At 37.0% G+C, this 129,675-nt stretch overlaps 4 protein-coding genes and 2 long non-coding RNA genes across 9 annotated transcripts in view; 3 read left to right on the top strand and 3 right to left on the bottom strand.

Moving 5' to 3' along the window:
- Positions 1 to 39,334: 39,334 nt before the first annotated feature.
- LOC140157521 (uncharacterized) lies at positions 39,335 to 44,466 on the bottom strand. 3 transcript variants are annotated; one of them, XR_011859692.1, is made up of 4 exons: positions 44,437 to 44,466; positions 44,044 to 44,088; positions 43,236 to 43,322; positions 40,092 to 40,370 (listed from the first exon to the last, which is right to left on the bottom strand). XR_011859692.1 is itself a non-coding variant. In XM_072180745.1 (3 exons), exons 1-3 carry the CDS (start codon positions 43,881 to 43,883, stop codon positions 39,568 to 39,570), a joined length of 795 nt encoding a protein of 264 aa, XP_072036846.1. In that variant the 5' UTR covers positions 43,884 to 43,902; the 3' UTR covers positions 39,335 to 39,567. The 3 variants fall into 3 exon arrangements, 1 of the variants encoding a protein (XP_072036846.1); XM_072180745.1 differs by lacking the exons at positions 44,044 to 44,088; positions 44,437 to 44,466 and adding an exon at positions 39,335 to 39,587 and having other exon boundaries at positions 40,244 to 40,370; positions 43,236 to 43,902; XR_011859693.1 differs by lacking the exon at positions 43,236 to 43,322.
- Positions 44,467 to 46,023: 1,557 nt separating this feature from the next.
- On the bottom strand, positions 46,024 to 92,696 carry LOC140157519 (phospholipid scramblase 1-like). Its single transcript, XM_072180744.1, has 10 exons — positions 92,676 to 92,696; positions 90,090 to 90,128; positions 88,497 to 88,674; positions 60,049 to 60,126; positions 59,419 to 59,495; positions 57,366 to 57,496; positions 51,854 to 51,974; positions 48,819 to 48,921; positions 46,956 to 47,014; positions 46,024 to 46,473 (listed from the first exon to the last, which is right to left on the bottom strand). Exons 2-10 carry the CDS (start codon positions 90,111 to 90,113, stop codon positions 46,432 to 46,434), a joined length of 813 nt encoding a protein of 270 aa, XP_072036845.1. The 5' UTR covers positions 90,114 to 90,128; positions 92,676 to 92,696; the 3' UTR covers positions 46,024 to 46,431.
- LOC140157525 (uncharacterized) lies at positions 61,696 to 80,458 on the top strand. Of its 2 annotated transcripts, none has more exons than XR_011859695.1 (4): positions 61,696 to 61,764; positions 76,856 to 76,894; positions 78,523 to 78,586; positions 79,950 to 80,458. It is a non-coding gene; the product is annotated as an uncharacterized lncRNA (long non-coding RNA). The 2 variants fall into 2 exon arrangements; XR_011859696.1 differs by lacking the exon at positions 61,696 to 61,764 and adding an exon at positions 74,661 to 74,748.
- Positions 66,134 to 70,185, bottom strand: LOC140157524 (uncharacterized). Its single transcript, XR_011859694.1, has 4 exons — positions 69,889 to 70,185; positions 68,257 to 68,379; positions 67,309 to 67,436; positions 66,134 to 66,250 (listed from the first exon to the last, which is right to left on the bottom strand). It is a non-coding gene; the product is annotated as an uncharacterized lncRNA (long non-coding RNA).
- An 879-nt stretch (positions 92,697 to 93,575) lies between the features above and the next one.
- Positions 93,576 to 100,931, top strand: LOC140157518 (protein Mis18-alpha-like). Its single transcript, XM_072180743.1, has 5 exons — positions 93,576 to 93,800; positions 95,943 to 96,009; positions 97,077 to 97,199; positions 98,014 to 98,107; positions 99,389 to 100,931. Exons 1-5 carry the CDS (start codon positions 93,629 to 93,631, stop codon positions 99,824 to 99,826), a joined length of 894 nt encoding a protein of 297 aa, XP_072036844.1. The 5' UTR covers positions 93,576 to 93,628; the 3' UTR covers positions 99,827 to 100,931.
- A 26,180-nt stretch (positions 100,932 to 127,111) lies between these two features.
- LOC140158031 (sodium/calcium exchanger Calx-like) overlaps positions 127,112 to 129,675 on the top strand; it is a 13,291-nt gene continuing 10,727 nt past the window's right edge. Inside the window, exon 1 of the mRNA XM_072181278.1 lies at positions 127,112 to 127,330. Coding sequence (XP_072037379.1) covers positions 127,207 to 127,330 — 124 coding nt within the window. The 5' untranslated portion in view covers positions 127,112 to 127,206. The remainder of the gene's footprint in view (positions 127,331 to 129,675) is intronic.

Raw genomic sequence — 129,675 nt, 5'->3', positions numbered from 1 at the left:
TGGAGCACGGAAGACTTGAAAGCAGAAAAGATGGATCAAACGCTCTCAACCTCTCCGTGCCACAACCACAAACGCACCTGATGTCCATGGGCTCCAGGCACTCGGTTAAAATACAATAAAGCTGTGGAAAAGCATCTATTAAAAAATGCAAAAATATGATTACAATTTAAAAGTATCTGGTTCCTGCCATGTGGGCTCGAATTTAAAATAGAATATGCTAAAAGAAGTACAAAGAGCAATTTTGCTAAGTTGGTCACGCATGTTTTTGAAGGAGACATTTATACGAGACATTTTAGTCAGCTGCTTCAACGCCTTCAAATTGACATTTAGATATTTTCCAAATGTCAACCTCAACGATATTATTTCATACATTAAAAATGAATTTACTTTATTACAATTAAAATCTAACATTTTAAAATCTATTTTGATTTGATTTTAAGCATTTGACATGTTTGGTAAATATGTATAACAAAAATTAAGTGACATTATACCTTACGATTTTTGTTCTTCAAATTCTACTTACATTTCATATTTTTCTGTGGAAGTCATTCGAGTCACAGATATCACTAAGTTGAAGGTTATGCAACAAGTCCAGGTTAAAACTGCCCACGCTGAAATAAAAAAAAATTGACTAAATAATCTAAACATCTCAAAAAAGTAATTAACCCTTCTTAAATAATGGCCATTATTCAAAAACGGGAGATTGTATTACAAATCTGTAAAATGCGTTGGAAACAGAAATTATTTCTGCGCATTTGGACAACTCATTTGTAGCAATTGTCTAAATATTGACGTCACAGCGTACATTTAAAGCAATATAACCACAGATTTGAAAATTGCAGTAAATTCTATTGGTTTTTTTTTTTATTCAGTTGAAATATGTGTAATGATATCTGAGTGTTTTTGTATTGTTGTAAGCATGGTAAGTGCAACTTTCAAATCTGGACCTCACTACCTTAAATTGACCGGTGTTTTATTGTTTTCTGTGCTATCGTACCAAATGAGGGTCAAAATGCGCAGATATTAATTCTGCTTACAACGCATTTTACAGATTTATAATACAATAGGCCATTTTTGAATAATGACCATTATTTAAGTGGGGTTAGATACTTTTTTGAGATGTTTATTATGATGAGGATAATGGTTTCGCGAACCATTGGTTTCGGAAGGCATGGCTTCGTGTAACTGGTCATGTAAATCGTAATTTAGTGCTTTTTTAGGGTTAAATTTGCACCTTTTTCAGTAAGGGGCTGTGCAAAATAGCAAAAAAAATAGATTGTCACCAATACTAGTGCTAAAAGAATATAATATTTTACACATGATCAGCTTTAATTTGATGCCATTCCATTAAGAAAACACCATCCAAAAGTGGGTCTTTTCATCTTTATTTTAATGGGCGCGTTAAATGGTGGTGGGCCCTCTTTATTTTCACAGACGATTTGATCTTTTGAGGTCATTTAGTAGACTTTTTCACCAATTTTTTTTTTTTTTTTCCTAAACACAGTGGGCCTTTTGAAAAGTGAACTTCGACACGTACGTAGCGCGAAATTCTTGCTATCAGCCGCCGTTGGTGTTTACGGCGTTTCCTGATTTCTTCTGATCGTGTAGTTCGGCGGTGTGTAGGGCGTACTCTGAAAGCCTGAGGGATAATGCCTTGGGATGGACCTCTGCATCGCGCAACACAGACTATCAAAAGGCATAAAGTCCTTGATCGTAAGTTTTAAAAATGTCACATTATGCTGCGCACCTGTATGATTAGTGTCTTTGAAAAGAGCGGTGTTATAATCTATGATCATGATAATTGTTTTGAGCCATCTCTATGCTAATTATTAATACATCGCTACTTCTACGGCGAATTCATACGTAGTCATAGCCAAAATGCTTCAAAATTGCACAGTGGTCCACCAGGACGTTCACGTTCCTAAATAATAATAATAATAATAATAATAATAATAATAATAATAATAATAATAATAATGAAAATAATATTAATAACAACAACAACAACAACAATAATAATAATGATAATGATAATGATAATAATAATAATCATAATAATAATAATAATAATAATAATGTATTACAATATAATGTCCAAATGGTGACTTTATAAAGAAGTGCAATCAATTTTTGCTTTATACGTGCCAAATTAGATAAATAAAAACGTTCTTTTTTAACAACATGAAATAAAAATCAACTCACAATAAGGAAGGCAATACTTGTAAAGAAAGCAGCAATTGTCACACAAAGAATGAGACGCTGGGCGAACAATGTATACTTCCGAAACAACCAGATAATGACCATCATGAATAAGCTGAAAATAAACGAATAAGTTAGCATCGGGTTTTGAGCTCGCAAATCAATCAATCAACATGATCAATCAATCAATCAATCAATCGATCAATCATTTAATGACATTTGAATCAGGCGGGACGTTTGATGAGAAATGTGTCCCTAAGAAGTCGGGGCACATTTCTGATGGACACATTTCTCAGCTCAATTAAACTTTCTAGAAAAACCCCGTACATGTCAATGAATCATTGTTTTACACTGCAAGATGATTGCATGGGTGACTGGGTTATCGAACATACATAAAAAAAATTTTAAAACCGGGACAAAAAATAACATTAAATCAATCAAAATATTGATATCGAGAATGTTTTTGTACATTACAGAATGTTGAAAAGTGCACTTTTTTCGAAACGGTGATTATTTTTGGCCAAAACAAAAAGATTTTGGTATGAAAGAACTTTGGCAGTGTCGGAAAATGATTCCTGTATAGAGGTTGTCCGTGTTCTATAAGCTGCATATCCTATCAGTGAGGGGTGCGTTAGCGAACAAGTTGAGCCACTGAGCAACACAGAGTTGCTCATTCCACGTACCTCAGATAAACGATGTCGCCAAGTCCGAACGCTGTACCTGGCCGGCGTAAGATGGATTTAAGTACGCTTAGAGGGCACAGGCATGGCATGGAACATTCCAATGTATGTGATTATCTATCTATATATTATGTTAGTATTCGGCGATTCGCTAACTTTTCGACTTACCAACCCACAACTGACAGGCCAGCCATGGATCTGCGTACTGCTAGTATCACATTCTGAAATACCATAACAAATATATAACTAGATATATTGCATCCTTAGTAAGGCTGCGAAGTCTAGCCGTGACCTTGAAATGACATCTGATGACCTTGAAATGACCTTCACCACATTTTGCATCATATCCACATAACATATACTAATTTTCATTCAAATTGAATAAACTTTGTAATTTGACCCCTTTGACCTTTAGTTGACCTCTGGTGACCTTGAAATGACCTCCAATATATTTTGAATCATATCAAGATCACATATACTAATTTTCATCTAAATTGGACAAATATTAGAATTTGACCCTTTTGACCTTTTGTTGACCTCTGGTGACCTTGAAATGACCTCCAATATATTTTGAATCATATCAAGATCACATATACTAATTTTCATTTAAATTGGACAAACTTTAGAATTTTACCCTTTTGACCCCAAAACAGACCCTCCTCCATGTTAAAGCCAAATCTGATTACAATCGTATATGAACACAATGTTAGAGCCCTAATGGCATTATTCTGATGATCACAGCACGTAATATGCAGAAAATATTGAATTTTAAAGTGATTTTCAGTAATCAACCATTTTGTCCCCTGTTTGACCTTGAACTCAAAATCTGTGAGGACCCCATAGACACCAACTAATGTCAATGCATATGTGTCAGTCGCATCTCTGTACCATAGAATCTGTAGGAAAAGAAGCATTTTGAAGGTATTTGGTTATGTGCCGGAAATACCCCTTAATGACCTTTGACCCCAAATCTGTGAGGACCCCATAGGCCCCGGCTATAGCCAAGGTCAATGTATAAATCTCATAACTGTACCATGTAATCTGTAGGAGAAGAAGCATTTTTGGTAAAAATCACATTTTTAGCCAAAATTACTCATGCATGACGTTTGACCCCAAATGGGTCATGTCAAATGTAAAGGCTGGGGTAGTGGAGCTTGTGCCCAAGTTTGGTCATAATCGGTCAAATAATAAAGGAGCTAGAGCAAATTATGTTAAATGTTGACAGAAGAAGAAGAAGAAGAAGAAGAAGAAAGAAATCGCCCAGAAACAGGAGTCTAGCCGCCGCTCGGCTAGACTAACAAATGTGAACCGTCAATGAAGATATAAAAGATGGTGATATAAAAAGTATCCTTACATTTGGAAGAAAAATCATAATTTTAAAACTAAACCATATTTGGGTAAATTTATTTGTTTAATAGATGCAATACGTTTTTGTATGGACGCACGCAAAATGGATGCAATAATTCGGCACATCATGACACCCTCATTGAATCCAATGTGACTTTAAGAAGCAAAGTTACAAGCATTTGATTAGACGAAGGTCCTGTTTTAAAAGTGACAAACTGGCCTATTCAAAACTCCACGGACTACACGTCTGGTTTGAGAGTGGTGAATGGTTTAAGCGTGCCTTTAATTTAAAACAAAAGAAAACTGAAACGAAAAGTACGGAGAAGTAAAAACTGAAATAGAAACTGCTTTAATAAAGCTTCATAGAAGAAACTGTATTGTCTCTTTGTTGCGCTAGCATGTTGGAATCTTTTTGGGCCATTTCATTTTTTCATTGTGGTGTCATAATATGAAGGATTAGATGTGCATCTGTTAAAAAAACTAGAGCGATAACCGCACCATAGCTGAACCATGTGGCTTCGGCAGTATATTGTGGTAGGCCTATACCACTGTCATCATTGCATTTAAATTTCAGCTCAATTGAAGCATTTTGAAAACTTGACATTTGACCCCTTTATTGCCCCTTAATGACCTTATATGAATTTTAAAATATATTCAACATGTTTAGAATGTCATAAGGATCATTGCGTTTAAATTTGAGCTCAATCGGAGCATTTTGGAACACTTGACCTTTGACCCCTTTATGACCCCTTAATGACCTTAAATGAATTTTAAAATATTTTTTAAATGTTTAGAATGTCATAAGGATCATTGCATTTAAATTTCAATTTCAATTGGAGCATTTTCGGTTAAAATAACCTTTTTTGACCCCTGTGACCCCTGGATGACCTGTGACGTTTGGAAATATTTTGGTTATTCTTTATGTTTTCCTCTTTTATATGACACCACTCATGGGGTCATACCTTCGTGGCATTTAGAGATATGTCCATTTCGGACCAAATGGTTAGTCAGTTAGTAAGCTAGTAAGCAAGCTAGTAACTTAGTAACATTCACTCATATAGGCTGATACCATTTCATGGTTCAGCAAAAAGTTAACCCCAATATGGTTCAGTTTTGAAATTGTGTAAGGATGACATAATAATAATAATAATAATAATAATAATAATAATAATAATAGTAATAATAATAATAATAATAGTAATAATAATAATAATAATAATAATAAAAACAACAACAACAACAACAACCACAACAACAATAACAACAACAACAATAACAATAATAATAATAATAATAACTAATTTTCAGACAAAATCGGTATACCGAATTCACGCGAATTGGACTTGCATTGACTTGACCTTGCCAATACTAAATAAATAGCTTAACGGTACAGTAATCACAAAAATACTCAATGTACGTACGAAAACAAAATGGTTCCATAGTTTATTGTTCTACATTACAGACCTATCACCTATACTATAAAGCTACTATAGTAATACCAAAATACTATAAGGAACTACACCAGGCACAAAAATAAATTCGTCACTTATATTCATCCTTGCTGTTCAATAACTTGATAATTTTGGATTATTCTGAAATATACATTTTATTAATTGGACATTGCTTTCTCATTTAACACCCTGTTCGTGAAAAACGAACAAGAATTGACCAAGGTATGTGCCTCCAAAGCCTCAAACCCCAAAATCAAAAGTTGCATTTTCAACGATTTTCAATGGGAACGCATCGTTGTATCGCACACAAGCAACACGGGCCAATTAATAAAGCACACAGTTAACAGGCACAATTGAATCGTTAAAATTGCAACTTTTCGTTTTGGGGTTTGAGAGATTGGTACCGCATATGTTGGTCAATTCTTGCTCAATGTTCACGAACAGGGTGTCAAATGAGAAAGAAATATCCAATTAACAAAATGTATATTTCAGTATAATCCAAAATTATCAAGTTATTGAACAACAAGGATGAATATAACTGACGAGTTTCTTTTTGTGCCTGGTGTATAGTAATTCCAAAATACTATAAGGAACATTATGTATAGGCCTACTTCTACCATGGTACTGAATTACTGATGTGACATTTTCATGATTTAATAATGGATAATAATATAATAAATTATGTGTTTCATTCTATAGAATTCAAGTGTTTGGTACACATCAACGATTGATAAGCTGTGAATTAATTTTAGTTAAAGCATCCAAGTAATGCAATATATATTACGTACTTATTAACGCTTATTTGTTCAGTTTACTTACACATTTATATTCATTTCCATCAAAAAGTGCACACCTTACATAGGTTTCATTGGTCGCAGAAGCTACCATAGTAACATTGTTTAATTCCATATTGATGTAAGCTTCATACCCTATGTAGCTTACAGATGCAGTATGCAGCACCAGGAAATTACTGAACTTGCGACTGAAATGACCCAGTTATCGGCGTAACAAAAAAAAAACAAGAAATGTCTTTAAAAAAGACAATGCCTCCAAGATACCAGTGGGCACCTTTTGTTATTAGTTAAGGAGACACTTATAATGCTAGCTTTAAGGTAACGCTATTGGATATAGATTTTTGTCTGATTGAAATATGTGAGTCCATTCTCTCCTGATTACAAGACTGAAAATTTTATTTTAATCGGATATTCGGTTACCAAAATATATGGCCTGTCAAAATGGCGCGAAACCAAGAAGTTGGCAACAAATTTCTTTTATTTTTGTTATGCAATGTTGTCAGGTAGGCCTTATTTTCTAATTATATATGCAAGAATTGTACAAAGTAAAATGTTCAGATCGGCTACAAAATAAGATAGAAAACCCATGGATGCGTTTTCCATGCAAATTTTCATTTGCATAATTAATTAGTGCCCTAATCAACTTTTCTAATAAGTGGCCCTAATTAATTATGCAAATTGAAATTTGCCAAAACGCAACCGTAATTTTGTAGTAGGCCCTACAGCGTGTGTTCTACTCATGTACCATGCCTCAGTACTATAGCTCTTTTAATTGTATCTGAAATCTTTACTTTGCAAATTCATGCATGTAATTAGAAAATCATCTGGCAACTGGACTTGTCAAAAATATAGAAAATAAAAATAAAGTTGTTGCCAATTTTTTATTTTGGTTTCGCGCCATTTTGACAGGCCATATCTCAAGAACCGAATGTAATCAACAGGACATAAAGCTTTAACATATTATTTAAATAGAAAGAAAATCTAAATTTGTGCATTAGCCAATAGGGCCACGGTCACCTAAAGACATCTTGCAATCTTGCAGATAATTCTGATGTATGAAATAAGACCTTCAAACTTTTAGATATGAAGAGTTCCAGATGCAGGCAGCCGTTTCTGTTTTTTTAAATATATGCCCAAGTTGTATCAAGAGTCATTTCTCGTGGATTTTTTTGACTGAAAATTACGATTGTAACGTTTCAGAGTAACAAATTTGCGTATCAGATTTGTTTATGCTTGTTTATTATATTTTGTATTCAGGACTAAAATAATATTAATATTATTATATTTAGGGGGGTCTTTTTATAGGCCATTACTCTTTTGTATGTGTAATTGAATAAACAGTCAAAAACATTATTGTTTTGTTTTGTTTCCTTCATTTGTGCTTTGTCTTGCATCGAAAGGGCCAATATCAACACCTTGTTTGTAAGAAGTATTGTGTGGGGAAAGATGATTCTTGCATTTTATTTTTATTTTTATCTTAACAAACAAAAAGCAAACTTCTCAGTCAAAGTCTTGAAACGGTCATGGGTATGCATGCAAAAATATTGCAACAGTACTCAGTAGAACATAAAAAACTGATACATGACCAACCACGCATGGGAATTGGGGAAGCAAATACTTTAAAACGAATTATTCCGAATTATATCAACGCAATAAAATTGCAATACTTTAGTACATGTATTTGAATAGCAATGAAGCCGGCCATAGGCCCGGCTAGGCGTATCATACCATGTATTGCAGTTCAAATGCATCATGATCATGATTGTGGCCTAGTCGAGCCTAGCATGCATACCAGTCGGTCTGCTGACTCGCCGCGGCACAAAAATACCTCCAATTTTGCACAAAACAATCCATGATGTCAAATTATCACATCCAAAGTGTCGCCGTGAACGTCAGCTTCAACTTCTCCAGCCAAAGTTTTTGCATTGATAATCAGGTTTCATGTAATCATGAAATTAAACCTTGTTTGATGTGTATTCCCATTGCCACAGCATAACGGTTTTCCAACTACGATAAAGCTGCTGATGAGCGCTGAGGTTAAAACCTATAATTAAAGACCGAATTAAAAAAGACTAGTTTGCGTCTGACGTCATGACAAAGGCGCGCCGTGATTGGTTGCTGACCTGCGCAGTATGGCATTTTTGGTCTGGTTTACAGGACGGCATACGCAAGCTAGTCTTTTTTAAATCGGTCTTCAATTATAGTTTGAAAATATTCTAATGCATAATTCATTAACTTGATTGGCGCCACGTGCTAGGTGTTTCTAGAATCCCTATAGAATAAGATTAATTTTAATGCTAATTTATTGCACATGCTGAGGAAGCGTGATTACCTTTTTGAACATTCGGAAATGGCGATAGGCGAATTTGTCTATGGCGCAGAGAGGTGGGGGATATATATTGGGCTATCAATATTGGGCGGAAATTAGAGTACTTGTCAGGATATAAATTTGTACAATCGGCCTACATGCCGCGCAATGTGCGGCATTTTAGGTGTCAATTTCAAAGCAAACTACCTCCTGCGGAGGCAGAATAAACATTGGTATATTATTTTATGGCACACCGACATCGCCTGGCTAATAATTACTTTGTCAGCAGAGATACTAAAATCAATAACCGGGATCGATACACGTGAATGTACTATGCACGAGTTTGATATGAGACGAAAATCTTTGGATACCGGGGTAGAAAATGATGAATATCTACCGTAAATGATTTCGTATAAAGAAACCAGATATGGTTCCTTGCACTTGAATATATATATTGAACAGATATGATAGTCGTTAGCTTGCGTCTTGAGAAAGAAGCTTGCATCTTGAGTCAAAAACTGACAGTAATTCTGATTTATATGTGCCGAATTATATAGCGCAGCTCAGCGTATAGGCCAATCGTGGAGGTAGTCTAAAAGCATATGCCCTATGGCGTACCATGCTCGACTCACACACAGCGAGGTCAGTCACCGGCCTAATCGGGGCTATTGTCAGTAGCCTTAGTCAGATGTCCTTCGGCCCATTATGCGACTCAAAACTATTAAACAGGTCGATACAAAATGGCCATGCGTGGCGGTGGATTCAACCTACCATGGCGATTTCTGACATGAAGATATCGCGTATCGGGGCGATGACACTGTGTATGGGTCATTATAATGCCAAGTCAACCAATATGCTGACAATCTTAGCTGGTCACCCCCTCAGATTTTGCTGAATATCATTTCTAGCATATATCTCTATGGGCATGATGGTAATAATGAACATATGGAAAAAAATTAGCGTTCAACTCAAAGCTTTTGGAGATACAGCTTGTCTAAATTTCACCCAGCCATCCCCCCCCCCTCATCACCTGTGTATGTCTGCAATCAACGCACTGCAGGGTGTATTGTTCTGTTGTGTCTGATTAGAATGCTGACATATTGGAAAATGTTGCCAATCAATATGAGAGTGTACAAAACATTCAGCGTCCAGTTTTCAAAATTGGGTGCCATTAGTTCTTTGAACAGTTCATTTGGAATGTTAGATTCAACTGGTAACATGATTCTGTTTACCAATTCCAATAACAAATGTTGTTGATTACTCACAATTTTCAGTGACGTTTCACCACTACATTTAATAGAATCAATTGGGAGGACTCAAAAGTTTTCGACAGAGATAAGACAAGACAAGGCAAAAGGTACCTCTCGATGAATAACTTGTCGGCTAATCAAATCGGCACAAGGGTACAATGCGTTACGTAATCTACTGTTTTCCATGATATAATAGCTGCATGTCTGCAATCATAGATTGCATACAATACCGCTCTTCTCTTTTGAAAGATAATCTTACAGGTGCGAGGGATCAGCATGATATCGATAATCTATAGAATTACGATTCAGGTCTTTATCCCTGTTCTTTGACATCCTGAGCGTGTTTATAGTGAAGCAGATTATCCGGTATTTAGCATATAGACGAATCCAAATACACGCATTCCTACACCTGACTAGCAGTCTTTAGCTGGGTCCCCGTCGGCTACAATGCATCCAAAATGCGAAATGATTCGGCATTGGCGGAAATGTTAAACTGCGTTCCATCACACGTTTTACACCTTCCGCGAAAACACAGGTAGACAAAAGAATTAAGTTTACAACACAATACAGTTCCAAGTAGAATAATACAATAGAGATAATTCCGCAGGTAATCCCGTCGCATCTATTCATAGATGTACAAATGGAGCTAAATGGATGAACAAAAGGATTATGTATGAATAGATGCGACAGGATTACCTCTATTGTATATATTATTCTCAACCATTATTCTATATATTAACCCTCTTCGTCTTTGCATCTTCTTCAGGTGTTAGGCGGCTTTTATTTGCACAATCGGGCGCTCAAAACCCCAGGTTGGTGCTAGCGGGAAACCAAAGATGGCCGACCAAATCCTGACCATGACTTGGCTCGTTGGATTCGTGTATACTTTCCGTATACAGCCACTATACAATAGGGCGATATAATCAAAAATTGTTTTTAACCTATATTGCTATGGTAGTTACTCCTGTTACATCATCACTTCTGCTGCGAATAGTGCGGGCGATATATTCGCAATAGTGTGCACCCATTGCTATGGTAATTAATCTGGTAACTAATGCTACGGCGAATTGTGGAATAGTAGGTCGATGATCTTAACCATTTTACTGGTTATCAATCTTGGTCATTTTAGAGTATTTTGTAACAAATTTGGCATCAAATTGGAGCTAAGAAGATTCTGCACACCACCCTATCAATCCAATTGTCATAACAAGATCAGGTTTTGGTGTAGGACGGGTTACATGACTGCGGACTCTCTTTATTGAGGAGTTTACCTATTTGGTAAGCAAAACAGCAGTGCCTATATCGGCGAGGATGACAATTTTGACATCCTTGTCTGTTTACCAACAGAGAGGTGCACAAAGGCCCTTCATATTGATGACCTTTTAATGTGTCATGGCTAACAGGACCCAGCCATCATTTTTGCAATTACAATTTGATTTCTTCCTGCAATTCAATTTGTCTTTGCATATTAATAAATTCATGTTTCAGCCAAGTTCAACATAATACATATAGTTTTACTTTTTACTTTCTGCCATTTTGCACATAAAAAATGAAAGGTCAGCCTTGATAATAGGTATAATATACATATATAACCCAAAATTGGGTTATGATTTGTATATTTATATTAATGCTATTTTTCCGCACAATTTGCAATTTGTTCTACAGGCATTGTTCGGCCCTGTCTATGACAGGTTAATTGATCCTATCAATGACTGAAATATGAACCATTATTTGTAATCGCCCCCTCACAACCTGTAACCAATTATACTTTAATGGACAACGATGTTGATAGATATATGAACTGTTATTATTATTAGCAGGGTCGATTACAATCTCATTTTTTAAATTTGGTAACATAATATGTGATGCGATCAAGCAAAATCAGTCGGAACTCCGAAATATTAAATTTTCAGTTTCTTATAGGATAGTAAGAGTCATACAAAGCTGCATTTTCAGAAAACCCCATTGAAATTGAACAACCCGTTCCTAAGATATGAGCAATTAAAGAGTTTCCAAAACAACAGGAAACACAAAAGAAATATATCCTTTGTTTGGCTGTATCTTAAAATCAATATTTCCGAGTTCCGACTGATTTTTCTGGATCACGTCACATATGTTACTTCGACTTCGACTCCATCATTTAACGGTAACCCTCAAAATGGCATAGCTTACCCGGGTTAGCTTATTTTTCGTTTTTTGTCCCATTCTACAATCCTGGAGGAAAAGGTTGGCACACCAAAGCATTAATTGACCAACGTCCTTCGGGGGCTCCACTATTGCAATGTTGACTTGGACAACATCATCATCATTTTTACATTACAGTCGCCCAACATTGGAAAATGGGGGTAGGGTGAGGAAGGAGCGAGTGTAAGCTGAATGTGCATTTGCAACTATTACACCATGATAATGCGGAACTTTTACATATTTAGCTCTGTCGATTGCGTCACAGTATTTTTTTACACCTGCACGTGCTGGTGTGGCAACGAATTTCCGCCAGGATTGTAGGTAATATTATTGTGAAACGACTAGTAATGATAAACATGAAATGTCTTTAAAAAGACAACGCTATGGATGCAGATGAACTTCATAACTTTGAATTGCAAGTACTTGGAATGCTAGTAAATTTGAATGTTTGACACAAGTAACCGGGTGTGAAATATTGGCATTTATTGGTAAATATACCACCAATGACATACTAGGAAATACTCAAAATTTTCATGTTGAAAGCTGAATTGAAAAATGAATCGTGGTAAACCGAAAAAAGACATAGGTCCGGGAGCAAGATAATTAGCCATTATTGTTTATTATAATTAAATTAAAAGATATGCAATTGATCGATGCTCAGAATCACATAAAACTAATAAAAATATTAATTTATGTTAAATTTATGTATTTTCACATCTGTTCTTTTCAGTCACCGTACTCCCTGAATTGCAAATAAAATGCTTAACACGGGTGTTTATGAAAAGCCGACCGATTTTCTGGCGCTGGACTTTAATTAACCATGATGTAATGTAAAAATGAATCTGGCTTGTGATTGGACGCTCAGATCTCGTGATGATTTAAATCCTCCGGGTACGTGCCATTATATTCTCGGTCCCAGCCGATTTGTGCTACTTCGTCACTAAACAAACCTCATAGTACCTCTTTTCTGATTTGCTGAACATCAACTCAGTAAAAAACTGAGTTAAAAATTGGCTGCCTATCAAGCGCTGGGCTTCAGCGATTGCTGCGGTGATATAAATCCACACAAATGCACATGAGTACACCATCGCCTCAGTGGCTGAAAGCTAGCGTACATTTTGCGTTTGCGCTATCTACAAATATGACGTTAAGTCAGTGTTATACAAGTCACGTCCTAATTCAACAGCATTATGGTTACATAGCCAATTGAAAAAAAAAAATATTTGGAAATTTATTAACCAATCAGCAATCGTCATTTCACGGGTTGGAAAAAAATACTTGTTGTAAGTATATATGTGACCGTTCACGGCGAATGAGCCGTAAATTCCTCCCCCGGTCAATTTTGTTTGATTTCGAGTTTAGAAAATATACATGATAAGCTTTAAAATGGTATATCATTTGACTTCAAACGATATCCAGAAGCGGGGTTATGGTTTGTTAAACTCCTTCAACAAAATTATAGCTTTATTCGTTTCTACATGTGTCTCTTTTGCACATTGCTGGCAATAAATATCAAACAGTCATAATTGGCGGTCATTTCAAACCATCCCCAAGTCAGCAAGGTTTAAGAAAGTTCTCTCATTGTTAATTGTTGGTTATACATATCAATACAAAATACAATGCCTGATAACCCACCACTTGAACAGGATTTAGCCAAAGCAAACAAAGACCAGAGCTATTACAATTGCTGTAGCCAAGCTTATTATCCACTTCAACAATAGGATTATTCAGTGACAAAATGAGATAGATGTCGCGCCAGCTTAAGTTACCGATAAATACGACCTTCGTTCACATTTTACACTGTAACTAAGAATACAATTTACGGCTAATTCGTGCTGTACGGTCACATATAGCCGTCCACTGATCGCACGAATCGGTATCATGATTACGAACAGATAAGAAGAGTACGACTTGATATTTTTTTCAAAATTAAGGCACATCGGGGGAAGTCATGCAGGGGTACACATCATATATTTTGATGTATGGGTATGTTCCCAGTGGACCTGGAAATGGTGAATCTCGGGGCTGACGGCGTATTAAAAGCAGATGGTCTTTTGGAAGCTTTTGGAGCTGCGAACTGGCAAAAATCAAGGGTCTTTCCTTGCTTTCTGGTAGAAAATCGCCTTGGAACAAATTCAGCAATGAGCGTAATGAACAATTCCTAATTTTTGACAGAGACCTGAACTGTCGAAATTCCAGAATTGTGACGATTCCAGGATTGTGACGCAGCACGCTTTTGTCAGTTTACTTATACTTAATCGACAGGCGGCAGCGTAACGCTCTCAACGTTATACAATGACCTACGTGATCACTGACGACTGACTTTTCACAAAATCTATCCACCAACATCGTAATGTGTCAAGAATTGTCACAGATTATTTTTGTGAGACATTGTGAAAATGGCTTTAAGGAGATCTCGACTATTTAAAACTCTACTGGTGTTGTTTTTATTTATCAGTCCATTAAATGTTTGCGGATTTGGTACATCTCATGCTCCGCTCGACCCACCTGTCACCAGTGGCGATACAACGGAAAACTATGATGGAAATCGGCCGGAATCAAGTCCAAGTAAGCAACATTTTTATGTAATTATTGAGACTAATAATCTTTTGTTTGGACTGCTGGTTTGAAATTAATTTCAAATATGTATCTGGAATTCACAAAAATTGAAATGAAAAATATTGAATAACTACTAGCAAATGATATATTAGAAAATGAATTTTAAGATACTTAGAAAATAATACTAGTAAGGAACTACTTAAAAGTTTGGTCTATGAGAAATGTAAGTTTGGTCTTTGAGCAATAAAGGTAAAATTTTAGTTAAAACCTGAGACGAATATTAATGACGGATATTACTCCAGTAATATTTGTCTCAGGTTAAAACACATGACAAACCAAGTATCAACTAAACTGATGCAATGGGCATTGGCTCTTATTAAAGGGGTTCCTTGTTAAGGGCTGGGGTATGAACGTTTGGACAGTATTTATTGTGGGATATTAGAGCACATCAGACATATCGAATTGCATTCTGAATACGAAGAATGTCATTCTGATATCAAATAATTTTGATTTTTTCAAATTCGCAATTTAATACACATTTTATGGCAAATCATTAAAAATTGATATTTTTGATATTTAACAGTACTTGAAGAAAACTTTATAAATCTGATGATTTATACTTAAAGTGTATGTAGGTGGGATTAAAGCCGACGATCAATTGAAAATTTTGACCTTTCGTATTGAAGATATGGATTTAAAAATTAGGTCTTTTTGGGAAAAAATCCATATCTTCAATATGAAAGGTCAAAATTTTCAATTGACCGTCGGCTTTTCCTCCCTGCTACATACACTTTAAGAACTTCGAGGACTGTTATATATCAAAAATTTGAAAAATATCAAATTTTTATAATTTGTCATAAAATTTGTATTATACCGTAAACGTTCGCCTAATGGCGCTACGGAGTTCATGGAAATGAGAGAGCGCCATCCCTGTAAAAGCCGACTATTATCACTGATCATTAAGGGTACGTGAAGTTAAAAGGGTGAAACCTATCGACACATACAATTATGAACAAGATCGAGCAAACTTGTTCATGATAATGCGGTAATCATTCACCTGATACGTTGTGGCCCAGTGAGCAGAGCATTAGACTATAGTGCGAGGATAAAGAGAACTTGTGTAGAAGATTGATGGTTCGAATCTCATGCAGTAATTTCTGACAGATTATGATCTCTGTCAATGTTTTTTTCTGATTTGAGGAAATTTTATTCTCTTTTTTCTTGATTTTATCTTTAACATTGTTTATATAATTTTATCTTGTATGTGTCTTTTTTAATGATTCTTTGTTTTTATCGTTTCATTTTAGAGTAACTCAATCCATTCAATCAAATGTTGTAATGAAGCTATTTGATTGTATAGGCATTTGTTATGTGAGACGAACTGTCGCGTGCGACAAGTCTTTCAATTCGCGCGAGTGTCCTTGCCTATGCATCAGTGGTCATAAGAGGTATTTTATTCGAAAGGGTGGTCCCAAATATACGGGGGTCATAAAGTCTTGGAAAGAATAATAGGAGGGGGTCATAAAATGTTTTATGACCAAAATGTAGGGAGTCACACGATGACCACAGAAAGTGTGTTGTTTTATTCAAAAAGACTGATTTCAATACAATTTTGGGGTTTGGGATCATAAAATTTTTGTTGCCGAAATAGGGGGTGCGCAATTTTATTGACGCAGACTTTTGTAAATTTGGGACCCCCTTCCGAAAAAAAAAAAAAAATTATAGCCCTCTAAGAGGATTCAAAAGATAACCTCTGCCCCAATAATCCCTAGCTATATTTGTTTGAAACTGTTCCACGGAGGACGTATCATAATCAGTCCAAGAGAACGCCAAATATGGATCAGGAGTATTACATAATAATACCCTGCTATGACAATAGCTGCACTAGGTTAATCGTATAATCTCCTTATGTGGTTAGCATGGCTGGGCCAGGAAATCCATAAGGTCAGCCAATGTATGTACATGTATTCGGTACATGTACCATATCTTTTACAATGGGTGATAAATTTCTGGTTTGTTTTATTTCAAAACGCAACATTCGATATTCTAAAGCTTGGTCCAAATCCAAGAGAAGAACCAACTCTAGTAATTTATGTGGTTTCAAATTATATCAGACGTTGCCTTTTTTGATAGAAATGGTGTTTGTTGATGTGCACAGTTTCCCATTAGATCATAACATGCTGTTGTACATCCAAGGTCAAAGGTCTTTTAATCCATATTTGGCGTTGTTCTGGGACTGATAATAGGCTCAGTCTTCAAATGATATAAATAAAATTTGAATGAGTGTACGAACAAAATCACACAACGACCAACTGAATAGAGGCTGTTCATATGACGTATCATCCCGTAAATATGGCGGACTATTCAAATGCATTCAACAAAAGCATGATTGCATCTACCGCGACAGTTCGTCTCACACACATAACAAAATGCACTACGATCAACTAGGTTGATGACAACATTTGATTGAATGGACTGCACTGCGCCATGATTACGGGGAAGAAACCGGTTCAAATCCTTTGTTTGGAGCCAATCGATAAACGCAATGCCTCTATAGCTATCATTGAATACTGGCTAGGATTCTACAACACAATGAGAACACGTTATAAGGCGCTTTGGAATGCACACAATACCCCAATGGCTTTCCATATTATGTGCACTCAACAACTATTCAGTATCGAAGCCCGGTATCGAAGTTACGTAATGTTACTATGTCAACGGGATCACGCGCTTAAGTAATGAACCACGATCGAAACAATCAGTACACAAAAAAGCATACCAAAATAGCGTGATCGTAATGATCGCCATACAAACAGTGCTTGGTTCCGATACCATCACGGAGTTACGTAACTACTTCATGGTCTGATAGTTATATGATCAATGGTCTGATCTACTTGGGTTCGATCCTTTTAAGAAAAGAAAGAATAGCTGATCATTTATAATGCATAAAATGAATAAAGTAATGTAGTTACACAATTTGAAACATTGAGGCCGTTCTATTTTTCAAAGGTCATTTGAAAGGTGGAGCAAATTTTGTCAGCGGTTTTTGTTGCCGTTTGTTCGCAGTGCCTATTTATCTAAAAAAAATAAGAAAATTAAAATTAAATTAAAAAAATTCACAATATTCGTTCGTAAAATGGGGACAAAATCCAAAAACATTTCTTGACCCTACTTCACATAAAAGTGGGGACAGAAACCAAGATTCGAACCAGTACCATTCACCATTCAAGGCGCACCCTCTACCGACTGAGCTAACGGGTCAGACAATAGAAGGGTGTAATTTTGAACTGAAGAATATTTAAAAAAATATGAAGAAATTACAATGTTATAAAAAGATTTACCAAAATGAGTTAGGTATAACGTATGAATCGATTTACAAATTAAGTCCCTTGGCACTTTGAGAAAGAATACCCGAAGAAACCCCAAAGCATTTGCTGCTCTAGCAACTAACCTAGTGACCTATTAGTATTGGGTCATGTCACGATATTTTTTTCTGAGGCATTATGTCCAGGTTGCTCAATTTAACATACACGTATCCTTAATGCTGTTGAGATTTTACAGGGATGGCGCTCTCACATTTCTAAGAATCCAAAAGCGCCATTAGGCGAACGTTTACGGTATTGTGATTTTCAAAAAATGAAAATGATTTGATATCAGAAAGACATGCTTCGTATTCAGAATGCAATTCGATAGGTCTGAGATGCTCGCATGTCCCACAAAAAATACTGTCGAAACGCAATAAACGCTCATTTTAGATCCCTTAAGCAAATGAGACAGTTAACGCTATGTGGCTTTTACACTGAGATTCGGGGCTTGCTTGTTTTAAATCATAAAAATTAGTTATGTGTTTTTCTGGAATAGTTAGTAAGAAGGACTCCAAAAGAAAAAAATTCCAATTCCAATTTGTTGTGGAGTTATCTGGTTATGGACTTTGAAGCCAATGACCATGATGACAAATCTTCGCTACTGAAGTGAGCCATGATTTGAAAAGCCAACATTTGCAGGTTTTTTGTTAGCAATTATTTGTGGCCTTTATCTTCTAAGTTGCAACTCTTGGCATTACTTTGTTTGTGGTCTTTATCTCTTAAATTGTATGGCTTTACATTAAAGTGAATTGAAAACTCCGAAAAAAAAGATTATTTGACCCCCCCCCCCTTTAAATCTAAAACCAAGATGGTAAATTCTCTTCTTTTTCCGTAGTTTACCATTCACATTAATGCAAAGACATACAATGGAAGAGATAAAGGCCACAAACAAAGTAATAAGTGAGGAAAACCTGTCAAAGTTGGCTGTTCAAATCATAGCACACTTAGGGGTTGTGCAATAATTATGAGCCGGGGGTAAAATTTCAAAACGGTGCGCCAACAATTATTTGCCCCATCTCAGCCTGCCAAAATTACACCCCCACCCCCCCTTCTTGGCCTTCTGAACCACCCCCCCCCCCTACACATGCCAAATCCCACTTTTCAAACCTTAAACGTCTAGATTATTATAATGCGAGCGTTTCATTTCAGGTATACTTACAGGTAATATATCTCTTAGTCTATTTTGTTGATGGATTGTTGCCCATTAAAGTATAATTGGTTACAAGGCAGGAGGTGGTGTTTGTAATTTATGGCTCATGTTTCAGCCATTGATTTGTTGGTGTCACGCTCTCTGTTCTTTTTATTTTCCCGGCTGTCATTTCTGAAAATTCACGTGAGTTCAGATAATTTGGTTGAACAATACAGCTTTTGTGATTTTTCTTTTACCATATATGAGACGTGTCATGTCAAAAGGAGACACTTTTGGGCAGGATTGTAAATTGAGAAATAGCCAAAAATACGCCCGGGGGTGATTTTGTCACAATTTTTGTTATATAGTTGCGAATTTGTGATGTTATTAATGTTTAAAATATTGTCTGATAGTTTCAGGTCGGAATATAACTGGCATCTTGTATTTTTTGAGACATTTTTCAATGTAATTCCTACTCAAAACATTGTCAATATTATTTTAAAGGCCGATCTCAATTTCCAATTTTATAATACCATAACTTACGAACTCAATATCTTCGCTTAGAGTTGTCCGATTTCATCGGGGAAAATGGCGTTATGGAGCAAAATATCTTTGTATTTAAGATATGTAAAAACCTCAAAATTGATAACCTGCCCAAAAGTGTCTCCTTTTGACATGACATGTCACATATGTGACTGGACACTACGAATGAGCCGTAAACTCGGCAAATTGTATTCTGAGTTACAGTGTAAAATGTGCGTGAAGGTCGTATTCATCAATATGGTGCGACAAGTATCTCATCTGTTAAACCAATCAATAATCCTATTGCTGAAGAGGATAATAAGCTTCTACCTATTTCTATAGAATCCTTAAATAGTTCTTGTCTTTGTTAGCTTTGGCTAAATCATGTTCAAGTGGTGGATAACAAAGCATTGTATTTTGTCTAAGTATGTATAACCAACAATTAACAAAGAGAGGACATTCCTGAGCCTCGTTGACTTGGGGATGATTTGAAATGACCGCCAATTATGACTGATTGATATTACCAGAAATGTTGAAAAAGAGACACATGTAGAACCGAAAAAAGGTACAATTTTGTTGAAGGAACAGAGTTCAACAAACCATAACACCGCTTCTGGATATCGTTTGAAGTCAAATGATATACCATTTTAAAGCTTATGATATATATTTTTTAAACCATTGTAAACACGAAATAAAACAGACTTTACGGCTGATTCGTGGTGTCCACTCGCATATTACCAAAAACTTTCAATATTAAATGTCTTGTTTGACTTCACAGGTGGAACTCTTCAAAGGAGTAAACCTCCACTCCCACCGTTAGACTGCCCTGACTACCAGATATACGATCATATCGGGAATGAATGTTTACCTGTTTCCTGTCCATATGGAACAGTTCAGATAGATATTAATGAATGTGAGGTACGAACCCGTACATTAAGTGATACATTAGATCCTTCATATCGAAAAATTGTCGTAGAAATGGCAAGTGAGTACCATGTTAACATTACGGATACACAGATCATAGCATTGTTAAACAGTTTTTGGTTCGACGCAAACACAGATTATTACACGATCAAATACTTTGATCGAGAAGAAAATCTGGATACGGATGTTGAAATGGATTGGGATGGTAATAAGTGGACCAAATCAAGAAATGTTGCCGATGAAGAAGTCTGCCTTAGGAATTTGTCGTTTGGTTTAAGTGTTACACTGGAGGGGAAAGTAAGCCGCGAATCTGTTGAGGATGGGATAACACGAGCACAGAGCTGGCTAGATCGGAAACCCAGTTGCAATCCTAACATTACCCATGGACTCTTACTGACGCGTGTAACATATTCCAACTTCCCGGATGTTGCGTATCTCTGTAACAGTACATATCATGCGCAAAAACCTTTTGGCGACAAAAGTTTTACCAAAACACGGTTTGATAACGAGATGTATGAAATACAAATGCGTTTTCCTAATAACAAAACGGAATCTTATAACTCTTCTGACGTTGCGCAAGAGCTTGTTTTTACAGGTGGCGAGTTGTATTTGGATACATATGGTCAGAGTTTGGGCAACTGGAGTAGAAGGGAGAGTGTTTACTTCTGTGAAGCTGTGCCAGCTTGTCCCTTTCGGAAAGTTCGGAAAGACGAATATTACTGGCAATTTGACAATGATGGTAACGCGTCGCTTATTCTAGTTAAAGGCAGCAGAATCATACCAAATAGCAAGATTGTTTTCACACGTGACGGACACGTCATGGGTGTATGTGACATACATGAAAGCTACGTGTTTTATATGAGTGAGCAACATGGTCAACGTTTAGCCACTTTAATCGGTTTTGTCGTTTCTCTTACTCTTCTTGCACTCGTCATCATTACATATTGTACCTTTCCCACTTTAAGAAATATTCACGGAAAGACTGTATTGAATCTATCTACTGCGATCTTTCTGTCGCAGCTCCTCTTTCTAGTTGGGTCAGAACATACGGCCAAGTGGATTATATGTCTCACCATAGCATGTGTAATGCATTTCGTTTGGTTGGCCGTATTCTCCTGGACAAATATTCTGGCATTTGATCTCGCTCAAACCTTTGGCAAGAAGTCTTGCATGCGCGGGGACCAAGTTAGTCGTACACTTTTTGTGAAATACTCAATCTATGCTTGGGGGACCCCTCTCATTATCGTCTCAGCAACCATTACACTGCATTTCTTGCAAGAAGTAGACAGCGTGATTGAGAATATCTATGGGTTGAAGCATATCTGTTGGCTTCGAGGTGGATTCCCGGTGTTGTTTGCCTTTGCTATACCTGTTGCTATTGCGTTGATGATCAATATCATCTTCTTTGTGCGCACTGCACATGGTATCAGATCCAGTATGCAAGCATCAAAGATCTTAAAGAAAGACCACGATGAGGATGATAAGTTGGCGTTCCTGAAAAAGGAACTAGCTTTGTTTATACGTGTAAGTATGTCTATAAAATGAAAGTCAGTCGGTGTGTAATATGATATAATTTTTGTATTCATGGTTTGATGGTAGATACCAAGATAATTATGATAATTGTTCTCGTCTTTCCGAAACGTGTTTTAGTACAAGAACTATGATAGGGGGAGCGGTTACAACCCCTTATTTTTCATACAAAAAGTTCTACCTATATCATCACATCTAAGTTATCTTACGTGCCTTACGTATATCAAAATTACCCATGGTTATACTCTTTAATCTTGGCTGCAAAATAAAAGTTATTTGATTAAAATGTGATTTATGGCTGTTAAGATGTGTTGGTTTAAGGAAGGGGTATGAACGTTTGGACAGTATTTATTGTGGGACATTAGAGCACATCAGACATATCGAATTGCATTCTGAATACGAAGAATGGTCTTCTGATATCAAATAATTTTGATTTTTGAAATTCGCAATGTAATACACATTTTATGGCAAATCATTAAAATTTATATTTTGATATTTAACAGTACTCGAAGTAAACTTTATAAATCTGATGATTTCTACCTAAAGTGTATGTAGGTGGGATGAAAAGCCGCCGATCAATTATTGAAAATTTTGACCTTTCGTATTGAAGATATGGATTTTTTCCCAAAACACCAATAAAAATTAGGTCTTTACACTTTAAGACTATATCATTAAATTTATAAAATTTACTTCGAGGACTGTTATATCTCCAAAATGTGAAAAATATCAAATTTTAATAATTTGTCATAAAATTTGTATTATATCGTGAATTTCAAAAATGAAAATTATTTGATATCAGAAAGACATTCTTCGTATTCAGAATGCAATTTGATAGGTCTGATGTGCTCTCATGTCCCACAAAAAATGCTGTCGAAACGCTCAAAACGCTCATTCCAGTTCCCTTAACGATTTGGTACCGGAAACGGTCAGAAAAGAAAAGCTAATTTTGATAAATAAAAAAGGTCGCCAACATCTATGTGGAAATCATTACCGATTTATTTTTGAAAATGATTAAATTACTTTATTTTTGTTCAAATAATTTAATCAATAGCTAATGCTTGCAGATAGTAGTGGCTCCGGAACCGGGGGGCTCAATAATTTTGGTGAGGGGGCCCAAGAACCCTAGAGCCCCCCCCCCCCCCCAATAATATGAGGTAAAATTCATAATTTTAGGGTAAAATTCATAATTTTAGGGTAAAATTCATAATTTTAGGGTAAAATTCATAATTTTAGGGTAAAATTCATAATTTTAGGGTAAAATTCATAATTTTAGGGTAAAATTCATAATTTTAGCGTAAAATTCATAAATTTTAGGGTAAAATTCATAATTTTAGGGTAAAATTCATAATTTTAGGGTCAGATTCATAATTTTAAGGTAAAATTCATAATTTTAGGATACAATTCAAAATGTAAGGTACAATTCCTGTAAAAATGTATGCATTTCAAAAGCTTCCGCGCTTCGCGCGGGTACCTCCTCCCACACCCACCCCTTCAGCGTTTCGCGCCTCGGAGGAGGCCAAAAATGTTGGGCCCCCCCCCCCCCCAATATTCAAAATCTTCCGGAACCTCTGGATAGTACGTACAGTTTTACTGGGTATCGTGAATTTCGCACAACATTGAAAACCGATACATGTTCAGAATAGCCCTCGTATTTACCCTATTCCATAGGTTGTTGATTTCGATCGGGTCATCCCTTGTTGGTTCAAGTCATTAATTGGTTCATAAGTTAAAATCAAATAAGCCTTATGCACAGTTTATGTATTTTGTAATCATATACAAGGTAAAGGTTATTAACAAACTGTTCATCCATTGCTTCAAATAGGACATAATTAAGAATTGCCCTGAAACGTGGTCTAGTCAAAATCTGGCAAATTTCACTGACATTCGTGTGTCTGTTGAACCCTTTGATGTTTTCTTCTAATATAAAACGTGTTTCATTTTGTTTTGAAGTTCCAAAGTATGTCAGGAAGCTCATTTGAGCAAAATACAAAATTACTAAATACAAAAATAAACAGATACAAAACTACAAATTACAAAAAAAAAATCAGTTTTTAACCGTTTCCGATGTACCAAATCTGTATTCGCTTTAACCAACATATCTAAACAACCATAAATCACATTCTCGTCAAATGACTTTTATCTTGTAGCCTAGTTTTAAGAGCATAATCATGGGTAATTTCAATTGGCTAACACGTAAGATAACAGAGAGATGTGATGATGGAAGTAGAACTTTTTGAATGAACCTCGTTTATTAAACGCCATAATTAATTTACTTATTTGGTACCAGTTTATCGTTTACGAGTCTCCTCTATCTACAATAAGAATTAACATTTCTCACATTTATCTATGATACCATACATTCTTGCAAAATTGATTTTTGGCTACAAATTCCACGAACATGCGATTTTCACCGGATTGTTTTCCCTAAAATATAACAGGAATTTTTTATTTTATCCTAACTAACATGTGTCCCAAAAAGTTTACATAAAATTTTGGAAAATAATCCATGATGTTGGGTTCACAACTTGCGTACTTAGCCCGCATTCCACGCATTCCTGACAGTGGCGGCGCTACGAGGGGACCGCCAGAATAGGCTATTTCCATTGAAATGCACTAGAATCACATAATACACCAATACACTAGGCCAAAACATTAAGGTACCAGTTGTATTCACCCCTGTATATCCTAAATAAAGAAAAATGTGTCAAAATTAAAACAAGCAGCCAATACCAGTACTCATTAGCTCTGATTTAAGACCTCATTTGTTGAAATTGGTTGAGAATTAAGGGATCTGGAATGAGTGTTTTGAGCGTTTCGACAGTATTTTTTGTGGGGCATGAGAGCACATCATACATATCGAATTGCGTTCTGAATACGAAGAATGTCTTGCTGAGATCAAATAATTTTCATTTTTTGAAATTCACGATATACAAATTTTATGACAAATTATTAAAATTTGATATTTTTCACATTTTTGATATAACAGTCTTCGAAGTAAATTTTATAAATCTAATGATATATTCTTAAACTGTATGTAGCTGGGAGGAAAAGCCGACGATCAATTGAAAATTTTGACCTTTGATATTGAAGATATGAATTTTTCCCCCCAAAAGACCTCATTTTTTCTGGTGTTTTGGGAAAAAATCCATATCTTCAATACCTATACACTTTAAGTATAAATCATCAGATTTATAAAGTTTACTTCGAGTACTGTTAAATATCAAAAATATCAATTTTAATCATTTGCAATAAAATGTGTGTTACATTGCGAATTTCAAAAAATCTAAAATTATTTGATATCAGAAGGACATTCTTGGTATTCAGAATGCAATTCGATATGTCTGATATGCTCCAATGTCCCACAATAAATACTGTCCAAACGTTCATACCCCATCCCTTAAAGAAACGGTGACCTTATAAAGAAATGAAATCAAAAGTTGCACTTTGTGTTCTAATCAATTAAAGCACGACGCCAGTTTTAACGTGTTAATCAATGGAAGCACGGTGATGGTTCTCTTTTTCGTGAACGCTTTGCGTGCAAATCAATAGGGCGCGCAATGGAGCAAACTGCAACTTTTAAATTGGCATCTTCCTTGGGTTTTTTGATTGTCATATCTTGAACAATTTCAACAAATGAGGTCTTAAATTCGAGCTAAAAGATGCAGCTATTTGCTGCTTGTTCAAACTATGACATAGCTGTCTTTGTTTAGGATATACAAGGGGTGAACATAACTGGTACCATAATTTTTTGGCTTACTGTAGATCACTAATATACCTGAAGTAAATTATTTATTTTGGTTCCTTTTAGGTTTATTAGTGTAACAAACAACGTTTGAACATTATTTGTCGGCATTCATTGTGGTTCGAGGTACAAAATGATCATAATAATACTTCATTTTAGCCAAAATGACTGCATTTTGAAAGCAGTTCCAAGTTTGATAGCTTGGGAATCGCCCATATATTGTACGTAGAGCTGCCAAAATTGGACAAATGTTTCCTTACTAGGTTATCTTAGTAATACAATCTATTAGGTACCCGATGCATTATGTATTTTGCTCACATGGCTTAATGTAAATTTAAATTAGCCCTAACGCTACCTAAGTAGTCCATTTCCGGCCATTTTTGTCCGAAGATCATAATCTCCTAAAGTAAGTATCATATTAAGTTTCTTTTTGTGACTGTCAATATATTTTCGACATTGATTAACACTATTATTCTGATTTTTGGAGTTGACATAATTAGCATAATTTTCTCTGTCTACCAAATGGCCGACAAAATGGATAATTATTGGATTTTTCATAATTATATACACATACGGAAATAAGGAGCAACTCAAAAAGAAGCATGTATATGAACTATCTTTTGTAGGTCTCACATGTACTGAGGTGATAAAAGTGGTTAAAGCAAAACACATGTGAGGCCTACAAAATATGTGGAATATTGGAATTATTTATCATCTCTTCCACAGCTTTCTGTATCCGTCGGTCTCGCATGGATTTCATTCACCCTACTATACACACATGTGGTAGCGTTCGAGTATTTATTCATCATTCTGGCTTCCCTTCAAGGACCAGTGATCTTCTTAACCTTCATCTGCAGTCGACGCGTCTTCAAACTTTGGAGGGACAAACTTGGCAGCTGTGGCAGAGACAGGTCCTGACTTCAATAAAACCTGTTTATAAGCAGTCGATCGATGAACTCTGAATAAAACCGGGTCGACCCGGTTTTAATATAAAAGTTCAATTTTACCGTGATTAAAGCACTTCAGGCTTAGTCTTTTACGTGGTATTTTAGTACACCACTGGGCATTATAATTATGCAAAAAGTAGACATCCGAGTAAAATTGAGGGCGTCGCTGTGAAGCAAATCACACATTATGGCTTTAAGGGTGATTTGAGTGTACTAAATTCAAAAATGTTGTTTATCACGCTCAAGTTTGGCGCACAATTACTTTGTCGAAGTGGAAGATTGAGCATAGACTGTAAACAATCTATTGGTTGAATCAGGGATCTATTATAATGGGATAAGCGACTGAAATCACGCGACGAATTCGGATGATTATGCTAGGTAGGTCTAGACTGCAGCAGCCTACGTCAAAGTGTTTCTAGAAGGCTGTTAGAATAAGAAAAATTTTAATGCTAATTTTATTGCACATGCTAAGGAAGCCTGATTACCTTTTTGGAAAAGCCGAGTGGGAGGCTTTTCAATTAAATATTTGTGTGTAAAAACTGAAGTATCCTATGTATAAAAGGATATGTGAATATTAACTGTATATCATACAGGGTGTCTCAATAAAAATAGGCCCTGTGGATCGGGGGACATAACTTAAAATATCAGCAATAAAATTGAAACTTTCTTGCCGATTCAAAGTTATGTACGTTTTACAAAAGTGATGCTGTTTCATCCCTTTTTACAACATAACTCGAGAACCACAGGTCCTACAAAAGTATATCTGTAAATATCAATGCAATTTTTGCCAAAGCTCACTACCATTCGCAATATGATGTGAACTACCAAATCGCAATGGTTTGAAATAGTGTCAAACCTTAACTCCCAGTGTTGCTATAGGTAGGAGATACCTTGCCTGATCAGCAACTATGCCTCTTTTCTGTTATTGATGTTGTTTATCAATTTTTGTTTATTTAACCATCAATACTTTCATTATGAGGGAACCAATTTCTTTTGAATCAAATATTTCAGCCACTTCAATATAAAGTTCAGCCCTACTGTTGGTTGACAAATGTATGTATAATAATAAGTACATTAATTACATATCATTAGATTTATGAAGTTTACTTCGAGGATGGTTATATATCAAAATTCAAAAATATGAAATTAAAAAAATTATATCAGAAGAACATTCCTCGTATTCAGAATGCAATTCGATATGTCTGATGTGTTCTCATGTCCCACAAAAATACTGTGCAAACGTTGCTATCCGAGCCCTTAACCCAAAGAGAAACGTGTGAAAATCATTCTTTGGGAGATTGATTGATTGATTGATTGATTGATTTTGAACTCCTACTCAGTAACACTTGGCGTTTCCTTTTATTTCTTTTATAATAAACTACACATTATTGTATAACCCCATTGGAATGGTCCAAACATGTGTCTATTTGTACAAACTTAATTATCTCAGTGACGCGTGAACGGATTTGGATTATTTTTGCACCATTCTTTAGCAGACACTTCATGGTTTTTGAATCTTTAAGAATTTTTTTATTTTACTGCCGATATTTTAAGTTATGCACCTCTTTCCATAGGGCCTATTTTTATTGAGACACCCTGTATATAAGCGTTGTGGTACGGTACAATTTTTCTGATTTAGAAGGCAGAGTATTTAGTTTTAATTTTATTTAGCTCATTTTTTTAATTAATGAAAATGAAAAGATGATGAAAATAGTATGTAAAATTACATGTTATATATTTATTTTTAGCAAGTTTACATGTTTGTGAGTAGATAGCGGTGGACACCCGCTATAGAAAATTGTCCACTTATTTAGTTATGTCATTGCTGATGTTAACCTACACAATAGTGAGAAGAGAATACTTGTTATATATATTTATTTTAAACAAGTAAAGTTTAACATGTTTGTGAATAGAAAGCGGCGGACACCTATGGAAAATGATTTATCCATTTAAATATCATTACTGATGTACTCTTGTAACTAATACGTAGGAAACAATACTTGCTAGGTATATTTTAATTGTTATTGTCATACAGGGTCAAAGATGTCTCAAGTTTGACTTTATATTTGACTGAATAAGCATTAATATTTAAGAATATTTAGTATATCGGCGGCCATTTTAGGGACCATCACAGAAGTACACTGATGGCTGGGATGTCTTTTTACCTGTACCTTATCTTTGAAGTATAGATGAATCCAAACACACGCATTCCTACACCTGACTAGCAGCCTTTAGTTGGGTCCCCGTCGGCAACAATGCATCCAAAATGTGAAATGATTCGGCCTTGGCGGAAACTTTAAACTGCATTCCATCACCCGTTTTACACCTTCCGCGAAAACACAGGTAGACAAAAGAATGATTATACAACACAATACAGTTCCAACAGTTGTGCAAATAAAAGCCGCCTTACACCTAGGGAAGGTCGAGGAGAGTTAATAGAATAATACAATAGAGATAATTCCGCAGGTAATCCCGTCGCATCTATTCATAGATGTACAAATGGATGAACAAAAGGACTATGTATGAATAGATGCGACAGGATCACCTCTATTGTATATATTATTCTCTTATTAACCCTCCTCGTCTCTGCATCTTCTCTTGGTGTTAGGCGGCTTTTATTTGCACAATCAGGCGCTTAAAACACCAGGTTGGTGCTAGCAGGAAACCAAAGATGGCCGACCAAATCCTGACCATGACTTGGCTCGTTGGATTCGTCTATAGAGGAATCCAAATTCACGCATTCCTACACCTGACTAGCAGCCTTTAGTTGGGTAGACGTCGGCTACAATGCACTCAAAATGTGAAATAATTCGGCCTTGGCGGAAATTTTAAACTGCATTCCATCACCCGTTTTACACCTTCCGCGAAAACACAGGTAGACAAAAGAAAGATTAAAATTTACAACACAATACAGTTCCTTCGACAAAACACACAGCTGGTCTATTCGCTGTTGAAGTGACATCATAATCGGATTAACTACACGCGGTATCTATGCATTGATGTACTTGCAAACAAAAGGACTATGTATGAATAGATGCGACGGGATTACCTGCAGAATTATCTCCATTATCTATATTATTAGCTATTATTCTATTAACCCTCCTCGTCCTTGCATCTTCTCTAGGTATTAGGCGGCTTTTATTTGCACAATGGGACGCTCAAAACACCAGGTTGGTGCTAGCGGCTACCCAAAGATGTCCGACCAAATCCTGACCATGACTTGGCTCGTTGGATTCGTCTATAGGCCGTAAATTAAGCCTATTGCTATCATGGTAGTTAATCCGATTATTACATCACATCCACAGTGAATAGAATATTCATATCATGCTGATCACTTGCACCTGTAAGATTATTTTCTTTGAAAAAAGTGGTATTGTATTCAATATTATGATTGCAGCTAGTGATGAGTGCAACCAGGCCACCGACACTGAATAATTTGCATACCAAAATGACCCGTCTTCTCTGCAGCCAATTTGGTTCCGCTCCATCGAACTCAAGCTGGTCACGGAGGAGACTATCCTCTTTTGTGTTTGTTCATTTGTGTATGGAGAGCCCTTCTTGGAGTCTATAATGACTTAGGCTACGCTCTCAGCTAGAGTCCGACGCTGTATTGTACTAGAAATACCTTTTCTGTGAAATCGCTATAGAGCCAACCGGGAAAACTTATTCGTTTTGAAAATATAGCATTAAAATTAGTATCACCCTTGTGGCCCCCGTGCAGTGGAAAACCTTAATTCTTTCATTAAAAAGAAATGAAAATTAAAAAAAATACGGGATATGATGAACCAATGACCTAAGGCCATGATAGTAGGATCTATTAGTCGTTTTATATATAATGTATATACCATGTTGTTAAAATACCGGTACCAATATTTGTCATAATATATGAACGAGTAATATTTAGTATTGTAAATATGTAGTTCATATGCACAAACGAACACTGATCTTTATGATATTCAGGTTGTTGTACATCTCATATAACATGTCATGTAGGAGGTCATATGTGTTGACCTTCTCCTATTGTATTTGTTCATCTGTGTATGGAGAAAAAAAACCCGCCATTGAAACTCCATCGGTATTAGGGCGTAGTTCATTGAACTCACCGGATTGCTATTCCAAGTGCTTTGATAATACAGATATGTATATTAATGGGTCGAGGCGATTGCATTGAAAAACCTAATAAATTATTCATAACAGTTACGTAATCAATCGATAGTGCGGACACTTTTCATTTGCAAACCACCAAAATTCGTGATCTTTTAGCGTTGGAAAAGAAAACACTCAAGAATATCAACTCTCTGGTGCAACCATAGATGAACTCCGGTGCAACCTCTGGCAATCGTCCTACCACAGAGCATACCTTGAGAGGACACTTGGCTCATTTGCATGGCAGCCGGACTCTCCATTGTATTTGTTCATTTGTGTATGGAGAGCAATGGCGACCCTTCATTGTATTTGTTCATTTGTGTATGGAGAGCCATTCTTGGAGCCCATGGGACTCAGGCTAGGTCCTCAGGTAGAGTCAGACGCTGTATATACTAGAAACGCATATGTGACCATCCATCTCAAACCGCTCGTAAAGTCGGCAAATTGTATTTCGAGTTACAGTCCAAAATGTGCATCAAGCTTGTATTCATAATGTACCCAATAATTGTCCTACAAGTTTCTCATTTCAGTCCAGTCCGCACATCAATCTTTAATCCTATTGTTGAAGAGGATAATAAGCTTATACTTATAGTAAATAGCTTTAGTCTTTGTTTGCTATGGCTAAATCCTGTTCAAGTGGTGGGTTATCCAACAATTAACAATGAGAGGACATTCCTGAACCTCGTTGACTTGGGGATGATTTGAAGTGACCGCCAATTATCACAATTTAATATTTAATACCAGCAATGTAGAAAAAGAGAAATATTGAAGCACCAAAATAATGTACCTTTTTACTGAAGGAGCAAAGTTGAACAAGCCATAACTCCTCTTCTGGATATCGTTTGAAGTCAAATGATATATCATTGTAAAGCTTATGATATATATTTTCTAAACAGGGAAGAAAACAAAATTGACCAGGGGCAGACTTTACGAGCGTTTCGATGTGGATAGTCACATATTCTTAATTCCGCGTTTATTCAATGTTAGCATTAAATTTGTATTGCCCGGCGGCCCCGCGCAATGGAAAAACCTGAATTTGTTACATAAAAAGAAATGGAAAATTAAAAAAGTCTGGTTCCACCTGAGTACATATTAAATGGGTATAGAAATTGTTCTGAAAATATTAATTAATTTAGACAAACATACGGGATAATGAACCTTTGACATGACGACATGATGACATGATTTTATTAGTCGTTTTATATCACCGTGTGTCATAATACCAATATTTTTGTAATTTTATATAAGAACTAATATTTTGCATCATAAATGCGCAGTCCATATGTACAAACGAATACTAATCTTCAAGATATTAAGCTTTAGAAGACTTCAAAATAACATGTCACTAAGCAGGTCATAGGTGCTGGCCTTGTCCTATTGTACTTCACACCACTCCACGCCATACATAAATTCTCCCAGTCACATTTCCTCAACATGAAATTTTAAAAAAGTTAAATTTTAATTTCACTTCTTTTAAAGTTTGGCAGAGGCGGGGTTCGAACTCACGGCGCACCACGCCGCTTTGGATATGCTCTATGAGCCTAGCGCCTTAGACCACTCGGCCACTTGTCTTGATGGAATCCATTTGAAACTTATTTGACGATATAATCGCAACTTCAATATAGGCCTACCACGTGACAAGCAAAAGCAGAAAACGTACCATATTTTGGAATTTTATTTGCCTAAAAACATTAATGTGTATCAATAGCGCTCAATTGTTGTTAATCCGACAATAAACATGATAAATGCGCGTCGTATATGGACAATACATTATATCGATTTTGACATGTGCTCGCACGGTGTCAGTACATTTCCATGGTCAGTAAAATACTATAGAGGAACCTACCATTTTTCTTGTATACACGTTCAATGTTTTCATCAATTACATAAAAAATCCATTTTAGACCCCAAATGTTTTTTCAGGAAATAAAAGATTAGATTACCATAAAAACGAAACAGTAATCTTTTGCCGGGTCTAATGTTAATTATACATAGAATTTTCAACGTTTTTTCTATCCTTATTCTTGCTCCGTTAAAAAAATATTTTGGCGTATATAAAATTGAAATAAAATTCTCTGCCTCATAAACGACATCAAATGTGCCACAATTGGGTATCACGAATCGTTATATACATGTATGATGTGCAGTTAATATTCATATTTTCTTTTATACAGAGGATGCTTCAGTTTTGACAGGAAAAATATTTTCTTGAAAACCCTCTCACTCGGTTATTTCAAAACGGTAACCACGCTTCCCTAGAATGTGCAATAATGTAGCATTAAAATTTTACTTATTCTAACAGCAAGCGTTTCTAGAATGCAGTATGGCGAAATGTGGTGTAATTGTAGGCCTACTTGTTCATTTGTGTATGGAGAGCTCACTGACCTGTATAGAGGTCAATGGGAGAGCTTCTTTACGGGGCGCGATATTTTTTTTCCTAGTCAACATTTGCATCACATAATATATTTACATGATATAGGCCTATATGAGGCTGGATTGAGCTGTGTTCAGTTATATACGGCGGATTTATTGCCATAATTATTACCTCTTACTTAAGGGCTGGGGTATGAACGTTTGGACAGTATTTATTTTGGGACATCAGAGCACATCAGACATATCGAATTGCATTCTGAATACGAAGAATGTCATTCTGATATCAAATAATTTTGATTTTTGAAATTCGCAATTTAATACACATTTTATGGCAAATCATTAAAATTGATATTTTTGATATTTAACAGTACTTGAAGTAAACTTTAAAAATCTGATGATTTATACTTAAAGTGTATGTAGGTGGGATGAAAAGCCGACGATCAATTGAAAATTTTGACCTTTCGTATTGAAGATATGGATTTTTTCCCAAAACACCAAAAAAAAATTAGGTCTTTTGGGAAAAAATCCATATCTTCAATATGAAAGGTCAAAATTTTCAATTGACCGTCGGCTTTTCCTCCCTGCTACATACACTTTAAGAATATAACATTAGATTTATATAATTTACTTCGAGGACTGTTATATATAAAAAAAATGAAAAATATCAAATTTGTATAATTTGTCATAAAATTTGTATTATATTGTGATTTTCAAAAATGAAAATTATTTGATATCAGAAAGACATGCTTCGTATTCAGAATGCAATTCGATAGGTCTGAGGTGCTCTCATGTCCCACAAAAAATACTGTCGAAACGCAATAAACGCTCATTTTAGATCCCTAAACAAAAGAAAAACAAATTTATTACAATTAAAATTCTACCAGGGTTCGAACCCACAACCTTTTGATTAACAGTCGAGATCGAATACCACTACGCTGTGAGTGCTTCTGCCAGAAATGCGTTTGTTCATCATACTTATTGATTACGGAATAAATCGCAAACACACGATATATAAATTACTTGTTTATTACTAATAAATACGTATATAATCTCCAATCAATAATGAACCTTGCCTCCGACTATGCGGTTCATATGCAAATGTTGACTACTGTCTGTTCAATTAGCTTAGATTCTTGAATTTTTAAGATATTTGAAAAAATTTTAAAAATGCTGCCAAAGTCATCAAAGAAAAGTGTTAGCACAGCCTTAGACCCAACGTGATTTATACTTTTCAAATTCCCAAGTTCAATTTAAAACACGATTTCTTTTCAATTTTGCCTCATTTTAGGCAGTTACTTGGGTCCACCCAAAGGGTTCGCGTCCTCTTTACCAATCGAGTGGGACGGTCCATTCTCAACTTAGGGCATAGACCCTATCCAATATAGCAAAACAACCTGTTCACCAATCTGTCCTGTCATTTCAATAGAGGCCTTGCATGTGACGTATCATCCCGTAAATATGGCGGACTACTCAAATGCATTCAACAAAAGCATGATTGCAATCTACCGTGACAGTTCGTCTCACACACATAACCCTGCACTACGATCAAATAGGTTGATGACAACATTTGATTGAATGAACTGCACTCCGCCATAACTACGGTGAAGGACACCGGTTCAAATCCTTTGTTTGGAGCCAGTCGATAAAATGATGCAGGGCCTCTATTGTTATACCGTTCCGGTTATTGGATAGGTTCTATAGGTGATGATGGTCCACCGGTTTTTGTTACACGAAATTATATGGCGTGATTACGTTTTATGCATAACATTATTCTGAGCATTATTTTTTCCTAAACATTTTTTTCCATCTTATTTCAACTGGTTTACAATGTAAATTGAGTTTTGTTTAATACCATCATTCCTTCCCAAGAATCAGCATTCGCTTGACATTTTCAGATACAAAAAAAAAAAAAAAATTGCTTTCTGTAACCTGATTATTTTGAATAATATTTTCTTGTACAAAAGTTCTTTTGTCCTTCTCATAGTTTGTATTCAACAAACAAAACGAAATAACTAATTGAACATAAATGTGTAGTTTTATAATAGGCCTAAATGCCTACACCTTCTCAGATCCATTCGCAAAATAAATTCGCAAAGGAAATAAATAAATAAATAAGTAAATAAATAAATAAATAAATAAATAAATAAATAAATAAATAAATAAATAAATAAATAAATAAATAAATAAATAAATAAATACGCAAGGCATGTATTTTATAAGCTGGGTCTATTTTAGAAAACTTACATGTAGTTCATAAATAATAAGGTAATGTTTCAAAAGTAGGATTTCAACACAAATCTGAAATAGGCCTACTGACAAATATAGCTATTTTGCTGGACAATTCTTGATGCGGATGGTCGAATAAATACTATCTCAGCGCATTGTGACATATCGTCCGGCGTCCCCATTGCTCTAAATGGATTGATTCAAAAAAGTTTATGGTACCCGACGTTATACGGCTTGTTTTGAAAATATCGCGGAAAAGACCAAAATTGAAAAGAAATGGGGTTTTAAATTGAACTTTAGAATTTGAAAAGTATAAATCACGTTAGGTCTAAGGCTGTGCTAACACTTTTCTTTGATGACTTTGACAGCAATTTTGTATTTTTTCAAATATCTTAAAAATTCAAGAATCTAAGCTAATTGAACAGACAGAAATTAATATAGGCTTACGGGGCACTTCTCCGTCGGTTTCAGGGCGTAGTTCATTGAACTCAACGGGCTTTTATGTTATTGCAAAACGGATCGTGGCGAAAGCTAATAAATAATTCATACCAGGGTTTAATTGATCTGGGATGCGGACATTTCATTATTCGCAAACCACCGGGATTCGATATAGGTTTGCGTTGTAAAATGAAAATGTGAATAAGAGTGTCATCCCCTTGGTCCTACTCTCACCACAGGGCGTGTAGTTTCTTGCAGTAGCTGATCGTGTACGTGGTTTGAATAATAAGTTGCTTCATCTGGATTGAAAACGTTGCCCCGCCCCCGCTTTCTGATTCACAATGCTTCTCTGGTAAAATTCTGGACTTAATCTAATATTTAATTTAATATAATTGTATCAGTCCTGCTGAACTTATTCAAAGAAATTGAACATACTGAAAGTCGCATCATCTAAATTCTCGCTATTCGCAAAAAGGGCGCCGCCAGCGGTTTGCGATGTAATCGTGATGTATCATGGGAAAAGGTCGACATCCAAGTCCGCGCATTACGAATATTACCATGCTATTACATAGGAACACGTGACAATATATTTTTAGTTTGTCAAAATAAAGGTGTTACACGCGAATCGATACTCAATAATACTTAATAATGTGATTTGAAATGTGCACAATTAATTTTTTCTCTATCGATTTGCGTGTAATACCGTTATATTGACAAACTAAAAATATTGTCACGTGTTCCTATGTAATAGCATGGTAATTTTCGTATTGCGCGGACTTGGATGTCGACCTTTTCCCATGATACATCACGATTTTCCCATGATACATCACGATTACATCGCAAACCGCTGGCGGCGCCCTTATTGCGAATACCCCTTTAAAGATACAGATTTGGAATAAAATCTTGACATGTTAATATTCATATTAAATTTAAACCGGAAAACGTATAAGCATAATTGTTAATAATAAATATGTACATGTTTATTAACTATAAAAATAGAAAAATGTTATGAACTAATAAACATACAATAACAATAAATCATAACTATCAGCACATTCTTAGACAAAAGTTCTTGGGGTTCTATACTCAGGACAGCTAGACTTGCGCAAAATGGTTCTTTCTGGCCTTTACAGAAACTGTTTCAAGTCTAAAATGGTTCTATTTTGCCTTTACAGAACCTGTTTCATGTCTAAAATGGTTCTTTCTGGCCTTTGCAGAACCTTTTTATAGTTCTTTGTAGAACTATTTAAGGTTGTACATACTGGACAGCTTTAGAGCTTTTTTAGGTTCTCTTTGGGACCTTTGGTTTTTTCAAAGAGTGTTATTTTTATGGAAAGGTGATTTAAACTGGTTAATAATTGGTAAACAATATAAATACACAAATATGTATGTACTGAGCACTCTTTCAACTGTGCATTTAGCTACTATTGGAAATTATGAATATACAAATTATATTTTCATATTTCGTAAAATGAACGAAATGTAAAATACTGATATTATGACGTTAAACGCCAAAAGAGGAAACCGAGATCTAACACAAAATAACTAGCTGAAACCAATAATTTAATTTCTTTGCAATATATTTAATTCTTATTTCAAGTTACTACAAATCAAATTGATTCTGAATAAAATGTACTCACTAAATAAAGACGTGATGTCGACCAGCCAGCTCGCACTCAACTGACTCAACAAGGGCGGGGCAGTCTTTGCCAAGCTGGCTTAGTCGTCAATGCGCCGACTCATAAATAGTTAAAAAGGTTAGGTTAACGAGGTCATGGTGTCTCCATCCGATTATAATGAAATCGGGAACGGGGCTCCATAACATCCGCCTCCCCTTTTTTTGAATCGTCTCATACGATTTGATTTTTTTAAATTAATCAACACATTATTTTACACTACACTTACTTTTTAATTGACATCATTTATGAAACTTACTTAATTTAATAATTCCTATTGAGTTTGAATTGCCAAGACCTTATATTCCTATCAGCGGTACTCTTGCTTCCGGAGTACGGGCCTCTAGTAATTTTGATAACAAAATGCGCGCAACCAGAGTCGCCGTTCTCCTTCCACAGAGTCATTTAACTAAGAAGCATATGCATCCCGCGCGGATATGCATACTCCGCTAATCGAACAAGTAGCTGTCGTCAAGTCCAGTAAGATGAAAGAACTAGAAGATCCTAAGGTCATGGGGAGGGTACCCTCTGAATTCCATTCTGTATAAAACTCAATAAAGAACAAAACAAACAATTGATTAGCAAGCTTGCAATAACATGATTTACAATACATAATACAATATAATATACATTTCAGAAACATACATTTTCTTGAGTCAAATATTTTCTTGATCTCATAATTTGTTTCTCCATTACTTTTATCTTCATAATGTCAACCTATTCTGAAATACTGACATAATTCAATCAACTTATCTGCGTATTTTGCCAATTTTATACTGAAAGTTGACATCACAAATTATTCTTAAATGTTCACACAAAATGCCTGAATAACATGTCCGATTCCGGTACCTCTTGCAGGCAATCATTTCATTTCATTAAATTTTCACGACATTACCAATAAATATATACACACAATAAACATATTTTGGCATTTTTTAAATTATTTCACTTTTCCTGCTATCCTGACAGGATTTGTCTTCAAAAAGTCCAGAGTGGCATCAGTAAGATGGTCTTCAGGTTCCCATGAATTAGACTTGCTTGAAAAGTTCTGCCACTTAATCAGGTAATGCAGTTTACCGTTGACGAATTTTCCTCTGATGACTTTTTCTACTGCATACAGTTTGTCAGTTTGTTTCTTATGTGCAGGTAATCCCGGCACAGGTAAAATAACTGAATCTTTGACAGTTTGTTTAGCCAGTAAGGGCTCAAATGAGTCTTTTGGAAGATCTGTGTCATCCAATACTGCTACAGGTGCTTGAGCTTGAAGGTCTACAGGAAGTTCATTATTTGCAGGGCGAACATACCGGTTATATGCAAATTTCATTCTATTTGCATGTATAGGCGCCTTCAAGAGTTTATTGTTCTCAAGATTTCTAACCATGAAATTCACCGGACTTGATTGTTTTATAATCAAGTATGGGCCGCACCAATGTTTGCACAGTTTCTTGGACAATCCTGGTTGTGTTACTGGGAAATATATGAATACACTGTCTCCTACCTGATATTGGACATCAGTGGCGTGTTGATCATACCGCTTTTCATGGTCTGTTGATTTTGCTGTAGATGATGCTTGGAGATTTCCCTAGTCGTTTCCAGCTGAGTTACCAGTTGCTTGATGTGTTCTCTCACGGTTCTATCTGTTAAACGTTCTGGCTCCAGTAAGGCAACATCCATTGGTAAGATTGCTTCTCTTCCGTAGAGTAAGAAAAACGGGCTGAATCCTACGCTGTTGTCAGTAGAACTGGTTCTGTACGCAAACTGGATTGATGGCAGGTAGTCATCCCAATCTGTTTGAAACTTATTGACATAATGAGAAATAGTGTCTAGTATAACAGCATTAAAACGTTCTTGTACTGCGTTACACTGAGGATGATATGAACTGGTGTTGAGTTTATTTGTTGTCATGATACGACCAACTTCGAGCATCAGCTTTGACAGGAAATTTGTGCCTCTGTCACTTAGAAGAAACCTTGGACAACCATGATTACATATCACCTCTTTGTAAAAACAGTGAGCTACAGTACTAGCATCCATATTTTTATTGGGACCAAAATTGGCCACCTTGTGCAGTGATCCGTGAAACACAAGACGTATCTACTGCCTGAAGTAGATATAGGAAGTGGACCTAAAATATCGACACTTACTCTCTCAAATGGTCCAGGAACTTCCATGGTCATTAACGGAGCAATTACTTTATGCTTAGGTGTTTTTCTACTAGCACATGAAACGCATGATCTAATCCAATTATCAATATCTTTGTACATACCTCTCCAAAAATATCTTTTTTTTTTTTTTGGCATAAGTTTTGTGAAATCCAAAATGAGCAGCAAGGGCTTGATCATGATGAGCATTCAAAATTGTATCAATGTAACTATACGGTACATACAATTGTACAGTGGTCCTTTCAGGAAAATGACGTTTTGCTGGAGTGGACCAGATATGAAATAACCCACCTTCATGTAAGAAATAATGTTCAGACTCTAGCAGTATATTACGAGCTTCTTTGTTGTCATCTGGGAGATCGCCTATCTCAAGGTATCTGATCATCTTGGCTGCAAAGGAGTCTTTTCTTTGTTCCTGCTTAAAATCAGACAAATTAACACTATCATGAATGTGGGGTATATAAGTTTCAAACTTGTCCTCATTTCTGTCACTTAACCTTTTACCTTGTTGAAACCTAAGATTACGAATTGTACTGACATTTGGTTTTGTATGGCAAGGAAAAATATCATCATCTAGTGAACCAAACCCAAATGGAATCCAATTTAAAGGAATCCAATCCTTACTTTGACCTGACTTGACATCTACTTTGCTATGATTACTTGGCAATTCAATAGGAATTTGGCTAGAACTTAATGATACATTTTGATGTATTCTACTTAAAGCATCGGCATTTTGAATAGTACTACCTGGCCTATGAATTATTTCAAAGTCATACGATTGCAGTAGCAAAGCCCAACGTGCTAACCGACCTGTGACAGGTTTTCTTCCAAATATCCAACACAAAGCTTGATGATCCGTGACAATTTTGAACTTTGGACCATGCAGAAGGTAAGAAGAGTACTTTTTAACACCTTCAACGACCGCTAATGCTTCTAATTCCGTGATGGAATAATTTTTTCAGCACTAGTTAAGGATCTTCCACCATAAGCTATAACTTTCTCACTACCATCTTGAACTTGGGAAAGAATGAATGCTAAGCCTGTAATACTCGCATCCGTTTGGAGGATAAATTGAGAATCATCAAACCTAGGATAAACCAGGATGGGCGGTTCAAGGAGTTTCTGTTTGAGTGTTTCAAACGCGTTTTGACACTCACATGACCAAACAAATGGAACATCTTTCTTTGTTAGACAGATCAGTGGATATGCAATTTGACTAAATTTTGGAACAAAACGTCTATAATATCCTGTAAAACCGAGAAACGATTTAACCTCTGAGACTTTCTTTGGAACAGGATATTTCTGAACAATTTTGGTCTTTTCTGGATCTGTGGATACGCCTTCTTGTGATATAATGTGGCCAAGATACCGAACTTTGTTATGACCAAAACTACACTTTTTGGCTTAAGTTTTAGTCCAGCTGTTCTAAAACGATCTAAAACTTGAGACAAATGACTGAGATGTTCCTCAAAAGACTTTGAAAAGATGATGACGTCATCTAGATATATTAAGGCAATTTTCCACTGTAGGCCTCTAAGAATTTCCTGCATTGTGCGCTGAAACGTGCTTGGCGCATTTTGGAGGCCGAATGGCATGACATTAAATTCATATAGACCGTCCTGAGTTATGAAAGCAGTCTTACATTTGCTACTTTCCTCTAGGCCTATCTGCCAATACCCTGATGCCATATCTAAAGTTGAGAAAAATGCTGGATTTGCAGCACCTAAACGAGTCCAGAATGTTCGGAATAAGAGAATTGGTACTAAAAGAACACAGATTCAAGGGCCTGAAATCCAAACAAAATCTCAAGTCTTTTGAGTCTTTCTTTTTAATTAAGACTACATTGCTAGACCAACATGAAGTAGAAGGAGATATGACGCCGTCTTTTAACATTTGATCAACTTGCTCTCTAATAACTTTCTGTAAGTGAGGAGGATGTCTGTATGGACGAGCCCTCACAGGAGGATGATCACCAGTGTTGATGACATGCTTAATTTTGGAATAATGACCCAAAGGACTACCTGAAGTTTGAAACACATCAACATAATCAGCCAACAATGATTGAAGTTCATGTTGCTGAGACGAAGTCAAGTTGTCATTTGCTAAATCAACTTGACTAAGAACTTCATCAATTTTAGATTGCGCATCTGATTTCTCTTGCACAATTTCAGGTTTAACTTCTGAAAACATCACAACGGGATCATCCTCAATAGCAGAAAAAAATGGACTTCGCTATCGTTTACTACAGAAAATGTTCCCAACTTAGTCCGAGGGTAAATAACAGCAGTACTGTTTGAAGGATTTAACAACAGCACTGGCACCTCAGAATAATTACCATGCGATTTTGCTCTACACACAGTATGGGCTAATTGTAAACCCAAATTGTTTAACGCTCTACCAGGAGTACAAACTCCTGAAGTTCCACCAAACACTTGGTTTTTTATTCTTGCGGAAAACACAGATTGAGAACGTGGTGGAATTTCAATACGCGAAGAAGTTCTGAGGTGAACTTTAGAATTTAGTCTGAGTGTTTTAGACTTAAAATTCAAATTTGCATCCTGAGAATTCAGAAATTTTGCACCAAGTATGAGCTCACGGTCCAAATTGGAAGTAATATGCATAGGAACCGAAAATTTTGTGCCAGAAATTATCAAAGGAATGTACGCAAGACCTACTATATTCAAACAAGAACCATTTGCTGTAACTGCACGACTATAACGAGGATTGAATACGCGCAAGCTTTTGCATACAGAAGAGTTTTGATAGCAAGTTTCATTGATCAAATTAATGTCTGCGCCAGTATCAATTAAACATGACATTTGGTCACATCCCAAATTGACTTTAATACAACAATTGTGAAAGGAAGTGTCAATATAAGCTGTGTCCCCTTCACCTACATTCTGAGATTTGACACCAGAATTACTATCTACAGATGATGCATGATAGGAAGTAGGCGGGGTTGTCAGTTTAAAGGATAACCTTCGACGTGAAATTTTGAATAACAATCGAACTTTTTGTGTCCAAGTTTTCCACAACGAAAGCACGTGGGTCTATTGAAACTTGGTCTCCTTTGGTCATGTTGGGATTTTGACCTATTGTTAGATTGATGATTCCCTCTAAATGACCCATATTGTTTGAATGAGGGTCTATTGGAGCTTGGCTTAGGCCTGGACGCTATTTCATGAACTTGCACTTTGATTTGCTCTACTTGTTCTGATAATTTTTCAATAGCGGATACTGATGCAATTTTCTGATCCTGCATAGCATTGGGATTTTCACTTACCAAGTTCACTGATGGGGTGGATGGAAGATTCGTAACTGTCTGGGCAAGGCGTGCAAAATGCACTGCTTTGTCTATAGATTCAGGTTCCTTTGAAATAACAAAAGCACGTAAGTTAGGTTTTAAACCACATATGAAATGAGTCAACTTTTCTTGTTCAGATTTACCTAGTCTGTGACAAAGCGTCAAGATATCTGAGAAATAGTCATCCAGAGACTCAGCCTCGGTTTGAATACGGCTTGATAATTTCGATTCGTTAACCCATTTCATGTCATTACCCTGAAAATGCTCAATTAATGCTGCCTTTAAATGCTCATATGTGTCTTTCTGACCGTCTGGCAGAGTTGAAACCCAAATTGATGCATTTCCTTTTAATCTAAGATTAAGGGCCAAGTGTTTCTTTGCATCTGCGAAATCACGCAACTGAGAATTTAATTCAAATCGTGCCAAAAACAATTCTAAATTCTCTTCTGGTTTGCCAGAATACGATTCTTTAAAATGCCCTTCATATTTAGACATGGTGACTATCGGTGGTGACTCTTGTTCTGGCATTGGTTCAACAAGCGTAGCGTTATCCAAAATATCTGAACAAAAGACTGGGAAAGCGGCTAAAATAGCAATGAATACACTGCAATGAATTATTATTTCCATCTATATTTCATTTACGTGTGGCAACAGATGATGGAAATAATTATAACCAACATTCTTGTGGGCTATACTCATACCCAGTATAATAATTTCGATAAACAAGGCCTACAAGATAATGCCACGCCCGTATAACACAATATTTAAAATAAATAAAATTACATACCCAAATATGCCGAAATATGCTGAGTAGACTGCGAGCTGGCCGGTACTACACGACAAACATAGCCCATATTAATAATACTTTCAAGCAATGAATGAATAGTGCAGTTAACTGAATTGAATAATAATACTGAATGGATAGTACACGGAACAAAGCTCACTGCAAAAACGCGCGAAATTTAAACAAGCGGACAGGTGGTACTGTCGATTAAGAATTAATGAAAAGAAAACCACGGATAACTCCACCAATTTATTATGACGTTAAACGCCAAAAGAGGAAACCGAGATCTAACACAAAATAACTAGCTGAAACCAATAATTTAATTTCTTTGCAATATATTTAATTCTTATTTCAAGTTACTACAAATCAAATTGATTCTGAATAAAATGTACTCACTAAATAAAGACGTGATGTCGACCAGCCAGCTCGCACTCAACTGACTCAACAAGGGCGGGGCAGTCTTTGCCAAGCTGGCTTAGTCGTCAATGCGCCGACTCATAAATAGTTAAAAAGGTTAGGTTAACGAGGTCATGGTGTCTCCATCCGATTATAATGAAATCGGGAACGGGGCTCCATAACACTGACATAAACTGATTAAGCATTTCAAGTACTGTTCACAGGAATGTCATACGCTATTTGAATTCGTAAACATCTCAAAAAAAGTAACTAACCCCCCTAAATTAATGGCCATTATTCAAAAACGGGCGATTGTATTACAAATCTGTCAAATGCGTTGGAAGCAGAATTTATTTCTGCACATTATGACCTCATTTTTAGCAATTGACGAAATATTGACGTCATGTAGCGTACATTTAAATCAATGTAACCCAAGATTGTAAAGTTGCAGTAAATTCTATTGATTTGTATTCAGTATAACGGAAGGAAATCTGTGTAATGATATCTTAGTGTTTTTGTATTGTTGTAAGTGCGCCTTTCAAATCTGGACCTCACTACATTAAATTGACCGGTGTTTTATCGTTTTCTGGGCTATCGTATCAAATGAGGTGTCAAAATGCACAGAAATTAATTCTGCTTCCAACGCACTTGACAGATTTGTAATACAATAGCCCGTTTTTGAATAATGGTCATTATTTAAGGGGGTTAATTACATTTTTGAGATGTTTATAATACATGACATGCATCATATGAAATAATTTTCTAGATTTAAAAGGGCATTTCGTGATCCACAGCCTCATCCCCCACTTTTCTCAAAAGAAGTTGAGATTTTTATATCACTGGAAACCTCTGGCTATATAATGTTTATGTACAAAATATTTCTTGCAGATTAATTCGTTTAGCAAAGATATCGTGAAATTTGAATTTCGTTCTGGTGCACCAGAACGAAATTACAACGTATTGTCTATGGAGCAGTGTAATACACATAATCACGCATAACTCGCAAACGCAATATCGGAATCAACTGAAATTTTGAGAATATGCTTTTTTCGAGGATATGTACTGAAAAATGTCATAAAAAGAGGATGCTAGGATCACGAAATACTCCTTTAAATATACAAAATTTATAAGTACACTTGATTATATCTCACCCTTAAGTATAATTCTTAATGCAAATCTATTCAAGTTTTCGGTCACCCACCTTTGCACAGTATTTTTTGTGGGACCTAAGAGCACATCAGACACGCCAAGTCGCATTCTGAATATGAGGAATGTGATATCAAAGATTTAGATTTTTTGAAATTCGCGATATAGGCCTAATATAAATTTTATGGCAAATATTTAAAAATTGAAAACAGTCCTCGAAGTAAACTTGTATGTAGCTGGGAGGAAAACTGGCCTTCATAATGAAAATGTTAACCTTTTGTATTGAGGATATACATGAAGTTTCGCAATATACCTAAAAATGTCAAAAGGGCCCGACCAACCCTACTTGAAAAGTCCATCCGCCCGTAAAACATGCTTTTATTTTGACACCTTAACCCTAACCCCCTAAGGGCTTTTTGGCGCACTCGGTCGGCGACACTTTGCCACGGGTCTTGGGCTTCGCTGGCCAGCGAAACCGTGCCTATATATCACTTAGGGCGATTGCGTCATCACACCACGTGGGATGCGTGCACGAACAGCGCATATATCGAGTAGTATTTTGTAGCATTCAGGCGGGTTAGGGTTAAGGATGTCCATCTATTTTGTGAGATAAAATTTGAACTTTTTTGTCCATGGCATAAATTGTTCTTTCTTGCCTGTGACACAAACAAGTGAGCAAGTTACACTTGCTTATGTTATTCTTTCTTAGGATATATTATATTTCTGCTGTGTGCTCCTATTTACATCGCTATCACCTCCGCCTTACTTGCGACAGTATAAGATATTCTTTGTTAAGTTATTCTTTCATAGGATATACTATATTTCTGCTGTGTGCTCCTGTTCACATCGCTATTCACCTCCGCTTTGCTTGCGTTCAAAGTACATAAAATCCTGAAAGAAATATAAAAAATGGTGTCATATTCGTTAATGAAATAGCTTATTGGGTTATTCCAGTTGAAATCCACACTATGTCAGACATGACCTTAATCTCCCACACAGGTTTAGATTTCAAATGTAGTCACTCATTCAGGTTTATTTATTTACAGTACAACTGATTCTTACCGTGTTGCTGATTGGCTCAATAACCGTAGCCTTAATTCTTGTAGCCAATCAGAAGATAATATCAATGGGTTAAACTTGTAAAACACTGCACTATCTTCTTTGCTGGGCTGCGTATCTGACACATTGGGTCATATTTAATGGCGAAGCATTAAGTTGAAAACATGCATTATAGCGTAAACTATTAAAATAACTTATTTTATTGAATTCATTGAGTCATTTTTTCCATAAGGTCCAGCAAATAGCATGCATATTTTTTAAAACGAGAGGATATACAAATTTAGATTATTCCCTTATTTTGGTAATGTACTTACAATGAGAAATACTGCAGCCAGCATGGTAGCTTTTACACGTACATCCATATCCATCGGAACTGTCAAACAACATAAAAATTAATACAAAATTTAGCTTTGTTCTGAACTAAGTTGTTACAATGAGATGTTAGAGACTGCTATACAACAAATCCACTTGTGATGCGATCGAGCAAAATTATTGTCGGAACTCGGAAATATTGATTTTGAGATATAGCCAAACAAAGGAAATATTTCCTTTTGTTTTCTCTTGTTTTGGAAACTCTATTGCTCATATCTTTGGAACTCGTTGTTCAATTTCAATTTTTTTTCCTGCAAAATGCAGCTTTTTAAATGTTTTTTACTATCCTATAAGAAACTGAAAATTTAATATTTTCGAGTTCCGACTGATTTTGCTTGATCGCATCACATTTAAGTAAATGTTGTTATTGAGAAATGTAATGTCCTTTCTCTTATCATGTGATAGATGGAGCAAATAACATGAATTTTATGAATTTTATTTCATGAAATAACATGAACCAATAATACATTATGTTTTGTTACCTGAGAGATTTGATCATGTGTCACCTCCTTAATTTTTCAACCAATAACTCTTGTGAGGGAGTAACATTTAACCACAAATTGCCTCAAGCAAAACTCAGGGGCTGTGCAATAATTATTTTCCCCCCCGGGGGGGGTAAAATTTCAAACGGCCCGCCAAAAATCGCTTGCCCCCCCCCTCTCGGCCTGCCAAAATTGCTTGCCCCCCTCTCGGCCCGCCAAAAATCTTTGCCCCCCCTTATGCCAAATTTTGGGATCCCAATTTTCAAACCTTAAATGGTCTAGATATATGTTGCGAGCGCAGCGAGCAGGAAAATTTGCATATTAAAGCGTTTCCGCACTGTTTTCCTAAGCCTTTTAGAGCGTTTTATTTAAAAGGCGCCCCATGAATGTGCCAAAATCGCTTGCCCCCCTCTCGGCTGGCCAAAATTGCTTGCCCCCCTTTCAGCTCGCCAAAATTTTGTTGCCCCCCCAATTTTACCCTCCCCCAGGGCTCATAATTATTGCACAGCCCCTCACATCTGGGAACTAAATACCACACAAGGTCATTTTTATTTAACTCATTGACCCATGAGTGCCATATACTGCCTCTATAGCTATAATAACAGCCTGGTGATGTGGTCAACTCATTGACAGATACCAACATCAGGAGGGAATTCAATTATTGATCAATTCTCTTCAGGTAGTGAAACGTAATGAAAATTTGGCATTACAAATATTCCTAATACATTGTAACAACAACCGGTGCACGACATTGAGTGGCTTATTTTGAAAATTTGCCAAAATTTAATCAATTTTGATAGTATGTGCTGGAATTTAGATTTTTTTTGCCAGTCTAGCTGGAAACGTTTATTTCCACAATAACTTTTGAAAATGAACCTTTCAAATAATAGATACTAAACAAAACCTTGTGTCTATAATTGAAGACCGAATTATAAAGACTAGTTTGAGTCTGACGTCAGGGCAAAGGCGCGGCGTGATTGGTTGCTGATCTTCGCAGTACGGCATTGGTCTGGTTGACAGGACGTCATACGCAAACTAGTCTTTTTAATTCGGTCTTCAATTATAAGTTAACCCTCTCCGCATGGTTTTCAACTGCAGACGACGAGTTCATTGATTTTCCTTAAAAATTCAAAAATTTCAGAATTGTACATTTACATAACCATATTTAAATTCAGCATTAAAATACACTAAAATGAGTACAAACAAGCCTAGTATTGGTTCGATGGTTTTAAAAATAGCTCTTATATTTTGCGAAAATAATTAAATTTGAAGTCTATGGCAAGCTGCGGCTGCAGCACGTGCAATGCAATGTGGCCTACTTACAAGAAACCGTGAAATTGTCAGCCTGTGTGTACCATTCCTTGCAGAAACCCGCCCACTGCTTGGTAATCTGACCTACTTGAGCGCTTCTTTGAAGGTTGGTAACCTTAAATAATTGAATCAATAAACAAATATAATATTTTTATGATGAAGAAATTTAAAAACAGTTAATCAAAGCAGAAGTTTGCTCACCTGGGTGCTTTTGGAATGTATCACTATAATGTGTTCATTCGGTTGAAGGACATATATACAAAATGCTTGAGTAAATATGCTTGTCGCTGTTCAGCGACCGTCGGACATTGAGTCACGTGTCTGGCTCTGACACAGTTATGAGTTGTAAGCACCGGGAAGTGTATGACGGCCCTAGTCCCGGTTTAAGGGATGGGTTTATATGTGTGTAAATGGAGGAGAAATGGGAGGATTTTGGCATGTTTGCTGTGATTGTTTGCCTAGCAATATTGATCACAAGTACACAATTGATGGTGCATATCAAGGACCAAACTCTATAGTTTTATATTTGAGCACGATCACTTCTGTAAGGTCATGGGAAATTATGTAAATCGGCTTTTATATTTGATGTTGCATATCGGCTCACGCACTTTTTTTTTGTACCCAGTATTTCACAAAGTCCCTGTACTCTGATGACCCTATGACTTTTTGCTGGTATGTTGAGCACTTTAAACAATTAATTATAGTACTTACCTCCTACTTTAGGAACATGCATATGCCTTAATATATGTCGACCATGTCAACAACCCAGTGTAGTTTTACATGGTTGGAAAAGTCTATTTCCTTTCGCTATTTTGCCAATCATAATTCATAAATTGTCCAACTTTTTTGACAAAAAAGAGTTTTGCAACTATTCCGCCAGCAAGGAAACACAAATTTATGTGTATCCAGTGCGTCCTTTACGTTTAAATAGTTCAGTTTATTGTCAAGTTGTGCCTCTATACGCCATATTTACGGAATTGATGATACGAGCTGCTACGGAATTTTTGAACCCAAATTTCTTGAAATATACATTACCTTTTTAACTTCTCGCCACGAAATTGGATTCATAAGAAGGTCAAATACAAGCCTTCCATTATGGCTGGTATCATCATCTCGATTGGTGTCTTGTGTTAGTATTATTCCATATTTTGCTGGTAGAAGTTCAATGAAACCCTCCATAATTCACGACTGCTGTCACTTGTGTTATAAACTCGATGTGTTTACTATATTGTCGCTCGGGTCCGCGACTAATCGCAGGGACCGGTCTATCATTAGCTATTCTATACACTTTTCAATAGCCTTATTGTGATGTGTGGGAGTTTTAAAAGCCGAGCCATGAACAAAATATAATGCGAGCACCCGGGGGATCAACTTTAGAGGTGACGGTATGTGCCTGTCAATATATGCCCCTCTTTTGAAGCCGACTATACCCGATGACCAGGCACCTTCAGTTTTCAAAATATTATACCCAATGACCCCTTTTTCATTTTGATTGTACATAATGACCCTTTTTTTTTTTTTTTTTTTTTACCCTACTTTTTTTACTTATATGCGCCTACTTCGCTCCGCTTTTAGGCACATATACCCATCAATTCTAAAGTTGAGTGCCCCAGGGCGAGCGCATACTGCGGGCCAATGAACAATGAGATAGTGGCTTTTCTGATATAGCTTTGAGGAACTGTTGAAGTATAAATCAGCCAACGAGTAGGTGTGTCCAAATTGCACATCTTGAATTGAGACCAAGACATGGTGTTATTTCAATTGTTATACCGTTCCGGTTGGTTTATTACCTACCATTGCCTACGAGATGCAGTTCTAAGGTGACAGAGGGACAGGTCTGCAATTCGATTCCACAACCATTCATACCTTTCATCTGTTTTATTGTATTATCGTGCGAATTGCTCCGTGGTACCTTACGGGTACCTGAATTTTATTTGAATGAAGGTTACTCTGTCATGCTCGACGTCATATTGCATAATTTCTATACAGTATATGCAATAAACCAACCAGAACAGTATAACAATTGAAATAATAGGCAGTTCTAAGATAGGTTAAGAAGAATATAACGTCACAATTCTGTATTATTATTCAAGGTTGTAACGTGTGTCTATGCTGTCATGTAGGCCTACCTGGCAACAGACACGCCCCCGGTACAAACAGATGAAATTTCATTAATTTGTAGAAAAGCGTGATTATGACAAAAACATTAAAAATGATACTTTGAGGTATTGTTTTTTAATTTTTGTATGGCAGATCATACATACACATGTGCTGAGGTCAAAAGGTAAAAATTTTGTTTTTGACCCCTGACTCACCTGTCATTCCAAACAACCCCTTAAGTCACTTAAAGGCATTAACTATAGGCCTAAGGCACCAGAAACAAAATTGTTTGATCTTTTGTTCGACCTCCGATGCTGCTTCGATGCTTGTTATTAATGAACTAACGACTAATTAAACAGAATTAATAGTATATTTATACTTTTCATTATCAATACAGGCGAATATTTATATGTTGTCAGATAATAGTCAATTGATTAATTTCATAAATAACGAGGATCGACCAAGCATCGATGGTCGATCGAAAGATCGAACTAATTTGTTTTTAGGCCTATTGCTTAAGGGGGTACTACACCCCTCGATACATTTGTGTCTATTTTTTGCATTTTTCTCTAAAACTAATAACACAGTGGTAACAAAAGTTATGTATATTATAGGGGCAAGGAATCTAATTACTACACTGGAATTTCAGTGACCCAAGACAAGCGGTTTGTTATTTATGATAAGACATAAGGTACCGCTAGGATGTACCTCGTTTCCTATCATATATACTGAACCGCCTGTCTTGAGTCACTGAAATTTCAGTGCAGTAATTGGATTCCTTGCCCCAATAATATAGGCCTACATAACTTTTGTTACTATAGTGTGTTATTATTTTTTGAGAAAAATGCAAAAATAGTCACAAATTTACCACAGGGGTGTAGTACCCCTTAAGTAGAGATTTATTTAAATATATTCGTGTTTTCGAATCGTTAAGTAGTTAGACTTACATTAAATTCTTGATCCCATGTACAGCATATTCCCTCACAAATACAGCAGGGTCCTTCTATACTCAGGAGTTCTGTTCTGTTGGCATCAAGTATTGTAAACCTAGGAGGCCATGGACTGAACCTGAAATATAAACATATTAAAATAGTAAATGTATGGGGATATGACTTGTTGCCATAACACCTTGCTCCTCTCTTCTCCCTTTACATCTCAGCGATATAGAATAAAAACTAGATAACTAAAGGACCAATCACAGGACGAGCTAGCTGGAGGAATGGCCATAGGGCCTGCACTTTGGCTCGTTTTTTGCAGGTTTACATGGTCCAATAATCACAAGATGACTGACATGTGGTAACAAAGGAAGCAGTCACTGCAATTTGATTATGTCCCATATGATTGGCCATTCAAGACACCCCTGTGAATATACTATAGCGGCCTTTTCAAAATATAATACCTGTTTGCTTGACTGCATTGACAATACCCGGGAACAATACACACAGTATATGCATGGACAAACTTTTTACAATAAGCATGATAAGTGATGATGTGACCTCCAGATTTATACATCGTTCGTCTCGCACACTGACGACATTTGATTGAATGGACTGCGCCGTGATTACGGTGAAGGACACCGGTTCAAATCCTTTGTTTGGAGCCAATCGACAAAAGCATGTCCTTGACAGGTTCGACTATGCTTCAGTGGCCTCTATACCCTATACCCATGTACAGTTTATCCCTTACATAACCTATGTCTTGAATACGCTGGCAAAGTTATGTAATAATCGGATTAATACTATATAGCAGTAGGTAAAAACAAGTTTTGAATAATCCGCGCTACAAAGTCCCATTCAGTGATCCCAGCGAAAGTGAAAAAAAAAATCAAATTGTTACGTGTATAAATTTTTTAATGAAAAACAAATGGCAAAAAAAACAAAACAGGAAAACGACAGTATTGACGAAGTTGAAGCCCCATTCAAATACATGTAGCTAATTTATATACTGTCAGTACCGGTATATAAATTACAGACTCACGTAAATGCATTATTTTTTTGTCTTAGACACACGGCTTTCGGTTGAACCACTACACTAGCAAGCTATGTTAGCACATCTATGACAATGACGAAACGTACAAAATCAGCCATAGGCCTTTTATGACCTTTGACATTCTTTTGTGGCGAGTGACATGGTCTTTCAATTCACGCCGAGTGTCCTTGACAGGTTCGACTATGCTTCAGTGGTCATGAAATAATTCAAAAGATAACCTCTGCCCCAATAATCCCAGGCAATTATCTGAAACTGCTCCTCGGATCATAAGAACTCAGTCCTCAAATGATAGTCATAATAATGTCCAAAATATAAAAAATACTGACTATCATTGAAGACTGAGTTCCGCAATCTAGTATCCAAAATCTGAATTTTGATGATTTTTACGATCGTCGGGATGAAAAAAAAAATCAAAAAATTAGTGAATGGGCCTTTAGTTCCCTACTCTCCTTACCCTGGCAATATAAATCAAAGAAAAATAAAGAAAAAAAATAAAACAAGAAAAGAAAAAAAAAAGACAAAGAAAACGCATTCTGAATACGAAGAATGTCTTTCTGATATCAAATAAATTTCATTGTTTGGAATTCACGATATAATACAAATTTTATGACAAATTATTAAAATTTGATATTTTTCACATTTTTGATATATAACAGTCCTCGAAGTAAATATCATAAATCTAATGATATATTCTTAAACAGTCCCTGGCATACCATACATGTATAGGCCTATGTATAGTACATTAGTCTGCTTTATCTGTTTTGTGCTGTTTAAGCAAATTTATACATAATTTCCATAAATGTAAGCTTTTACTGTCAGATATGTCCCCTTTTAATTTTGAGCAGAACAAGTGAGGTAAAGCAAAGAAAATTGGAATTTACTACTACTAGCGCCAATGAATGTTATACGATTGTAAAGCGGTACGATCCTCTGGGTGTGTGTGTGGGGGGGGGTGCGTATGTGTGTCCTGCACGCGTATTTTTCTGCAACTATAACGGGACGCAATACGATACCGGTATGTTATAAGAATCAAACTTACAAGAAAGATGGCTCTTGTCAAATCCTACAATTCTGTCAGAGAAAATATGCATATTTGCATTAAATTTTTTATTAATTGACATAATTGATTAATTAATAACTATTTTATTTAATGATTTACCATAATTCCAAACATGTCAAACAATATGTCAAATTAAAGCTAATGAAATGCTTTATAAATTGGTAAGAGCACATTTTGCAGAATGCATTTAGTATTTTAGTTACATGATTCCAAACATTCTATTCCAATTTTTTTGCTACACACGCATAGGAGCTATACTTTTAGAATCCGCGCCTAATCAATAATAATAGTCTTTCACTCCATTGTCAAAGTACTGTGCTCCCTGTAGCATTATAGTGACCAGGTCCTAGAGTGTGATGGTTTTGTAGCAGATGACAGTGCTCATTCAAGCCTGTCAAGGTCAATAGTAGCCACTTGCTGAATGGATGGCCATTATCAGCTATCAAAGAGATGCCTTGTGCAGCTGCCAATCACAGTAGAGGTTTGATAACATTTTGTTAAAACCCAAATGTGATATAAGGACAAAGCTGTGCATGTTGGTACTTAATTGTTTGGATTCTTATGTTGAAATTCCCTTGTATTAGTATTTTTTATGTGTAGTGTATATTGTTCATAAATTATATAGCTTTTTAAATTTTGGGCATTTTTGCTCTGTTGCACTGTACCATTATGGAATTTGAGCAAATCAATTACCGACACAAGCAGGTATACAGTGTATTATTTTATTTTTATTTCGTATCTCAGGAGCACAGCTCACTTGGTAAGGCGTCAGAATTTGGTACACGAGCGCTTCGAACTTTAAATCGGAAGGTGGTGAGTTCGAGCCTCATCACGGTCACATTAATTTTATAAACCAAATATTGTTCGAACTTTTCATATTTGTTTTTCTTTTATTGTTTCTTTTTCTTTGTCTTTTTTTTCTTTCTTGTTTTATTTAATTTTTTCTTTATTATTTTCTTTGATTCATATTGCCAGGGTAAGGAGTGGAGGGAACTAACGGCCCATTCAGTGATTTTTTTTCATCTGGACGATCGTAAAAATCATCAAAATTCAGATTTTGTACAATGATATAGTCAGTAATAATCTTTTGATCATTATATGACTATCATCATCCGAAGAGCAGTTTCAGACCATTGCTTGGGATTGTTGGGGCAGAGGTTATATTTTGAATTCTTTCATGACCGCTGAAGCAGAGTCAAACCTGTCAAGGACACTCGGCGTGAATTGAACTGATTTAATTTATATACTGACAGTATATATAAATTAGCTACCTGTAGGCCTATTTGAATGGGGCTTCAACTTCGTCGATACTGCCGTTTTCTTGGGTTTTTCATTAAAAAATTTATAAAAGTAACAATTTGATTTTTTTTCACTTTCGCTGGGATCACTGAATGGGGCTTTGCAACGCGATATATTCAAAACTTGTATTCACCTACTGTTATAGCATTAATCCGATTATTACACAACTTCGCCAGCGTATTCAAGACATCCAATGCAAATAATCACCTAGAATATGACGTTCATACCGTAAATATGGCGGAGTACTCAAATTCATTCAACAAAAGCATGATTACAAGCTATTGCAATCTACCGCGACAGCTCGTCTCACACACATAACAAATGCACTATAGGATCAAATAGGTTGACGACAACGTTTGATTGAATGCACTGCATTGCGCCATGATTACGGTGAAGGACACCGGTTCAAATCCTTTGTATGGAGCTAATCAATAATTTCACGCACATCCTCTATTATTGCCCAATTATTGCCCGGGATGATTGCACACTGTAAAAGAGCTATTGTTATAATGTTTGATGAAATCGTGTTTAACTATTTGCTTAAGAAAGGCACAATACAGATAAAGCAGACAGATTTACTACATGTGGTACATGTATATACATATAGGGAATGTGTTCGAGTATTACCTAATTATAATAGGGGCGTATCCAAAAATGTATTCACACCCCTTTCAAATGTCGAGCCAAAGTGCAGGCCCTATGGACCATTATTCTAATTAGGAGATTGTTGTTTATGTACGTGACGTCATTTTTGCCAAAAAAATTTGTGCCGAAAAATGACGAACAATTTCAGTTTTCTTTCCATTACTGTTATATTGTGAAAAACCATATAGCTGTGGAGTTAGTCCAATATGTTAGGAAAATATTCAAACCGATGACCCCATGTTGACACTGGCTAAATAAGCTGTATTTTCACTCGTAAGGGTGACAGTCACTGTTGCAATTTCGTCATTTTATTTTTCACAGACGAAATGATAAGATTTGACCTTTTGAGTCCATTTAGTAGACCTGTTTACCAGTCGTTTTGATTTTCGTAACAACAGTTCGCCCTTTGAAAAGTGAACTTCGACGTACGTGGTGCGAAACTTTCTTGCCACCACTTGCCAAGTTTTCTTACAGTGCTTCCCGAATCTTTTTATCGTGTGGTTAATCAGTGCATGAGCGGTAATGACACACGGCACCAGGGCATTCCCTTAACTGCCTTGTTACATCTTCTTAATATTGTTCTTCCTCTCCTTTAACTTCTCCTTCTTCTCATTCTCCTCCTCCTATACTTTTTGAAGTATAGTGCAGTTCATCATCATCATCATATTCTTTTTCTCTTATTCTTCAATTTCTTCTTCTCCTCCTTCCACTATTCCTTTTCTTCACTTGTTTTCTCTATACATCATCTTCTCCGAAGAGGCGATCGTGTTTCAATCTTCATGGTAAACCGAAAAGTGGAAAGCCTACATTACCACTGCATGTGTGAGGCCCCTGTAATGTATTCTGGAATGTATTAAGGTATAGGCCTAATAATTACATAAATGCAGAAATGCAGAAATTGTATGAAGCATCTTAATGTTGCAATGATGGGCTTTGGTTTATAGTTTGCATTAGAAGTAATTAGGGAGCGATCGTTATTTATGGCAGGTGGGGAATGGGTAAATTTAGGGGGGAACACGAATTTTTTTTGTGGTCTTGAGGGGGGAACCTGAAATTTTAGTTGAACCAGGAGGGGGATTGTTAAATTTTAAATGGAGAAAATCAGGGAAAACAAGGGGAACGCGAAAATTTTGAGCGGACGCGAGGGGGAACGCGAAATATTTTTTCGATATTTTTGCCAAAACACCCATTCCCCCCCTGCCGTAAATAACGATCGGTCCCTTATTTCACCAGAGTAGACATATAAATATCAGTTGCTCTCAAGATTCGACCTCAAATTTTGAAAAGTTTTCATCAAACCAGAGAAAGTTTCTTCATGATCTTACTTTACTAGAATACTTCATCGGTTACATCCATTTACCATGCGAGAGTCATTGAAAACAAAAAAGTTGACCAAAGTTCATAGCAAAAGGAAGCAAACAATAGTACGATACTCCTTTTTACCATTAGGGCTGCAAAGCACTTACGCTTGTCGTACATATCCAATGATATTACCAACAGGTGCTTCCATGGTGACTTCCAATGCGCATGCGTCGGCACCAGCGCACCAACCACACCCAGCACAACATTTGAAATCGCGAGTAACTCGCATCACTTCCTGAAGATTTAAGATAGACCATGCAATGCCTTGGGTTAAGAGTTGTTAAGGGGTGGGGGTAAGAGCGTTTGGACAGTATTTTTTGTGGGACATGAGAGCCTGCACATCAGACATATCGAATTGCATTCTGAATACGAAGAATTGCCTTCTGATATCAAATAATTTTGATTTTTCGACATTATGAATATAATATACATTTTACAGCAAATGATTAAAAATTGAAATTTTTGATATTTAACAGTCCTCGAAGTAAACTTTATAAATCGAATGATATGTACTTAAAGTGTATGTAGCTGGGATGAAAAGCCGACGATCAATTGAAATTTTGACCTTTCGTATTGAAGATATGAATTTCAAAAACACACACAAGAAAATTTGGTCTTTGGGGGAAAAAGTGTATATATGTTTTTGAAAGGTCACATTTTTCAATTGATCGTTGGCTTTTCTTTCCAGCTACATACACTTTAAGTACATATCATTAGATTGATAAAGTTTACTTAAAAATATAACATTTGTCATGTATTATATCGCGAATTGCAAAAAATCAAAATTATTTGATATCAGAAGGACATTTTTTGTGGCGATTTTGGCGTTTTCCGCCAGGGATGCAAATTGTGCGGGAGCGGGGAGCACCGCTCCTAGGAAATGAGAGTCAAAATTGAGGAAATAATGCCATGGGAAGAAAAAGAAAGAGAGGAAAAAGGAGGGAGAGAGAAGAAAAGAAAAGAGAAGAGGAAGAGGGAAAAGAGGAAAGAAAAAGAGTGAGGTACAAGATAATAGGGGAGGGCTGTGAGGAAGTGAACCCATAAGAGAGGAAATCTTTAAAGACACAGTTGGTTGTGCAAAATTTGGAGGAATTCACATTACTGTTCAAGAAATAAGAGCAAAAAAGAGGAAGGTGTTGGTGTTAGAATGAGGAAATTTACAATTCATCACCATATTCAATGTAATTTAACAGGAAAAAAAGAAGTTGGATGAAGACAGGGCTCATATCTGAGGAAATTTAGAGAGGCGGCAATCATATCTGAGGAAATTTATAGAGAGGCAGCAATGAGGATTTTATGGGAACAAAAGTCATGAAGGAATTCATTGTATCAATACTAATGCCACTGAGAAGAGGACAAACTGGAAAATAGTGAGGAAATTTAAGAAGAAGAACCATAAAGCACTAAACAAGTTGTACTCCTCTGACAAAAAATGAAAGAGGAATGACTGACCAAAATTGACCCCAAACTAGTGTAAAATACCAAATTTTTGCACGCTACGTGCGCACATTGTCATCATAAAGCCTTTTAGGAAGCTCGAAGACCTAAAACTATATACAGGCTATGTTAACATTCTCATCTTTTGAAGTGCAGAATAAAGCTATTTTATGCATGGTATGAATGAGGAAATCTTGAGCCTAAAAACCTTGCTCCTGAGGAAGAAATCACAATTTGCACCCCTGTTTTCCGCATCCCGGTGAAAAAATCTAACACCCCTAATATCAAGCCTTTGTGACCTCCTTTATAAAACCCATACATTCCTCTTTTGTATCAGTTTATTTGTCTCAATAAACGCCGCACACTCTAAAAAAAATAAAGGTTCTATCAAGATTCCAAAGTTGTCCTCTTAGGTTCTTTAAAGAATCAAAAATGGTTCCAAAACCGTCGCAAATGACCCCAAAAATGTGATAACCGTTTTCGGAAGGTTTCTCCAAAATTACTTAAAGAACCTTTTTGAGAAGTTCAAGAGAAAGGATTCTCCTGAGAGGACAAAAAGTTCTATTTTATAGAACCATTATTTCTTATAGTGCAGTGCTCCTCTCTGAAAACCTGAACAAATTCTCTCTTGTGAATTATTCGCTGTTCAGAAAAAGAAAAGGACATATTATAACAAAATGAAATTAATGTAACAAAAGTTATTATTTTTTTTAATCTAACCTGTTGGTTGTTATCCGTGATATGAATAACAAATCCTCGATTTTCACCACAGCATTGCCTAGCACATGTATCCGATTCTAAGAAAGAATTACGGAGAACAAAAATTAATGATGAAGTTGTTTTAAAGAGCTCTACAGGTTATAAAGACGACACTGTGCACAGTTTTGGACGCTGAGGCTGATACGAAATGTTGATGCTGATAATACAGTTTACTTTATACGTCACTGATTCGATGATAGGCCTACATGTAGGGCCTACACATGAGCTCACACGCACGGGCCATCATTCGATCGGTGAACTCGGAATAAAACCGGACATCTCCGGATTTAATACTTAAATTTTGCTGCAAATAAAGCACTTCAGGCTTAGTCTTTCATGCAAAATGTATAAATTCGAGAAATAATTGAGGGCGTCGCTGTTTAGCAAATCACATATTATGGCGTTAAACTTTGGGTATTACAATTGGGCATTACAATCATGTAAAAAGTAGAAATTCGAGCAAATCATTCATTGTGGCTTTTAAGATGATAATGATGATGATGATGATGATGATGATGATGATGATGATGATGATGATGATGATGATGATGCAGCATACGATGAAGTTAATAATAATACTACTATACATACCTTCATGCGCATAGTAAATCTGTTGTCCCAAGCTATTCTTTATTTGGTATCTGTTATTTGTTTGCCAGTTCGTTAACGCTGAAAGACAAAAAAAAATATAACAATATTAACAGAGCCGTAACCAGGGGGTACGGGTTGCACCCCCAAAAGTCCCCATTTGGGATTTCAATTGGGTTCCTTGTAGAACCAAAAAAGTTCTGTAGCCAAGAAAAAGGTTCTATGTAGAACCTTAAGCTTGAAAGAACCCTCAAAAGGTTCTAAGTAGAACAGAAAAAAAGGTTCTTTATCCAAGAAAATGATTTTTTAGTACCAAAAAGGGTTAACACTACTTTTTACTTTTCTTAACTTTGTGATGGGTCCCTGAATGAATGATTTGGAATGTCCCTAGGCCTATTTAAATCTTTAAGGTTCTTTATAGAACTTTTAAAGGTTCTTTTTAGAACCTTATCACTGCTTAGGGTTCTACATACAGGACAAAAAAGGTTCAAAGTTGAACCTTCTTTGTTCTAAGAGTGTGGTTGAGTCCACTTTTTACATAAAGAGAATTTATAGGTAATATAGGTCCAATGCCGTAATCCCCTCCAAGCAACGAAATCCTGGTTTAATACGGGCCTAAAACAGTAAGTCGAATATTTGTGATTAGGCCTATGTTTTTAAAAAAATCAATCCTAATTTACCAGTTTTATAGCCCGAAACGTAGGTAATAACCCATTTAACATGCACATTATAGTTACGGCTAAAAATGCTTCCAGCATTGCAAATTATGTTACTAAAGTGCGCTTCAGACTCCGTATTGTACGTACAATATTGTATGTACAATATTTTTCGTGACGTCAAAAAGTATTGCACGTCCAATAAATATACGTGCCACGACGAGTTGAATCAGATTAAATAACGCGCTATAACCCTGACGGTTCACTGTTTGCTAAATCCAAGCGAGGTCACCCGAAAATCTATGCAAGAGAAATTTCTACTGCTGCTGATGAAAAATCCTAGAGTGCGTTTTGGAGGTTTTTCTGCACTTTACCAGTAGGCCTAACAAATTCATTAAAAAATAAAAATAACATAAACATTTAGAGGGAATGTTTTTACTCACTGCTCATCTGATCCACTTTCCCAGGAAACTAAATACCGATACTCGTTAGTTTTTTTCCCTGACTTTCCAGACATAATTATGAGTAAACATCAAATTTAATGTTTACAAAACAATCAAATATATATACATTCATTTGCATTTTGTACAAAATAATATTAATAATGTACAAACATTAAAAAAGGGGTCTAAGAGTATGTCTATTTTTAATCATATACTAATTCCGCCATGCCCAAACATATTTTATATATGAAAACGTGTAAAAATAGACCACTTGTAAATCTATGGAATCCCAAATTCCAATCAAAAATAAAAACAACTTTGTTATCAAATATACTAGGCCTGTACATTGTATTACAGGAATTTAATAGATGGTGCATTTTAATAAATAAATAGATTAACACGGGTATACGGACGAGGAATATTAGGCAATACCAGATTTACCACAGAGCCAGTGGATAAAGAAATTAATTAAAATTAAAACAAATTAAATGAGAAAATGAAAGAAAGGACATTTAAATATTGAAGTTTATAATGTTTAATTCGGGGTCACCCTTCGAATGAAGGTCAACGTTCAAAAGTTCAACACATCAGCTTGGCGTGCGGAATTTTTACATGAAACGGTATTGTATGCTTCCTATAATGTTGTAAAGTATCTTTTTGACGAGGTTAACATTGAGAAACAGAGGAAATGTTTGATGTCATGCATACATCATAGACTGTACAGTCTTAGCCTGAATCCTTCCAGGCCCAGAATTGCGGCGTCTTTATATTACCCACAATCCTTCACGTTGCCTTATTCAGCCTGAATCCTTCCAGGCCCAGAATTGCGGCGTCTTTATATTACCCACAATCCTTCACGTTGCCTTATTCAGGGCCTGAATTCGTAACATGAAAAATTTTGGTGCACTTTTTCGTCTGGAGCCAGAATTCTGGCTCCACGAGCATGCGCAGTAGGAAACTTTTTCTCATAGTCTCCAACACCGCCAGTTTTGTTCCGCTCAAACCATTGCAGCTGAGGCCCGGGTTGAGGAGACTATGTCATGAATAAGTAATGAGTTTGCGTCATAGCTTGCATATTGTCGAAATCTGGACAATCATAACTGCAGCCAGCGGTGTATAGACAGCATTAATTGATTTTTGCGGGGATTTTTGGAAAAGCAACAGTTTAAGTTTTTAAGTTTAATATTTTTGTTTTCAATTTACTTTCATTGCCACAAATCATTATCATTCTTATTTAGAGAATAAACGATAGGAATTTTTATTTTGCCTATCCTCTACCGTGTGATAGACGACAGGCAGGTCCAATATTTTGAGTAGTGGATGCCGGCGCAGCCGGTATCCACTACGATAAAAATATTGGACCTGCCTGTCGTCTATCATAGAGAGGATAGGCAAAATAAAAATGCCTATCGTTTATTCTCATTCTTAGTCAGTTAAATATTATTTTAATAACTGTAAACAATTTTTTTAAAGCAACAACTAAGTTACCGTCATAAAAACTCCCCTCATTCTAAAATGAACGAAACTTGTTTACAACTTCACGTATTCTGTTTCGCGTACTGCTAGCGCGTCGCGTATTCCGCACTAGTCTACGCATTACGGCGCAATACATACGCGCACCTCTACAAGCGTGTAAGGCATTATCAAGACGCATGATGACGTGGGGTTGTCTACGGCCTGATAAACGGCACCCGAAATCTTGCGATTGTCCAATCAAAAATGTGTCTACGAACTAGACCAATCCCACTGACTAAGAATCTTTAATATTCTTCTTATTACCATTATTAGTAGACCTTTTTCCAAGGGGGGGGTTGTGAAAAGTGGACTTTCTTCCTAAAATTTGGACCCCGGATTTGGACCTTCTTATTTAGACCAAAAGTTAAAAACTTGAATTTTGGCTTGTTACGCTCACAAGTTGTGATATTTGGGGACTTTCTTTTTATACTTTTGCAAAATTAATTTTTTACTTTTTGGTTAAAAAGAAAACCAATCACAAAATGCCCTTCTCTCGACTTTCACTTTAACTGATTCCCCAAAACCCAGAAAAAAAAAAATCACGCTGTAGTCCTACTACTTTCAACCAAGGTCCAGGGATGTTGTTTCATATCAGTCTCTAAATATTTCAACAAAACTGATTGCAGAATTTTGCCCTATGCCTTCATTAAGATTTCTCAAAAGCAACCGCAAAAAAATCGGGTTTATATAAAGGGCATTCAACGTTTTAATAAATAAATTCAACTTTGCACTTAAAAAAAAAAAATACAAATATTTTGACATTTAAAAATGTTTTTCTTTTTTGGCAGAGTTTTTCATGTAAACACGTCTTCATGACCTTATGTTCTTAGGGAGTGTTCATGACTTCTTTGGTGGGGGTGTAAAATGTGGGGATCAAAAATATTGGGTTCTAAAAGGGAATAAAACCAGTCCTTAATAGCGGAGGCCGGGTAACAAAATTGAGGGTAAAAGTCCGGGGTAAGATGTACCAGAAGGCATGCACATTTTAATTCTTTTAATGAAAAATTGTGTTTCATTTTATAAATTCTAACATTTACAAGTTTGTGTTTTTTACTGGAAAACGTATCACCGAATACATCAAATATTGATTAGTCCTGAAAACACACAGATACCGGCACATGTTATATTTCTTTTCATTTTATTTTTCTAACACATGACTGATACAAAAAGGATAACAACTTGATATGGTCAATAATGTTTAAACAAACATCAATTTATTTTAATTGAAAAATACACTAAGAAAAGTTGCAATAATAAAAAATCAATAAAAAATTGGAGGAAATAAAACTGCTTTTAACATGAAGTACCTGATATCCAGATTACTCAGTTTACTTATTTTTGAAAGTTGCCACGTCCCCAACTTTTGTCCAATCTGCAACCCTAATAAACTATGACCAAAGAGGCCCAGCCAATTCTGAACACCTTTTCATGAAATTGAACATCACTCATCACTGTCAGGGCCTAGATTTCAACGAGCATCACAGAATCGATTCTCGTAATGATTCTTGTAAGATTCGAAAAGTGCGAGAATCAAAATCTCTCTTTGTATCATACAGTAAGTGCAGTGACTAGGATGGATTTTGATTCTTGCAAACCAAGGCGAAATCTAGGTTTCGACTGTGCTGATTTATACAGAGCCCTCGAAGTGACATGGAAGAAAAAACGGGTCTGAGATAGCCTTGAGATAGTAACTTCGGAGTCCAAGATAGTAATTCGAGGCCCGACTTAGTAACTTCGGGGTCTAAGATAGTAACTTGGGGCCCAACTTAGTAACTCGTGCCCAAGATAGTAACTCGTGCCCCGAAATAGTAACTCTGGGTCCCCAAACTACTAGTCAGGGCCCCAATTTACTATCTCGGACCCGAGTTACTCTTGGACCCGAGTTACTATCTTGGACCCAAGTTACTAAGCCGGACCTCGATTTTTTTCTTCCATGTCACTTTGGGGGCTCCGTAGTCAGTGCAGTTGAAATTGCTGCTTTTGAAGTAAGGCATTTTGTGATTGTGATCCACAGCATCATACCCCCCACTTTTCTCAAAAAAGGATTTTTATACCACTGGAAACCTCTGGCAACATTATGTTTATGTACAAAGAATTTCTTGCAGATTAATTTGTTCAGCAGAAATATCATGAAATTTGAATTATGTTCTGGTACACCAGAACAAAATTACAACAAATAATCATGCATACCTCGCAAATGCAAAATCGGAATCAACTGCAATTTTGGGAATAACCTTTTTTTGGGGATATCTACCTAAAATGATATAAAAAGAGGATGCTAGGATCACTAAAATTGAAAATTAACATTATCTAATTATTGTCCACTGTTTAATACATACAGGTACATGTATAACCTACACCACATCCCTCTCTTCTAGGTTATTTATTATTTATTTATTACTATAATTCATAGTCTGTAAAATGGGTACATACATGTACAAAAGTCATACGTAGCTTAACAGGGTAAGGGGACAGTTATTGGCAAGTTAAAAATGGGCGAGTAAGAGCGAGAGAAAAATGGCAAGTCAGATAAGTTTAATATCCCTGGTCCCTGCAGAGGTTAAAGATTGATCCCTGCTGAGAATACGGGAAGTCTCGCCATTGAGTTAAGATTTTTTGGCAGACGAGTTACGACAAGTCCCATCGATGAGTTAAAATTTACGGCAAGTCCCATCAGCAAGTTATGGCAAGTCTTATCAGCAAGTTAAGATTACAATTTGATTTAGGGTAAAATGGATTTTTTCTCATCATCATGAACCTCAACTATAGAAAAAATATTAAATTTGTGTACATCGTGGAACATTCAACTACGCTTGTTACTCCGCGACCTAATCATGCTAACTACACGCACGTACAACGCTACGCGTCCATATTAGCGAGGCTATCTGCGTACAACTGCTTACTACGCACAGCCACGCAAAGAGTATGTTCCACGATGTACACAAATTTGATAATTTTTCTATAGTGAAAGCCATTTTCCATTCATCATTACGGCATTCCTGTAACTCTCTTACAGGACTTGATAAGCGTTGCTGTAGCTCGCCCGATTTGATCGTGTTGTCGTAAATCGCCATTTGGACTTGATGGTTTTGCCGTAACTTCGCTGGTGGGACTTTGATGGCTTTGTCGTAACTCATCTTTAGCTTACTTTGTGGGGTAATTGAAAAAACCACCCCTAATCTCTGGGGGGGTAACTTGCCTTTTCTTTAACTCGCCTTTTTTAACTCGCCTTTTTTTAACTCGCCTTTTTTAACTCGCCTAGTTACCACTGTGTCCAGTATTTGTTGACTTAATTGTAGTCCACATTATCATAATTATATATTATGAGTTCCACTGTGTGGTAAAACATGTTCCAAATTAACAGTGATGGCTAGTGGCTACCAGCCAGCTAGTCCACTAAACCTAATTGATAGGTAGGCGTGGGCCGTAACAGCCATATGTTGACAATGTCTTTTTCTGTCGATAGTGTTCCCTCGAAGTTAAATTCGCTTGATTTTTAGTTGAAGTGCCGTTGAAGCTATGGAGCATTTACCTGTCTCTTGCTTAAGCTTGTTGCTGCAGGTGGTTCCTTCCAATAAGTTCATATTTCATCTGTAAAGAAAAATAACCAAAATATCAACTAAAATATTTAGATTTTAATATTGAACAACCTACAGATCCCCAAAAGTGACATAGAAAGAAAAAATATCTTTGGGCCTGAATTAGTAGCACGGGCCTGACCAGGGTTGTCACCAGGACCCAAATAGTACTGGTTAGCATAGCACTATCTTTTTAGTTGAACGCTAGGGATCGGGAATAGGCTTTGAGGGTACCACCCCTAAAAAAATTTCTTCCTCTTTTTATGATGAAATATCATCATCCACTTCGGAAATATTAAAAAAAAAAAAAAATTGAAAAAAAACTTAAAAAAACCCCAATTTAGTGAGTGCCATACGGCCCAGTCCAGCGTGGTGACAACCCTGGGCCTGACTATTAATAAGGGCCCATGCTACTAAGCATATGTACTAAGTCAGATACTATCTTGGGGCTTGAAGTTACTATCTTGGGGCCTGAGTTACTAAGCCAGGCCTTATGGCCTAATCCTTTCATCAACCAATATAGCAGTTACTCATGGACTGTCTTTTGGAACTTGAAGGAGAGCAATAAATAGCTCTTCATGAGCCTTCAAGGAGAGCCGTTTCACATGTCAAACATCACTCTCCTATATCAGATTTAAGGGGTACTACACCCTGGCCAATTTAATGCCTAATTTTGCATTTTTCTCAAAAATTATAGCACATTTGATACAAGTAAGATATGTATATTATAGGGGCAAGGAGTACAACTACGGTACTGCACTGAAAATTCAGCAACTCAAGGCAAGTAGTTATTGATTTATTGATCAAATACTGGTTTTCCCTCATTTTTGACTGTAACTCCACAACTGTTGTTTGTGCTGAAATAAAATTTCCAGTGCAGTAGTTGTAGTCCTTGCCCCTATAATATACATATCTTACTTGTCACAAATGCACTATAATTTTTGAGAAAAATGCAAAAATATGCACAGAATTGGGCAGGGGTGTAGTACCCCCTTAAGGAGAGCAGTAGAGAGCAATGCTCTCACTCTCCTCAAAAGGCAGTCCCTGGTTAATCATAGTACATGTACATACCAGCTTTTTGTTGTACCAGTACTGTTGAGTTCATCACTATACATTCTGATTAAAAGCCACCACCTCCTGAAAACAGTTGCTGCAACGTAACTGTACAGTTCACATCAAGTTGACATCACTGGTATCACCTAGTTGGGAAAATTCAAAAAACAAAATATTAAAATGGAGAAACGTTTTACAAGAACAAACATGTTTCACTGTGCCTCCAGGTTTCTGAAATTGGGCTGCTCCATGCTGCAAGCCCCAGAGTTACATATATGGGAGGCCTAAGTGCGGTACCAATTCAAAATATATTTATGGAAATTGTTTTACCATTTATTTGCACACAAAAAGTAAACTCTTGGATTTACTGCGCACCTTTTAGATAAAAATTTGATCATTGCATCTGTGTGTGACTTGTATGGCATGCGAGTTGTGTTGGAGATCAATGGTGGTGCATCCGTAGTGTCACGTAGCACACGTATTGCAATTTGGCATTTGCCCATTCATGCCTAAAGGCTAAACTATGATCAGCTCATCATCATGTGTGAGATGGGAGTCAGGACTAACTATAAAAAAAAGCCCAAAATTTTCCGCTTTACAAATGTCAAATTCCGCTTTTTTCCGCCTTGTAAATTTTGCGATAAAAATTTTCTAAAAAAAAGCCTTACTCCTTAACATTGGAGATTGTCAATTTCGCACAAATAGCATTTGATTTAAGCATTGCTTGCGACCACCTGCATGGCAGTGCGTGCATGCCATTCTACATACACAATTACACATATATCAATAGTCAATACCATGTTGTTTCTTGTTACAAGTCTTATTTGTTCCACCTTATAAAAAACCGAACAAACTTAAGGTGCCCTCAAAGATCATGTTGTCCGCCCGGGGTTGTCTGCATCCCAATTTAAATGCATGAATGTCACTCTCCTCAAAAGGCAGTCCCTGGTTACTCATTGTACATACCAGCTTTTTGTTGCACCAGTAGTACTGTTGAGTTCATCACTATACATTCTCATTAAAAGCCACCATCTCCTGAAAGCAGTTGCTGCAACTGTACAGTTCACATCAAGTTGACATCAGTATCACCTAGTTGGGGAAATTAAAGAAATAATATCTTAATGGAGAAAAGTTTTACAAGAGGGGCCTCTAGACTTCTCGCGTAAATTCACATAATCATGCGCCAGTCCTGGATTACACAACGCACAACTAGCGTAAAGCATTCATACACTCCTATCAAAGCAGCCAATCAGAAAAGTATGAAACATGCATTGATTGTGTATATTGTGCATTCTGCGTAGTCTTTACGGCAGTGTTTCATGCGTGTTCGTGTCACATAGGATTGATTCATTTTTCGGGCGGGTTTATATTTGGTTCTAATTTCCAACATTTTGAGTGATAATTTGTTACATAAAAAAGTTAAAATTATGTGTTTTTTCTTGTCGGTATGACATGCGCTTATTTTGGGGGCTTTGGGCGCCAGCCCCCCAGGGTAAATCAGGGGGCAGCGAAATTGAAGGGGCTGCAAAAACAGGGGTGGCAAAAACAAAAACAAAGGGGGTGGCAAAAAGAATTAATAAATAAAAAAGGCAGAAAAATTTGATAAAGCATACAAATTTTTGAAAAAATGTTGCTATACCGGTACATCAAAATGTGTTGCTTTTAGGGTGCTAGCACCTGAAATCTTTTTTTTTTTTTTTTGCTTCACTTTTTCAAACAACCGGAAAAAAATGGGTCAACCTTTTCGGGCTGTTGAGGAAGGGGCAGCAAAATTTAATTTTCTTCAGCCCCGGGGTTGGGGCGCCACGGTAGGCCCTACGCCACTGTATGAAATAGATTAATAAACACATATTACTTAGGCCCTATTGCTCGAGAAATTAGGCAAAATAATGCACTTGCGCTGATGTCGATTAAATCTAATTTTGTCTTCCCCTTTGGGGCTCATGCATTAGACGCACCAGCATCAGCGCATATGCATTATTTTTCGAGCAGTAAGTAATACGCATTCATAATTACCTATAATTATTGAACCCCAGGCCTTGCCGTTTGACTTTTTTTTGAGCGATTGCTGCCACCGCTCGCCCAAAAAATTTCTAGTGAGCGATTTTCCACTCGCCATGGACACTAAATATTACTCACTGCGAATCTCACAAAATCAGCCAGCGAATTAAGTGTTAAAACGATTAATAGAAAGGTACAAATATTAGTGCCTTTCGCGTGCATTTGAACGTGAATTTTAAAACCGAAACTCTTATTTGAATATACCCCAATAAGTGTATTGTGAAAATTCAACCATTCGCGTACCATCATTCGCGTAGGCCTACCATCAACCACTCGGCTTTAAAATCTAGACAGCAATGCCTGCATGCCTGGCGCTCAACTGCGTGCATGCCATATCAAATCAATTGTCATTGATACAGGTTGTTTATGACTGATGTTTTTTCGTGGCCTGATCCCGGGCCTGGCCTAGCCTACAATATAAGAGTGAATCAGTCATGAGTCACGACACTGCTCTTGTTTACGGTGTAAAAGATGGCCTTATAAACCATGCACACTACACGTGAAAATAATTGAAATAACTTCAGCTTTTATACTTACATTGTTTACCACCAGTGCCACTGCACCGCACCGTGAACGCCGAGGCTGTGCATAGTCAGTGCATCCATGTCACTGTGGTCTGAGCGGGGTCTGTTGCGACGATCTTTCCTTCTCAAAATCAAGTTAAATATTGCGATCTGACGGTGTGCAGTGGACTCAATATGTTACAAAACCACAAAAGTTTCACCATGATGACTAAAAATCGTGCAAAGTTGATTATTTTGGTTTAAAAATGGGAAAATTGTAAAAACTACTAATGGCGGACGCAACAGAAATTTTTTTTTAAACATCAGCTACCAAATTTGCTGGCAAAGAGCTTTATTCCCTGCATCGGTACTCAGCTGTTTGTTTTCAAGATCGCTTTATGTGTAGCGAACAAAAGCTACCCAAATCAGCCAAATGTCGGGCTTTAATCAGGGCTCCGTTTGTCTTTATATTCCCATGGTAGCATCATGAACGAAGAATGGGGCACAATAGTAGCTGAAAGCAATGACGTAATCAAAATCTACTAAATATTCATATTTTAGCATTTTTTTTGCACCAATATTGGATTGCTGAACGATTCAGTCCTCACCATCAGCACAACCCGATGACCGTGCGTAGATGTTGATAGGACTGGAGGATTCAGTCTAGTACAGTCTATGCATACATATGACTAGCCTGAGTCCCTTGGCCCCGACCTCGAAACAATTCAAAATGGCGGAATAAAATGCAAGCACAACCCGATGACCGTGCGTAAGCAGTTGAAGGACTGGTGGATCAAGTCTAACATATGACGGCGGATGACGTGCGGGATGTATGTCTAGCCTGAGTCCCTGGCCTCTCACTCGCAAAATGGCGGACAAACATGGCGGCGGCTCGTTCGAGGCCTGAGAACGATCCGTGCATTTTTCATGGAGGACTTTTTCATGCGCGCCGACGTTTTTTGACGGCGCGATAAATATCCATATATGGACTTATATAGTCCATATATGGAACACATAATCCATATATGGACTTCTATAGTCTATATATGGAGATCAAACAACGTAGCGCCATTTCGTCGGAATTTTGAACACCGATGTCGAAATTCAATCACGGCGCCGTGTGGAAGACAAATTTTGTACAGGAATTTAACAGGATACACCGATTTGTGGAATAATAAACAAGGCATAATGAACGGCAAGTGTTCAAACATCGCTTGGACCAAAATGGAAGTGAAGAAAGAGTTGAACATAATCCGATTTGGAAGAATTTATGTGGATAGTTACCGGGAGTGCCGCTGTGACAGTGTGTGCAGTATTATGTGTACACATGCATGCTATACTTTTACCCCGGACTTTTACATGTCATGATGGTGATGATGGTTGTTTTTTACGTACTGTCTGCATGTTCTGAGCCCAGTTGAGTGACGACATATTTAATCAGCTCTATTCTAGTATAAAACAAGTTCATTCTTACGGCAGTGTGCTTTCTTATGGTCTGTCTGCATCTCAAGTTGCCGTGCAAAAATGGCCATCTCCAATTCAATGCATCATGCATGCAAACCGTCATGACCGTGCGTAAATGTAGCCTGTTACTTCTGACTAGGCCTCAGTGGCATACACGTCACGGCATCACATTGATTGTACTTGTAGACAGGCCTAGCATCTGACTTGGCAAGAGAATACTGCTACTTGACAATATCGTCGCACCAACCGACAGTGTCACTGCAATCATGCAATGATCAAAACCCTGAGACTTCCATGCAAGATTCTCCATCATTATGCCATGCATGCATGTTAACGTCATTATGTCATGAATGTTGTACCCTGGATAAATCAGTTGATTTGCTATTTACTGTGCCTGATGTCATGATTATTGCCCAGGATTGTTGCATGCCTACAACTTCCAACATGTCCAGGGTCATGAGGTATACTCATGGACTTTGTACTGGCACTGACTGGAGTTTTACGCTGATGTTGACAGTGTAACCATAGCCATGTGATGTCATCATTATTATTGACTGTGTACTGACTGTGAGTGTGACATGGACATGGACATGAGTACTATTTGCCGAGATCTGACTGAACAAGCACCAATGCCGCCAATGGCATGTACCGCATGAGTATACAATGTGTCATCATGTTAGTAGCTGCAGGCCTACGAAAGAAAAACGGTAAGCAAAAACATGACAACAATTCAATTGTAGCCTATAGTTGAACATGATGTCCTCTCCTCTCCCGTATGAGGTTTGGACTATAATTAGGCCCTAGCCCCTGTTGGCCTAAAATATACTACTACTCACATCATAGCAAGTCATGACTGTAGTATACTAAAAGTCCTTGCATATTCACCCCCCCCCGAGCGTTAGTATGCTGGCATGAGCTGCATCCATGACATTTTTTCCATTATTTTCATGGAAAGAAAGTCAACTATTTATGGAAATTTAATATCAAAATTTAAATGTAACCTATCAAAATGCCAGACACGCCCTGCTGTTTAGCAGTGATAGCTAAACGTAATAAGGGGGATGTCATTTTCTTCAGCAGAGGGGGTCATGAATATGTAAACATTTTTATGACCCCCCTATTGCGGGCAAATTTTTTATGACCCCCTAAAAGAATGCATGCGGAGCGCGCGAACATTTTTAGTCACCAACCTTCAATAATTCTATAAAGCCCTATTTTGGGTGTTAACAAATTATAACCCCTATATTTGGTCTAAAATTGTATGACCCCTTCCAGTATATTCATGACCCCTTTAGGGGCTGTCATTTTCTACGGAAGGGGGTGGGTCATGACTCATGAATTATGTCGGTGACCGGAGTAAATTTTTCATGACCCCCCTATTGCGGGCTGAATTTTTACAACCCCTATCTCAGGTCGAAAATATTTAGTCCCGCCCCCTTCCGCCTACACAGACTGACTACCAATTATTCATCACTGGAACTAAGGGGGCTGTCATTTTCTTCAGAAGGGGGTCATGAATATACTGGGGGGGTCATAGAATTTTGAGACCAAAAATTTGTTAACAACCAAAATAGGGGGTTATAGAATTATTAAGGGTTGGTGACTCAACATTTTTGCGCGCTGCGCGCGCATTCCTTTAGTTACAAAACCAAAATGTGTGCGCAATCTTTTGTTATACAATGCAAGATTTTTGCGTGCCCCGCATTCCTTCTTTACACTTACGATCAAAATTTTTAACGCGTTTTGTGCACTCCGCTCTAAAATTTGGAGTGCGCTCATTTTACTTCCGGCCATGAATAATTTGTCTTCAGTCTGTATAGGCGGAAGGGGGTCATAAAAATTTTTGACCCGCGATAGGGGGTTGTAAAAAATTTAGCTTTCGCGATAGGGGGGTCGTAAAAAATTGACTCGGTCACCGACATATTCATGACCCCACCCCTGCCGAAGAAAATGACATCCCCCACAAGGCACAAAGCGCAAAAAACTTAAATCTTGCGAAGAAAGTGTGTGGAGCGTGTTAAAATTTTGACTGTAAGTGTAAAAGGTGCTTGGAGCGCGTCAAAATTTTGAATCATATAACTATAGATTGTGCATACATTGTGATCGTAGGTTAAAAGACTGCCCGCGCAACGCGCGAACATTTTGGGTCACCAGCCCTTAATAATTCTATAACCCGATTACCCCACCCCCTTAATTTTGGTGTAAAAAAGTATAACCCCCCTATTGTTGGTCAAAAAATGCGATGACGCCCTCCAGAATATTCATGACCCACCCCCTTTCAAAGAAAATGACAGCCCCATATAAATAACCCGAATTACGACCATGTACCTGGGAATACAAATATTTCTAATTTCTTTTCATTTTAATCAAAACAAACTCAAATGATTTTTTTTATACTCTAAAATCTACTGTTAAAGAAGGCTAAGCATTTTTCTGATTTTGACATGGTCTTGACAGGTACCGGTATTAAATTTGTATGTATGAATGAAATACAATAAAATATTAGATCAAGTCGCATCATCACGCAACAAAAATTATGCGACCGGAATTTAAAACATTTCATTTGACTTTCTATTTTACCATGGAAGTAAGAGTAGACTTACTTCCATGATTTTACTGTGGGTGCACCGTAAAACTCGGCTGTAATGATTCTCTACGGCGCGGCATAAGCGTGGACTGTGTTATAAATATTGTTCACTGTAACTGCAAATATAAGAAACAAGCCTACCATCCATTTTGAAGTAATTAAAGTATTTAGTATTTATACTATTATAGGGAATATAAATCGCAGGAAAGAAAGCAATTATCATACAAAAAGAACAAGTTTAAAATTCATTAAAATTCCTTTAAAAACAGTTGTTTTATTCACGGGCGAGTCGGAAGATAATTTACCCGCGGAAATTTCCTTAAATGGCAATGCGCCATGCGACGCGAAGCGCGCGAAGTCGCACGCGTTTTATTAATGAGCTCAAAAGTCCTCCACGCTCAGAACACGTTTGGTGTTCAGTCCTCGTATACAGCACAGTGCAGCGGCCGTGCGTATATTCGAGACTGGAGGATTTAGTCTAGATGTATGTCCAGACTGACAGTGGCTGAATAGCGCAACAACGCAACGCATGCATATCAGGACCGCGACACTCCGGAGGACAGCAGAGGACAGAAAAATGTGACTCTCCTGCTAGTCTCCTACACAACCAGTTAATTATGTTTTTGTTCATACCGCATACAGTCTGGCCCGCGCCCGAGACTAGCAGGAGAGTCACATTTTCTGTCCTCACATCGGTATAGGCCGTCTGCACGTTAATTGTACGGAGTGTCGCTTCTCTACCTTTATTTTCTCTGTGCATATGATAGTAACATGTGTGCACAGTGCATGCATGCATGGCAGTACATGAGTAGTATTGATTATGCATGCATACATGCAATGGCTGTAAGTGTAAGCTTTTACTCATGTCCAGCATTGTTTGGCATTCATTCTCAATTTCTCACGATCATGGACATGATGCCATTTGATGGGTCCATGCCTGGCATCATGCCAGGTCAGGACCATGACATGTAGTTGTACTCAGTCTCAGACTCAGTACTGACTACTCAGTCTAGTACTGTAGGTAACCCAGGCAAACCTTAGTTAAATTCGCCGACAATGTCAATGCAAATTTACATAGAAATTTAAAACAACTGGCCGAAGAAGGAAACCTACATAAATATGTTTTCTATACTTCACTTGACCCAAATATATGATTTTTTATGGTGATAAGTCACTCGCACATGGAATTTTAGAGGGATTTGGATAGCAGTTCCATTAAAAAAAGCTGCTACCGTATCATAATGAGACTAAGATCTAGAAACACCCCCGAAATGCCGATTTGGGGAATTTTGCTAGCTGAAACTTTTTGATGAAAGTCAATCTTTGACAAGATGTAACTTTGCTACGGAAAGTGCAATGAAAAAATGGTTTTCAGTTTTGGCTTTGTTTACTAAGGGCTTTAATTTGATATATAAAATGATGCAGTTTGATGGCAAATTTGAATTCACCTAGCATCTACTGTATTGCCTTGGGCTTGGCCATTACATTGTAGGCCTATAGCAAAAATAATAAATTCTCGATCATGAGAGGATGTACCTTCTGCGTCAGCGTAGGGGGGGCAAAATTGACAAATTTTGTGCAAAATTGCCGCAAAAGTGGAAATTTATGATAATTTGGGTTTTTCCTCAAAAGTGGGAGGGGCGCAAGAAAAATATGGGGGGCAAATGCCCCCGTAGCGCCGCCACTGTAATTATTTTAGGCATTGCTTGAAGGCGGGTCCGCGTACCGAAAGCTTGTGAAAATTACTGCGGGCCTGCCGATATGCAGGGCCTATTACACAATATCATCAAAGTCACTAGACAACAATAATAGGGAAAACTTGTTCACGAAAGGCTTCATGGACGGGCCGTAATTCACAAATTTTACACGCTATTAAATAGTGACAAAATGGTCCACCAAATCGCTTCAAGTAGATTTACATTTCTCAAAATTTCCAACTTCCAACTAGACACCCCCTGCATAGTGCATAAACGAGTGGCAATTTTCGCTTCTGCTTTCAACATTTGCCAATTTATGTTTAAAACAATTCATAGGCCTACAACAATAGGGAAAACTTGTTCACGAACGGCTTCATGCCCTGTCATTTCTTGAATTTTCGGCCTTTTCAATCTGAAATTTTACACACTAATTGTGACAAAATGGTCCACCAAATCGTTTCAATTAGGTCTTCATTTTGCAAAAGTTTCTGACTCTGAGGGGGAACATCCCCACCCCATAAGCGTGACACGATGCCCGCTTCGTGCACATTTTTTACATTTACCATTTTTTAAAATCATAACTCGCAAAATGCAAAATCGGAATCAACTTAAATTTTGGGAATAATATTTTTTCATGGATATATCCTGAAGAATGTCATAAAATTAAGATGATGTTAGGATCGCGAAATACTCCTTTAAGTGTTTCAAGTGTGTACTCTCAACTCAAGCTTAAAATACAAAAAATTGTGCATTTTACAATTTGGGTGTAACACTGTTGACTGTACAACATTCTTAAACCATTTTATAAAAAGGGATCAAAGAAAATCCACCCTTTAATAGGGGGATCCATGAATTTTGATGTCTGAGGTTCCAACCTTTCACTGGTTTCACTTCAAAATATAGCAGGGTCAGAAATTCAGTGAGAATCCATTCTAGCAAAGATTCTCGTCAACAAAATTGCAAGAATCTTAAATGGATTCTGGTAATGCAATTAATCATGAACAAAGTTATATGGCAAGAATCCATGGATTCTTCCAAAATTCCACTGAGAGAATTCAAAAGGATTCTCCCACTTGGTTGCAAATTTCTGACCCTGAAATAGTGGAAGTGCCCATGGAAAAAAATATTGACCTACCGACCCTCCACATTTTTTACTCTTAGGGCAAACAAATGTTTTTGGCCTTACAAAGTATTATAATGTGACTACATGAATACTACAATAAATAGTTTAATATTGTGTATGTTTCTTTCAGATGTATAAATCAGAGACTGACCATACAATTGAGTGAAATGTAAGTAGGCTACATACAGTATAACAGTAACAAGCAAAAGACATTCTGTAGTTGACAAGTATGTCACTTGAACCCTGAAATGGTAAGGGAGTGTTCAGAAATACCTTGGTGGGGGTAGAAAATATGTAGGGGGGTCATACACTTTTAGAGTTCTAAAGGGTGGGTTATGAAGTTTTGGGTGTATGAAAAGGGGGCAATTGTTTTACTATTGAAAGGGGGGTGGTGGTGTAAAAACTAAATACGGTACCAAAATTAATCCTGAAGCAAAAAAACCAACAACAAAAAAAACCACCCAAAACAGCCTAAAACAGGGATTGCCATTTGAGGAGAGCGAGAGCAATTGCTCTCTACTGCTCTCCTTAAGGGGGTACTATACCCCTGCCCAATTTTGTGCCTATTTTTGCATTTTTCTCAAAATTATAGCGCATTGGTGACAAGTAAGATATGTATATTATAGGGCAAGGACTACAACTACTGGACTGAAAATTTTATTTCAGCACAGACAACAGTTGTGGAGTTACATTCAAAAATGAGGGAAAGCCAATATTTGATCAATAAATCAATAACTACTTGCTTTGAGTTGCTGAATTTTCAGTACAGTAGTTGTAGTCCTTGCCCCTATAATATACATATCTTACTTGTCACCAATGTGAGCACTATAATTTTTGAGAAAAATGCAAAAATGGGCACAAATTGGGCAGGGTGTAGTACCCCTTAAATCTGATATAGGAGAGTGATTTTTAGCTCTCCTTAGTTGACCATTCTCTCCTTACATTCTATTATAAATGCTCTAAACAGCTTTCCTTGAACTTGAAGGCTCCAGAAGAGCTATTTCATGCTCTCCTGCAAATTCCAAAAGACAGTCCCTGCTAATGTTGACATTTTTCCACCGCAAATGTCCCATTAAAAATGGAACAAGTACATGGCAGGTAAGGGTATGTAATTTGTATACTTTGATGAATATTGTAGTAGATTCTGTGTCGTATACTGGGGTACTCAAAAAGGTGGCTTTGTTACATTTTGATGTGCCGTTTGGATTTCAAAACACTGTCTCTTGAGTATTCCTTCACTTAGTCGATTCAATTAGGTCTTAAATTGAGGCTAATTTATTTCTATATTACTCATGTTTTTAACCTGTTTTAAAATAATTTTAATTATTTTCTTATGACGTTGGCATGAAATGTGCCAAGGGTGGCTGAGGATTAGGGGGAGGAGGATTAGGGGAGGGATTCGTATCGTAAATATGATCTAAAACCCCCATTAAAAATTTGAATCTTGTAAAAAAATGTCTAAATGAACGCCCAGACATCTAAACCAAGTAAATAAATACAGAAGGTCATTTAAAATACTAATACTTGCTCAGAATGAGTGTAAATGTGGAAAAAAGAGGTGGGGTTAAATCTCACCTTCTTTGTGATTGTTTTTGCCCGCACTCTCTCATTTTTTAACCGATTTCCATAAAAGAGGTGTCAAAATGCTCAGGAAGATGAACCACTTCAAATGAGACGTGTAGGTAAAATATTTGAACCATTTCAGTTTTTTGCTATGTAACACAAAGGTACCCCAGGTTGTGACACAAGACCAGACTTAATAACCATAATATAATATTTGTGTGTGTTTTCTTCTAGATGCAATTTGTGTGTGTTTCTTCCTGATGTATTAAAAGAGAATGGCCATACAAAGGAGTGAAATGTAAGTACAGTAACAGTACTAGTAGTGCAGCTCCTCTCACTTCCATTTTAATTAATTTCATATACACTCTGATAAACATGATAAAGGTCATGTTCACATATAAATTATTTACCGGGTACCAAAGTTAATCCAGGTTGAAAAAAATTCTGTTCTCATGAAGAAAATTGACCCTGGTTGATTATTTTGGCTAAACCTACTAAAATTGCAGGCGTGTACATATTCTGCCATTGACTATAACATGCTTGCAGCCTAATTATGCTCATTTTTGGCCCCACATATTTGTGGGGCTTATGTTATCATCCAGATGGTTGGCCGATTGTTTCTTTGTTTGTTTGGCTGCCTGGCTGTCCGGGGCGGAAGCAAATTCATTAATCCACTGTGCAGCTCCAATGCAATAACTGATCAACTTCAAACTTAGTACAGTGATTAGATATGGTGGCCTGATTTGCTGTGCATACAGAAACAATAGAAAGAGAGTGATAATGGTAGTGTTTACTTCCAGTAATGTGGGTCAAACAGTGAATTTCTGTTGTAACCTGTTCTTTCCGAGGTTGGAAAAAAATGACCCGGGTCGAGGTTTTTTCTGTTCACACTAATTATCAACCCAGGTCTAACCCGGGACTCATGGCAAATCGGGGTTCACCGCTCAGTCTGACACACCGCTAGTCCGACAACACAAATTCCCTATACTTAGAGGTGTGTCAGTCCGAAAATGAAAAGCACGGTGCTAGTCCGAAACAAGCATGCGCTAGTCCGAAAATGAAAACCACTGCAACAGTCCGACACATCGCTAGTTCGAATCTGAAATCACATTTTTCAGTCCCACACACCGCTAGTCCGAATCCGAAATCCCGGGTCCGAAATACACTGCGCTTGTCCGAATTTGGAAAACACTTCTTTAGTCCAACACTGCGCTTGTCGAAACTGAAAACCATGGCGCTAGTCCGAAACTGAAAACTACAGCGCTAGTCAGAATCTGATAAACACTGCGCTAGTCCGAATATCAGACTAGCGCAGTGTTTCCCCAATTCAAATTCGGACTAGCGCGATGGTTTTCAAATTCGGACTAGCGCAATGGTTTTCAGTTTCGGACTAGCGCAGTGTATTTTAGATTCGGACTAGCGGTGTGTCGGACTGGTGCAGTGCATTTCAGATTTGGACTACATGTAGCGGTGTGTTGGACTAACACTCTGACCCCGGTCAAAGTAGGCATGATAGTGTGAACACTCCCAAATAAATACTGTAGACCGTATCATTTTGTCTACCCAATTGCAAAATGAGTAAACTAATTTGATCATGCAAGCTTGTAAGTTTGGTTCATTATGCAAAATGTCAGCATATTGTATTTGATTTTTTTTTATAGGAAGAAGCTATCAGTGATCTTACAGCTCACCCATATGACACCAACAGCTTGTTCACCAGACTAGTGATCGCCTGCCATTTTTTTAATAGGAAGAAGCTATCAATGATCTTACAGCTCACCCATATGACACCAACAGCTTGTTCACCAGACAAGTGGTCACTTGCCATTTGTGTTAGGTGCTCAGCGGGTGGTGATGTAACTCCTCCTGTGATGTGATGTGATGCAAGTAGTGTGGGCCTTGATCATGTTTTCAACTTGGAAGCCAGTGCAGAGCATGTTCTTGCATCTGACCCATAACTCTCTGTAGGTGTACTCATTAAGAATCTTGGAACTTCAGCTACTTTTAGTCAAATGAAACATTTTCATTACATGCAGAACAGTAGATTACATGTGTGATGGAACTGCTGTGTGAGCTAGACAGGTTGTGATTAGGTTTTTGCAAATTAGACAAGTATTGTAGATGAATAATTTCTTCATCAGTTGTTTTATAATATGTAGCTAACTCTATACCGAAACATCATCCCCATTTGAAATTGACAATTTTATTGAAAATGGCCTAAATTTGGCCAAATTTGATGTTATTTTGAAAGTTTTGACACTTGAGCTTAACTTGTTTCTCAGTCATGTCAGTGGTGGGTGCTGTAGCTACATCCCTGGCCACGGCCACTGACTAAGAATTGGCATTGCAATGTGTGACATGTAAAGAAGCACAAACAATTTGCTGTATAAGTAGTCATGTAACCAGTGGTGTAACTAGCAGGGGGGCAGGAGCCACCCCATGCGATCCACCTTTGTTTCAGATTGACATTTTATTGTGAAAAAGGACCGATATGTCATTGTACAAGCAATACAATAAAAAAAGTCCACATAGCCCCTGAATGAAAAGTATATCATTATCTTTGTAATCACTCAAAAAGCATTTTGTGTGAAATTTTTTACATCAGAACTAAGTGCTATATGTAAAGTCTATGGGGGTGACTATTAGAATTGGACGGCAATATTGAAAAACCTCATTTTGGGCCATTTTAGATACTAAAATGACCTAAAATAATTTTTCACTTAGTTTGGATTAATTAAATACATTTCATTCGGGGGCTACTTAAGTATACAAAAAAAAAATCCTATACCTTAATGGTTATGGAACAAAGGTGCCTGATTTGAACCCTTGCATTTATTCCACTTTTGTACCATATGTCACTAGTTTAGCTTCAATATGCCAAAAATGATTGCGCGCTTTGCGCACATTTTTACCATAACTTGTCGCAAAAAGTATTTGAATTCACTATACTTCAAGACAATTTTTCCAATTCCACCCCCCTCCCATGTAAAAAGAAATCTGCACCACTGTTCCGGGGACACATTCCAAGCAGATCCCAAGACTCCTCAGAACCCCCTTCCTGTGTCACCCAGTGCGATGATGGTGTTGATGCGCTTATAAACCCAAACAGCATGAAGGATGCCTGCCCCCAATATGTTTGCCCCGGCTTGGCCCCCCCAATGAAAATGTCTAGTACGCAACTGGATGTAACACAGGATTTAAAATTACCATTTACCATAGCAATAATATGTTTACACTATTTTTGAATGTATTGCCCTGTACTATACGTTACATCATTCCTCTACATGCAAAGAAGAGGGATACATAACTGGATTGACCCAGGGATGTAAGTAGGCCTGAAGAAAAAATCCTGAAATTCTGGAAAAAATCCTGAACAACGGCATGAATTTGGGTTAAATAACCCCAAAACAGGCTGATAATAAAGTGCTAAAACTTGGACAGAAAAAAACCCTGAATTCAGGATTAATCCTACAAACTTACATCCCTGATCATTGTAATTCTGTCGAATTTTTACATCATGTCATGCTGATAAGACTAAAGTACTCCTCCAATATTATCTCTCAGTGGGCAGATTACAAGATCTTAAGGTGGCATGCAAGGTCACTCAAGTAGAAAATTTTAGACATTGTTTTGCATTGTATCTTGAAAAGTAATGATGCTAAATACATAAAAGTACATACAAGTTCAGAAAGGAAATGATGCAAGGAATCCAACTAGCACAGCAGATTTCTACAAAAATGAGCAGTTTGTGAGAAAAATGCCCAAATTGACAAAAAGTGCATATTTGTGTTCTAAAGACAAAACTAGAATTAGGGATTCAATTATGTTTCCTCGTTGTTCATGACATTTATATGAAATGGTAAAACAATTGAAATTTTGATAAAAATTACTAATTTTTATACTGATTGTTCAGCAATTTTGAAACATTTGAGACTGGAGTGCGGGTATTTGGGCTCAAAATTAACTTGAGTGCGGGTGGAAATTAAGAAACATTATGTAGCTAGAGGTTTCAAGTGGTATAAAAATCTCAACTTATTTTGAGAAAAGTAGGGGATGAGGCTGTGGATCACAAAATGCCCTTTTAATCATTGCTACTCAGCCTTACAAAAACTTCAGTGATTTGTCAGTTAAAATCAGCAAAAACTACAGAATAAGAGGCGGCAATGTTTAGCCGCTAGGCCGCTACCTGCAAAATAATGAATTCAAGCTGTAAGCATGCATACAATGTACAGGTTCAAGGCATGACAAATTTTACACTCTCGCAGTAATGCGTGAGTCGCGCTTATGCGTTCAGGCGTATCGTTACAGTAAAAGTGTGGATTCATCACGGATTAACAATGGGTGGCTCCTATACAAAGGTATAGGACTGAGGAGTTCCTGAAAGAGTTTTCTCGAATTTTTTAAATTTTTTCTTTGGGTTAAAAATATGGGTCAAAAAGGATCAAAATATGATTTTTTTTTTAATTTTGACTACTTTTGGACTTTTAAGGTATATTTTTAGAATGATGACAAAAATTTGAGAAATTCACCGATTAGGATATTTAGAGTAAGTTGTTATGACATACCAAAAACAAATTGGCATAAAAAATCAATTTTGGTGCTTTTCTCAACAATTGCTCATTTTTGTAGAAATGTCCAGTGTTGGTTGCTTGCATCATTTCCTTTCCAAAAATAAATTTCTTTCTTTTAATGTTATGTACACATGTTAAACACAACTTTATGTATACTTTTAGTTTTATGCACTTATCATGCGCATATTTTTGGGGGGCTTTAGGCGCCAGCCCGGGTAAAAAGCAGGGGCGGCCAAAAGCGAAGGGCGGCAAAAAGAATTAGTAAAAAAAAAGGGTGGAAAAAATTAGAAAAGTATAAAAATTTTTGACTATGTGAAAATATGTTGCTCTTAGGGCACCAGCGCTTATAATCCTTTTTTTTTTGCTCTTCACTTTTTCAAACAACCAAAAAAAAAAATTGGGTCAACCTTTTTGGGTTGTTTAGGAAGGTGTGGCAAAATTGAATTTTCTTCAGCCCCCCGGGGTAGGAGCGGCCACGGTACGCCACTGCTTATGGTACTTTTAAAGATACAATGCAAAACAATGTCTATTAAATTTCTCACTGAGTGATCCTGCCTGCCCCTTAAACTAACTTAAATTGGTAACAAGGAATAACTATAGAGGAGTTCAGATTTCCAGACTTTCTGTCCAGTTGTGACTGTTGGAAATCCAGATATTTTAAAAGTGTCTAAAAGCAAAAAATCTAACAGAAAAATGCTTCAAAGTCAGAAATCTTCAATTTGAGACTTCATTTGGGACATTGCCGTGATTTTTCTTACATTTAATTGGATTTCAGGATTTTTCAAGTAACATTGGCAACTGGAATTCAAGCCGTTTTCAGAAAGCAGACTTGGAAATCCGGACATTTCTTTGATTGAAAAGTTACTCCTCTATAGGGGGTGTGCACTTATTTTCTGCACAGGGGGGCTACTGGTCATTGACCAGGGGTATCATCGTGTTAAAGATTCAAGTAAAAGGGTCTTTTTTCATGATCACGCACTGTACTTACAAATCGTGAATAGAGTATCTAAAACAAGGAAATTTGAGAAAAAGGGTATACCTTGTACAATAAATCATTGTTTAGGGTCCTTTGAGACAAATGTAGTATGTAATAAAGGTTAAAAGTTATGAACTTTTGAATTTGTGTTTTCCCAGTTATCATGAAGGGTTTTAGAGTCAAAATATGACTGATTTACTTGCTTCTAATGGGGGCAAAAATAATATCAATACTTATTTAGGGTATGAAATTGCACTTGTCATACTTGTTTAAGGGGTGCNTTTTCAGACCTCATAAATACTTGTTTAGGGTGCTATTTGAAACTTCGTGGCCACGCATGATACCCCCTTGTCAATGAACAGTGCCCCCGGATTTTCTGGGATAGCCCATTATACATTTTATCATATATATTTACATCAAAAGCCTTACGATTTACTTGTATGATTATGTAATTCACTACATTTCTTTTGTATTTTGCTATTATTTGTTCAATATAAAAAAATTAAAAAAAAAACATTCTGTGATTTGTTGATGTTGTCCTTTTAATAAACGCAATGTAACCATTAAAATATTAATAGAGGGCCTACTTGTAATACAGGACTTACATTTATTACTTGACTAGAAAATGACTTCTGGCTTTTATTAATTATTTCTTTGAGGTACACAACTTCTTGATTAGGCGAGGAAAAAACACTGTTTTACGGGCGGATGGATTTTTTAAGGTTGGTCTGAACCCTGGAAATATGGAAACTTTCGAGCCTCATAACTTTTAAATTGTTGGTCTAAAGTGTATAAAAGTATACATATTTAGAATGGCAAAGACTTGGTAAGTTCATCTGTGAGGTCAAATTTGGGCCAAAATAGCACTTTTAGCCCCAAATCCCAAAAAATAACGGTTTTGGCCCACTTCTTTTTCGTGCATCATAACAAAAAAATCCTTGGCCCAAATTTTTTTTATTATTTTTTTAAAACTAGATTAAAATATCTAGGACCCGTTTTTTCATTTTTTGAATTTCGACCAACTTTGAGAAATTTGCGCCAAAAAATGTCAAAAAACGCTGATATTTCAAAAAAAATCATAAAAAAGCCCGATTTTGGCCCAAATTTCAAATATTTTTGGTGAAATTGGTCAAAATTTGACCTCACAGATGAACTTATCAAGTCTTTGCCATTCTAAATATGTATACTATTATATACTTTAGACCAACAATTTAAAAGTTATGAGGCCCGAAAGTTTCCATAATTCCAGGGTTCAGACCAACCTAAGTAGGGTCAGTCGGTCAGGATTTTTTTATTTGGTTTAAATTTGGTTTTATGGAGGCCAAAATGACAGTTAAACAGTGGTGTAGACAGGGGGTGGGTGGAGAGGGGGAAGCTTCCCCCCCCCCCGTGAGAGGGGGAGCTTCCCCAGCCAGGGGCCATGCCAGTCCCCTTGTGAGAAGTCTTGCCCCTCCCCCTCCCTGTGGCTGTGGGATGCTCTGAATATTTTTCAAAAAATTCCGGAATCATCAATTTTGGCCCCTAAACGGTTGATTTTATATAATTCTAGCAACAAGTAAAAAAAAAAAAAATTATTCCCCAAAACACAAGATCTGGCCAGTCGGGCCTATAAAACGGAGTTTTCCCGTTACCTTATGCTTCTTCTATTATTCATTTATTTACTTTAGGCCTATATTTTTTTGTTTTCATATAATTACACTTTTCGATGTAAACAACAAAACAAAAAAGGACAAAACAGAAAATCATACCAAAATATTAGAAACAAAGCTCGTATTCACACGATATTTAAAAAAAAAACATTCATCATAATCCAGGTCTGTCGTATGTTGAAAGAGAAAAAAAAAATCAATTAAATTAAAATATTGTTGTTAAAAGGAACAAGGTGTCAATGGTCCAAATTTTGAAATGAAACTTGAAACACAGAAAAAAAATTATATTATTACAGGTAGGCCTATCATGTTCCGATACTAAATATTTTGTCAAATTTGGAAAAGTGAAAGCTGTGCCAGTCAAATTATTTTCGTCCCAGAATTGATCAAATCACAATCTTGAAAAATCACAATTTTGGAAAGGATACTTTTGATTTAGGCCTATGTAGGCCCTATGTATGCGTTTTAGTCCGGGGTCATAGTTTGATTTTCTGAACTTGACATGGAAAAAGAAAGTCATAAAAAGTGAACCATTTTGACAAAGTTACCTTATTAAAAAGTCACTCCAGGTCGAGATTATTGTTCATTAAAGTCCTTAGGGAAACTACATCGCTTGCCTTTTTACCTAAGCAATCGCATTTTCTTTCCTAGGCCTACTCTTATAATAGGCCTATCCCCAATCTGGGAATAAAAGCTAATAAAATCCCTGGCAATGCACCCTGGCAATTCACCGCACGGGCCATGATTTTTTCATGAGTGATGCTCATAAATTCGATATTTTATTCATATTGTGTGTTACCTACTGTAAATCTATAATTTATCTAGTATAAATTAAATATACATGATAAGTAGCTACAATTTTATGGAATTAATACGATAGAAATACCAAAAATTAACTTTCAGTGCAGTTATAAATTAACACTGAGTTTGTGCATCAACTAGACGGTGTTTTAATGTTACGAGTTGTGAGTTCAGTCAGAGTGCCGGTAGGCACATTTTACAATCAGTAAATCCAGATTTCTAAGAGGAGAGCAGATAAAATACAAACATCTTGAGGTAGCCCTTAATGTAACTTAAACATGACATGAGTCACTCCAAAAAATAACGAGTCCGTTTTCTGTAAATGGCCATCGTCCACCCACGTAATTTACCACAGGTCAACATTTAGGTAAGCTTTCCGGGCTATAAAAATTTCCCTAAACTCGTTAAATTATGTCTCAAATATTTCAGCTAATGATCACACACGAATTAAACCACAACAAAAGGAGTAAAAATCATGTCTGTTATTTATTTTATTTGCATTTTATTAGAACTACATGTAACATTTTCGTATGCACTAATATCATAAAATATTTTATAGTGTTTGAAATTACAATTTGCGTGGATGCGATTTTTAATAATAGAAACGTTGAGGTGTGGAATGCTGCCCTCTATTTTTTAATAAAAGTCCTATACGCCAGTGGTTAAGCGACCAAGGTGTTAAATATAAATGAATCTCTAAATCAATTAATCAATCAGTAATCAATCAATCAATCAATAAATAAATAAATAAATAAACAAATAGGCCTAAATAAATAAATCTATAAATAAATAAATAAATAAGAACTGAATGTGCCATTTATATTATTATTACAATTTTCATATTTTTTTATATTAATATCAGGTTTAATATTATTAACTTTAAAGGTGCCCATTGATTATATAATAATTCAAGTAGGCCTACAGTTGAATACAAGAAGACATAAAAAGATGTGCATCATTCCGTGCACGAACACTGCACTAAATTTACCACTCTTAGAAATTTGGCAACTCCGTATCAATAAAGCAACCAATAAATGTGGCAAAATATATATTTTCCCGGTACATACTTTTTATTGTACGTGCAATACTTTCTGACGTCACGAAAAATATTGTACATACAATATTGTACGTACAATATGGAGTCTGAAGCGCACCTAACTGTTAACATTGTCAAAGGGCACTTTCTGGAAAGCTGGTCTGAACAAATCCGTCTAGTATAAATGATTACCAGGTGTATTGACCTTAGCACAATGGCAAACTGTTAAACTGCTCTTTTCAGGGACAGAGAAAGTATTCCTTTAGGAATTAAAAGAGCTCTTAAAGGCTGTATCAAAATAATTGGTACTCATCCAATATAAAAGGCCATAAACTATAATTTCTAGTTATTTCAAAAGGATGTGTTACATCCTGGGCAGCAAGGGAGAAGAGTCCTGGTCACCGATTGTTTAATTGTCCCAGGTTAAAGAAGAAATAAATGAAATGAAATGAAATGAAATAAATGATTAAGGATCTGATGCTGAGCCCCGCTCTTTAATAAACATATTGGGTATCAACCATTTTGGTACATGCTGTATCTGTCAGTGGCGTAGCGAGGGGGGCACGTGCCCTGGGTGCCTCACTTATGCTGGTTTCATACTTTCTGCCGCTGCGTAACGCTTCATCATGCCACTTGTAGGCCTACTTGTCTGCAAGCGGAGCGGCACACCGCTGAGCGGCAGCGGCATGACTCTGAAAGTCGCTCTTGCCGCTAAGCACCGCTCCAAAATCGTATTTTGTTCTCATAAGTCAGAGCGGCACCGCTCTGAGTTGACTTGAATTTAACCCCCAGCGGTGCTGCCGCCGCGGCAAAGCGGTGGAGTGATCGATATTATATATCGGCTTGCCGCTGGTCACCGCAAGCGTTTCTGGTGTGACTGCGCAGTGAAGTATAAAATCATCTTCAGAACGGCAAAGCGGCAAGCGGCAGGAAAGTATGAAACCAGCATTAGAGGGGCGCCGAATTGACCAATTCAGCATCGATTCTGCGCCCCTCAACATAAGCGTTGAAAGTCAAATTTTTTGCGCGCTTCGCGCGCATGTCAGCACAAAATCACTTTAAATCGGAGGGAGGGTGGGGGCATTATGTAGGCCCCTATATATCCTTAACCCTGTGCGCCACTGAGCCCTAGCTACGCCACTGGTATCTGTTTACAGTCTGTTCCAATAGGTTACCTTCAAATAGTTCAACCTGTTGATGTACTAATAACTGATCAACCTGCGCCAGATATTGTAAGCCAGGTGGCCCAACTAAACCTCCACCATGTCCAGGTCCACCGTATTCATCATATGGACCAGGCGTCCATTGAGCCGGTGGTCCGCCCCAACCAGAAGCTTGGTATCGCATACCGACCTGGACAAAAAATGAATTAGATTTTATTAACAAATAACAATAATGATAATTATATCGTACCCTCTGTAGACGACAAGTTTCAAATTTTCTTTATAAATTTAAAGATTTTAGAATTTTACATTTTAATGACCATATTTGAAATCACCGTGAAAAATGCATTAAAATGAGTACAAAAATGCCCAATATTGGTTCAGTAGTTCTTGAGATAGCTCTTGATATTTTGAGAAAATATCTCAAGACTTGGACTTTTTATGTTAAAACCTATGGCTATAGCACACAAAGGATTAAGTCACCGGTAAATGCAAATTTCCACTGAAAATACTCATTACGTTACATTTCCCTTTGAAGTCCTCTTGACAGCTTCAATAAATTTAAAAAAATCAGGGGCGGATCCAGGAATGGGGGCGCCGAACCACCGCCGCTACCGTGGCGGCTCGGCGCCCACACAAAGTCAGGCGCCTCTTTGCAAAAATACACATAGTCAGACGCCGCTCTGCAAATATTAGAGGGGGCGCGCCCCTTCTAAATCCGCCCCTGAAAATGAACACATGAGATGAACCGTTTAGCATAATAGGCCCTAATATAACCTGGAGCCGGAGATGGAGAATCAGTTATGCTCTTGTTGAGTCCACTATATCTGCCTATACAATATTGATTTTCCACATCCTGCGATTCCTTTGTATTAGATTTGTTAGTTTGTTATTCATAATTACATGCGTACATTACACTCCTAGAAACAAGGGTTCTAAGGGCTCTACATACAGGAAAGCAAGGGTTCTACTGGTTCTGGGACAATGCCAAAACTCCAAAGTGATTCTTTCCGGCCTTTACAGAAAGCTTTTTAGTTATGTGAAGAACTTACAGGACATCTAAAGAACCTTAAGTTATAATACTTGAGACCTTTTTTTTCTAAGACTGTACACCCGTTTCCCCCAATTTTGAGAGTTGTGCCTATACTGCGACTCATTTTTTAGCCAACTGTTAAAATGCTGTTTAAAAGGATTGTTTAGGTCACATATGAATCCCGGTTGCTTATGCATGTTTACGTTGTTTATTGCAAGTCACTATAAACAACCCGAGTTTTAAACAACTTTTTAAACAGTATATCACTTAGGGACCGTTCATAAACACTTGTAAAAGGGGGGCCTGATGCAAAAAATTTTATCGCGAAAATTTTTCGGGGTCCCCCCTTTACAGACCTCAAAAATTTCAGGGCCTCCCTTTTTGACATGAAAATTATGGGTCAACCCCATAGAAAAGCATATAAACTCAATTTTTCCAGGAAAATTTGTGGTCATTTTTTTCATGCCCCCCCTTTAGGAGGGTCAAACAATTTCAGGGCCCCCCTTTTTGCATCAGGCCCCCCTTACAAGTGTTTGTGAACGGTCCCTTATTTTAACAGTATTATTACTTACTGGTTGTCCATAACGAGATGTCATTGCCGTGAACTCACTCTAAATTTAAAAAAAAAAGTAAAATTTTTTTATGCTGAGTAAAAATGGAACTGAGCAACAATTGCCAACAAAATGAGTCAAATGAAAACCAGTTTTGATTAAATTTTTACTCAACAATATCATATTTCCGTCAAATTTTGATTTTGTTATTTTTTATTCAAAATGTTGAAATAATAATAATAATAATTGCCGGGAAGTGTTGCTGTCCATTTTAAGTTGAAATAACAAGGTAAAGTGAAAGAAACCCCACTGTTTATTTTGACCATTTAACATGCAGTTCTATGGGAGGATATATTATCATAATTTAAAAATTATGATAATATGTCGAACTTTGCTCTGTTGACCTACAAAGACAACAAATTTGGCCGATTCCATTTAGGTGCAAGTTGGGACATGTGTAAACATTTCAAATATGCAAAAAAAATCAGGTTTAGATCGTACATTATGACTTTAAATAATCAACAATCCGTCTCATTTTATTGCTCTGTTCCTTTTACGCAACAGTTGAGTAATTATTACATGCAGGTACATGTAGCAGTGTATTTAAACAATATTATAATACAATATTAATCGCTTTGGGTCTTTTAATATTTCAATATATTAACACATTATTAACACGACTACACAACAAATTTGGCCTAAAACAAGGTTTGTCTCAAAGCTCCCGCTCGCATTAGCTTATCCACACGCATTTTAGTACAAAAAATCCTTTTTTTTTTTAAACATCCGGAATTCATTTTTTTTTAAATACACAACTGAATACTTATAATCATCCTTCCTCCTCCATTATTCCCCGTACTTCGGTCTGGTGGGGTGGGGGGGGAGTACATCGAGATGAACCACCAGACCCCTGCTCTTAGATTACTCCACTTCAATACAATAGCAGCATCACTTTATTGTTCAACACAACACTTCATACAGTGGAATAGGACTTTGAGGTTTTTTCACATTTGAAAAAAAAATCTTTGGAAAAAACCATTTAGTTTGTCAGAGTTGGAGAGCCTTAATTTGGCCTTATCCCAGTTATAACTCTCGATCGCGAATCGTGAGGTCCGGGGTTCAAACCCCGTTGAGTTCTGATTTGTTCCTGCTCTCTGAATTTAATATTATGTCAGTTAGCCCGAACTTATTTACCCCTGCAGTTAAGGGTATAGACTAGGTATTGATGGCCGATTTTCGTTAATATGATGATCAATATATTATTGAAAAATAACAATTTCATGTTTTGCAAATGTTCATTCTACAAATACTATTTATTGTTGTTAATGAGTTATGCACGTTTTACAAAAGTGTTGTTGTTTTAGCCCTTACAACATAACTCATCCGGTTCTTCAGGACCTATAGTATATCTGCGATATTTGAATTCTTTTACACACTCAGTCGCTATGAATTGATTGTTGCCAACAGGGATGCAAATTGTGCGGGAGCGGGGAGCACCGCTCCTAGGAAATGAGAGTCAAAATTGAGGAAATAATGCCATGGGAAGAAAAAGAAAGAGAGGAAAAGGAGGAGAGAGAAGAAAAGAAAAGAGAAGAGGAAGAGGGAAAAGAGGAAAGAAAAAGAGTGAGGTACAAGATAATAGGGGAGGGCTGTGAGGAAGTGAACCCATAAGAGAGGAAATCTTTAAAGACACAGTTGGTTGTGCAAAATTTGGAGGAATTCACATTACTGTTCAAGAAATAAGAGCAAAAAAGAGGAAGGTGTTGGTGTTAGAATGAGGAAATTTACAATTCATCACCATATTCAATGTAATTTAACAGGAAAAAAAGAAGTTGGATGAAGACAGGGCTCATATCTGAGGAAATTTAGAGAGGCGGCAATCATATCTGAGGAAATTTATAGAGAGGCAGCAATGAGGATTTTATGGGAACAAAAGTCATGAAGGAATTCATTGTATCAATACTAATGCCACTGAGAAGAGGACAAACTGGAAAATAGTGAGGAAATTTAAGAAGAAGAACCATAAAGCACTAAACAAGTTGTACTCCTCTGACAAAAAATGAAAGAGGAATGACTGACCAAAATTGACCCCAAACTAGTGTAAAATACCAAATTTTTGCACGCTACGTGCGCACATTGTCATCATAAAGCCTTTTTAGGAAGCTCGAAGACCTAAAACTATATACAGGCTATGTTAACATTCTCATCTTTTGAAGTGCAGAATAAAGCTATTTTATGCATGGTATGAATGAGGAAATCTTGAGCCTAAAAACCTTGCTCCTGAGGAAGAAATCACAATTTGCACCCCTGGTTGCCAAAGCTAACTACCATTCGCAAGATGCTGTGAACTACCAAATCACAACAGTTTAAAATAGTGCTATACGTACCTGAACATTCATTCTTTCACGTTGACTGGCAGTTTTTGGCATGTAGGCCTAATATTAAATATTAAAATGGATACATAAAATTTTTATGTATCCATTTTCAGACACTTTCCAGTTATTCTCAGCTTGGACTAATAATAGTTTGCCATGGATAGGCCTACATTATAGGCCTACCATGAATGAAAAAACAGTTGTTTAAGTTTTACTTTTGACTTTAGCATACGAAAAATGTATTACCCTGCTGTACTTACTTATTATAGGCCTACTGCTGAATACAGATAATTCCTTGAAGTTCATCCAATGTGCATGCGCTATATTGTGAAAAGTATTAAACATAGTGTAAGACTACAGCCTAAAGTATGGCCAAGTTAGTTTATATTGAATTGTGCGCTTCGTTTAACGTCAGTTCGTGTACGTCAGCATTTGCTTTTTATTGTTGCTGTTCAGTTGAGCGAAATACACAGGTCGCATGATTTTTACTGCCTTGCTAAAAATAAAACATTACGCCGAGTTTTCGATTGTTGCAGTGGAGTTACACGTAGAATTTATACGTGGAGTTACACGACTTATAAAGAAGAAATTTGAATGATGAAATCATAGGCCTAATGAAAAGCTATGAAACTTCAGTTGCGTAACAAGGTCTCAGGAATGCATGAAGTTATTATTTATTTATTTATTTACCGATTTATTTATTTATATATTTATTTATATATTTATTTATTTATTTCCCGATTTATTTAATATTTATTTATTTATTTATTTAGGCCCATTTATTTATTTATTTATTTATTTCCCGATTTATATATTTATTTATTTATTTACATATTTCTTTATCGTTTATTTAATTAGGGGCCTATTTATTCATTTATTTATTTATTTATTTATTTATTATTTTATTTATTTATTTATTTATTTTATAGGCCCACTTTATTTACTTTTTTTTTATCTATTAATTAACTAATTTGTTTGTTCCCAATGGAAATTGCCCATTTAATATATTCATTAATATGTCAACTTCTAGCTGCTGCTATTAAATTTTACGCTCTCAACATAAATTGCCTGCTACCAGGAAAAAAAGCGAGGGCGTACTTTACGGCGACAGGCTGTATCAAAGACTGTTTTGAACTACGCGCTATTCGTAAGCAAAATAATCCCGCGGTTTAAAATTTTCGACGCATGAAAATGACAGAAGAAAAACATAATTTAGAGGATCATGCAGATGATGCAGAGGAAGGAGATCAAGGGGAATTGCCAGTGGTACTGCAGTGTAGTCATTGTAATATGATTTTGGGAGATTCAATGTCGTGGGTGTCGACAAATGATGAACTGAATTCCATCACACTTCGCAGTAAGTATTAGCTTACACTATAGGTATGCTAGGTGAATTCAAATGTGCCATCAAACTGCATCATTTTATATATCAAATTAAAGCCCTTGAGTAAAGAAAGCCAACACTGAAAACCTTTTTGTCATAGCACTTTCCGTAGCAAAGTTACATCTTGTCAAAGATTGACTTTCATCAAAAAGATTCTCCTAGCAAAATTCCCCAAAACAGCATTACGGGGTGTTTCTAGATCTTAGTCTCATGGCGATAGCAGCTTTTTTAATGGAACTGCTATCAAAATCCCTCTAAAATTCCATGTGCGACTTGATCGATTATCACCATAAAAAATCATATATTTGGGTCAAGTGAAATATAGAAAACATATTTATGTAGGTTTCCTTCACCGACCTGTTCTCGAAAAAAATTCAAACTTCTATGATATGCATTGTGTTTGGGCCCCGGTCTCGGCGAATTTCCCTGACTAGCAAATGTGTTAACTAAGGTTTGCCTGGGATACCTAGTATATGACAATTTATACCAAAAAAGGTGCATCGTGACAGAAAAATCAAGGTGTGATCATGATGCAAAGTCTGCGAGTTCACGACGCATGGCCATTAAATGATCCTCCGGGTTACTCGAGAACTCTAGCTTTGAATTTGCACACGATAGTTACGCATTCGATGGTAGAGTGCGTTGCTATCATTTTTCGGTCGTACAGCGGTGCAAGGTTGTGCACCGGAGGTTATTTATTTTGTTACCGGTAGGCTAATGTTGAAATTTGGATGCAAGTTATTTCGATGAGTCGCCTGTTACTGTATCTTTTGAGCAAGATTTGCATATTTTGGACAGTCTAAAATTTTGCTGAAGTGTAATTTTAGCAACATTTTTGATGCGATCGCCTGTCGTGATCGGCTGTGTTTACTTCTGAATTTCCATTGCTTTACACGGTGTCACGCTTCAGCGAATCCGACTAGATTTTGAATGCAATGGTCTCTAGCCTAGAATGTGAAGCTATCGGTGAGCAAATTCTTGGCTAGATTTCTCGAGCAACCTCCGGGGCCGTTTCAGCTTGGGAAATATTGGGCCAATCAAGACCACTGTGACTGAAGTATAGTCAAGGACACTCACATGAATTGAAAGACTTGTCGCTCGCGACAAAAGAATGTCAAACGTCATAAAACACCAATTTGGTGTTTTCCGCTCCCCATATCATGTGTCTTACGAACACTCGAACAGTGGCTGACTTGCTCGAGAAACCTAGCCACAAATTTGCTCACCGATAGCTTCACATTCAAGGCTACATGTAGAGACAAAATTTGCATTCAAAATCCAGTCCGTCGGATTCGCTCGGGGATTCGCTGTCAAAGCATGACACTGTGTAAACCAATGCAAAGTAATCAGTACTACATGTAAGCACAGCCGATCATGACGGGCGATTGCATCAATGAGAAAAAGTAAAAATCGCATTTAAAATAGTTTATTTATTGAATGACATGTGGCCTACAATCAACCAATCAATTCAAATGACAAGGATCTACCTCTAGGTGTTTATATAAAGTTCTCTAGTAAGGGCTGACCTGTCCTACAGCCGTAATAAAAATAAATTACCTTACACATGTATACATTATGATTGTATGTACGGTACTGTAAGCTTTAGTTTAATACAAGTAATATTTCTATTATAGACCCGGGTCTGTACTAGACCATAATAATTAAACACATGAACACTTTAAGGGGATACTACATGTACACCGCTGTGGTAAATTTGTGATTGTGACTATTTTTGCATTTTTCTCAAAAAATAATAACAAAAGTTATGTATATTATTGGGGCAAGGAAGCCAATTACTACACTGAATTTCAGTGACTCAAGACAAGAGGTTCAGTATATGATAGGAAATACATTCTAGCAGTACCCGGTACCTTATTTCTTATCATAAATAACGAACCCATTGATTCATGGAAACACGTCATCTCGGGCTAGCGCTAGCCTTCAAAAGCTCTGCGTCCGAACGGACGCACAACTGTAAAACCTGGTCAGGAAATGGGCATCCCACAAAAAACTTTGTGCGTTTTTACAGGGCTCAAAAATCTCCACTCTTCACAGTATACAAGTTTTTACAATTGAACATAGCACTAACAATTTGTTACTTTTCTCACAATGCAGGTGTTAGTTCCATGGTAGTGAAGGGAAAAGAACTTGTGACTTCAACAGAAGGGATCGACTTGGGCAGGTAGGGATGTTATCATTAAGGTTTTCCCTGTCACAATATTGCGGCAAAATTTATCGCGATGTGATATCGATCATATCACGATAAATTTTAAGACCAGGAAACTCAAACGACAAAACTAATAATTGAAATCAGAGAAGATATCTTACCCTTCCCAGAATCCTTTGCAACATCGTTGTTGGGCAGGAAAAACCTATGTGTCATTGGCCCCTGAATATGGTTAGAGCAAAACCTCCTATGTAACCTGTTGGCAGTTTATTTTAAACATGTTCAGGGGCCACAAGTACATACCGGTAGGAGGTTTTTCCTGCCTAACGACGACATGATGCATCACATTATTTATAGCGCTCTTAAGGGTAGATGCGGTATTGTTGGTCGAAGCAGCCAAAAAAATTCGATTTTTATTGTCTAAATCAATATATTATTGAAAAATAACACTTTGATGTTTTGCAAAAGTTCATTCTACAAATCATATACTTTGAAAACTTGCTTAATTTATTGTTATTTTAGTTATGTACAGTGTACAAAAGTGTTGTTGTTTCAGCCCTCTTTACAACGTAACTCAAGAACCACAGGACCTATAAAAGCATTTCTGTGATATTTGAATTCTTCTACACGCTAGCAAGGAAATGAGCAATGCAATTTTTTGCCGAAGCTCACTACCATTCGCAAGATGTTGTGAACTACCAAATCGCAACACTTTAAAATAGTGTATTACCTTAATCTTGTTACTTTGTACAGGTTCCCTTTGTTTCATGTTGAGAATAGACTGGCTAAACATATGGCTCTACATGTAGTCATTTCGAAAAAGAGATGAACACTCTGGCCTGTAAAATACAGGCATGAACCTTTACCTTAAACTACCTGCCAATCTAACATTGCCTCTGATTGGTCAATTACGTGATATCTTCACTTTAATCACCAATCAGAATGGAGCTTTGCAAATAATTCACCCCAATTTTTTTGCATGGTGAAATTATTCTAACAATGTTGCTGATTGGGCCGATTGATAATAAGGTAGTTCTCATGGGCTAACTAATGATTCTCTCTCCATGTCTGTTTCTTTTCAGCACATATCAACAGTTGCAGTGCAAGTCTTGCAAAGATGTTGTGGGTCGGATGTATAGAACTACACCGAGAACACTGGATGATCTTAGGGATCTCTTCACACTCTATATCACAAAGATAAATAGGTATGTGCGCAGCATGAGGCTCATGTTGGATGATTTATATAAAATGCATACACAGCAAAAAAAGGTTTGTCTCTGAACACATGTATAGCTTTTAAAATGTGCATTTTAGCACGTTTCTTCAGGTTTTGGAAGGGTTTTTGTAGTCATCCGAAAAGAAAAGAATTGAAAACCAAAAATGTGGCCTAAAAATGCATTTTTTTTTTAAATAGCACATTCTTGCATAGCCTTATTAATTTCAAACTTAAAAGATGTGCATACTGCTTGGTTGTTGTTGTTTTTTTCCATTATTTTCTGAGACAACTTTTTTAGCCTAAACAGGAAATGTAAAATTAAAATGCATATTCCACACATTTCTTGGACAGCAGTATCAGCATTTTAATCAAGACCAATATCGAGATCGAGACAAGCAGGCCGAACACCAGTCTCGAGGCGTATAATGCCCGATACAATGAGCTAGTCCATATGAAATCCATAACTCTTAATCTCCCACTTAAAAATGGAGTCACCCATTCAGGTAACCCCATTTGAAATTACCCTCCCTGTGCAGGGGCGTTGCTAGACCAATATGATTCGAGGGGTGTACAGCATGTTTTGCCGATGGAAATATTTTGTGAATTGTAGACCCATTTGCCAACAATCATATGCTTTTGACGACAACAGTCAATTTTTGCTGACAAAATTGGGTATGGGCAGTGTCACGCCCCCCTCTAGCGTCACCCCTGTCCCTGTGTGGAAGATCATGGTCATGTCTTTCATAGAGGGGGTGGATTTCAACTGGAATAACCCATTTTGCCATTTTGTTTTCTCCTTTCAGCTACCAGATTGGTTCATCAGAGCAAACAGCTGGTGTAGGCAACTCATTGATAGATCTTCCCACAGCAAGAGAGATACAGACCTCAATAACAAAGGTATGTCTTTAGGTAACTCACCTCACTGGTCTTAGCATAACTCGCCCATAACTTACCATGAAATAACTCGCATGAAATAACTTGCCGTTTATACAGAATTCAATAACAAAGGTAGGTCTTAAGGTAACTCACCTCGCGTAACATGCCTATAACTTACCATGAAACAACTCGCATGAAATAACTCACCATTTATCCATCCCAGAACAAACAATGTCAATTTCCTCCATTTTTTCCATCCAAAGTTAAACATTGTGCTATTCCATTCCATACCTCCCCTGGGGACGATTTAGAAGTTTTCCAGAGGGAGCATGGGTTTCAAATAGAATAGAGTCATTAGAGTGACAATTGGGTAACTTCCATTTGAAATACTTATTCCAGTTGTAAGTTGTGGAAGATGTGTGTAAAGCCATATACAGGTTGGGGGTGTGGATTTCAAAATATTTAACCAGGGATATGAGACCCAGCCAGTTTCATTTGAAAAACATACTCCCTCTGCGGAAGACTTTTCTTAATATCTTCCACATGACTAGATTTGAAATGGAATAGCTTATTTGAAGCCCACATTGTGGCTAACATTTGTTGCAAAATTGCTATACAGTTGGGATGCAAAAGAGGTTGCCAGTGATTCAGCAAAGTCATCCATCTTCTCGTTGTGTTTGTTTGTTTCGTTTGTTATTCGTTCATTTGTTTACTTGTCACAAGTACTCATGAAGTAGGAGAAGAGCTTTTGTGAGACATGAGTCATATACCACTTTTGGCTAGATTCGAGTGTAAAATTGGGTTGAAATTTCAGTATTGTGCTTGTAAAATAATTTTTGTCCTTCCTTTCATCCCAATATTTCAGAGTGTGCTGCACTGATTGATTTAACAATGATGCATCAATATAATATATAATAGCGGGTAATTAAATCCAAGATAACACCCATTACCAATGTTTCATCATTTTCCCTATACCATATTAAACTGTGTAGCCAAATGGCCAATTTGAAATAAAATAAAATACACTGTTCATGCTTTCCCTGCTATACTTTTTCAGACTCCATGAGATGAGAGGAATGCCTTGGTGTGCATGTTTGAAAATTGACCCCTGTGTTGATTTGACCTTTGATTGACCCCTACATACTTACGGTCACTTTTTAATTTTGGGACCATCTAAGGAACCTAAAAAGTTTGTTTGGAATAGTCCTCCAGAGGGAATGGGTGCAAAGATGGTGGTGCTAGCTCCTTGTCTGTATTGATTTCAACTGGAATAACCCATTGTTGCACTTTTTATCTTCACAGACACAGGTGATGGTGTGTACTCTGAATGAAAGGGTGCTCAACATCGAAAAGGCTATGGAGATAGAATACGAAGATGAAAATGAGACCGATCTGAAACCTGAAAATGATACAGACAAAGTGTTGCAAGTTAGCGCTGGTAAAAGAGATGGGTTGACTGATCAAAATGGCACTGGTAAAAGAGACGGTTTGACTGATAAATATGACACTGGTAAAAGAGATGGATTGGCTAATAAAAATGGAACAAAGAACAGTATGGGAAGAATGACTGGTAAACAGAAGCAACTGAAGGAGATAAATCACAACGATGAGGAGGAGGAGGAGGAAAGCGAATCTGAGGAAGAGGAGGAAGAAGAAATTGCAGTGAAGAAGAATAAAAGAGGGAGAAAGAAAAATGAGAATAAAAATGAGAGGCTGAGTAAGAGATCAAGGATAAAGTAAGCTTACAAGTAGGATGATTTTTTTTGTCAACTCATCTTCTGTTTTTGAAACTGTATGGTATAGCTCAATGAGGGGGCGAGACGCCGCCATATTTAAGTGTTACTAAAATAAGGGATTCAATCATGTTTCTCTGTTGTTCATCACCATTTAACAACAATGCGTCCGCATCGTCTGTGCCGCGTGGTTTACTTTGCGAGGGCAACTTTAGCTGCCTGAGCAAAGTAAACCATTATGGCCTGTACACCATCCGCGATAATCAACATTTGAAAAGCACCCTAAACAAGGATTTAACCCTTGGCTAAAATTACACCCTAAACAGGTAACACGCGCCTGTTTTCACACCCTAAACAGGGATTTTATTCCTGGCATCAAATTTCATACCCTAAAGAAGGATTGGCTCACAGGCCCCATGGCTAAATTCATGAACTTCAATCAATTGACCTGGTGCAAACCGGATGACCCGAACAGAAAATTGTGCAACTGCGTAACATGCTTTTTGAAGATCATTCCCCCTTTCACATTTATCTCTCCATCTGTCCAATTTACATACCCTTTCCGCATAATTAGCACATTGCAATTTTGCTACCCTTTTTTCCAATTTTTCATGTTTTTGACACCCTAAACACGATACGCTTGTATCGTGCCTACCCACGAAAAACTACCCTTTTTACACGTTTTTATTATCGCAGATGGTGTACAGGCCACAATGGGAGTGACACCCCCGGGTGTAGAGCACACAAGTTCCAGACATGGCAAGTTTAGTGTGTATTGCGTAAACGCGATTCCATTAACTTGCATATAAGTCACTGGCAAAGTGTGGATTCTCATGGACAATAGTTACTCCCTATTCCAAATAAATGCAGCACTAATTTTTTGTGATTAATAAAAATATTGTCCTGTTTTGCCAAATGAAACATAGCTAATGTAAATTCTAATCCTTTCTAACTGGCAACAAAAGTTAGATTTTAGTTTTTGGTCAATTTTTGGAAATAAGGCCCTAAAACATGCGTTTTTAACGTTTTTTTTCACATATGCTGTGACAATCAAGCCCAAAGACTTGTATGAAAACTAATTTCAAGTTATACATTCTAATTTTTGGAAAACACATTTTGAATCTTTTTTAAACCAATTAGGCCAAAAAAAAAAAGGGTTTGTCTCAAAGCTTCATGGCATCATTTGTAAAATCGAGAGATTTGAAAAAAAAGAAATGCAGATTTTTTTTTTTTATTGCAATTTTTTTATTTTTTTTTATAGTTTTTCCAGAAAAATTCGGCGAAAATCAGATATTTTTCTCCAAATACCATGAAAAAAATCGGGAATAAAAAAAAAAAAAAAAGCACTCGTGAGCTTTGAGACAAACCATTAATTTTTTTGGGCCTTATCACAAATAACATAAAATATCATGAGATAACTCTTAGTCTATCCTCAAGATTTTGAATGCTTAGACTTGTGCCAAGTCTTAGAATTTTGTGACTACAATTGTAAAAAAATATGCAAAATTGCATGTTTTGGCGTATTTCCCTCAAATTGCAAAAAATGTTAAAAATTGACTTTTATTGCCAGTTAGAACTAACTAAAGGATTAAGATTTAGCTATGTTTCATTTGGCAAAACAAGATAATATTTTTTTAATTCCAAAAAATTAGTGATGTATTTTTCTGGAATGGGGCTGTAAACTTTAAAGTGCCATTACGTTTCACTGCAGAATTGATCAAAAATTGAATTCCCTCCTGAGGTTCGTATCTGTCAATGAGTTGACCAGATCACAATGATGTCATTAGAGTACATAACACAAATGGGTCAAAGAGTTACATAAAAATGACCTTGTGTGGTACATGGTATTTTGTTCCCAAGTGAGTTTTGCCTGAGGCAATTTGTGGTTAAATGTTGATCCCTCACTACAAGAGTTATTATTACCGTCGAATATGTGACCCCACGCCACAACTGAGCCCGGATGTCGCCGCTAGACCATTTTGAGGTTTTGGCATACTTGCAAAGGCCATACCATAAGCTTTAAAAAAACACTTCAACCAGCTTCATAGCATATCTAGAAGTAACGTTATGGTCGTTCAAAGGTGTCACGGTTTCAAAACGCGAAACCGAGAAAACACAGTTTAAAGTCAGGGGTTTCAAAATTTGCCAATTTTAAATGATTTACAACTTTTGACCATAGCAACCATTACCTTCCATACATGCTATTACCACCAAACTTTCCGGCAATACCAAACATGGCGGCACTCGAACGAGAGAATTTTTCGTAGCAGTGGACAAATTTCACGATTATTTCGACGCTCTAAAACACTTTTTACTCAATTTTAGGAATATGTTTACAACGACAAGCTTCAGAAAATTAGGTTTTTTACTTGTTTCTACTCTATATTTTGCAATGAAACTTGGACTAGTGTAAGAAAACATATTAATCATTTCAAATCTTTAAAAATCTCATTTTTCATCGGAATGACCTTTCAAGCCAATTTTTACTGTAGCGCAAAATCAAGTTTTGCGACATCCGGGCTCAGTTGTGGCGAAGGGTCAGGGCCGTAGCAAGCGGGCGGCCAGGGATGCCATGGCCGTCCCACTTTTTGAGAAATTTGTTATGTTTTTCTTTATATCTTTATATCAATTTGGGCATATATTTGTAATTTGGCCGCCCCATATTTGTGATGGCCGCCCCACATTTTTCAACCTTGCTATGGCCCTGCGAAGGGTCACATATACAAGTGTAAGGGATGAAACCAAAACTCTACAGGTGGTTGACCACAGGTTCCGTCCAGTTCCATCTGGTTTCCATTGTTTAGAACAATAGAAGCCGGAAGGAACCGGTCGAGTTTTGATTTCATCTCTAAATCTTTATAATGCTCGTCAAGCTAAAGATGCAATTATCGTTCGATATTGGACTCTTACCGATAAATGATGGCGGAATTAAGGAATAATTCTGGAATACTCTGCGCACAAGTATAACCCTAACCCTAATCTAAACCCACCCTAATTATAACCCTAACCCTAATCCTAACCCACCCTAATTATAACCCTAACCCTAACCCACCCTAATCCCATAGTCCTAATTATAACCCTAACCCTAATCCAATAATCCTAACCCTAAAACACATGGTGCGCAGGGTATACCATAATTATACCGCAAATATGTCAGATTTATCAGAGCCTTATGTATAGGGCTATTAGTTATGTGGAGTATGGATTCTTTAAAGCTAATCTTTTTGGTAATACGTCAGGTTATGGATATTGGCAAGTTAGATCAGGGAACTTCTATTATTATCGGGAATTGCCTGTCACACATGATCGCACAAAAGGTTGTAGGCAATTGGTCGGACCTCATCTGCCCAGAACATATTGACCCAGGTCAGCATACCGCCATATCCTTCCTGACATGCTTAGTAGCCAAGTCCGTAGAAGAGTGGATCCACACACTATGTACACAAATATACATTTGGCCACATTTTATTATACGATAAATACGAAATTATTAAACATGGTAACAAATATTCTCTAGCAAATCGGTTATGCGATGGAACTGGTAGGCATATTATAAATTCGGGATATTAAATATCTTCCTGACCAGCCAAATCAGCGCATGGTCAAAGACGATTCCTTACTAGCCACAGACCGTCCGCTGGAATTAGTTGAACATGAACCATTCGTTATAATGGCTGTTGGTGGGACCTCATCTCTCTACATCGATTGAAAAATTGTGATCTATAATCCCCGACATTGCTCTTATGAAGTCACATCCACCTGGTTAGATTGAAAGGAATACCAGTGAAGTCAACATGTTGAAGCAGCTGTTTCGCTAGCATATACATGTATGCGATGTCTTCATGCGTGTGCATGTGTGCCCAAATGCTTTGAGCAAATGCTAGGATTTGATGCTGCGCCCAATGGAATGTGAGCCAACGTCACTGCCATATCAGGGTGACAATGATATAGTGTATTTAACCCCCACTTGCACTACTCCCTTTCTTACAGTGCCTGAGATTGGTCAGTTACCAGTGGCGTACCGTGGCCGCTCCTATCCCGGGGGGCTGAAGAATATCACATTTTGCTGCCCCTTCCTCAATACAGCCCGAAAAGGTTGACCCAATTTTTTTTCGGTGGTTTGAAAAAGTGAAGAGCAAAAAAAAAAAAAGAAGGATTTTAGGCGTTTAGGAGCTAGCGCCCTAAAAGCAATGTATAGTACCATTTTTTTAACAGTTCTTCAAATTTTTTTTTCTTTTTTTTTTTACTAATTCTTTTGCCGCCTTCTTCTTTTTTGCCGCCCTTCTTTTTTGCCGCCTTCTTCTTCCGCCGCCCTTCGTTTTTGCCGCCCCTACTTTGACCCGAGGCTAAGCTAAAAGCCCCCCCAAAATACGTGCATGGTTACATGATATAATCAGCTGAGTGATTTTAGATTTCTTAGCAATTTAAAAGCTTCATCCCCTTCAGTCTAACTATTCTTACCATATCTCTAATTGGCATATTACATGATATATCCCTATATGTAACCAATCAAATTAATTCTTACAGATCCGATGGGTAGTGCCCATGGGGTTACTGGTTTATTACAGAGAGTCAATAAAATGGTGTACATAACATCTTCATTCAGTGAGAAGATTTTGCTGGCCAAACCAAATTGTACTTGAATGCTGTAGCTTTTGCTTCCTTCGACGGAGGCTTGATCACCAGAAGTGATCTGCTCCAATGTTTTTCCCGTGGTATTTGCTGCTGGTACAATGTAGTCTCTTTTCCAGTTTTTTTTTTCTTTCTTTAGCAGTGGGTCATAACTGAAAAAAGACACTGGGAAAGAGTCTACCAGCAGCAAGCTAACAAGTAATACATGTTCATATAGCTTCCTGTCCCCATATCATGGCCAAATTGCCAACATATTTTTTTGTTTTGCTATCAAAAGCATTGTTCCAATGCATCATAGTGCTTTGGAGATATTTTTATACTTGTAAAGTTTGGTAAAACTCTATAAAGGATTGACAAACATTCTTGGATTGAAATGGCTGAGAATTGTCATCAACTGTGATATTAAGTGTGGCATTTAAATAAAACGTTTTGATTTTATAAAATCAAATGTATTACAATTGTTTCATTTATAGTGTTTTTTCAATATTTTAGTAAGGGCTTAAGTCTGGTTGATGCCCGGGGACTGTCTTGCAGTTGTTATACATTGAGGAACAATGAATGTGAATTTGTGAATATTTGTTATGACATCAAAAAGTATTCAACAGTACAAGTTAAAAAGGTAAATAATAGTGAAAGATATAATTGTTTATATTTAACCAGTTTCTGTGCATCCTCTTTTAAGCTACCTTTGAGATATTGTTTTGCATGTCATTAAAACGGTTGTATATAAATAACAATTTTTAATAAAATTGGATTAACAGAGTGCTCAATAGAGTGCTCAACTCGCATGTAAAACAAGTGGGGGCTGATTCTGACCCTGTTAATGTAGTTTTTGGTGTCCCTGGGTTTTGGTTATGCCCTGGGGCCTCTGGAGAAATCCTTATACCCTGGCATAGATAATTAAGATACGTCACCCTTGATGTGAAAAACTCGCTGTTTAGCTCATTCATTGCAGTTGAAAGAAAGTAGTGTTGATTCTATCCTGTCCCTTCTGGTGTCCCGCAGGGTTATACCCTGGGCCTCTGGGGAATTCTGATCTCCTTCTCTTGATCCAATAAAAAAAGTCCAAATTAACTCACCAGACCTCTAAACCAAGCAAATAAATCTCTCTCAGCTTGGCTTCGCTAACGAATTATTTAAAGGCTGTTGTCCACTTTTGCCGCTACAGGCTCGCTGGTGACTAACGAGGCCGGTGCGGGATAGACAGATCCGACTGCAGTAGTTGCAGGTAAAAGTTTGATCAGTGGTGGGGTCCTGTTGCTGCTCTCTTTCCATCTTTTCTCTCGTCTTCCAACTGGGTTCTTCTCGTAACTTCAAAGGCAGAGACAGCTTGCTGCACGGCGTGACTCCAAACAACACGGTCAGCAGCTAAGGTAGACCAGTGTCTGGGATCCATGTTGCAGGCCTTCAGAGATGACTTAAGGCTGTCTTTGTACCTTTTTAGAGGTGCCCCTACATGTCGTCGCCCAGATGACAGCTCGCCGTACAGAATGATCTTTGGCAGGCGGTGGTCTTCCATTCTGTACACACGTACTGCCCATCGTAATTGTGTCTTCAGTAACATGGTCTCAGTGCTGGGGATGTCTGCTTGTTGCTTGCTTGTTACTTTGTTGACATTGGTAATGACGTTGCTCCAGTGGATGCCAAGGATACGATGTAGGCATCTCTGATGAAAGCTTTCAAGGAATCGTAGATGCTTGCGGTATGCTACCCATGACTCACAGGAAGGTGGTCAGAAACACAGCTTTGTATACACTGATTTTGGTGGCTTTCTTCAGGTGCTTGTTGTTTCACTCTCGTTTGTACAGTCTGCCAAAGGCGCTGTTTGCTTTGGCCAATCTGCTGTCAATCTCTATCCAACTTGGCATCAGAGGAAATAGTAGAGTACCCCATAGGTGAATTGGTGCACTGATTTCTGTTCTGTCTTGTAGATGAAGATGTGGGGAGGTTTGTACACATCGTTGGGTGCTGGCTGCTGGTGAAGCACTTCAGTCTTCTTCAGGCTGATTTAAGGTCCAAAGAGTTTTGTGGCCTCTGCAAAACAGGATGTAATGTGCTGCATGGAACTCTCTGTGTGGGCAACAAGAGCGGCATCATCGGCAAACAATAACTCCCGAACAGATATCATCATCATCAAGATCGGCAGTGGCCTGACAGAGCATCATGCTGAAGAAGATGCTGAATAGAGTTGGCGCAAGTCCTGGTTCACCCCATTGGTAATGGGGAAGGGCTCCGTGAGGTTGTTGTTCAGTCTAACCTGACCAAGCTGGTTTTCATGGAGCTGGATGATCATGTTAAGGAACTTTGAGGGACTAGGCGTTCCATGATTTGCCAAAGTCCTTTCCTGCTCACAGTATCAAACGCCTTGGTCAGATCCACAAAAGTGACATAAAGTCCTTTGTTTTGTTCGCGACACTTTTCCTGGAGCTGGCGAAGAGCAAACACCATGTCAGTAGTTCCTCTGTTGAATCTAAAACCACATTGGCTTTCTGAGAGGTGTTTTTCTGCAATGGTGGTTACCAGTCTATTCAAGAGGATCCGTGCAAAAACTTTTCCAGCGATGGAGAGCAGGTTAATCCCCCTATAATTGGAGCAGTCAGACTTCTCCCCTTTGTTCTTTTACAAAGTGATAATAACTGCATCTCTTAGGTCTTGGGGAAGCTTGCCTTGACTCCAACAGCAAGAGAAGAGTTCGTGCAGTTTGATGTGCAGTGTCGGTCCTCCATGCATGCTTCCATATCAAAGCGGGTATGCCGTCAACTCCTCCCGCCTTTCCAGTCTTCATCTGCTCAATTGCTTTACAGTTCTCTTGCAGTGTATGAACCTCATCAAGCTCTGTTTTCATTGGCTGCTGGGGAATGCGGTTGAGCGCAGTGTCTTGTACTATGCGGTTGGCACTGAAGTTCTGAACACTAATACTTATTAAGGCCTTTGATGTTGTTAAACTGCACATTTCGCTATTTTCTGTCTCTCACCCTCCCCAACTGTGACTTGTGTCGTCTGTTGAATTAGGTGCATAAATGTATAGGTTGTTATGTTGTATTACAAGTCTCTCTTTTACAAAGATCCCCTTTACCCTTCTCCCCCTCTCACTGTTATATGTTGTTCTTGTTGTGTGGTTTTTTTTTTTTAATTTTTTAATTTTGTTTTTGTGTTTGTTTGGGTAATTTATAACAAAAATTGGGCTTTTTAATTCATCTGTAACTTTATTGCTTATTTTACCCTGCTATGCAATTGCCAAACTTTAGCAGTAGGCCTAACATGGACAAATTTAAATAAACTGAATAAACTCATCCCTCCTCTACTCGTCCTCCTCTCCTCTCCTCTCCTCTCCTCCCTCCTCTCCTCTCCCTCCTCTCCTCTCCTCTCCTCTCCTCTCCTCTCCTCTCCTCTCATCTCATCTCATCTCATCTCATCTCATCTCATCTCATCTCCTCTCCTCTCCTCCACCCGATCATCTCATCGTCTCATCATCCCCACTCTCTCATTTCCCCTACTTCGCAATTTGCAATCTTTAACATGTTTAACAGCCTGGTTAATGAATGACAAATAATATACATTTAAAATAGATTTGAGTCTGGCAATTTTGCCTGAAGCATCAGATTACCAATTCCAATGAAAGAAATCCAATTAGTTTCACTTCAACGCACTTCTTTGGTGTGTTGCCTATTACCACACACGGAAGTTTCAAGTCTATACATATTAAATCATATGAGGGTCACTCCATATGAAATCAAGGAGGCGCCCCACCTGACCCCCTCAGATTTGCTTTATACAGGGTGGGCCATTTTTCGATGGCTTATTTCTCAGAAATGAAAACACATATTGAAATAAGTTGAACATATTTTGTAAACCTCTATTGTCTGGACTGTCATTGCTGAAAAGGGCATTAACATCCATGGTCTAATTACAAAATGGCGACCATTTAAAGCAGAGAAGTCAAAAACCACTTTGCACACACGTAAGACTATAGACAATGATCATGCATATTAAGTTTTTAGGCTTAAGCAAGTTTTAAAAAAGTTTGATGACTCTATATGCATTTACTTGAGTGTCATTGCCGGGGTCATCGGACTCATGCGTGTATGAGTTGTTTACTGTTTGAAAATCATTCACCTGTGAAATTGACACAAAAGGCTGATTGGACATGCTCATTTACATAACAAATACACTAGTTTTGGAGGGAACTTCAAATTTAAAATGCCTTGCGTGCGTTCTTGTCATTCATGTTAGAGATACCCGTGTAAGTACTTTGAGGTGATTCTTGCTGTTCAAAATGCGGCAGTTTACAAAGGAGAAATATTGACAGAACTTTCATGCGTACTGTTATTTTTCTTCCTTTGTTCCTAATCCATTGTGGTGTGAACCAGCGACCACCATATATCGTGTGATCATCCGCTCCATTTGACTTACGTGTGTGCAAAGTGGTTTTTGACCCCCTTGCTTCAAATGGCCGCCATTTTGTAATTAGACCATGGATGTTAATGCCCTTTTCAGCAATGACAGTCCAGACATAGAGGTTTACAAATATGTGACTGGACGCGGCGAATCAGCCGTAAAGTCGGCCCCGGTCAATTTTGTTTTATTTCGTGTTTAGAAAATATATACCATAGGCTTTAAAATGGTATATCATTTGACTTCAAACGATATCCAAAAGCGGGGTTATGATTTGTTGAACTCTGCTCCCGACAAAATTGTATTTTTATCGGTTCTACGTGTGTCTCTTTTCTACATTTCTGGCAATAAATATCCAACAGTCATAATTGGCGGTCATTTCAAATCATCCCCAAGTCAACGAGGTTCAGAAATATCCTCTCATTGTTCATTGTTGATTATACATACCTAGACAAAATACAATGCTTTGTTATCTACCACTTGAACAGGATTTAGCCAAAGCAAACAAAGACAAGAACTATTCTATAGAAATAGGTAGAAGCTTATTATCCTCTTCAGCAGTAGTATTATTGATTGATTTAAACAGCGTTTGATAAGATACTTGTCGCAACGAATTGATACACCTATGAATACGACCTTCACATACATTTTACACTTTAACTCAGAATACAATTTGCCGAGTTTACGGCTGATTCGCCGCGCACACCGTCGACGTCCTATACGATAAATATAAATTTAATACTCCGTTGGTGAGCGACGGGCGAGTGGTAGTGAGCGACAGGCGAGTGGTATTTCACTGAACGCAAGAAAAGGAGTTCTATCTGATTGGCTAGCAATCGATCGCTTAGGTCGCTCAGTAGTCAACTACAAACTCATGCATTCAATTCGATTGAAATCGATTATTCTATTATTGACGAAGATAAAGAACGTGATAGTGTGTCAATAATGTACATTGTATTGCACCTGGTTTTACCAGCATTCCTTTATAAAATAATTTTCTCAAAGAGTTGAATATTGTCAAAATTTTTACCCAGGATTTCAAATTTTTTACCCGCAAATTGCAGTTAAACATATCCACAGCAAAATACCGGTCCTCACTAATTAGTACATTTAATTTCCACTTAGTACATTTAAACGAAACCTGTGATTTACGTGACAACAAATAAAATTTTCTTACAATAGAAATATCATTGGGATACTGATATGGTAGGCCGCAACCGCCACAACGTGGAGCTGCTACGCGTAGCTGACTTTTTGTTCCGTGGAGCCAAATTGACCAATCATGTTAGAGTTTTTCATTACTCGGAGGTAAAACTGACCAATCAAGTACGACTTACTCATTACGTGAAGCGAATTTAGTCATTAAGAATTTGCCAGACGAGCTTCACGTAGTTGCAAGATATCCTCGGTCACGATAGTTATGATTCAAAAAGTAATTTATGAAAAGTACGAACCGACTTATTATTAAGATGGACATGCACTCACAAGAAACTCATACAGTATTGTACACAACTATATAGCTAGGCAGAGTGGTGGTAAACCATGCACACAATTCTGCGATCTGCAGTGTATCGCCGGGAGCTGATTTGTACATCTTGCGCGGCGTGGCCTGCGGAATTCGACCTTCAGCAAACCAGTTCGGATTTACTTTATATACTAGTAGGCCTAGTAGGCCATACATACTGTAGTTACGGTACTGCCCGTTTTCCTATACACAATACTCAGTGCGCTCACCATTGACGCGTGACCTAGTGTATGTTAGAAGTATTATGCCATTGCCTATATGACGTCACTGTGTAAAAAATAACCAGTCAATATTTAAAGTATTCTCTGAAATTCTAGAAAATATAGTTTTGTAACATTTGCTAAATTTTTAGCTAATTTAGGTGTTTGGAAATATTGGTACTTTTGTGTTTTAGGAAGGATATGTAAACGACAGATAACAAAAAATATGAACAAATTATTTCTAAACCGTGTTAAGTCTGCAAACCATTATGCTTCTCATTTTCAAGAACGCTGGTTAACAATAAGCAGACTATTGTCTCATTTCGTAAACAAAAGCCCAGACAGTATTGTTACCTTGCGTTCGCTTTATAATCATTCACCCAACTGAAACTATAATACCAGCTCATTGTTCATTGCACAGGTAAAACAGACACAAGTGCAGTGTGTATTTAACCAGAGAAGATCTGATGTAACATAGTTGAGCTGTTTTCATTGAGTGTTATCTTGGTTTAATAGCTTTTAATGGGGTTTAAGTCCTTCAAAGGTCGTGGTGAATTCTACTGTAGACATGACTGCATCATGATTATTTTAAAGTCAACAACATTCAACAATATGATCACCGTGATAGTATGACAGTATCAGTACCGTGGGTGTCAGTGATCCTGGCCTGACACAGTAGACAAACAAACAAACACGCCACACACATGGCACATCATCACATGCATGCAAGGTAACATTGACTATACACTAATCAAACAATGGTATTGATCCTGTACAACTGTTTGTGGTTTATTTACATTCGATTCATTTAAAATCCACATAGTAAACATTAATTTTGGCAAGAGTTTTCTCTCTCTGGAACGATGATGCATCAACTGGCTCCGCGTAATGAAAAGATCTAACATGATTGGTCAATTTAGCTCCGCGAAGCGAAAAGTAAGCTACGCGTAGCAGCTCCACGTTGTGGCGGTTACGGCCAGCCATATACTGATCATGCGAAAATCGTAAAACATAGAATAGAAACAGTGTGGCCGGCTCTCAAAATCTCAAATTATATGCATAGCCTGAGTCGCACGGCCTATCTCTAACAAAATAGCTCAAAATCACCATGCGTAGTTGTTGAAAAACGTGAGGATTTATCGTACTACCACGGCAATTTTTAACACGAAGATATAGGGATGGTGACGGTGTGCCGCGTCCACTCACATATGTTCAACTTATTTCAATATGTGTTTTCATTTCTGAGAAAAGTTGCCCTTTAAATAAATTTCATCTTTGGGAGTCTGTGCCTTCTTTATAAAAAGAGAGGGAGGTCTGAAACTTTGTATACACACTAACTACATGCCCAATTTGTCAAAATATAAAAAAATTTCTGTAATTGCACGTTGTGTCACGGGGTCATTAAATATGCAAGAAAAAATGTAATGTTTTGTAAACTGGCAAGTTTAGCCCCCCTAAATTCACATTTTTTGTCAGATTAATTATTATTTGTTGTCACTGATCCTATATAGAGGATAAATACAATGCATATCCAAAATATTGAGGTCACAACTCATTTACATTTCGAACAGCGCCCTCACGAAGATGAAATTTATTGCAAATTCAACATTTTCAGGGGGCCCAAAGTCGATGTGGTCCACCTTCAAAATTGATAAAACATCACTTTTATATGACTATTAGTCTGTGCTAAGTCCCAGTAATTGTATAGGTTGACCTCATATAAAACGACAAGCCCAAATTTGACCATTTTCTTATGATTGCATGTGCTGCAAATGTGCCGAATTTGGAAGGCTTAAAAGTCAAATTGGCCCCAATATTAAAAATAAAATGGAAATAAAAGTAAATAGGGCCAATAACTACGCATCTAGTCATTTATTTTCAATATTGTGGCCATTTTGATTTTTAAACCTTCCGAATTCGGCACATTTGCAGTACATACAATCATAGGAAAATGGTCAAATTTGGGCTTGTCGTTTTATATGAAGTCAACCTATACAATTACTGGGACTTAGCAAAGTTGTAATTTAAGACTAGTAGTCATATAAAAGTGATGTTTTATCAATTTTGAAGGTAGACCACATCAACTTTGGGCCCCTGAAAATGGGATTGAGCAAAGTTGTAATTTATGACTAGTAGTCAAATAAAAGTGATGTTTTATAAATTTTGAAGGTTGACCACATCGACTTTGGGCCCCCTGAAAATGGTGAATTTGCATTAATTTTCATCTTCGCGAGGGCGCTGTTCAAAATGTTTAAAATCTGTATATATATTGAAAATGAAATGGAAATAAAAGTAAATAGGGCCAATAACTACTCATGTAATCATTTATTTTCAATATTGTGGCCAATTTGACTTTCAAGCCTTCCAAATTCGGCACATTTGCACTACATGCAATCATAAGAAAATGGTCACATTTGGGCTTGTCATTTTATATGAAGTCAACCTATACAATTACTGGGACTTAGCAAAGTTGTAATTTAAGACTATTAGTCATATAAAAGTGATGTTTTATCAATTTTGAAGGTGGACCACATCGACTTTAGGCCCCCTGAAAATGGTGAATTTGCAATAAATTTCATCTTCGTGAGGGCGCTGTTCGAAATGTAAATGAGTTGTGACCTCAATTTTTTTGATATGCATTGTATTTATCCTATATATAGCATCAGTGACAACAAAAAATAATTAATCTGACAAAAAATGTGAATTTAGGGGGGCTAAACTTACAAGTTTACAAAACATTACATTTTTTCTTGCATATTTAATGACCCCGTGACACAACGCGCAATTACAGAAATTTTTTATTTTTTATTTTTTGACAAATTCGGCGTGCAGTTAGTGTGTATACAAAGTTTCAGACCTCCCTCTCTTTTTATAAAGAAGGCACAGACTCCCAAAGATGAAATTTATTTAAAGGGCAACTTTTGGGTCCAAATTTAGACCACCCTACTCCAACTTTAAATGGCTGCCACAGAAAATCCGTAAGAGCTACAGACCTCAAATTTGCAGGTTTTTAATATTTTTACAGGTATAACATATGACTAAAATATAAAGCAAATCTGAGGGGGTCAGGTGGGGCGCATCCTTGATTTCATATGGAGTGACCCATGACCGATTTTTGCGCGATTGCACGAACAAGTATACGTAATTCTTGGCAACACTGATTAGTATATTTCTACGCTGGGCTATTTTCACGAGCTACTCCCGCCTATAGGCAGAAGTAAGTATACACCCAACGCAAGTCAATTGAAGCCACACAGTGTCGACACCTTGCATTATAAATATAAACTTAATACTCCGTTGTTGAGCGACGGGCGATTGGTATTTCACTGATCAAAGGGGCCCGTGCGTTCACATTGCCCCCAGGCCCGTAATGCGTCTCGGCGGCACTGCTAAAGGGTACAGGTACTGGCTGCTTGTTTTAATTGTGACATGATTGTCCTATAGATAGGATATACAGTGGTGAACATAACTGGTACCTTAATTATTTTGTGGTCTGTATTGCTAAGCGTCGGCTGTCGTTTAAAAGTAATTCTGACCTTTAAAGGTATTTCATACATAATTATTCAATTCCCTGGCACGTAAGATAACAGAGATGTGACAATGGAGGTAGAACTTTTTGAATGACCCTCGTATTAACAAGATGTATGACCTATATTATTCCTATAAGGAACAAAGTACTGACAGGTTTTTGATAAATTACTTGTCAAGTGTTTATTATTGTCATTCTGTGGTAGGATAGGGTCTTTGTCTATTAGTTTGCCAATAGAAAATTGAGGCCATAAAATTATAACACATATACATTGCATTTTGATCATCATAGTCAACAAAGTATGATACGGGACTTATTGAGCAACGGTCTAATCGTAAAAAGTTGAACGGAATAAATGTTCTTTAAAATTTTAAGATAATTTTTCTACACTGGCTACTGATTTAATGTCCTTCCTCAATCTGATCAATTTAATGTTCAGCAGTTAATATGAAGGCATCTTTGCACCGAATCGTAAGTTTGATTCTGATAGTGTTGGCTGCGACGATCTCAGACGGACAGGTTACAAGTAAGTACAAGATTTTAACTTTTAACCCTTCGTATCTCAAGTACACTGTAAATCCAAGTGTTTAGGGTTTCTAACACTTTTTAAACACTGCAAGGTGTTTAATTTTTCATATACACAGTAAAGGTATAGGGCACCTAAACACCTAAACACCAAAGTAAACACATAAACACAAAGAGTAAACACATGAAAGTATTTAGATTCTAAACATTCAATGTGTTCTCAAATTACAAATTCGTAACTTTACGTAGGGTCCTTGCAGAAAATACCTATTACTTACGAACGGTATCGATCTTAAGTCAGTTTAGTGGAATAGAACTTACGGTGCGTCGTAAGTTACGATTAATTTTGAGACTTACGAAGCTTCGTAAAGTAGCTTAAAGTTTGGTGAAATGAGCCCTACAGGTGTCCATTGCACGAAGCTTCGTTAGTCCCAAAATCAATCGCAACTTACGACACATCGTAAAATCCATTTCTCTCAAATGACTTACGATCGGCACTCTTCGTATTAACAGGGATTTAGCCTACTACAGGGAACCTTCGTAAAGTTACGTCTAGTCGCAACTTGCAAACGGTTACGTGAAATACGAAGGGTTGAAAGTTAAATGAAATGGACGTCACATAAGTGTTCAAACCTTATCGTTTTGCCCCATTGTATACACGATGCCCGGGACACGATGACTACTTTTTGCTGATGATAACATTGGTTCATTTTTTTGTTGTTGAAATGTCAGGTCTCTTCCAATGTGGCGGTGATATATGTATATACGGGACGTAGGGCCTACTTCTAGATGTAAACACAATACAATGCAAAAAGCAGTGGCGTAACTAGGGTTGGTAGCGCCCGGGGCAAGAAACAAAATTGGCGCCCCTACCCCCCGCGAATTTTTTAATACCTGAAAGAATTGCGCGCGGAGCGCGCGAAATTTTGGACAAATAAGGCCTACCACTAATTAATTTTGGTTACTAGAAGTTGAATATCGATCTTAAAATGTTCTTTGAATTGATTTTGTGTTGCATACTGCAGTTACTGTCCGTTTTCCTATACACAATATACAGTGCTCTCACCATTGACGCGTGACCCCTACAAATGATGGATGTTGGAAGAATGGGCACTTGACTAGTTAACATCACTGTGTGAAAAATAACCAGCCAATATTTAATTTATTCTCCAAAACTTCTAGCAAATATATTTCTCTAACATGACCTAAAATTACAGCTAGGTTAGATGTTCAGAAATGGTCGCACTTTTGTAAAATATGAGTGAGGGCAAGGCATAGCTAGCCAACTCCCCGTGTTAATTGAATGGAGATTTGACCGAAAATATTGGTATCGGACCGCTCACTTCTGAAGGATGCCACAAAAAAACGGTAAAAGCTACATTTTAATTATTCTCTGGCAAACCTTCATGATGAGTTTCTTATATAGTATGCCGAAATTGGGTACTGTAGGTGATTGACAAAGGGTCGCACTTTTCTGATAAATAAGTGACAGTGAACATGAAATATCAGCGCCCATAAACCCAAGTTAGTAGCTAGTTAGTGGAGGCCGTCACGGGACTGATTATTGATTATTGAAGTGCCTTATTAATAGATACGCACGATTTAGGGCAAGAAAAACAAAGCGGACACTTTTGGAGACATCATCATCATCATCATCATCATCATCATCATCATCGACATCATCATCATCATCATCACTTTCTACATTTTTTCTAAACAACATAGGGCCTACCGTTTTAATGAAATAAAACATCACGATTTTCATCACAAAACAAATATAATGCATAAGAAATCGTTTGTTTTAGAGCGTGATGATGAAATAAAACATCACGATTTTCATCCCGAAACAAAGTAATACATAAGAAATCAATTTTTCGTGAGTGATGAAATAAAACATCAAAATTGTCATCACGAAACAAAGTAATAGGCCTACGTGAGAAATCGTTTGTTTTAAAGCGTGATGAAATAAAACATCACGATTTTCATCACAAAACAAAGTAATAGGCCTACAAAAGAAATACATTTTTCGAGAGTGATTAAATAAAACATCACGATTTTCATCACGGAACAAAGTAATACATAAGACATCGTTTGTTTGATTGCAATCAACCGCGACAGTTCGTCTCACACACATAACAATGCACTGCGATCAAATAGGTTGATGACAACATTTGATTGAATGGACTGCACTGCGCCATGATTACGTGCACCGGTTCAAATTCTTTGTTTGGAGCCAATCAATAATTTCACGTACAGCCTCTATGCAAATTAGAGTTTACACACGCTGCAGCTGGGGTAATCGACCGAAGCTGGTTGCCGTTAGTGATCGAATGCATGAGCTTATTTTGCTTTACTGAATCGATTTACTGGATTAATTTCCTGTTAACTGGGTTTAATGCCACAAAGGTCGAATCGCCTTTGCCATGGACCATGACTGCATCATGGAAATGCGAAAATTTTGACTTTCATCCCTTGGAGGGGCGCAGAATTGATGCTGGTCCTGGCTGAATTGGTCAATTTGGCGCCCCCTAACGGTAGCGCCCGGGGCATGTTGCCCCCCCCCCCCTGCCCCCCCCTAGTTACGCCACTGGCAAAAAGTCCTCACTAACGTAACAATTTGATTTACACACTCTCATCTTGTTAGCGCTAATTTGATACCGTATTTTGTACAAAGGCTCTAAATGTACAAAGATTGATAACATTTGAAATTTGGTACATTTTCAAAAATTCAACAAAACGATCACGCAGCAATTGATGGTATGGCTAAGGTCGCTTGCCCGCGACGAGCCCCTGTCGACTATCCCAAGAGCTCGCACAAACCGCGGTATTATTCAATACAGAGATTGCGATTTCCAAACGTAGGCATCGGACGTACGTTGATCTATTCAAAACCACTCTCCTGTATCGAAGAGAAAAGTGAGGTCACGTATTTAGCCAGTTTTGAAGAATTTCCACGTGCGAAATAAACGTAGATACATCGTTGAAAATGCACAAAATTTGTCCATTTTACAATAATGTTCAAGACAGTCAATGATAATGAACATACGAAGGAAAGTCTAATTACTATTGTGATCCTTTTTTTTTGTTTTAAATCATTATAATAAAGGTACAGCGATGTGTTGAAAATCGACTAAATTTATACGCGATGTCCATACGCAGAGATTGCCCATTGAAATGTGTGTGATACTTTGCGTACAAAAAATGACATTGCGATTTCCCATTTTGGATTCCAACGTTGTATAAAACGCAGATGCTTCGTTGAAATATGCTGATTTTACCTCATGTCGAAGTTCATGCAACGCGCCCAATTTTCAGGACGAAAAGGTCTCATTTTGAAAGTAAAGTCATGATATATGGATGTAGTGATCTTTAATCTACCAAAATTTATGTTTTTGGGCAACTATAATATTTGGGGAGCACAAAAAAACCAATTAAGTTTAATCAGCATGTTAAGTCAAAATGTTAGTCAAAATCAAAAGCGGCCTGTTTGAATTAGGCACAGACTCAGTAGCATGCACTTACTGTTAATTTTTCAATCAGTATGCCCTACATCGACCTGGATTAGATTAGATCAAATATTATAGTCTTTATTCCAGCCGACTTGTTCTCCTTCGTGACGAATGAACACAATCCAGTTTGGAACCGAGACTAGCAATATTTAACACCGTATTAACGTACGTAAAAACGTACGTTGCACGTGCTGCGTTTGGAACATCGCAATCTCTGTAATTGTTCATTTGAAACGCATTATGGTTACAATGCTTTACTGCTGTACATGTGGGCATGGTTCGATCGATATCCCCTAGCGGTCGTTTTGGGCGAGGTCGTGGTTACGCTCTATATGCCTTAAATCATAATAATAATGCGCGGCAAGCCAATATAAACAGCGTAAAAAGTAATTCCCCACTTATGTTATGTTATAAATGTAAACATGCGCATGACAATTTGAATGATATGGTCATGTGCAGAAACCTGTTAGCTCCAATTTGATACCATATTTGCTACTAATAGCTCTAAATTGACAAAGAGTGACACCAGTTTATGGAATTGAGTTTATTTTGAAAATTTGCAAATAAAAAGGAGCACGCAGAGCTGCAGAGGTAAATGCTACGAATACGATGATGAAATTAAGCGGGTCCCAAACATTGCTTAATTTTTTACCAGTATTATTTTTGTTTTCAAAAATACAGATCCGCTATTCTTTTGTCAAGATCCGGAAGGCTCATCCTCGTCAGGTGGTATGTGTACATATTCCGAAGCTGCAGGCACGGTATTCATATATGTCAGAATAGTTCAAAGTACAGGCACGGATGATGAGTTCGATGCAGCAGGTAAATGTGACTGTACCCCCGGGGGGGGGTACTCAGTACAAATGACCATACGGGGACGTGCCGCAAACATGGGTAGCCTTCTGGTATATCAATGACCCCTTTTTCAAAGCCTATTTTGGTATATGAATGGGTCCTTTTTCAAAATGTTCTCAATTTTTTCGGAAAACAGCCCAATTTTTACTTAATCTAGCCAAAATTTACAAAAAAAACCCAAAATTTGGGAAAATTTGTAAAAACTAAGACAATTTTGGGTAAATTCGGCCGAAAATTTTGACTTTTGGTATATCAATGGGTCCAAATTTCTTGAAAAATTGGTATATTTATGGGTCTACTTCCAAATTCTCAGCGGCACGTCCCTACCAAAACCAAACTTGAGTACCCCCCGGGGACTGTACACGACGAATGAGCCATAAATGTCCTAAATTATATTCTGAGTTACAGTGAAAATGTGCATGAAGGTCGTATTCATAGGTACCTCAAGTTGGTGCCACGTGTATCTCATTTTGATAGCGCCAGTCAAACACCTTTTAAACCAATCAATAATCCTATTGTTGAAGAGGATAAGCTTCTACCTGTTTCTATAAAATTATTAAATAGCTCTTAAATAGCTTGATATAAAAATTAAAATTTAATGTAGTTGAAGCTTCATAATTATTCCCCTTCTTAGAAAATGTGTTTAATCTGTTATTATATAATTATATATATATACGCTCACCTGTAATGGGTTTGAGCACTTTTTAGTGAGTCACCTGAAAAATAATACTTGTTTTATATAGATTTATTGTCGAGTGACGGCACTGCTACTGTTGGCGCTGATTACGAAGCTGTATCAGAGGTGGTTCCAGTGCCAAACACAGCCTCTCAATACTATTACGCCCGAATACCAATAACGATTTTAGATGATGACGAAGATGATGATGACGAAACATTTACCATTACACTCTCCTATGCGAAACCTACACCGACAGTGCCCACGGTGGAAACTTGTGGCACTGCGTCTGCTTGCCAGCTTACTATCACCATCACTGACGACGACGACGGTAAAGATTTGTTTGTTAATTGATGCAATAAAATACCATTAATAGGTTGTTAATAATACCATTATTAGGTTGTTACTGTATCCGAAATTTCTCAACTAAAGTGATTGATATATTTGTAGGCTTAATTGTCTAGCTTAAATACACTTCTTTTGAGATAGAAAAGTATAATTGTGGGCAGGTTATCAATTTTTGAGGTTTTTACATATCTTGCATAAAAAGATACTTTGCTCCACAACGCCGTTTTCCCCAATGAAATCGGACATTCCTAAGCGAAGATATTGAGTTCGTAATTTATGGTACATGTATTATAAAATTGGAAATTGAGATATCGGCCTTTGAAAATATTATTGACAATGTTGATAGTAGAAATTACCTAGAGAAATGTCTCAAAAACACAAGATGCCAGTTATATTCCGGTCTGAAACTATCAGACAATATTTTAAACATTAATAACATCACAAATTCGCAAGAAACCCAAATTGTGAAAAAATCACCCCCGGGCAGATTTTTGGCTATTTCTCCATTTACGATCCTGCCCAAAAGTGTCTGATTTTGACATGACACGTCACAATTTTCCGCGCCTTAAGGGCTCGGATAGCGACGTTTTCACGTATGTATTGTGGGACCAGTGAGCACATCAGATGATATCGAATTGCATTTTGAAAACGACAAATGTCCTTCTGATATCTAATAATTTTGATTTTTTTTTTAAATTCGCGAAAAGACCTATAAGAACTTCTGGAGTTTCTTCTTCTTTCTGAATTCCCTACAGCTGCAGGAGGTGGTGGAGGACCCGGGGGTGGAGGACCGACGGTCAGACTGGAGGAGTCCAATTACCATGTTAATGAAGGGGGCGAGGTTACAATCAATATTGTGAGGGAAGACGATGGAGGAGGTACCGAAACTGTTGGTGGGTATTACATAATATCAATTAAACAATTAGGTATCTGGTATTATAGGCTATGATGGTAATAACAACAACAAAAAATCTCTTAATTCTGATGTATTATTTTGAAGGGTATGTCAAATTTATTCAAACGTGATAAAAATGGATATAATATTCTTACGTTTGCACGAAACAAAAAATGTGAAATTTTAAGTCGAGTTCAACCTTGTTGTGCCATGTTATTCGCTCATTCGGATTTGTTTGTTTCTAAGCTTAAGCTTCACTATTTTGAAAGGTTTTTTATTAGTATTCTGAAATAAGCATCTACAGACAGTGCAGTGCGTAATTCCCTAATGGGAAACTCCCCCTTCCCCATTTCATGAAGTATTTAATTCCCATGATGCATTTTATCAGAATTGGGGTAGTCTTACATCTAATAAGAAAAGTTAATCATTATTTCTATCTTTATTGAGGATGAACCTAGCAAATATCATGTTTATTTATTGTTACAATACTTGATGGTGGACCTTTTAGGAAAATTTAATTACATATGAAACATAAATTATGGTCCAGTGTGCAGTGACTATTTACTGTCATAAACATCTAAAAAAAGTAATTAACCCCCTTACATAATGGCCATTATTAAAAAACGGGCGATTGTATTACAAATCTGTAAAATGCGTTGGAAGCAGCATTTATTTCTGCACAATTTTGACACCTCATTTGTAGCAATCGACTAAATATTGACGTCACAGCGTATATTTAAATCAATGTAACCCAAGATTTGAAAGTTGCAGTAAATTCTATTGATTTGTATTCAGTATAATGGAAGGAAATCTGTATCTGAGTGTTTTGTATTGTTGTAAGTGCAACTTTTTATTGTTTTCTGGGCTATCGTATCAAATGAGGTGTAAAAATTGCAGAAATAAATTCTGCTTCGAAAGCATTTTACAGATTTGTAATAAAAAAAATTACAGCCTCGACCAAAAATACCTAATGTACCCTTAAACTAACGTGACTTAAGTCAGTGGTACCATTACGGACCCTGTTGAATTTCTACCAAAAGATACTCCATACCTATTTGTATTGCAACACAATACAATAGATTTATATACTGGCTACAAACAGACTAGACTGCATCTAACGGGTCATTGGATCAGTATGGTGAAAATAATAATAACAATTATTAACAAAAATAGTCTCATAAATCAAGTTCTATTGAGAGTATCTAACGGGTCATTGGATCAGTATGGTGAAAATAATAATGAACATTATTAACAAAAATAGCCTCATAAATCAAGTTCTATTGAGAGTATTGAAATTACTATTTTGTAAACCATTGTCTGAAAATGACAATGGTCTATAGATCTGAAATTTCAGATGCCTGTTTTATGGGCCCTATCCATTACAGACATTGAATTGACTGTAAAATATTTGAAATTGAAATAGAATACACAATACTTCAGTACAAGTTCATAGGGATGACATTGTTTTGACTTAACTCAGCTTAAGGTTGGTCTTAACCCTGGAATTATGGAAAATTTTGGGCCTCGTAACTGCTAATTTGTTGGTCTAAAGTATACATAATATTTAGAATGGCAAAGACTTGATAAACTCATCTGTGAGGTCAAAATCCCCCAAAACGGCTTTTTTGGCTCATTTCTTTTTCGTTCAGCGTAATAAAAAAATTATTATCTTCTCAGGAAACGTTTTTTCATTATTTTTTTAATTTTCACCAACTTTGAGAAATTTGCACCAAAAATGGTCAAAAAATGCTAAATTTTCAAAAAAATCATAAAAAAAGCCTGATTTTCAAATATTTTGGGTGAGAAGTTGGCCAAAATATAAAAAAACGGTCCCTAGATATTTTTATCTAGTTTTTAAAACTTAAAAATTATTTTTTTAATGGCCCAATAATGTTTTGTTATGTTGAACGAAAAAGAAGTGGGCCAAGAATCCGTTTTGGGCATTTTGGCCCAAATTTGACCTCACAGATGAATTTACCAAGTATTTGCCATTATGTATACTTTTATATACTTTAGACCAACAATTTTGCAGTTATGATGTCCAACGAAAGTTTCCATAATTCCTGGGTTAAGACAAACCTTAAGGGCGCCCATATAGTTGCCGTTTCTTATCTTATGTTGCACTAACAAGTCAAATCATAACTATATCTAAAGTGAGATACTGCCTTAACTTTTTTGTGCCAACTTACAGAATTTAAGTTGTTACAATATTAATTCAATAGTTCAGGGAACAACTACGTTTTTGCAACTCAACCAAATTAACCCAACTTAACATCTTTTGAATTTGTCAAAATTTGACCACTCCCTCCCCCCCGAAATGAATTTACCTTAATAAATTCGATCATTTCGTTTTTGTGTGTGCAAACATGAGGAATAAACAATGTTGGCTTAAATGTGTGTACTTCAAAATAAACCATTTATGTAACTTTTAAAATTTACTTTAGACAATTTGCGAATGCCATAATGCGTTTGGTATTTTTGTCTTTTGCAAAATGCTCGCACATTATTTATCGAGTAGTACCATAACACCATCGCAACAATCACTATGGACCACAATAGCCTCATCCCAATGGCATAGTTCAACAACCTCAATTAAACAATCATAGTGCAAAATTTGACCTCAAGTTGCAGAGTATGAGTTTTAGTACCCAAATTTTCAAAGGTCATTCAATGAATGTACAAATGTATTGGGGTTAAAGAACTTTGTCCTGATAGATGAGCATGTTGTGGATCCTAGTGAATACTTCCTTTTCACACAGGACTTCATGTGGGCTATTCCAATTAGAATCTATACAACCTATGGCAGACATAACCTTAATCTCCCACACAGGGAGTGTGAATTTTGAATGGGGTTATCAGAAAGGGTGACTCCGTGTGAGATCTACACCCGCGATGGTGTTATGGTACTACATACTGCAGTTACTGTCCGTTTTCCTATACACAATACACAGTGCTCTTTCCCATTGACGCGTGACCTCTACAAATAGCCCTACGTTAAAAGTATGGGGATATGACTAGTTAACGTCGCTGTGTGAAAAATAACCGGCCAATATTTAAAGTACTCTTCTAAAGTTCTAGAAAATATAGTTTTTAACATGTCCTAAATTTTAGCTAATTTAGATGTTTGGAAATATTCGTACTTTGGTGTTTTAGTTAATGTTATAGGTAATAGTACATTGCCTAGTTAACGTCGCTGTGTGAAAAATAACCGGCCAATATTAAAAGTACTCTTCTAAAATTCTAGACAATATAGTTTTGTAACATGTCCTAAATTTTTAGCTAATTTAGATGTTTGGAAATATTCGTACTTTGGTGTTTTAGGAAGGATATGTAAACGACAGATAACACCAAAAAATATGAAGAAATTATTTTAAAACCGTGTTAAGTCTGCAAACACCATGTTTCTCATTTTCAAGAACGCTGGTTAACAATAAGCACGTATTTGTCTCATTTAGTAAACAAAGCCCACACACAATTGTTCTCTAGCGCTCGCTTTATAATCGTTCACCCAACTGAAAGGATAATCCCAGCGCATTGCTCCATTGTACGTGTAAAAGCAGAAACATATGATCTGTGTATTTAACCAGAGAAGATATGATTTAATCAGTTGAGCTGTTTTCAATGAGTGTTATCTTGGTTTAATAGCTTTTAATGGGGTTTAAGTCCTGCAAAGGTCGAATTGAATTCTACTGTAGACATGACTGCATCATGACCCGCTATTTATCGAGTAGTACCATAACACCATCGCAACAATACTTCCTTTTCACACAGGACTTCATGTGGGCTATTCCAATTAGAATCTATACAACCTATGGCAGACATAACCTTAATCTCCCACACAGGGAGTGTGAATTTTGAATGGGGTTATCAGAAAGGGTGACTCCGTGTGAGATCTACACTCGCTGTGTGGGAATTAAGGGGTGGGGTGTGTGCATTTTAATTGCCATAGCCCATTCTTATGTATAATCTTCATCAGATTTGTAATGTTCATTTTGGTTTCCTCCCAAAGAGGTTGAAACTCGACTCCTAAATGCTGGAAGTGACGATATTAACATCGGGTCTACCATGGTATCCGTTGACAACAATGCAATAGGACCATTAACGGTGTCAGCACTTGAGGATAACCAAGATGAAGGGGTAGAAGTGTTTGCAGTATCCATAAAGCAGAGTGACGCATACACTGTGGCAAACCCTTCTACAGCCACCGTTTATATAACCAATGTTCCAAGCACAAGCGTTAGTCGTAAGTATTGCATCTTTTGATCCGTTCTCCGGATGTTCTCATTGCAATTATGTGGATTCGGATCTACAACCCAGGACACTTGCAGTATCATACTCAATTTTTTTTCGCCATTCTCGTAATTTTTACTTATTATTTTTCAAACAATGTTGTCCATGTTTATATCTTACAATAATGAATATATGAATACAAAAACCAGCCAAGTTGAGTTAAGCATGGGAAAGTGTTGCTATACATAGGTCTGTCATATGTATGAAAGAACAACTCAAATTCATCCTCTGTGTCTATTGAGCATGTGAAAAATAGCATGTATGAAAGAATCAACCCAAGTCCATGATTTAAGGAAAGTGTGTGGTTTATATTACATGGCAGAATGCTTATCAACATTATACATAACTGTGTGCTTTATTTTGCATTATCTTACTAGTGGTAATCTCATTCCAACATCCAAGTCCAGAATTTAAAATGAACCCCACGAAGTCCCTGAAATGCTAATCGTCATACCTAATACAATTTAACCCATCCATTTGCACGTACAACTTACCATATTGACCAGGTAAATCTAACTGAAGGAATTAAAATGATACACAGGTTTTTTGGACTTGGGTGGGTTTTGGATTCATGTAAATTATTAAACCCTTCTTGAAGCAATATTACTCCCTCTACCAAACAATGTTGACGGATCTAACAACGCATCTGACGATATGGCATATTGTACAGGGAGTGGGCACAAAGGGGTCGATTTGTACGAAAGGGTCCATATACTTTTTTTCCAGGATTGTAAGCCCCAGTAGTCCATGGGTCTATGTGCGTTATAAAAAGAGGATGCTAGGATCACAAAATACTCCATTATGTAATTTCTGCTTGATTATTATTATAATTATTATTATTATTTTATATAGCAACATATTGGATTGAGAAATCGGACTATAAAGCAAGTGAAAACCAGGCATCATTTACCTTCAACATCAAGCGATCATTGGTGGGCTCAGCTGCAACCATCGGTTAGTAAGCTCATATAATGTTTTCAGAATTTTGCTCTTAAAATGTGCTTTCGCGATGACAAATTTGGTGTAATTATACGCGAAGCATGCGAAACATTTTAATTTCACCGATTAGTGGGGACCCTGAGAATCGATCGATTTTCATGGCCATACATAGGGGAGCGGCCATTATTTGCGCTGCCAGGGTGGATATATATTTTCAACCAAACAAAATCATGTACCCCCTCGAAAATAAAATTTTATTTTCCCTTATTTCCTTTAAAATATTCCGCGTTCCCCCTCTTTCGGAAAACATATTTCGCGTTCCTCCTAAATTCATCCATTCGTTTTCAGTGCCCATCCAAACGGCGCCTGGGGCACATGCGACCCCCCCTCCTCCCTTTTGCCCTCATTTAGCTACCCGTGGCTGCATCAGAATTTATCTGGGAGCATACGTAAAGGGAGCAAAAAACAAGAAATCTTGCGCCAAATTGCCGCAAAAAGTGAACAGTTTCGTAATTTGGGGTTTCTACTGGTGAGGGTAACTGGGGAAGCCGTCTGACTCCATGGCGCCGCCATAACTCCGCTAGCGACGCCACTGGAAATCGGTACAGACAAATGAAATTGAAGGTTATATCAGCCCTCTATGGATATTGTGCTATTCCAGTTGAAATCCATACACCCCCTATGGAAGACATGACCTTAATCTTCCACACAGGGAGTGTGAATTTCAAATAGGGATTACCTGAATGGGTGACTCAATTTGAAATCTACACCCCCATTGCAACCGGGACAACATTCTATAAAGGGCAGTGGGCTTTTGTCTCATTTGAATGACCAAACTGGTCATCATACGCGCTGCATTTGTTCACACACTGGCAAAAATGAAACACGTATGAAACGTTTTGGCGCATATCTTGCTAACATTGTATGTAAAGAAATTGAATTGAACTACTTTGCAGACTATTCCACCAAAGATATCAGCACCACTTCGGGATTGGATTATGAAACTGTTAATGACCAGACATTGACGTTTTCTGAAGATTCAGACACTGTTGTTGGAAACGTGAACATCATGTCCGATGTACTGGCTGAAGTTATAGAAATATTTGAAGTATCCATTGCGAATCCAAGTGTCGGGGATGTAAGCGGTGTTACTAAATCTAAAGTGTATCTTTATGATGCGCTTATAGCCTCACGTGAGTTTCTAATTAGTTTCGTTACCTGTTTGTGGCCGGCCAACAGCTGCCAACTTTATTTAAAGCCGTAACACTATGTTGCTAAACGATACATAAAAAAACCAAAAAAAAAACCCAACAAGAAGCAAACAAACGAAAAACGGACTTATTATGTACGTACACGATTCTATACTATAGCAATACAAAGAGATATGTGTTTCTCAATAAATGTGGTTTTTAAACCGAAGAAGGTAGAAAGAAACGAGAAGGACATAGGCTTCGTTGATATGTTCAAATATTCGCAATAACATGTCCTGCACAAAGGTACTATATACTTCGGTAAGACAGGGTACTAATTCTGTCTCCAAATACCATAATACCGAGGACAAAATCAACATTGTGCTATTCCCATTTCATACCAAAATCAATGTTCATATTGTGATGTGCCCTGAGTAATTTGATTTAATTTAATTATTTAACTTTGTTTACAAACTGAAAGTATTTCATGAGATGGGAAACCCCTTGTATTTTGAAATTCCCCCAAATTATTGTAAACAAAGTCAGATCTATGTTTGGAACTTGGAAAGCCCCAGTTCATTGTTGCACCATCAGGAAAACCCCCCAGGAAGTGATGTAATGTGAATGTGTATAATTAATCTTGGGAAATCCCAAGATTGGAGCAATGTTGTGAAAATGTGATTGAAGTAATGGTTTATTAATAGATGATGGGTTTTTTGTATGAGTACTGCTATAAAAAGCTGGAGGCTTTTGTTGGGACTTTACAGAATGCCATGGGAGATTGAAAACTCCACATGTGTGTGATGGTCTTCGTGCTTCAAAAAAGAAGTACATTTTAACCAGTTTATATAGCCAATAATTGAGCTAATCTTAATACAGCAACGAAGAAGACAGCGAGCACACAAAAGTGCTCTTCCTCATCAAAGGATTAAAAGTTCTTCTGTCAAATTGCTGGAGTTTGCTGGGTTTGTGAAGGCCACGCATCTGTCAAGAAACAGTGGAGCTGTGTTAAAGAAACCGGTTCCCTGGAAAAGAGTGATTGGTGAAAGAAACACCATTTTGGAGAAAGCAGCGCAAGGAGATATATTTGAGGAGAAAGCAGCGCAAGGAGATATATTTGTGGAGATAACAGCGCAAAGGAGATTGGAGAAAGCATCGTCATTTTCGTATGAGGATTTTATACGCAAGGATTTATAAGCGCAAGTGTACACTGGACTTCGCAGGACAAGCGAATAAGGATATATTACATCAGTCGGCCAGAACATTGCAAGAACTCTAGGATCACCAACAAGAAGACAGCTGGTTAAGTAGTCATAGAGTAAAACTGTCATTGTGTGATTTTATTGTATATGCGATATTGTTATTATATGTACCAATCATACTCTGTTTTCAATTAAAGACTTAGATTTTGTTAGCTTAAATAAACAGTGTATTTGTGTTGTGCATTCGTGTGAGTTCGGGTAAAAGGTGATTTTGGCCTTGAGTCAAGTACGACTCGTAACAAAAATTGGGGGCTCGTCCGGGAATATACACTGTAAAAAAGTTGACATTATTATACTGAGTCTTGAAAGTGAAAGTACAGTATGGCAGAGTTCAAAGCAGAAGAGTTTCTTGAAACTATAGATTGGGAGAAATTTGATAAGTTGAAGAAGCCTGATTTATTAGCATTTGCCAAACATTATGACTTGAAAGTTAAGCAAGCTACAAGAAAGCAAATAATCAAAAATGCCTTGATTGATGTTTTGGTCGGGGAAGATATTTTTGATGAATCCTATTTGGAAGAGGAACTTGAAGTAGAAATTGGTGGGGATTCAGCATTTAAGTTGAAAGAGTTGGAAATTCAATTAGAATTGAGGAAAATGGAAATGGACCAAAAGAAAATGGAAATGGACCAAAAGAAAATAGAAATGGACCAAAAAGAAAAACTGGAAATGATCAAGTTAGAGAATGAAAATAAAGAAAAACAAGAACGGCTAGACATTGAAAAACAAAAACTAGCAATGGAAGACAAAGCACGCCAAGAAAAGATGGCGCTTGAGCACCAAAAATTAGAAACAGAAGAAAAGGAAAAGGTAGCAAAATTGGAACTTGAAAAACAAAAATTGGAAATGGAAGAAAAGGAAAAGTTAGCAAAACTAGAAATGGAAGAAAAGGACAGGCAAGCAAAGCTCAATTTGGAAGCACATTTGAAAGAAAGAGAAATTGAGGAAAAGTACAAGTTTGAACAAGAGAAGTTGGCAAAGCTAGGTGACAAATACTCATCAAGTTTCTCCTCAAAGTCAGGGTTTGATGTTACAAAGTATGTAAAGCTTGTGCCTAAATTCAAAGAGAAAGAAGTTGACGAGTAC

This window comes from Amphiura filiformis, chromosome 7 (genome assembly GCF_039555335.1).
Source record: "Amphiura filiformis chromosome 7, Afil_fr2py, whole genome shotgun sequence".
Taxonomy (NCBI): Eukaryota; Metazoa; Echinodermata; class Ophiuroidea; order Amphilepidida; family Amphiuridae; genus Amphiura; species Amphiura filiformis.
The sequence above is the reverse complement of the archived record's forward strand: the minus strand, read 5'-3'. Positions and strand labels throughout refer to the sequence as shown.

Bases quoted from the DNA above. Each gene is read 5' to 3' on its own strand.
- LOC140157521 (XM_072180745.1), bottom strand. From the start codon at position 43,883: ATGGAAATAATAATTCATTGCAGTGTATTCATTGCTATTTTAGCCGCT. The intron at 40,371-43,235 runs GTAAGTGAAAAT...TCTGATTTTAAG, and splicing joins CCACCCCATCAGTGAACTTG to CAGGAACAAAGAAAAGACTC. The intron at 39,588-40,243 runs GTGGGTTATTTC...TATGTCAATAAG, and splicing joins ACATTATTTCTTACATGAAG to TTTCAAACAGATTGGGATGA.
- LOC140157519 (XM_072180744.1), bottom strand. From the start codon at position 90,113: ATGACATCTCGTTATGGACAACCA. The intron at 51,975-57,365 runs GTAAGTGCTTTG...TTTATATTTCAG, and splicing joins ATTGGATATGTACGACAAGC to GTTCAGTCCATGGCCTCCTA. The intron at 47,015-48,818 runs GTAAGTAGGCCA...GTTGTTTGACAG, and splicing joins TGACAATTTCACGGTTTCTT to TTCCGATGGATATGGATGTA.
- LOC140157518 (XM_072180743.1), top strand. From the start codon at position 93,629: ATGAAAATGACAGAAGAAAAACATAATTTAGAGGATCATGCAGATGAT. The intron at 97,200-98,013 runs GTATGTGCGCAG...TTCTCCTTTCAG, and splicing joins TATATCACAAAGATAAATAG to CTACCAGATTGGTTCATCAG. The intron at 98,108-99,388 runs GTATGTCTTTAG...TTATCTTCACAG, and splicing joins TACAGACCTCAATAACAAAG to ACACAGGTGATGGTGTGTAC.